We start from the raw sequence: 105,618 nt of genomic DNA, 5'->3' as shown, positions 1-105,618 counted from the left end.
ATTTCTTAAATAGGAAGAAATAGGCTCCAACACACATCCCTCTTGTTGTTAGTCTAATTAAATTGAAGAGGTTTGAAATTAATTATGCCTACTCGAATTTGCCTACTTTCAGCACCATCAGCTGTTCATTTCCGATTGATTGTGCCATGGCTGATTCTTCAAGTTTCAGCACCACAATGTAAGTTACTAGAATCTGGCTTATTGTGAGGTCAATAACTCTGATAAATAGGTCTACATCATGGGCAAGAAATTCAGTGCATTCGGAAAGTATTCAGGCCCCTTCCATTTTCAAACATTTTGTTACGTTACAGCCTTATTCTAAAATCCAATCTGCACACACCATAATGAAAAAGCAAAACCTGGTTTTTAGACATTGTTGCAAATGTTTTAGAAATAAGAGACCTTATTTACATAAGTATTCAGGCCCTTTGCTATGAGACTCGAAATGGAGCTCAGGTGCATCCTGTTTCCATTGATCATCATTGAGATGTTTCTGCAACGTGGAGTCCACCTGTGGTAAATTCAATTGATTGGACATGATTTGAAAAGGCACACACCTGTATATAAAGTCCCACAGTTGACAGTGCATGTAAGAGCAAAAACCAAACCAAGCCATGAGGTCGAAGGAATTGTCTGTAGAGCTTCGAGACAGGATTGTGTCGAGGCACAGATCTGAGGAAGGGTACCAAAACATATCTGCAGCATTTGAAGGTCCCCAAGAACACAGTGGCCTCCACGATTCTTAAATGGAAGAAGTTTGGAACCACCAAGACTCTTCCAAGAGCTGGGCGCCCTGCCAACTGAGCAGTCGGGGAGGTGACCAAGAACCTGATGGTCTCTCTGACAGAGCTCTAGTGTTCCTCTGTGGAGATGGGAGAACCTTCCAGAAAGACCACTATCTCTGCAGCACTCCAACAATCAGGCTTTTTTTTAATGCAGGCCTTTATCCAACCTGACAGAGCTTTAGAGGATCTGCAGAGAAGAATGGGAGAAACTCCCCAAATACATGTGTGCCATGTTTGTGCGTCATACCCAAGAAGACTCGAAGGCTGTAATCGCTGCCAAAGGTGCTTCAACAAAGTACTTAGTAAACTGTATGAATACTTATTTAAATGTGATATTTCCGGGTTTTTACATTTTTATATATTTGCCAACGTTTAAAAAACGAGTTTTGCTTTGTCATTATAGGGTATTGTGTGTAGATTGGTGAAAAACTAACTTAATCCCTTTTACAATAAGGCTGTAACATAACAAAATGTGGAAAAAGTCCAGGGGTCTGAATACTTTCTGAATGCATTGTATATTGTTTTTAATTAAATCAATTATAGTAGTAGCAAGCTATCAAGCTTGACCTGTCCTCATGTTAATGCTCTCCTTTTTAAACTGAACAGAACATAGGCTATAGGCTAGTCCACACGCAATAATTTTAGGACTAGGCATAATCCAAAATTATTTTCGGAAGAAGCCTTTGACTCTCCTGAACTGCCACCGTAGGCCTACACAGCACAGCCATTTGTTAGGCAAGCACACACAATTTTTTGATCAGCAAGAGGAGAGCAGGGCCGGGGCCCAGGGTTCTAATGTCCATTGCAGTGTGTAATGCAGCCTAGTTTTATTTACACCATCCCAGCAGCTATCTTAGAAATATAACTTTACTCTTTGTTTCTCCAAGCAGGCACTTTGTAGTCTATAGGCTATGGATCTTTTGATTGAAACCACACTAAATAGCCTATAGGCGCACTTGATATTGCACACCCAGCGGCGAATCAGAGATCAAATAAACTTTTATTGATTACATACACATGTTTAGCAGATGTTAATGTGAGTGTAGCGAAATGCTTGTCCTTCTAGTTCTGACTATAAAGGAATGAATAAGAATATGTACATATAAATGGATGGGCGTACGGCATAGGCAAGATGGTATAGAGTACAGTATATTCAAATGAGATGAGTAATGTGGGATTTGTAAACATTAAATAAAGTGCCATTGTTTAAAGTGACTACTGATACATTTATTACATCTAATTATTAAAGTGGCTAGAGATTTGAGTCAGTATCTTGGCAGCAGCCACTCAATGTTAGTGATGGTTTTTTAACAGTCTGATGGCCTTGAGATAGAAGCTGTTTTTCAGTCTCTCGGCCCCAGCTTTGATGCACCTGTACTGACCTCGCCTTCTGGATGATAGCGGGGTGAACAGGCAGTGGCTTGGGTAGTTGTCCTTGATGATCTTTTTGGCCTTCCTGTGACATCGGGTGGTGTAGGTTTCATAGAGGGAAGGTAGTTTTCCCCCGGTGATGCGTTGTGCAGACCTCACTACCCTCTGGAGAGCCTTACAATTGTGGGCGGAGCAGTTGCTGTACCAGGCGGTGAAACAGCCCGACAGGATGCTCTCGAATGTGCATCTGTAAAAGTTTGAGGGTTTTTGGTGACAAGCCAAATTTCTTCAGCCTCCTGAGCTTGAAGAGGCACTGTTGCGCCTTCTTCACCACACTGTCTGTGTGGGTGGACCATTTGTGAGTCCGTGAATGTGTACGCCGGGGAACTTAACTTTCCACCTTCTCCACTACTGTCCCGTCGATGTGGATAGGGGGTGCACCCTCTGCTGTTTCCTGAAGTCCACGATCATCTCCTTTGTTTTGTTGGCGTTGAGTGCGAGTTTATTTTCCTGACCCCACACTCAGAGGGCCCTCACCTCGTCATTGTTGGTAATCAAGCCTACCACTGTAGTGTCGTCTGCAAACTTTGAGCTGGAGGCATGCATGGCCACGCAGTCATGGGTGAACAGGGAGTACAGGAGAGGACTGAAAACGCACCCTTGTGAGACCCCAGTGTTGAGGATCAGCGGGGTGGAGATGTTTCCTACCCTCACCACCTGGGTGCCGCCGTCAGATAGTCCAGGACCCTGTTGCACAGGGCGGGGTCAAGACCCAGGGTCTCAAGCTTAATGACGACTTTGGAGGGTACTATGGTGTTAAATACTGATCTGTAATCGATGAACAGCATTCTTACATGGCTATTCCTCTTTTCCAGATGGGTTAGGGTAGTGTGCATTGTGATTGCGTCATCTGTGGACCTATTGGGGCGTTAAGCAAATTGGAGTGGGTCTAGGGTGTCGGGTAGGGTGGAGGTGATATGATCCTTGACTAGTCCCTCAAAGCACTTCATGATGACTGAATTGAGTGCTACGGGCGATAGTCGTTTAGCTCAGTTACCTTAGCTTTCTTGGGAACAGGAACAATGGTGGCCCTCTTGAAGCATGTGGGAACAGCAGACTGGGATAGGGATTGATTATGTCCGTAATCACACCAGCCAGCTGGTCTGAGCATGCGGCTAGGGATGCTGTCTGGGCCGACAGCCTTCGAGGGTTAACACGTTTAAATGTTTTACTCACGTTGGCTGCAGTGAAGAAGAGCCCTCACAGCAGATTGTGGTATCGGGCCGTGTCAGTGGCACTGTATTGTCCTCAAAGCGAGCAGAGAAGTTGTTTAGTTTGTTTGGGAGCAAGACGTCGGTATCCGCGACTTGGCTGGTTTTCGTTTTGTAATTCATGATTGACTAGACCCTGCCACATACGTCTCGTGTCTGAGCTGTTGAATTGCGACTCTACTTTGTCTCTATTCTGACGCTTAACTTGATTGGGGCATCGGGTTAATCTCCCTCTTAATTAGCAAGTAATTCTAAAATACTAAGAAATGTTGATATTTAATCAATTACAAATTACATGACCCTCCCCTGGACTAGATTTAGAAAATACTAAACCCTCCCCTTGACTGAAATTGAAAAAGCACCACCCTCCCCCATTTTCCTCCAAGTACCCATTATGTACATTTTGATCCATCCCTAATTTGTTCACTTCTAACCAAAACACATTGTCTTTTTGTTTTAATCGTTGGGGGCCATTTCACAAGTTTGGTTGGCTTGAATTTCACCAATCACCAGGTAGAGTAGCTTTCTAGCCGGGTTGAGGAGTCAGGAGTGTTGCGTGCGTCGCCGCTGACCAGCTGTCCTGTCCCAGTCTCTCCACGGTCATATTGGGCAGTATCAGCTGGTCACCAGCTGTTATCGCATTTTGGCCAAGACACCATCACCAGCACTTTGGGAGTCATCATTGATAACCACTCATTCAATATTTTGTTGACTTATTGTTTAGCAAATCTATTGTTGACAAATAATGTCAGCTGTTCAGATGGTCCGCCACAACATTAGTTATAGCCTACAACTACTGCCATATTGACAATTCGTTTTAAGCAATTACAAGTGGGTTTTTAACTATTGATTAGACCTACAGTTGATGTCGGAAGTTTACATACACCTTAGCCAAATACATTTAAACTCAGTTTTTCACAGTTCCTGACATTTAATCAGAGTAAAAATTCCCTGCCTTAGGTCAGTTAGGATCACCACTTTATTTTAAGAATGTGAAATGTCAGAATAATAGTAGAGAATGATTTATTTCAGTTTGTATTTCTTTCATCATTTCATCAAGTTTACATACTAATAGAGTGTATTTGGTAGCATTGCCTTTAAATTGTGTAATTTGGGTCAAATGTTTTGGGTAGCCTTCCACAAGCAGTTGGGTGAATTTTGGCCCATTCCTCCTGACAGAGCTGGTATAACTGAGTCAGGTTTGTAGGCCTCCTTGCTCGCACACGCTTTTTCAGTTCTGCCCACACATTTTCTATAGGATTGTGGTCAGGGCTTTGTGTTGGCCACTCCAATACCTTGCCTTTGTTGTCCTTAAGCCATTTTGCCACAACTTTGGAAGTATGCTTGGGGTCATTGTCCATTAGCGACTAAGCTTTAACTTCCTACTGATGTCTTGAGATCTTGCTTCAATATATCCACTTCATTTTCCCTCATGACGCCATCTATTTTGTAAAGTGCACCAGTCCCTCCTGCAGCAAAGCACCCCCACAACCGTGCTTCACGGTTGGGATGGTATTCTTCGGCTTGCAAGCCTCCCCCTTTTTCCTCCCAACATAACGATAGTCATTATGGCCAAAAGGTAATATTTTTGTTTCATTAGACCAGAGGACATTTTTCCAAAAGGTACGATCTTTGTCCCCATGTGCAGTTGCAGACCGTAGTCTGGCTTTTTTATGGCGGTTTTGAAGCAGTGGCTTCTTCCTCATTGAGGGGCCTTTCAGGTTGTCGATATAGGACTTGTTTTACTGTGGATATAGATACTTTTGTACCTATGTCCTCCAGCATCTTCACATGGTCCTTTGCTGTTGTTGTCAGCTCTAGGAGACAGAACGCGTCTCCTTCCTGAGCGTTATGATGGCTGCATGGTCCCAATGTGTTTATACTTGCGTACTATTGTTTGTACAGATGAACATGGTACCTTCAGGTGTTTGGAAATTGCTCCCAAGGATAAACCAGACTTGTGGATGTCTACAATCTTTTTCTGAGGTCTTGGCTGATTTCTTTAGATTTTCCCATGATATCAAGCAAAGAGGCACTGAGTTTGAAGGTAGGCCTTGAAATACATCCACAGGTACACCTCCAATTGACTCTTTATTATGTCAATTAGCCTATCAGAAGCTTCTAAAGCCATGACATAATTTTCTGGTATTTTCCAAGCTGTTTAAAGGCACAGTCAACTTAGTGTATGTACACTTTTGACCTACTGGAATTGTGATACAGTGAAATCATCTGTATGTAAACAAGTGTTGGAAAAATTACTTGTGTCATGCACAAATTAGATGTCCTAACCGACTTGCCAAAACTATAGTTTGTTAAGAAATGTGTGGAGTGGTTGAAAAATGAGTTTTAAAGACTCCAACCTAAGTGTATGTAAACTTCCGAATTCAACTGTATTTCTATGGGGTTACTTTAATTCTCTTTGTGGTTTAGAAATGGACAAGAATTTTGTAACGTTTCAGCTCTCAACGAAGTGCATTTGAGATTTGAACACTTGATTGGAATTGGAATTTAGATTTTGTGCAACTTAAATCAAGTGTAAAATGCAGGCTATAGGTAGCCTGCAAAACATAAATGTTGACCAAATCTGAAATTAATTTGACAGCTAATTGTCGAATTCACCTAGATTTTTATTTTACATGTAGGCTATATTTTAAGAGTTATGTTTGTCAACACACCATTCCCGACCGTTCCCACTTAATTTGACTTACAATAAAATGACATTGTCATTTTCACAATTTCACAGTATTATTCCAACATAGTGTGTGTATATATATATAAAATAGAGAAGTTATGTTTTTGACTGCATTGGGCCTTTATTAAAGATCATTTAGTTGTATGTTTAGAGATGAAAGAGGAGAGTGTGCTGAAGCAGAAGGTTGCTGGTTCGAATGTCCGAGCGACAAGGTGAAAAATCTTCTGTGCCCTTGGGCAAGGCACTAAACGCTAATTTGCTCCAGGGCCTCCTACTACTATGGCTGACCATGTAAAACAACACATTTCACAGCACCTATCTGGGGTTGTTTTGTGCACCAGAGGCAGTGGCTAGACTGCTAGACCACCCTAGGCCACGTTTTGCTTTCATTTCTAATGATTCCTTAATTTAATTTAAACCTTATAGAGGCCAGTGTGCAATGCTGTGCCCATTGATTGGCTAACATGACTCCCTGCCAAAATAAAAGTTGAACAGGCCTAATAAAATAAAAACTCAGTCTAGGCTGACTGTACTAAATCTTCTTTCGACCACATATTTTGAGTGAAGGGTATTTTTGTAGAACGTATTTATACATTTAAAAAACGTAAATACATCCCCATGTTTTGGCTTTAACTGGGATAGGATACTTTGAAACAACCACATGACATTGCGCGAACAATTTCAAATTAGACTACGTCTTTCGTCTTCAAAAAGTTTCACTGTTGCCCCGTATTGGTCGTCCAATTTGAGCGGAACGAAAAGTGAATGTCATATTGAATTAAATGCTAAAGATAAATCTGGAATGTAGGTCCCCACATCTCCATTATTTGCAATTATCATGGACATATATAGGCTATAACCACGTGTTTATTTTGGTTTTGTTTGAATAGAGCCCAGTTATTCTCTAAAAACAGTATCGCTTAAGCGTTACAGATTGCGTGATCGAAATGTAAAGCTAATTTCCGATGGGGGCCGACATGCAGCGTTTATCGTGGATGCAGTATACGCAAATGTGGGAAGTTTGCCTTTGCCAGCTCTAAACGCATAATTTAAGCAAAACAAATGTAATCCAGACCCAAATTTGTGCTAACACAAAATAGCATTTTGGCCTCAATCCAATAATTCCACGTTGATTAAAGAGCCTATTCGTCAGCCTAAAAAAAATATGAAGGCCCGCTCTGAAACACACCATGTTCAATTAGCCTACACATTGGCCTACAAACATGTTTATTTGTCATTTTTCCCCTAAAGCCAAACTGTTCACTACATTTCACAAATATAGACCCAAATAAAAGTTTCGACTTTCAAAGTCATGTAATTTTGTTCATGTGCAGTCCCATTTGTTTGTCAGCGAGGAGCTTGCGTGGCTGCTGACAGCTATGTCCGTTCATCGATGTGTAGGTCGAGGGAGGACCCCAGATAGAGAGGAGAGCGGCTCCCCGCCTCCCTGAAGACCATTGAGGAGGATTCGTGGAAACAGCGGACGCTGGATAGGTGGTGGTGCCGAGGGTCCTCTGTACAGATATAAGCCCGCTGTGGTATCTAGGTTCGAAACCAGACTTTGTGTGTAAAAATATGGCGAGGGAAACATTCTTTGAAGAGTCGAGTAGTTGCCAGCTTCGGCCAACAATTCCAGTCCAACCGCGGTCTGGCGCTTCCATTTCGTTCTAAAACGAAAAAGGAAAATTAGGGTTTAGAGAACAAAATCAAGCTATATGTATAATTTATTGGCCATCGTTATCTGCTATTATAACAAGCAGGAGGAAATAGAATTGGATGTTACCCAGAATATTTAATAGGCCTACTTTACTCACCCAATAGACCTGTTTATTAAATAAACAATGTAGCTACATTAGGGGGAAAATATGTCAAATCTCCTCACAGTTGACAGCCATTTTATGGGTAAATAATAATTGAGCAATTGTGTAATAACAGCACGTCACTTAAATTATTGATACAGAATGCAGTACTTGATTATGCGTGTATTCATGTGTTGTCCGTAATTGTGTTACGTGTAATTTCTTCACAACGATATGGGAGGACTTAGCCAAAACTATATGTTTGTAATAAAAAAAATTTGAGTGGCTGAATCCAACAACTAGTCCTACTTACATTAATTACAAATTACGGTTTCGATCTGTCTTGCAACTCACCGTCTGTTCTGGTACCACGTTTTGACCTGAGTGTCGCTGAGGTTGAGCGAAGCTGCCAACTCCATTCTGTCCTGCACACTCAGATATTTCTGCCTTTCGAAGCTGCGCTCGAGCTGGGCCAGCTGGTGATCACTGAAAGCGGTTCGAGCTTTCCGGGGCTTCTTCAGCCGAGACGACGGACTGTCTCTGCTGCTGTCCATGTCACGGTCTCGCGCTAAAATTAATGAACATGCATTTACAATTAGATACATGACCAAAATATAACCAGAATCATAAAGGATAGAATTTTGACCTGCACATTTTCCGGTTGGCCTAAAATCATGGTTATGATTGGACAGGGATTTCTAAGGCTATAGGCCTATAACTGCCACATAAAATATATCGGTTGTTTCCATGGTTATTGCACAGTGGATATGTGAAGCGCGAAAACTGTTTTTTATATGGGCCGATCTGATTCTCAGGGAGTACAATAATCCAGTTAATTGATCCACAAGGGATGGAAACCAGTCAACTGACTGGCGCTACTTCACAGGACCGTGGATAAACCCGAAATATAGAGTTGACAAGATCCTCGGGTTACAAATCTGATTATCATGTAGACAAATTGCAGCCAATCCCCGAACAATTGGATGTATCGGTGGAAGATAAACCAACTAGAGAGAGAGACAATCTGATATACGAAACACCACTCATCCATGAAATGAAAACCAGTCATCATAGGCATTATTAGGCCCCCTACATTTATATTGGTCAGTGTAAGGATGGTTTGACGCACACACTTTCAGGTTGATCACAAATAAGGAACGGTCTATAATATTAAAGTGGCCTATAATAGTCCTAGTCAAATGACATTATTATTATTATCATATTTATGTTAGCTGCAACCATCGTCAATTAACCACGCTGGATACATTGTTTACGCTTAAAGGCCTTATTGAACAAATCATCATATAGGATTTTTTCTGTTTGCATTTTCAAAGTAAGTGGCTTTAAAGGCAGTTAAATGGGCGCGCAATTTTATTTTCTCTCAATATAAATACTAATGTATAGAAAGTAGGCCTACAAACCAAGGGTATTGGGCTATATGCCTAATGTCTTCATATAATTGATTAACTAATACGATAGCCTAGTTATTTTAATCAACGTTTTTTTTCCTTTAATTTATAAGACATTCGGCTATTTATAGGCCTACCATAGTTAGAAAATTCTTAAAATAGCCGTCTATATGAGCGATTAACTCACTGTCAACTTGTTTTACGGACTGTCAAGTAATAAAGCTTACCTTTGTATTCATTTTCCGAGGACGAGTTGCTGTGGATTTTATCCATAAAGTCGTCCGCTATTTTGGACTCAAAATGCTCGGAGTCTGGCATGGGATGTTCATGACTCTTGTATGGGGCACATGCTGCAAGTGGTTTGTTACAGTCTGCAAGAATATCCCGAATAAGAAAAGATGATGCGACTGTCCGTGGCTGGGGCAGTTGCCCATGCTGTAGCGAGGATTCCAGTGCAAAATCATGTCTGTGCATTGCATCTTCGACAGACTCCGGTCGCGGGGAGAAGGGAGATGAGCAGCTGCTTTCCAGGACGGACCTCGGGCTTAACTCCAGTGGAGACCGGCATTTTTCGATCGAACTGTCTCCTTTCAAAAAGTGTGGGCTTGCTGGTCTGTGAGACAGCAGAGAGTCAACACCAAAACTCGACCCGTTTGTGGAGACCTCCATGATAAATATGAACAGGGCAACTGGGTAATTTCGTACTTTTAAACTACAATTTGAGACCAAGTCAACTGTCCAGTTGGAAAATCCCAAAACAACTTTGACCAGGCAATTTGTTTTTTATCCACTTCCCGTCATTAGGCCTACGCGTTTTACTGCAGCGTGTCTGTAGAAATATATGTATATGTTCTGAAAACGACACTGTTTGCTATTCTCCCACCCCAAAAATATCCTAGGTTAATAATAGCCTAATTCCACATGTTTTGTAGAGTAAACTTCCCCTGTAAGGGAAGGACCTCAACCAGTTAGCGAGTTCATTTCAGCACCAGTCTTAAAGTCCATGCAGTCTGCAGTCACGTCCTGCCTTTGAGGAAACCGGGAGACACTGACGACACGAACAAACATGATGGGCTTACTGGTACTGTATATGGTTGATGTTGTGGCCCCAAGCAAACATAAAATAATAGACAAAGTCCCCTAGTGACCCTGTTCACAACTAAAGCACAATTGTCAGCTTTTAAAGGTGTCTCTAACAATGCCCTGAGCCCATTGGCTCAGAGAGGTTTTGGTGATAACTGAGGGGAGGAGGAGTGGGGGAAGGGTGGATTCAACCACTACCACCACCCTGTTTCATCTCACCCCTCATTACTGTAAATATGATACAGATATTTGGCCTGGGCATCATAAATTATATCTCCGTACAGATATTTTCACACTGATTCATAACACCTTTACCAACGCTGGCAATAGTCCTCTGGTAACCTAGATGTAGCTTTTCCTTGGTAATCCATGTCTAACCGGGTTGTTTATTTTTTCACTTCTTGCCACTGCAGAAATATGTATTTCAATGTGTACATATTCATATTTGTTGAATTGGCATGTTACGTGTAGGTATAATGGTGGGGGGGTCAGTTCTTCCTAGTCTGATATTTAAGGAGATGTAGCAGATGAGGATCTATGAAACTCACTCCTTATTCTGCAGTTGCACAACAGGTTGGAATGCTTCAAGAGGCCTGTCATGTGTATTTGTGAGGCAGAGGTCCTGAGTTTCTCATCTTGGTATGAGCTGGCTCGGGCGAAAGCGGTATGGCTTAGCAAGCAGCCCTTTATAATATTGCTTTGACCTGGATCTGCAGTTGTGCTCAGCTCATCTACTGGGGTTGCTGTGGAGTGAGTTTGGGAGTGTCAGCTATATGTACTGAACAAAAATAAATACGCAACATGTAAAGTGTTTGGTCCCATGTTTCATGAGATGAAGTAACACAATGCTACAGATGTCTCAAGTTTTGAAGGAGTGTGCAATTGGCATGCTGACTGCAGGAATGTCCACCAGAGCTGTTGCCAGAGAATGTAATGTTAAGTTTTCTACCATAAGCCGTTTTATGTTGTTTTAGAGAATATGGCTGTACTTCCAACCAGCCTCAAAACCGCAGACCACATGTAACCACGCCAGTCCAGGACCTCCACATCCTGCTTCTTCACCTGCGGGATCATCTGAGACCAGCCAGCCGGACAGCTGATGAAACTGAGGCGTATGTCTGTCTGTAATAAAGTTATTTTGTGTGGAAAAACTAATTCTGATAAACTCATTTTGATTCCCAGGTGAGTGGGCCTATGCCCTCCCAGGCCCACTCATGGCTGTGCCACTGCCCAGTCATTAAATCTATAGATTAGGGCCTATTTAATTTTTTTCAAATTACTGATTGCCTTACATGTACAGTAAATCAGTAAAATTGATGATATTGTTGCATGTTGCTTTTTTGTTCAGTATACATATAGTATTGTACCATATGTATAGGTTGTGGTTTTCCTTATATTATGCGAATTAACATAGAAAACATATTCTTTTCTATGTAGGCAAACAAACAGAAAGTAGAATATATGAATTTATTGAAATAAATGACCCTAAATCAGTCTGACTTTTCCATTAAATGTTTTATACTTGGAACACAACCCGAGAAAAATATTTATAGCCAAGCTATGACCTAATAACGAACAGTGAAAAGTGAAGCAATATTAGCATATTTGAATAACTTAATATTTTTCCTTTATTTTTCCTGGAACACATTCATAGCATTTGAGTGTTTTGTACTTTACCTTCTCGCTGAGTTAAAGAGTAGTGTAGTCTACAAACATATTACAAATCCTTGTGGTGGTAACAGTGTAAGTCCGGCCGGAAGTACAATATCTGTTTTTTTGCCAACAAACTCAAAGTACAATCTGTAATTGAGGAGTTGTAGAAATCAGTAAAATCCCATGATAATAATATTGTCAGTATGAGTAATATATATATATATATATATATATATATATAGGTTGATTGCATCTGAGAGCAATTTGATTAAGGCTGGTTGGAAAATAAGACTTTGCACCCCTACTCCCTACCCCAACAGTTACTACATAGACTCTTCTCTATGTATGTTTTAGCCCACAGTGTAGGTTCCCTGGCCCAGCTGTCCTGTCCGTGCCACTGAGTCTGAGAAGTGTGCATTGAAGGCCTTCTTTCTAGCATATGGATCCCGGAATGTGTCCAGAGCTGGGCCAACCTGCAGGTAAGAGATGAACAGTGATGGTGAGTTTGGCTTGTAAATATATATGACATGGTTAGTTTGAGCAGGTTTATATAGAGATATGTTATGGTGAGTTTGACTTAGCCCAGTCTTATATGGCAATGTTTTATATAGAGATATGTAGGAAAGTCTTGTGTATATACAGATATGACTATGGGCTCTTCGATCAATCCATCCTGCCAGATAGGGCTCAACACTGGAAACAAAATGAAAGGGACCTGCCATGTGGATTAACTCCAATGTGTGAGTACCACTGAAAGATGTGATGGAGAGTTTGAGGAGCACATCTAATGCATCTCCACTGGCTCATCTCACTCTTTCCTCCAGGCATTTAGATTTCTGTGTATGGATTGTGGAAGAGTACTGTATAAAATACATTTAGAATTTGGAATAAAAGTTGTTCTCAGATATGGACTGCCAGTTAATCCTGCAAGTACACACTTTTTTCTTACATTTGACATGTTGCAAATCGCTTGTAAGATGCTTCAAATACGGAGAAAACAGCTCCTATCAGTTCCCTTATCAAATCTACAAGCAAGAAAAAAGTACAGTGTAACTTTTTGCCTGTGTCATTTGTTAATTTAAATATTTACTTATTTATTATGTTGTCTTTGTTTGGTAAGAAATCATGTATCCTGTGGAACCATAGTATCTTATTGAAACGGGGAAGAAAAAAACAAGCGATTCAACAAAGATAGAATTGAGAGAAGCAAAAGAAAAAAAATGACAACACAAACAAACAAATGATGAGCAGATGAAACGCGGAGCACGCCGGAAAAGTCAGGGATGCAAATGTCGAACTCAGAGCAATCAGAAATGCTACTTGACAGAAAATACTGAGGATTGTTAAGTATTTTATAAGGTTAACATTCGCCTTTCACCGTCAGCTGTCAGACAAGAAAGACTTTAGTGGTACGTGTGCCGCCAAAATAAACCTTAAATCGCCTCATTAAAGCTGACAGGCATAGAAAGCAGACCTCGCCACCAGGCAGCACGCCACCCCATTTTGTGTGTGTAATTTGCACCAAAAACATATGCAGGAATGGGAAAAGATTGGGAAAGTAAAGTTAGGTGGGGAAGACTGTGTGTGTGAGTGCGCGTGGATCGTTAGCGTGGCAGGAGGCTGATTCCCCCATAATTGGAAGCAGTGGCCATTGTCAATGGAGTATTTTTATTGCCTCACTGACAGGTAGAGCCGTCACAATGATAGCCCACTTGTCAGTGTAAAACACCACTAAAAACACATCACTTTTGATTTAATTTGAGGCCTCTGCTAGCCATGAAGTAGGTGAGTGAGGGGGATCACTGAGGGTGTGTGGGTCTACGTGTGCCTGTATGTTGTAAATGAAGGCGAGGAAATCTTAAATTTGACTATAAACATCCCCTAAGGCAGTCTATTCTTTATTCTGCTCCCCTTCCCTATTTTGCCTTCCATTCCTCACTGATTCCCTATGGACTGTGTGTAGAAATGCCTTCAGGAGACCAGGATACACCTCTCTCACTCACTCACACAGGCACGCACGGTAATAGAACAACTACAATAATACTGGTTAGGTTGTCTAGGCTGGAGTGTTGGTGACCCTGTAGCTGTGCTGTGGTGTTACTGTACTGGGCTTTTACCTGCTGGAAGCGGGGAAGCTTCCACAGCGGGGTGGACTCAGGCATCGGCCGACTCTTCCTCAACAGAGTTGTCCGTGTCTCCTGAATGCGGCCCAGCTTAGGCTGCAAGGATAGCCATGGCAGAAGAGAAATGGACATACATAGAACATATAAATACTTATTCTACCACCACTACAAGTACGACTTACTACTATTGCTGGTAATACCTTCTCCAAAACAGGTTGTAAAAAAATATATATATATAACCCCTTCCTTGCGTGCCAGTCTTCAGGATTCAGAGTGCATATGAGTTGGGCTCAATTCAGTTTTCAATAAAGTAAATGAAGGAAGTAAATAGACATTCAATTCATGAATGGAAAAATGCTCATAAGGAAGCAATATGCAATTTCAGAATCCACCCCATGAATTGAAAACGGAATTGACCCAAACCCTGGAGAACACTGCTCCTGGCTACCTTTAAACCAGCCTCCTCTCCTTTCCTCTCCACTCGTCCCCAAATCTCACCAAGTTGAGCTGCCTCTCCTCCAGGGCTCTCTCCTTGGCCTGCTGCTCCTCTAACCAGCGCTGAGCGTACTTGTGCTCCAGAAGCTCACAGATGGGAGTGGATGGCCTGAGACGACAAAACACAGGATTGACATTGACCTGACTGTCCTAGGGGACCACTAGAAGAGGGACCTCTTTCTCCGAGGCAGCTGAAAAATGTGAATGTGGCTGCATCTGAAATTGCTTCCTACCAACTTGCCACAAACTGGTTGAATAAACATTGGTTCAACGTCATTTGTCAGCGTATTGTGACATGGAATTTACATGGAAAACACATTGGGTTTCAAAAAAGTAATCAGTGAAAACTGTTGTTTTGAGGGTAAAATTTCAACCACAGTATTAAGGCGATCTTTTTTGGAATATATGTACATAAATATATATATTTTTTACCCCCTTTTTCTCCCCAATTTCGATCTTGTCTCATCGCTGCAACTCACCAAAGGGCTCGGAAGGCGAAGGTCGAGTCATGCGTCCTCCGAAACATTACTCGCCAAACTGCGCTTCTTAATAACACCCGCCTGCTTAAACCGGAAGCCAGCCGCTCCAATGTGCCGGAGGAAACACTGTTCACCTGACTATCGAGGTCAGCCTACAAGCGCCCGGCCCACCACAAGGAGTCGCTAGAGCACAATGAGTCAAGTAAAGCCCCCCTGGCCAAACCCTCCCCTAACCCAGACGACGCTGGGCCAATTGTGCATCACCCTATGGGACTCCCGATCACGGCCGGTAGTGATACCTTCTGGGATCGAACCCGGGTCATAAGTGACGCCTCTGGTACTGCGATGTAGTGACGCCTCTAGCCTTAGGTGGCCGCGCCACTTGGGAGGCCCAAGTTAAGGCTATCTTACAAACGAATGTAATATTCAACCTTAAAATGAGTAACACATCCACAGCCACATTTTGAGGCTACTGTAACTATACACAGATGCATCTTGCCCATAGGGGGCACAAGAGCACGTGCCCCCTCTGATTTTTCCTGTACATTTTTTTTTTTTACTAAACTTAATTTTAAATCCCAGGTTTTTCATAATTATTTATAAAAACATCTGTCAGCTGTATTTTGTGGAAGGGGCACACTGATTGTACAAGGCAGAGAGTACTCCCCCCCCTAGTAAGTTTTTCCTTCTAAGGTGCACCACAGAACAAAAGAGTGTGTAGAGTGACACACAGCATTTAAATTGATTTTAGCTGCTGGTGATGGGCAGAACTCACAGGAGGTATTTTTGCTAAATTAATTTGATCTAGCTTTGTATTCTATTGATTCCTTCTCGATTAATAAATTAAATGGAAATGTAATGCCCAAAATCATGGGCATTAATGTGGTCCCCCCTTTGCTGCTATAACAGCCTCTTCTGGGAAGGCTTTCCACTAGATGTTGGAACATTTCTGCGGAGACTTGTTTCCATTCAGCCACAAGAGCATTAGTGAGGTTGGACACTGATGTTGGGTGATTAGGTCTGGCTCGCAGTCTGCATTCCAATTCATCCCAAAGGTGTTTGAAGGTGTTGAGGTCAGTGCTCTGTGAAGGCCAGTCAAGTTCTTCCACACAGATCTCGACGAACCATTTCTGTATGGACCCAACTTTGTGCAGGGGACATTGTCATGCTGAACAGGAAAGCACCTTCCCCAAACTGTTGACACAAAGTTGGAAACAGACTGTTTTTACGCGCTACGTGCTTCAGCACTCGGTGGTCCCGTTCTGTAAGCTTGTGTGGCCTACCACTACGCAGCTGTGCCATTGTTGCTCCTAGACGTTTCCACATCACAATAACAGCACTTACAGTTGACCCGGGCAGCTCTAGCAGGGCAGAAATTTGACCAACTGACTTGTTGGAAAGGTGGCATCCTATGACGGTGCCACATTGAAAGTAGCTGAGCTCTTCAGTAAGGCCATTCTACTGCCAATCTACTGATTTTTATACACCTGTCAGCAACGGGTGTGCCTGAAATAGCCAAATTCACTAATTTGAAGGGGTGTCTACACACTATATAACCTCAGCAAAAAAAAAGGCCCTTTTTCAGGATCCTGTCTTTCAAAGATAATTCTTAAAAGTCCAAATAACTTCACAGATCTTCATTGTAAAGGGTTTAAACACTGTTTCCCATGCTTGTTCAATGAACCATAAACAATTAATGAACATGCACCTGTGGAACTGTCTGTAAGACACCAACAGCTTAAAGACGGTAGGCAATTAAGGTCACAGTTATGAAAACTTAGGCCACTAAAGAGGCCTTTCTACTGACTCTGAAAAACACAAACATTAAGATGCCCATGGTCCCTGCTCATCTGCGTGAACGTGCCTTAGGCATGCTGCAAGGAGGCATGAGGACTGCAAATGTGGCCAGGGCAATAAATTGCAATGTCCGTACTGTGAGACGCCTAAAACAGCGCTACAGGGAGACAGGACTGACAGCTGATCGTCCTCGCAGTGGCAGACCACGTGTAACAACACCTGCACAGGATCGGTACATCCGAACATCACACCTGCGGGACAGGTACAGGATAGCAACAACAACTGCCCGAGTTACACCAGGAATGCACAACCCCCCCATCAGTGCTCAGACTGTCCGCAATAGGCTTAGAGAGGCTGGACTGAGGGCTTGTAGGCCTGTTGTAAGGCAGGTCCTCACCAGACATCACCGGCAACAACGTTGCCTATGGGCACAAACCCACCGTTGCTGGACCAGACAGGACTGGCAAAAGTGCTCTTCCCTGACGAGTCGCGGTTTTGTCTCACCAGGGGTGATGGTCGGATTCACGTTTATCGTCAAAGGAATGAGCGTTACAAAGGCCTGTACTCTGGAGCGGGATCGATTTGGAGTTGGAGGGTTCGTCATGGTCTGGGGCGATGTGTCACAGCATCATCGGACTGAGCTTGTTGTCATTCCAGGCAATCTCATAGATGTGCGTTACAGGGAAGACATCCTCCTTCCTCATGTGGTACCCTTCCTGCAGGCTCATCCTAACATGACCCTCCAGCATGACAATTCCACCAGCCATACTGCTCGTTTTGTGTGTGATTTCCTGCAAGACAGGAATGTCAGTGTTCTGCCATGGCCAGCAGAGAGCCTGGATCTCAATCCCATTGAGCACGTCTGAGACCTGTTGGATCGGAGGGTAAGGGCTAGGGCCATTCCCCCCAGAAATGTCCGGGAACTTGCAGGTGCCTTGGTGGAAGAGTGGGGTAACATCTCACAGCAAGAACTGGCAACTATGGTGCAGTCCATGAGGAGGAGATGCACTGCAGTACTTAATGCAGCTGTTGGCCACACCAGATACTGACTGTTACGTTTGATTGTTGACCCCCCCATTTGTTCAGGGACACATTATTCCATTTCTGTTAGTCACATGTCTGTGGAACTTGTTCAGTTTATGCCTCAGTTGTTGAATCTCGTTATGTTCATACAAATATTTACAGCTGTTAAGTTTGCTGAAAATAAACGCATTTGACAGTAATAGGACCTTTCTTTTTTTGTTGAGTTTATACAAAGGTATCTCCCGACCACAATTAGCTACCAAGCCATTTCAAGCTATCAAAGTTAGAGTAGCTTGTCTAACAATCTTTGCTGGCATACCTGCTGGCAAGGTTGCTAGATTTTAGAAAAGCAAGCAATTATTAAATATACTGAACAAGACTCTCATTCCTTTCAAATAATGGTGATTTTAGCAGAGAAGCATATTTAGTTTCTTTAAAAAAATATCCACCAGTCAGGAGGATACAGACAGCTCAAGAGGTATGCTTGGATAGGCAGAAAAATACTTGGTTTAAATGTAATCTGGCACCTTATGATAATGATATTTGTGTATTGCACTGAGCAAACATATAAACGCAACACATTCAAATATTTTACAGAGTTACAGTTCCTATAAGGAAATCAGTCAATTTAAATAAATTCATTAGGGCCTGATCTATGGATTTCACAGGACTGGGAATACAGATATGCATCTGTTGGTCACAGATATCTTTTTTTTTAAGGTAGGGGCGTGGATCAGAAAACCAGTCAGTAGTGTCACATATCCATGCAGCGCGACACATCTCCATTGCATGTTGATTGTTGCCTGTAGAATGTTGTCCTACTCCTCTTCAATGGCTGTGCGAAGTTGCTGGATATTCTCTGGAACTGGAACAAGCTGTCGTACGCGTCAATCCAGAGCATCCCAAACATGCTCAATGTGTGACATGTCTGGTGAGTATGCAGGCCATGAAACTGGGACATTTTAAGCTTCCAGGAATTGTGTACAGAACCTTGTGACATTGGGCCGTGTATTATCATGCTGAAACACGAGGTGATGGCACGACAATGGACCTCAGGATGTCGTGAAGGTATCTCTGTGCATTCAAATTGCCATTGATAAAATGCAATTGTGTTCATTCTTCGTAGCTTATGCCTGCCCATACATAACCCCACCTCCACCATGGGGCACTCTGTGTACAACGTTGACATCAGCAAACCACTCGCCCACCCTACGCCATGCATGTGGTCTGCAGTTGTGAGGCCAGTTGCACATACAGCCAAATTCTCTAAAACAACATTGGAGGCGGCTTATGGTAGAGAAATGAACATTCAATTATCTGGCAACAGCTCTGGTGAGCATTCCTGCAGTCAGCATTCCAACTGCGCGCTCCCTTAAAATTTAAGACATCTGTGGCATTGTGTTGTGTGACAAAACTGCACATTTTAGAGTGGCCTTTTATTGTTCCAAACACAAAGTGCACCTGTGTAATGATCATGCTGTTTAATCAGCTTCTTGATATGCCACAACTGTCAGGTGGATGGTTTATCTTGGCAAGGAGACATGCTCTCTAACAGGGATGTAAACTAATTTGTGCACAAAACTTTTAGGGTATATGGAACATTTCTGGGATCTTGTATTTCAGCTCATGAAACATGGGACCAACACTTTACATGTTACATTTTTATTTTTGTTCAGTATAGTTAATATACAGAGTTGGGGATTAACAGATTACAAAAAAATGCAACTGTAATCCATTACTTTATCAGCAAAATATTGTAATCAGATTACAGATTCTTTAAAAAAAACTTGATTACTTATAGGATTACTTTTAAAGCGGTAATCTGCAGTCGAAAAAATAACAAAGTGGCTTTTCCATCTGTGGTTCGGTAAACATCTGAGGGATGGGGCTGGTGAATTTGAGATAAATAAGCTTTTTGTGCTTATGGAACATTTCTGGGATCTTTTATTTCAGCTCATGAAACGTGACTAAACACTTTACAAGTTGCCTTTATATATTTTTTTTCAGTGTAAATATAATGCCATAATATGCACCTGCATTGACGTGTTATGATTCCATGTACTGTGTTGTAATTTGGATGTAATATCCTAGGCATGTTAGTGCAGTATATTGAGTTGTGTGATTTATAACAGTCAAAATGACACCCTCATTAAAATGACAATTGAACAGGTAAATAAGTATGCTTAGATAACCTATGCAGAAAATAAACAATTAGACATAATGATTATGGTTCTAGATTGTTTGAAGAATTCCCTCCACCCTCACGTACATCATGCCCCCCTCTAAGACCATACATTTATTCTGATGTAATAATATAAAGCATGCATGTTCAAGACACAGCAGCATTCATAGGTTGTCGCAGGCATAGCTGCAGGAAGTAGGGGTGCTGAGGGTGCTGCAGCATTCCCTGACCCCCCCCCCCCCCCCCCCCCCCCCATAAAATGTGTAAACTTGCCCATTATTACTCCTATATTTGCGGAGAAAACTCAGCAAAAACTCTTCAGCAAGCCCCCCCCCCCCACATTTGTTTTTCCATTGGAATTTTGTTGTGCTTTTAGATGGTTGAATGCATACTGGTAACAGATTGGAAATTCAACTTTTGGCTCAACCAAATATTATCCAATAATTGATGTTGAAATAATCTGATGTGCACAGTGGGTATTCTCTAAATAGTGCACTACTTTTGACCAAGGCCCAAATGGGTGCCATATGGGACGCATAACCTGTTACCATGGAGGAGGATCCGAGGAACTCTCCCACCATTATCTCGCTCTCGTTCTGTGATGTGTGCAATACGGAGGTAATATGAGTGATTGGGACATCTCAATTAACGCCTGCCTTGGTAACCTGCAGGCCCCTCCCCTCCAGCTCCATCCCCCGTGGGGACTTTTATTGCTTCATTAGTGTGCGCCACATGCCCCTGCACTCATCCCCTCTCCACGAGCCCTAATAAAGTTGGACACGGGTGCTACAGGATTCCCGCAACAAGCAGCCTGGTCTGGGGAAGAGGAGAGAGTATTGGTCCCTGCCCGTCCTGTCTGCCTGGATCTGAGCATTCCTCTTTTCTATCATGGCGGAAATAAGACCACCTAGAACGGAGTGTAAGCATTCCTTCTCCAATTTCATAAGTGTGAGTAAAGAGAGTGTTTCACAAGTGTAGAGAGTGACTGTTATAGGATGTTATGTCCTCCTTCATAATACGTAGCTCTAGGACTGTGTGTGTTATCATCAGCATCAGTGTGTTGTCATATGCATGGGGGAAGGGGGGCTTCAGTAGTAGGATCCTAACTCATGCACACTAGAGTTCACCTTGGCATTTGGTGGATAGGGTGTGGGGCCAAACAAGTCCCCAGGAAACCATGATTTTATCTGTCATGGTTCCCCCCTCCCTCCTCATGACCCTGCCTCAGCCCCCTCACACAGGCCCAAGCATCAAGATAGAAGAAGATAAACCTTCCCCTGACACCAAGAGGGGAAAAAGAGATAGGGATGGGGAAATACTCGGAGAAGGAGAGAAACTGCACACAAGGGCGTTAGCCAAATAATCCTGCTCCATTTTACGGATCCAGTGCCCCCACAAGGAGGGAGAAGATAAAGACAACATTCATGGAACCTATGCCCATTTGCCTCATCGTAACAATCCCTGCATTGGAGGGTTTTCACGATACCAGTATTGCAACACTCAGAAGTATTATGGCTAGGAAACAAAACATGAAGCTGACATCGGCCAGGATTCATTCAAAGGCCCGTTGCAGCGCTGCGCACTGCACTATCAGCGATGTACCTATTAAAGATAGGATGTGATGTGAGATCCCCTGTCAGATGATGGAGGCAAATGAATAGATTTTCTTTCTCACATAGTCCCGCTACCACTCCATGCCCTCCCACTCCTTTCCATTCCCAGCCTCCGCTCTCAGCCAGTAGCTATGTCTTGTGAGAGCCAGCAGGATCAGACAATAGGAATTAACACGTTCACTTCCATAATGTCTTTCTTAAACCAATTCCAAATATCAAAATGTACAGTCAAAGAATGTGTGTGGATGATGGGCTTTATATTTCTACAATTTGTCTCCAGACCCATGTCAGCATTGAGTGTGTTTATTTTTACAGGGACAGTGCACATTAATCAACGCTTCAGTAAAAGTGCCGGTTTTAGCCAGCCGGCTAATTTTCATCTGCAGTCCCTTCGGCAGGTTATTAAAAACAATTACAATATAGACAATCACTGAGCAGTGAGCACACACAGAGCAACATAGGACAAGCAAGACGTAGCAACGTAGAACAAAAAGCAACATTGCAATGCTGCTGAAGTGTGGAGGAGCGGCGCTCCCTCATTTTTTCAATTTGAGAATACATGGACCTGGTAAAAATATTTCTGAAATTAATTCTGATAGATTCTCAAATTATATTTAATTACCACTAAAATTCCATGAAAATGATAGAATGACCAAATAAATAAATATGTAGGCTACAGCAGCCTATGGGAAGGTAAATGGTGGTTTCTTCCCTGTCTTCTCTTTCTGGCGGATAAATAATCGTAACAAAGACTAATAGAAACAAATGTGTTGATTTGACACACGAGCATCAATACATTACCCATCCCCCAACACTGTCAACCAAGAGTCAAAACTAAACCAATTCACCTTGGTGGTGTGCAGACTGGTTTTATATTATTTCCACGTCACCAAGTTCAATAACCAAACACGCACAGAGACCACAACTAGAATGAAAATGGGGGAATTTATTAGGGATATTTGCACACGAGGGGATCCAGCAACCAGTTCACAACTGGCAATCGTGCAGATAATTCTCCCGCTTCTCACACTCTCCATAACACGTGTTTCCCTCTGTCCAGCCCGCTTCCTCTTTTATCCCCGAGCGCTTAAAGATCCACCGGCTTGCCTCGTAGGGGCAGGAAGACCATATAAGGCTCGGGAATGGAGCCAGCGGGCTGCACCCCCGAGCATTTTATCCCCCCCAGCTCCCTAGAGCATCCCTCCTGGAGAGGATATTAGCATTTCCATGGGCTGCACCTGATCTGTGAACGACAGAGAAAGCAAAGGGCTGTAAGGATAGGAACCAGCGAGTGATCCGAGCGTTACTGTCCTTATTCCGTGACATCCAAACCAGTGGTGCATGGTCTGTCACGAGGGTGAAGTGCCGTCCCAATAAGTAATATTTTAGAGTCTCCAGCACCCACTTGATCACAAGACATTATTTCTCCATAGTGGAATATCTTTGTTCCTCTGCAACAGCTTCCGACTAATGTATACAACTGGGTGTTCCTCACCTTCTTGTAGCTGTTATAGGACGGGCACCCACCCCTGTTTCGGACGCATCGGTCTTTACCACCAGTGGTTTGGAGTAGTCCGGCGTCACCAGCACGGGTCCAGAACACGTCCAGAACACAGGGCTCCCTTTAGGCCCTGGAAGGCTTTCCCAGTCTCCTCTGTCCACGTCACCTGGGCAGGCAGACAGCTCCTGGTCAGATCTGTCAGGGGGCTGGCTAGGGAGGGGGATAAATCTCTGGTAGTAACTAGTCAACCCCATAAACGTGCGTACCTGCTTCTTGGTGAGGGTGCGTGGCCAGTCCCGAATCGCCTCCACTTTCTTCACTTGGGTTTTTACACATCCCCTCCCGAGTACCCCAGGTACTCAGCCTCCCGCCCCCTGTAAGGCCTGCAATACCACGCTCACCTGGATTAGATGGGTCTCCCACTCGCTCCCATGGATTACAATAGAGGTAGGCCGCCGCTTACTCGCGATGGGGATGGAGAACCCAGTCCATCAACCTCTGGAAAGTGGGCGGGGCCCATGCAACCCAAAGGGAAGCTTCCTGTTGTGGGACAGCCCATCAGGGGTGGCAAAAGCAGTTTTCTCCCTAACCTCGGGAGCTAAGGGCGCCTGCCAATAACTCTTCGTCAGGTCGAGCGTGCTGATAAATCAGGCGGTCCCGAGCCGTTCTATTAGTTAATTAAGTTGGGGCATGGTGTAGGTGAACTTTGAGAGTTCATTTTAACTTTCTAAAATCATTACAAAAGTGAATGGTGCCGTCTGGTTTCGGCACCATCACTATGGGGCTGCACCACTCACTCTTCAATGATTCCAGCTTACAACATCGTTGGAGAAAGCTGAGGGTTCAGCCTTCCGTGGTTGTCCTCTGTGCAGGACCTCCAAAGCCACCTGTTGACCTTCCACCAGTTCCACTAGCTGATCCTCTTTCTGCTGGTTAGCTTGGCTTGCATCCTCTTTAGTTTAGAACGGGAGAGAGAGTAGAAATTGATCTATGACCACTTTCTCGATGGGCGTGATCGTCAGTGGTTCAGCAGTTAGCCAGCTCTTGGCCAGCCTAATCACATCATGCATTTGCGGTCAGAGGGGGGGGGGGGGCGCTGTGACATCATACACCCAATCATGAAATCTTTGCGCCCTGCTAATCAGGGTGAACCATACCGGCGCAGGATTTACTTTTCCAGCCCCTCGTAATGCGTCGCCTGGTCAGCAGTCAGATCCTGATAGATCTTTTGTGCCGTGCTTGACAGGAAGGGTGATAGCAGGCTGGCCCATTGCTCATGGGGCCATTTCTCCCTAGCCTCCGTCCTCTCGAAGGCTTGGAGCTAAGGCTCGATGTTGTCAGCCCCTGTCAGTTTCAGTATAAACATACTGGGTTTTGGGACGAGGCGTTGCTGCACCTGCATGGGCAGCTGTCAGCTGGCTGAGTTCAGCCAAGAGCGGTCTGCTGACGCTGTTCCTCCAGAAGCACCCAATGCATAGCTTGTTGCGTTATGTTCGCCTCCACCAGATGTTTCACCAATGCTTCCATTATGCTCCGTGTCTGTTTAGTTATTGAGCTTGGTTTGCTATGCCCGTATTCTCCACCACATGTAGTAGGGTCAAGGGTGTGGGGTTTCCACAAGTTCAATAACCAAACACGGGTAATAGTACAGATAATTCACACGCTCCATTACACGCATTTCCCTCTCGGTCCTCTCCCTCTTTGTGCAGTCCGCTTCCTCTTTTATCCCAAAGCACTCAATGGCTTAATTATCCACCAGCTTGCCTCGTTGGGGCAGGAAGTCCATATAAGGCTTGGGGGTGGAGCCAGCAGGCTGCAAGATATCTTCCTTCAATCACCACTCCCCTCACCTCTCCTTGCTATCTGCAAAAATATATTCACAGTATTATGAATGAATTGTGGTTTATTTAGTAGCATTCCGTAGTGTGACTGATTTTACTAATTGCATTAGTACTGTACAAAGTTAGAGGTGCGCTATTTGATAGATTTTCCCGCTCCCCGTACCTCAGGCTTCCAGTGGGGGGACCTGAGATCAACCTACCTCCGCCCCCCTCATCTCATACTTCTGAGTGGGAGACGTTCCCAGGCAGTAGCCTGCCTAGCTCACAAACTAGAATCAGGGCGCCCACTCCGACAAGATTAATTGACCCACAGTCCCACACGGTGACATGATATTATCGACGTGACGTGCAAATGAGCGATAGAAAACCGATCATGCAAATGTCAGCATTCTGACTTTTTTTTTGTGCGGGCGCCCTTGGCAGATTCCCATGTCGCCTATACCTAAATCCGCCACTGCATCGGAGGCTTGACCACTTTGAGTGGGCCAAATCAGGAGAACTCCCCCTCTTGTGTATCAGAACCCAGAATGATATGTGATCACATGGTGAAGGGCGCTCAAATTGCTTAAAATAGCTCTCATCATCAAGATCTGTTGCCTACGCCTAATAGTCCTACTCATCACTTATTATTACAAATAGAAGATTCTCTCTTCTCAAATATGGTGCCGTTTAGCAAACTTAGATAAAAGCTGAATCGATCTCTCGCAAGGTCATATAATTGTTCATTTGTATTTTACATAACAGAACCGAAAATAATAGCATATACTGTCAATGTAACACCAAAAACACCACATTTCTTATCTGAAGAGTACAATTTTTTTTCTCAAACTCAACAGCGTGCGCACCAGGAGGCAGGAAAGGCTTATAGTTTGTTAACACCATCTGCTTTAATTCTCTCACGAAACAGTAATTCAAGAAGATCTAAATGCATATTCCCATGAAACTGATTGAGATTAAATGACTGGCATTCAGTTTGGACATTTGACCGGTAAAACATGAAGTATCATTTACTATTTTGAAATTAGGTAGGCCTATGCCTAACTTGGTGTTTCAGTGTATTAATAATATTTTTTTTTCTTCAGATAATACGTGTGGGCATAAGCAGACGTTGCAATTGGAGGATGGATGTTATGCATAGCCCTATTCTACATATGTCGGTACAAAACTTTGAATTAGAAATTATGACATCCTAAAAAATAAATTGTGCTACACCACTGCTTCATAGTACTGACTGTGAATGCTTCATAGTACTGACTGTGAATGCTTCATAGTACTGACTGTGAATGCTTCATAGTACTGACTGTGAATGCTTCACAGGTCTGACTGAGTTTCGTAGTAGTGACTGTGAATGCTTCATAGGTCTGACTGAGTGTTTCGTAGTACTGACTGTGAATCCTTCATATTGACTGAATGCTTCATAGTACTGACTGTGAATGCTTCATAGTACTTATTGTGAATGCTTTATAGGTCTGATTGAGTGTTTCGTAGCACTGACTGAATGCTTCATAGTACTGACTGTGAATCATTCATATTGACTGAATGCTTCATAGTACTGACTGTGAATGCTTCATAGTACTGACTGTGAATCCTTCATATTGACTGAATGCTTCATAGTACTGACTGAATGCTTCATAGTACTTATTGTGAATGTAAGATGTGGAAACGTATGTTTTTGTGAGAATTAAGCCATAAGTTTCTAGACTGGTAAAACTGAACGTTTTTTTTACATTCTGAAAACAGAAATGACAAGTTTGCCTGTTCTGGGAGGGTTTATTTTTAGGTTGCTGGGAGGTTCTGAGAATTTTTACTCTGGTCGCTTAATTTTTTTTAATGCTCCGCAGAATGTCAATTATAGGTTATTTGCAGTGGTGGACAAAGGACTAAATTCTCAAACTTGAGTAAAAGTAAAGACACCTTAATAGAAAATTACTTACAGTTGAAATTGGAAGTTTACAAACACTTAGGTTGGAGTCATTAAAACTTGTTTTTCAACCACTCCACAAATTTCTTATTAACAAACTAAAGTTTTGGCAAGTCGGTTAGGACATCTACATAGTGCATGGCACAAGTAATGTATCCAACAATTGTTTAGACAGATTATTTCACTTATAATTCACTGTATCACAAGTCCAGAGGTTCAGAAGTTTACATACACTAAGTTGAATGTACCTTTAAAAGGCTTGGAAAATTGCAGAAAATTATGTCATGGCTTTAGAAGCTTTGATAGGCTAATTGACATCATTTAAGTCAATTGGAGGTGTACCTGTGGATGTATTTCAAGGCCTACCTTCAAACTCAGTGCCTCTTTGCTTGACATCATGGGAAAATCAAAAGATATCGGCCAAGACCTCCGATAAAAATGGTGGACCTCCACAAATCTGGTTCATCCTTGGGAGCAATTTCCAAAGGCCTGAAGGTACCACGTTCATCTGTATAAACAATAGTACGCACGTATAAACATCATGGGACCACGCAGCCATCATACCCCTCAGGAAGGAGACGCATTCTGCCACTGCTCCAAAACCGCCATAAAAAAAGCCAGACTGCACATGGGGACGAAGATTGTACTTTTTGGAGAAATGTCCTCTAGTCTGATGAAACAAAAGTAGAACTGTTTGGCCATAATGACAATTGTTATGTTTGAAGGAAAAAGGGGGAGGCTTGCAAGCCGAAGAACACCATCCCAACCGTGAAGCACGGGGGTGGCAGCATCATGTTGTGGTGCACTTCACAAAATAGATGGCATCATGAGGAAGGGAAATGATAAGCATATATTGAAGCAACATCAAGACATCAGTCAGGAAGTTAAAGCTTGGTCGCAAATGGGTCTTCCAAATGGACAATGACCCCAAGCATACTTCCAAGGTTGTGGCAAAATGGCATAAGGACAACAAAGTCAAGGTATTGGAGTGGCCATCACAAAACCCTGACCTCAATCCTATAGAAAATGTGTGGGCAGAACTGAAAACCGTGTGCGATAAGGAGGCCTACAAACCTGACTCAGTTACACCAGCTCTGTCAGGAGGAATGGGCCAAAATTCACCCAACTTATTGTGGGGAGCTTGTGGAAGGCTACCCGAAATGTTTGACCCAAGTTAAACAATATAAAGGCAATGCTACCAAATACTAATTGAGTGTATGTAAACTTCTAACCCACTGGGAATGTGATGAAAGAAATACAAGCTGAGATAAATCATTCTCTCTACTATTATTCTGACATTTCACATTCTTAAAATAAAGTGGTGATCCTAACTGACCTAAGACAGGGAATTTCTGCTCTGATTAAATGTCAGGAATTGTGAAAAACTGAGTTTAAATGGTTTTGGCTAAGGTGTATGTAAACCTCCGACTTCAACTGTATGTAGGACTTGTATCCTTGGCACAATACAGTTATTATATTCTACTCTATCCATAGGCTTCATTAATACCATTCAGACTTGAAGTTGATACAACAACTATGAGGTTGAGGTTCATAGATTGATATGAATATTAGTTTCAGAATCTAGTGTTTTACGGTCCATACACAGATCGGCTACATACTGTAGCTAGCTACACATCCATAGGCATACAGTTATTTTTATCCTCCACTACACAATAAGCAAGTAAATAGTTAGCTAGCTATGTTACTTCAGCTGCATTGCACGGCAAGGCAAGCTTACATAATTCTACATTCAATTTGCAGTAAATGCTTTAGCTAGCTTGTACATTTTTTGCTTGACTCGTTATGACGTTATAAGACTTACATTTGCTTCCGCCATCCTGTTTTGTCAGCCATCTTTGCTGAAGAAAGTCACCAAGGACGGGTGGCTCGCATCAAATTTGTCAATGGAACCACTCAATATGATTGGTGCTCTAATTCCCCCTTGTGGTGGTCTGAAGCAATGAAGCTGTAAGCTCGCAACTTTTAAAGGTGGACCCACTGCATGTATTCACCCCCTTTGCTATGAAGCCCCTAAATAAGATCTGGTTTAACCAATTACCTTCAGAAGTCACATAATTAGTTAAATAAAGTCCACCAGTGTGCAATCTAAGTGTCACATGATCTGTCACATGATCTGGGGTGGGGGGGGGGGGGGGCATGACGTGGCTCTTTCTGGGTATAGATCATGGCTTCTCACTCTCTCCTACACCCAGGTTCTGTTATCTCAGGTCATAAATTCCTGGCAGAGACTCTCTCACCCTTTTCATGCAGTATGGAGAGAGTTTCACAGTAGAACAAAGGAACTCCTGCCAAATTCTACTACATTCCAGAATTTGAGAATGGAACAATATCCATATTTTGGAGAATGTGTAAACAGTCGGTGAAGAAGCCAGCTACGACCCGGTCCGTTTTGTTTCATGTTTGTGACCTCATGAAATGCAATACAGCCACATTACCCTAACTCTGTTTATACAGGTGCCTCCGTTGTATAAAATGAATGAGTAAAAATGAAACTATTTGTGAAATTATGTAATCATTTAAAAGTTTAACTAAGTCATTGGCCCGCCCCCGTGAGCACAGACATGATCAGGCATCATAGAACTGCCTTTTCAACTGTTACGAATAAAATCCCCTCCTGAGGAAATCCTCTTTAGACCAAGTATACCTCGGTGTCAGCTGAGGTGGCACAGGTTTGAGTACCAAGACTGAGCAAACCCACAGCGTGAGTTGTGATTGCGAATAGTTTAGACCACGCGTACTTTGGTGGAAACTGAGGTGGCACAGGTTTGAGTACCAGGACTAAGCAAACCCACAGCGTGAGCTGCGATTGTGAATAGTTATTGAATTCCTAACCATACCACATAAATATTCTGCAGTTGGTGTTTTTTGTAATGATTTAAGTGACCATTGTGCTGTTGTTAGAAATACTAAGGTTCGTAAGACAAACCCATGTTTTATTCGTAAGAGAAATTTGAAGTGTTTTAATGAGCAGGCTTTCTTTCATGATTTGTTTTTATGATGGTTTTGTCCAAATAGTAAACAAACATGCCCCATTCTGCAGGTTCAGGGTTAAAGGGCGGGATAATCCATGGTTTTCTTCTGAGCTGTTTTGTATTATTCACAACCATAATCTAGCCTGGGCTAAAGTAAGGTGCTGATTGGCTTATTTTTAGGCAGTTACGAAGCAGTTACGAAACAAGTGTTATTTTCTTCTCAGGAAGGCCAAGTCTGAATATTTTATGTCTGTTACCACTGATGACCTGAATGACCCTAGAAAGTTTTGGAAGGCTATTAAGTCTATGTCTGGTAACAGTAATGTTAATGAATTACCGTCATGTGTTTTGATGCTGTATATGACAAAACTGAAATGCTGAATTGTTTCAATGAGCACTTTGTATCATCTGGTAGGCTGTTTGATTCAGTGTTCTCTGTCTCTGTACAACCCTGTGTGGATGAACCAGTGAGAGCTGGTCAAACTTTTAGCTTTTTGCCATTCTCAGTGCAGGTGGTACATAAAGCCCTGAAATCTTTAGATCAGAGAAAGTCTGCAGGTCCTGATCTTTTGGATCCCTGCTTTTTAAATCTGGCAGCTGATTTCATAGCTGAACCACTTACATATCTGTTCAATCTAACCCTGGAATGTAATGAAATACCAAAGATCTGGAAATCAGCATCTGTCCTACCACTTTTAAAAGGGGGAGATCCAACTCTTTTAAATAATTATAGGCAATCTCAAAGCTGTCACCCCTGGTGAAAATACTTGAAACTCTTGTGAGTGAACAGCTAAAATAGTTTATTTACTAACTCTATTTTATCAATGTACCAATCAGGCTTCAGGAAGAAAGCATAGCACAATTACAGCAGCCATGAATGTTTTAAATGATATCATTGAAGCCCTTGATAAAAAACAGCACTGTGTCTCACTTTTTATTGATCTCGCTAAGGCTTTTGATACAGTTGATCATGCTATACTAAGGCAGAGATTGTCGAGTGTAGGTCTTTCAGAGCATGCAGTTGCATGGTTTGCTAACTATCTGCCTGATAGAACTCAGTGCACTCAATTTGATGGGCTTATGTCTGTTAAATTGTCAGTCTTTAATGGTGTGACCCTCTGTACTTGGTCCTCTCTTATTCACTATTTAAATAAATGATTTAGACAGAAAATGTGCAACTTCATTTTTATGCTGATGATAGTTATTTACTGTTGTGCCTTGTCTCTTACAAAAGCTTTCCAGAACTTGCAAACTGCTTTTTATACTGTTCAACATACCTTGTGTCAATTGAAGCTTATCCTCAATACTGACAAAACTAAACTAATGGTGTTTTCTAAAGCAAGAAATAGACCTCTGAACCTTTCACCTATTACTACCTGTCAGGGCAAGGAGATTGAGGTTGTAACCTCATATAAATATCTTGGAATTTTAATTGATGATGGCCTCTTTTAAATTGCATATTCAACAACTTACAAAAAAATTGAAGCTGAAATTGGGATTTTATTTTAGGAATAAGGCCTGTTTTTCTTTTGAAGCCAGAAGGAGGCTAGTATCAGCTACATGTATGCCTTTATTAGACTATGGGGATATTTTATATATGAATGCTTCTGCTCCGTGTTTGAGATCAATTGACACCCTTTACTATGGCACTTTGAGATTTATTTAAAACTGCAAAACCCTTACGCACCACTGCACTTTGTATACCAGGGTTGGCTGGCCTTCTCTAGTCACTCGTAGGCTCAGTCACTATTATACTTTTATTTACAAAGCCATTTTGGGTTTACTACCTTTTTATTTGGGCATTTTTATTGTTCAGAAATGTGGTGGGTACTCTCTCCGTTCGCTGGACCTTTTCCTGCTAACTGTTCCAAATGTCCAAACTGGATTTGGTAAAAGGGCTTTTATGTACTCTGCGCCATCGTCTTGGAACGCCTTACAAAATACTTTAAAAATGGAAGAACTTTGATTTGAAGAACCCGATTTGGTATTTTTAAATCACTGATGAATGATCTTGAGACTGATTCCCTGACCTGTCAATGTTCTTAATTTTGGCCTATCTTGGCCAGGACGCTCTTGAAAAATAGATTTTAAATCTCAATGAGCCTTTCCTGGTTAAATAAAGGTTAAATAAATAAAATGGAGCATTGGCTACATGGCTGGAAATGGTTCAACTCTGAGACTATCGATCCCTACAGGATAAGAGCAAATCTTAGATACTAACTAGTCTGCAGCTAGAAATTATGTAAACCTGGGATGCGGATACCAACAACCGCCGAAACACCTATTCTATGAGAACATTTCTGAATGGAACTCTGAAGTAGATATTCCAACCACAAAATACTTTGATCTTCAGAGAAATAGAGAGAGCGAAAGAGATGCGGATGAACTGACTCTCCAGCAGACAGACTGACGAATCCAACAGAGATCATGACGACTCCTGGGCGTAAATATACACTGCTCCAAAAAATAAATGGAACACTTAAACAACACAATGTAACTCCAAGTCAATCACACTTCTGTGAAATCAAACTGTCCACTTAGGAAGAAACACTGATTGACAATAAATTTCACATGCTGTTGTGCAAATGGAATAGACAACAGGTGGAAATTATAGGCAATTCGCAAGACACCCCCAATAAAGGAGTGGTTCTGCAGGTGATAACCACAGACAACTTTTCAGTTCCTATGCTTCCTGGCTGATGTTTTGGTCACTTTTGAATGCTGGCGGTGCTTTCACTCTAGTGGTAGCATGAGACGGAGTCTACAACCCACACAAGTGGCTCAGGTAGTGCAGCTCATCCAGGATGGACATCAATGCGAGCTGTGGCAAGAAGGTTTGCTGTGTCTGTCAGCGTAGTGTCCAGAGCATGGAGGCGCTACCAGGAGACAGGCCAGTACATCAGGAGACGTGGAGGAGGCCGTAGGAGGGCAACAACCCAACAGCAGGACCGTTACCTCCGCCTTTGTGCAAGGAGGAGCAGGAGGAGCAATGCCAGAGCCCTGCAAAATGACCTCCAGCAGGCCACAAATGTGCATGTGTCTGCTCAAACAGTCAGAAACAGACTCCATGAGGGTGGTGTGAGAGCCCGACGTCCATAGGTGGGGGTTGTGCTTACAGCTCATCACCGTGCAGGACGTTTGGCATTTTCCAGAGAACACCAAGATTGTCAAATTCGCCACTGGCGCCCTGTGCTCTTCACAGATGAAAGCAGGTTCACACTGAGCACATGTGACAGACGTGACAGAGTCTGGAGACGCCGTGGAGAACGTTCTGCTGCCTGCAACATCCTCCAGCATGACCGGTTTGGCGGTGGGTCAGTCATGGTGTGGGGTGGCATTTCTTTGGGGGGCCGCACAGCCCTCCATGTGCTCGCCAGAGGTAGCCTGACTGCCATTAGGTACCGAGATGAGATCCTCAGACCCCTTGTGAGACCATATGCTGGTGCGGTTGGCCCTGGGTTCCACCTAATGCAAGACAATGCTAGACCTCATGTGGCTGGAGTGTGCCAGCAGTTCCTGCAAGAGGAAGGCATTGATGCTATGGACTGGCCCGCCCGTTCCCCAGACCTGAATCCAATTGAGCACATCTGGGACATCATGTCTCTTTCCATCCACCAACGCCACGTTGCACCACAGACTGTCCAGGAGTTGGCGGATGCTTTAGTCCAGGTCTGGGAGGAGATCCCTCAGGAGACCATCCGCCACCTCATCAGGAGCATGCCCATGCGTTGTAGGGAGGTCATACAGGCACATGGAGGCCACACACACTACTGAGCCTCATTTTGACTTGTTTTAAGGACATTACATCAAAGTTGGATCAGCCTGTAGTGTGGTTTTCCACTTTAATTTTGAGTGTGACTCCAAATCCAGACCTCCATGGGTTGATAAATTTGATTTCCATTGATAATTTTTGTGTGATTTTGTTGTCAGCACATTCAACTATGTAAAGAAAAAACTATTTAATAAGAATATTTCATTCATTCAGATCTAGGATGTGTTATTTTAGTGTTCCCGTTATTTTTTTGAGCAGTGTATATTGATTGCAATTATTCCAGAATGAGTGAGCGTTCATGTGCAAAGGATTAGCATTTCAATTAATATAGTTGTCAACTGTGTGTAGTGATCCCTTTTGTCCTTCCCGCTCTCGCTCAGTCCACACCCACTTCCCTTTGTCCACCAAGCCGTCATATGGGCTTAGCCCACTAGGGAATCTTCCTTATCGTTTGTTTGTAACAGATCTGCTGTTTGTTTGTTTGTTTATTTCTGTGATTATTTAGTTAGTTAGTAAATAAATGATTAAGACAATTGGTGTATGGATGATTCATAGCAAAGGCTGGGTTCGTGCAGATAACCAACAATTTACTAACGTTTGGAATGAGACTGACGTGAGGTAAAGGATAATTCATTAATAAGAAGACAAATTGACCAGATATTAAAATATCTGAAGAGTTATATTAAGAAAATTATAACTTTGTAATCTGAAGATTTTCCTTGGTGCCCTGACTTCCTAGTTAATTACAGTTACATGATTAGTTTAATCACGTAATAATAATTACAGAGAATTGATTTGATAAAATAACAGTCTTCACTTTTAATGATGCAAAAAGAAACAACATTGCAGCTGAAAACAACTGGATTAGCCATTTACCAATTACTCGTATCTATGTGTGTTCGGATTTTTCCTTATGAACACACAGAGCAGATCCTCATCTAGGGAATTAAGCTAAATAAATGCTGGCACCTATTCATGTTGCTCTGGTTGTGATTTCATTATTTCAATGGGATATCTTGCTTGAGATCTATTAATAACATATCCACTGCTGCTGTGAATTCAAACATTTGTTCCCTTGAGAGGAGACAGACACGTATAAAGCTTTGGTGGAGAGATATCTGTACGCTACAGAGCACAGCGTGCACATTCTATACAAGTTGTGCCGTTGTGCATAATAGCTACAAATTGATTTGTTAGCTAAGTGGTGGCGTCGGCTGGCTATCCAGCTCACTTTAAGAAGTGCAATGGCAAATTCACCTTTTGTCAAAATGAAAACAGTGTAGAGAAAATTTACTGCTATATCTCAATGAAAATGGATAGAACATGTTAGCAAATTGGCCATCCACAGTATTGTAGCCCTAGTTTCCTTCCATTCATGTTGTGATGCCCTGTTCCAGTATGAGAGAAGTTGAGTCTGAAATTACATTATTGCTATTACCTATCTAGTGCACTGGTGTCATTTTTAACACAACCCCACATCAGATCAAATAAAGTGGGACACTCACTGTGTCGAGATGCCAAAGGTAGTGTCAGGGGGGATGCGAGGGGGCACAGGGACACGGGAGCCCCTTCTGGCAAGGGAGGCTTGTCTCCTGTCGTGGGTGGCGCGGTACTGATAATGCTCCTTGGCAGTCACCAGGCCAGACTTCACCCCCTCGCGGTTCAGAGCCACAAAGTCCTTCCCAGGCCTCCTGGAGTGGCCTCTACTGCCACTGGTGGGTAGGGAGTGTGTGTGCCAGTTGGACAAGGCTGGGAGAGTAGGGCACAACACAACGGCAGAGAGTGAGTTCAGGGCCTGTATTCACAGTGTCTCGTCTAACACGCAATTACTATTTATTTTTATCTAATATATTGTTATTATTTGTATTTATTTATTTACTTCTGTTTTTCTTTCTGTATATAATCAAGTAGACAAAACCAAATTAGAAAGATTCACCCCCAATATTTTCCCCATATATACTTCAACAGTTACTTCCCCCCCAAAGGCAAATGTCAAATTTGTTATTAAAAGGTCTAATGCAGCCATTTTTTTATCTCAATATCAAATAGTTTCTGGGTAACAATTAAGTATCTTACGGTGATTCTTAATTAAAATGGTAAAAAATACACAAAAATTGATTTCTCCAGCAAGAATTTTGCTAGGACTGTCTGGGAGTGGTCTGAGTAGTGAGGGTAAAAAGGAAAATTATTGGCAGAGACGTTTAGAGTTCTGGTCTATTAACCAATTTTTACCACAAAGTCCATCCCACCAAAACAGGCTGAAATGTCAGGCAGGCTTTTCGAACAGCACTTACACTAAAAGGGCATTATGATAATACCTCGTAGTTTGGAAATACACAGTACAGTGCATTCAGAAAGTATTCAGACCCCTTTGACTTTTTCCACATTTTGTTACGTTGGCCTTATTCTAAAAAAAATATATAATAATTTCATCTCATTAATCTACACACAATACCCCATAATGACAAAACAAAAACAGGTTTTTAGAAATGTTAGCAAATTTATTAAAAATAAAAAACTGATATGACATTTAGAATACGGCCGTAACGTAACACACACACCCTTATCAACTCATCCAAGACAAATTCCCTACAGATGTCTTTGAAATGGAAATCAAATTGAACTATTTTACAGGTACAAAGCTGGCACATAACATTCTGAGAACCATATATTTCTCGGAGCTTGGTGAGAGTGTAGTTGTCCTATGGTTATTTTGCATAAAACCTTCCCACAACTTTCTGGGAATAGTGCAGGATACAGTGCCTTGCGAAAGTATTCTGCCCCCTTGAACTTTGCGACCTTTTGCCACATTTCAGGCTTCAAACATAAAGACATAAAACTATTTTTTTGTGAAGAATCAACAACAAGTGGGACACAATCATGAAGTGGAACGACATTTATTGGATATTTAGAACTTTTTTAACAAATCAAAAACTGAAAAATTGGGCGTGCAAAATTATTCAGCCCCCTTAAGTTAATACTTTGTAGCGCCACCTTTTGCTGCGATTACAGCTGTAATTCGCTTGGGGTATGTCTCTATCAGTTTTGCACATCGAGAGACTGAAATGTTTTCCCATTCCTCCTTGCAAAACAGCTCGAACTCAGTGAGGTTGGATGGAGAGCATTTGTGAACAGCAGTTTTCAGTTCTTTCCACAGATTCTCGATTGGATTCAGGTCTGGACTTTGACTTGGCCATTCTAACACCTGGATATGTTTATTTTTGAACCATTCCATTGTAGATTTTGCTTTATGTTTTGGATCATTGTCTTGTTGGAAGACAAATCTTGTTGTTGATTCTTCACAAAAAAATACAGTTTTATATCTTCATGTTTGAAGCCTGAAATGTGGCAAAAGGTCGCAAAGTTCAAGGGGGCCGAATACTTTCGCAAGGCACTGTAGTTGCTCGGCTTTGGAACATTCTCAGCACATTCAAGGAACTTCACAACAACAACAAAAAATTTTCTTCTTATTCCATAACTTTAACAAAGTTTCCTAAAAGTTCAAACATGGTTACATTTACATTTTGGTAATGTTATCCAACTGTTTTGACATTGGGAATGTTCTCAAATAGTTTAGAGAGCATTGAGAAACAACATTCTTCTTTGGGAATTTCAGTACTTCAGCATAACGTTTCTTACAGGTTTCGTCATGGTTATATTTAAAGTCATGTTCTCAAATTGTTTTGCGAACGTTAAGACAAAACTCTCTATCCTCTATCTTGTTAAGTGTGTACAGGGATGTTGGCCATACATACAATTGGCCACACCTGATCTTAATGAGTGCTTGTTTCTTTTGAAATGGGCTGTTTGAATATACTAAAATGAACAGCTTTGTGTGCGTAAATAAACATGACATGCTAGCTGGAGCTGGTATGTATGGATACTGGTGTCACAGGGGACTAATTCCATGGATAGGGAACAGATAATCATAGGTTTGTATCTCACTGATGCTGTGCCACAAAAAAGAAATGTGTTTGCATGATTAATGCCTGAGGAAATCAATTTTTATGTGTCCTATCTGTGCATGGAGTTCCAAAAAGTTGACCCAAAATAAGCAAGCAGTGAAATTAAAATACTTATTTAAAACCTCACAGGGAAACTTTAAAGGAACCAGAGTAAAACTTTCTCAGAACCTCCCTGCAACTTAAAAATAAACGCTACCAGAACAGGCGATATTTTCACTTCTTTTCTCAGAACGTTGGCTTCGATCCCACAACCAATGGAAATCCAAAAACACATGTTTACACAACTTTAAAGGAACCAAATGTGCCAGCTGGGCGGCGTCTACACGGCCACAACTATGCAAAGATAGATCAATCGCTCACGTACAGTAGATAATGTCTTTCCTGAAATATTTATAGCTGTGTAAAGAGTTGGAACAAGGCTGTTCTTTGTGAAGCAGCTCATTGCAACACCAATTTCCATCAGAGGGGTTTTGATTAGTTGTGAGACGGTGACATCTCCATATGGCGCTTAACTCCCTCTCTCAGTCATCTCTGTCTCGGTGACAATATGGAGGTGTGTTCCCCAGGTGTCGTTACCACCGTCGCTGACAGTGAGCCTTTGTTATCCTTGTCACAATTATTGAAATTCACACTTTTTTTACGTCATTTTTAAAAGAGCGCTCTCTGTCTAGTGGGTAGTGACAGATCTAAGGGGGGGGGGGGGTTTATTTGAGAGAGTTGAGTGTTTAAACACTTAGAGCGGCTCACGAAACGTCTCGACTGTCAATCCACTGGGTGTGAGTGGCGAGGGCCTGGAGGGGGGTTCAAGGGTTGGTTTGGTGGGGGTTCAGGAGAGAGTTTGACATTCCCCGGCGTCTGTCCGCTGACGGAAGAGCATCATTATCATTCTCCAGCTGGAGAAGGAGGAGGACGAGGAGGAGGACATGCACAGTTTAGCTGGTGAAAAGAGGAAGAGTGACAGGGAGGGCCGGCTGCCTGAGGGGACGCTTTCTCAGCCAAACACACTGTGACATCAGGGCTGACGGTAATGGGGACACATGGGCTGTATCCCAAATGGCACCCTATTTCCTAAGTAATGAAATAGTTGGCCATATGACACTGCTATGGCCGTCACAATCCAGCCCTCTCCAGTGCAGCCAGCGTGTGTGTGCCTGACAGACACGCCTCTGAATAATATCCAAGATTGTTTTTAACATGTGCTGTGGAGTTTTTTTTATTTTTTATTGTGGGCTGTGGAGGGGTTCCACACACCTATCATTGCTAAGTCTGGGGTTAAAGAAAATAATGGACCACAGGGGATGCAAAAGAGGATTCATAGTAATAGTAATGATTTTATGTCACCCCCAATGTGTAGACTAACACCCAATTGAGTGATGCAGGATGGCCACTTTGCACACCCCCTACCTTCTGAGACTCCTCCGTCCTGGATGGTCGCAACAGTTCCGTACACAAAGTCAGGTCCAAGACATGTCAACCCTTTAGACTTGGTCTTCCCAAGCGCTGGCTGTAGGTAACAGACAGAAAAACAAGACAGTATTCACCTTAAAGCTAGAATCCTTGGTTGCTACATTCATTTTTGGACTGATAAATTAATGGTATATATCAATGAATTATTGAAGAATATAACTTATAAATGTCTCATGAGTTTGTACATCTGCTGTACCCCATCAGAAACCAAAGTATAAGCTGGTTTTACTCCAGTTTGTAAACAATGTAAAAGAAAACCAACACGGTATAGCCTCAAAACATAGAATTAGGATTTAGAATAGGATCTCTATGGTTAAAACTCAATTTCGATACCTTGGATGGTTAGTCCATCCATAGCTCTGTCTATTAATGTGAGAGTGGTGACATTTCCACACATTTTGCTATAAGGCTGAGAGAAAATGTTGCTCTTTTAAAGCTAATTCCCTACAATCCAACACATAATTCCATGGGTCCGAGAGAAAAATGTGCAGTTTGATAGCTAATCATTATATCACAGGCATAGAAGGTACATTGTTCCTCAAAGTAGCTACAGTATCAATAGAGTCAGAGCTAGGGGGGGCTGGTTCCAGCTAGGGGGAGCTGGTTCCACCATTGGGGTGCCAGGATAGAGAAGAGCTTGCACTGGGCTGAGCAGGAGTTGCCCTCCCGTAGGGGTGGGAAGGCCAAGAGACCAGAGGTAGCAGAATGGAGTGCTCCGGTTGGGGCTTAGGGTTTGAGCATAGACTGAAGGTAGGGAGGGGCAGTTCCTCTTGCTGCTCCGTAGACATGGTGTTGGAACAGTAGTGGAGAGGGTAGCAAGTTTTAAGTTCCTCGGCATACACATCACAGACAAACTGAATTGGTCCACCCACACAGACAGCATCGTGAAGAAGGCGCAGCAGCGCCTCTTCAACCTCAGGAGGCTGAAGAAATTCGGCCTGTCACCAAAAGCACTCACAAACTTCTACAGATGCACAATCGAGAGCATCCTGGCGGGCTGTATCACCGCCTGGTACGGCAACTGCTCCGCCCACAACCGTAAGGCTCTCCAGAGGGTAGTGAGGTCTGCACAACGCATCACCGGGGGCAAACTACCTGCCCTCCAGGACACCTACACCACCCGATGTTACAGGAAGGCCATAAAGATCATCAAGGACAACAACCACCCGAGCCACTGCCTGTTCACCCCGCTATCATCCAGAAGGCAAGGTCAGTACAGGTGCATCAAAGCTGGGACTGAGAGACTGAAAAACAGCTTCTATCTCAAGGCCATCAGACTGTTAAACAGTCACCACTAACATTGAGTGGCTGCTGCCAACACACTGACTCAACTCCAGCCACTTTAATAATGGGAATTGATGGGAAATGATGTAAAATATATCACTAGCCACTTTAAACAATGCTACCTAATATAATGTTTACATACCCTACATTATTCATCTCATATGTATACGTATATACTGTACTCTATATCATCTACTGCATCTTTATGTAATACATGTATCACTAGCCACTTTAACTATGCCACTTTGTTTACATACTCATCTCATATGTATATACTGTACTCGATACCATCTACTGTATCTTGCCTATGCCGCTCTGTACCATCACTCATTCATATATCTTTATGTACATATTCTTTATCCCCTTACACTTGTGTGTATAAGACAGTAGTTTTGGAATTGTTAGTTAGATTACTTGTTGGTTATTACTGCATTGTAGGAAATAGAAGCACAAGCATTTCGCTACACTCGCATTAACATCTGCTAACCATGTGTATGTGACAAATACAATTTGATTTGATTTGATTTGGTTGTGGACGTAAGCTTCAACTGGAAGCCAGTGGAGTGTGCGGAGGAGCGAGGTGACATGAGAGAACTTGGGAAGCTGGAAAACCAGGCGGGCTGCAGCGTTCTGGATAAGTTTCAGGTGTTTGATGGCACAAGCGGGAAGCCCAGCCAACAGCGAGTTGCAGTAGTCCAGATGGGAAAGGACAAGTGCCTGGATTAGGACCTGCGCCGCTTCCTGTGTGAGGAATGTTGTAGAGCATGGAGGGGGGGACCAGGCTACAACAGTATCAGCCTGCTTCGGAATCCACAATTTCTTCCTCACCAGTCCTATTTTTGAAGAGCTCCTAGATGCAGAAGATTCCCTAAGCTGTCAGAAACAAACATGGAAAGCTTGAGGACCTTGATGTTTCTAACCTCACTGTTGAAACCATAAAAAAAAAATCTATGCCAAAGTCGCAAGAAGAACAGCACTTGGGAGCACATTTGAAAATTGTAACTCACGGACAAGAACGTCAAATATGTCAGACTTGTGTGGAAGTGATCAATTGTCAGCTACTTTATCAGTAAGTCTTTAGAGACGTTAATAGGTGGAAAGACACTACCTGTATAAATTACTGTTAATTATCCCAGGTACTTAAAAGGCACTAATTTCCATAAAATATTCCAAACAAGATCAAAATTATTTTTGGAAAGACATTGATTGTCATATGGTACAAACATTTAACCAACCCTTTTAAATGGAGAGTTTTGTTTCAAAAGAGCAAGCGTTTTAGTAGCGGCAGTAAGACACAATGGTGGTCGAGTGATTCTTTGTCTCTTACTGGCTTCTGTAGCCTACACAGAAAGGTGAAATGTTCAGAACGGTGCAGATGGAAATGAAGTGCATAGAGCACCTGACTCGATCCCCGTATTCTATTACATGGTAGACAAATCGGGTTTGTTCTACATAATGCATTTCTATAGCGTGCTCTGTAGCGTTGGACCCCCCCTGTTAACTGGCGTTGGACCCCCCCCCTGTCCCAAATGGCACCCTATTCCCTCTATAAAGTAGTGCACCAAATAGGGAATAGGGGGCCAGTTGGGACATAGCCCAGGATTGAAGGGTGACTAAGAGAAACGCGGCTGAATGAAGCAGCTCCTCTTCTCCAGTACTGAGGTGCGGCTTTATACCACCTGTCTGCCATCTCTACACTGTAGCTCTGAGAGAATCTCCAAGGGGGTGGAAGTCAGGGGTGCGGGGAACGAGCAATAGGTGATGTCGTACTGCGCTTTGGTCGTCTTGTTTCAAAGTTCCCCATTCAAGTTCTTGCTTTTAAGTTAAGTTCGCATCATCTCTCCACAAAGACGGGAAGAGAAAATCCAAACCCCAGCTAGGGTGATGAGAGAAGGGTGCGAGGGATTGCTACTCCACAGTACCTGAACACATTGAAGTGTATGACATGTACCTATGATCTGCAGGCTCTTCACTGAGTGACAGAAACAGAGGTTCTGAGCACGCGTCAGTCACACAGATGAACACATACGAAAGCTTCCCCCCTCGTGCTGTCTTGTGTGATTTGTAGGCAGATAAAAACATCCTTTGGTTATAGCGAATACCTTGTGCCAGCAACGGAAACACACAGAAACAATATGGAATCGCTACCTTGAAGCCTGGCTTTCAGCTATGATATGACTCAAAACACAAGTCTCATTTAAAATACAATGGAAACACTTTTACCAGATAGTTCATCACAGCATAACCATTGTGAAAATTACCTCACGTTTAAAGCCTGCCTGAGCATCTATGTATGAAATGTGGATTACACCACCATGGTTCGTCCCAAATGGCACCCTATTTATTTATTTTAAATATTTTTTTTATTGAACCTTTATTTAATACACTACTTTTGACTAGGGTCCATAGGGCTTTGGTCAAAAGTAGTGCACGATATAGGGAATAGGGTGCCATTAGGGAAGCACATCATATCTCCAAGGAAATAACCATATGTGACAAGTGTTTGCAAGCTTTATGAGTGAATGACAACCTGAAAACTTCTTCACAACAGTATCTCGGACCTGCCTGGGGTGTTTCTTGTTCTTCATGATGCTCTCTGCGCTTTTAACGGACCTCTGAGACTATCACAGTGCAGATGCATTTATACGGAGACTTGATTACACACAGGTGGATTGTATTTATCATCATTAGTCATTTAGGTCAACATTGGATCATTCAGAGATCCTCACTGAACTTCTGGAGAGAGTTTGCTGCACTGAAAGTAAAGGGGCTGAATAATTTTGCACGCCCAATTTTTCAGTTTTTGATTTGTTAAAAAAGTTTGAAATATCCAATAAATGTCGTTCCACTTCATGATTGTGTCCCACTTGTTGTTGATTCTTCACAAAAAAATACAGTTTTATATCTTTATGTTTGAAGCCTGAAATGTGGCAAAAGGTCGCAAAGTTCAAGGGGGCCGAATACTTTTGCAAGGCACTGTATATAAGGTCCCACAGTTGACGGTGTATGTCAGAGCAAAAACCAAGCCATGAGGTCGAAGGAATTGTCCGTATAGCTCTGAGACAGGATTGTGTTGAGGCACAGATCTGGGGAAGAGTACCAAAACATGTCTGCAGCATTGAAGGTCCCCAAAAACACAGTGGCCTCCATCATTCTTAAATGGAAGAAGTTTGGAACCAACAAGACTCTTCCTAGAGCTGGCTGCACGGCCAAACTGAGCAATCAGGGGAGAAGGGCCTTGGTCAAGGAGGTGACCAAGGATCCAATGGTCATTCTGACAGAGCTCAAAAGTTCCTCTGTGGAGATGGGAGAACCTTCCAGAAGGACAACCATCTCTGCCACACTCCACCAATCAGACCTTAATGTTAGTGGCCAGATGGAAGCCACTCCTCGGTTAGGCACATGACAGCCCACTTGGAGTTTGCCAAAAGGCACCTAAAGGACTCTCAGACCATGAGAAACAAGATTCTCTGGTCTGATGAAGCCTGAATGCCAAGCATCACGTCTGGAGAAAACATGGCATGCTGTGGGGATGTTTTTCAGTAGCAGGGACTGGGAGACTAGTCAGGATCGAGGGAAAGATGAACGGAGCAAAGTACAGAGAGATCCTTGATGAAAACCTGCTCCAGAGTGCTCAGGACCTCAGACTGGGGTGAAGGTTCACCTTCCAACAGGACAACGACAGCCAAGACAACACTCACTCCCGAGTCTAAAACTGCCTCTGGAAGCAGTGTCAGCACAAGTATTGTTCGTCGGGAGCTTCATGAAATGAGTTTCCATGGTTGAGCAGCCGCACGCAAGCCTAAGTTCACCATACGGAGAGGTGTAAAGCTTGCCGCCATTGGACTCTGGAGCAGTGGAAAAGCATTTTCTGAATTGATGAATCATGCTTCACCATCTGGCAGTCCAACGGACGAACCTGCCCTAATGCAAAGTGCGAACTGTAAAGTTTGGTGGAGGAGGAATAATGGTCTGGGGCTGTTTTTATGGTTCAGGCTAGAGCCCCTTAGTTCCAGTGAAGGGAAATCTTAATGTTACAGCATACAATGACATTCTAGACGATTCTGTGCTTCCAACTTTGTGGCAATCGTTTGCGGAAGGCCCTTTCCTTGTTTCAGCATGACAATGCCCCGTGCACAAAGCGAGGTCCATACAGAGATCGGTTTGGAAAAACTTGACTGGCCTGCACAGACCTCAACCCGATCGAAAACCTTTGGGATGGATTAGAACGCAGACTGCAAGCAAGGCCTATAATTGCCCAACATCAGTGCCCGACCTCACTAATGCTCTTCTGGCTGAATGGAAGCAAGTCCCCGCAGCAATATTCCATCATCTAGTGGAATCCTTCCCAGAAGAGTGGAGGCTGTTATAGCAGCAAAGGGGGGAACCAACTCCATATTAATGTCCATAATTTTGGAATAAGATGTTCGGTGAGCAGGTATCCACATACTTTTGGTCATGTAGTGTATATTACCTAGCTGGCTATGGCTATCCAACACTGAAATTCAAGGTAAGCTTTTGGTTTTATTAATATTGCCACCGGGGCCCATTGGTGTAAATTTAAACTGCTAGGTAACTAACTGTACATTGCACTGCATGATTGTCGCAGGTTTACTAATGTATTAGTTCTAGTAGCTATGTTAACTTGACTTTAGCTAATATGGTGACACCGATGTAGGCTGTGTGTCGCGATTAGCTTTTATAATATGAAGGTTCTGCTTGGAATTTTTTTTTTGCCTGGTCACAGACAGCTGATGTGTCCACAACGAAGGGAAAAGGTAAGAGGAGGAGAGCGCGTAGATGTGAGAAAGAATTATACAACAATCTGGCTGCTGTGAACTGTGTTTGTGTGTGATCAGGGGTGTATTCATTCTGCCGAATCTGTTTAAAAACTTTTCTTAAATGGAAGCAAACAGAACGAAACTGGGAAAAACATGCCAGAATTCTTCAATAGCTGCTGTAGGCTCTCATTTGCAACTGTTGGACTAATGATTACACCCTAGATCAGCTAGATGCAGGCAAGATTGTGCAAGGCGGTATTGAATGTGTCAATGTCTGTCACTCACCCTGATTACTCAATTTCATAGAGCCCCCCCCCCCCCCCCCCCCCCCCCCGCCTAGGAATCCAAAATCAAATATGTTGCCATATTTGTGGGCGACTGTAAAACGTTTTTTTTTTTAAGTAAACTTTGCTAGAGCTCCCTAAACAGACCACCCTACATTCCATAATGTCTCCTCCACCCCACCCCACCCTGGGCCCATCCCCCTCCCCCTTCTCTTCCCATGTCTGTGATCCATTCTCCATGCACAACCTGTCTGTTTATTGATATGCAAACTCTCCTTATGAGCGCCTAATCCCCAAGCATAGGGGATAATTTATAAAGCATTTACATAAAGAAGGCCAACTAATTGGGAGCATATGTCTGGGTAAGCCCCCCGCAGACTCTCAAGGACCTGTGCTACAGATGAGCTGCTGTAGGCTCCTCTCCTCTCCCCTACAGAAATCGAAACATCAGATGGATAGAATTCTTCCCATTTCAGATGCACAGCTTTCCTGCAGTCAACTGATCAAATCGCCCTCTAGTGGCTCCATGGGTGGAATGTTATTAATATTTTTCATAATTAATCAACAATATATAATATATATCATATATATCTATCCGGTGTTTCTATGTCAATTGTGTTTTGTTATAGCTCTGTGATGTATATAAAGGGTAATATTGGGATGCAAACTCTAAATTTAACACATTTCAACTATATCTGACACAGTACAGGTCTCTTTTTTTTAAGCCCACAACCATTTGTGTGAGGTGTATAATTTGGTTTCAAAGTAGATTTGTTTAAGACTACCAAGAAACACTCTGTGTGACCCTGATTTAGCCCACTGCAGTAAGTTAAACATCAAGAATTGCTTTCCTGCATTCTTTGGTCAGTTGAAAAGCTGAACATCAAACTAACATCAAATCATCATCAAGTTGATAAACTTGAAAAATAGCCCTTGAATGTTTTGGTAAACCTACTGGAGAGCTCTTCTTTGTCTACACCCATTCAGCATCGTTCACACCCTCTTAAGCCTTACCCATCGCTTTAAGGATTCACATGTGAGTACAGTAGTGTACTAAACAACCAAAGACTAAAGGCTGGTTTAAACTATGTCTATCAACATGGCTGTGTACAGTTGTCACAGTGACATAATGAACATTCTATTGTTGTCTGATGTCAAACTTGTTGTTGTTTTTATGAAAAAGTATAAACACAAAAACGACAGGCTGCATGACATCAGCAGCCTGGTGGTCCAAAATAACAAACAAGCTAGCAAACCAGGCAACTAAAAGCAACTTATTAAACAATGTTTTCGTTAGTTTCTAGCTTGTTAGTTTGCTAGCTAACATTAAATTAGCTGGCTAGTCAGTTCAAATGACCATATCATAACTGACAACCTCCTAACTTTATCTAATTTGTATTCATTATTACAGGAAAATAAACTCACAACAAGATCATTATTAACAAGTTAATGGCGAGCTAATTACAGAAAGTAGCTTACAGTTGTGAGTGTGATGAAATAAAAGCAGGGCATTCTCCCGGAGAATTTTAGAACTTGTTATATCCTAATTTGACTTTGGTGCAAGTCATGTTGTTCTTCACATTACCATCTCTGGTAAACACACATTATATCAAATAAAATCTATGTTTATTTGTCACATGCACAGGATACAGGAGGTGTAAAAGGTACAGCAAAATGGTTACTTGCATAGTGGACTCTTTTGTTTAGGCATGTAGCTAGCTAGCTAAACAATTAACCATAATCCCAACAAGATTTCTCTGCCTTTAACCTTGTTCTGAACACCTCCTAAACAAAGGTTGTGTGGTTCGGTAAGAAGAATGCCCCTCTCCCCACCGGTGTGATTACTACCTCTGAGGGTTTAGTCACCTCATACAATTACTTGGGAGTATGGCTAGACGGTACACTGTCCTTCTCTCAACACATATCCAAGCTGCAGGCTAAGGTTAAATCTAGACTTGGTTTCCTCTATGTAATCGCTGCTACACCATTCAAGCAGTGGGGACAGAGACGCTTGTTAGTGGGCCCTGAGATGTGTTGCGTCCCGAATGGCACAGGGCTCTGATCAAAAGAAGTGCACTATGTAGGGTGGACCCCAAGGTTTGTAGTTTTGTAATTTTCTATTAGTTTTTAGATTATTATTTTAAATTCAGTTTAGTTTCAATTACTTTTCAGACTTGATTTACTAGTTTTTATTCAGTTTTAGTTTGATAAAAATATTTATTATATTATATTAGTTTTTATAAAATTTCGTTTCAGTGTTAGGGACATAAAGTAGACTTACAGTATGCATGGGAGGCTAGAATATTTTTGTGGTGTAGGCATATAGCAGATGTACTCAAGTACTATTCAAGATGGTCAGGTCACACACAGTTCTGGATGAATATTGTTATTTATCAGCATATTCAGGGTTGCCATGTCTGTGTTTTATTTTTTGCCAAATTGGTGAAAATGTATTGGGTTACAGGATTTTGGGCTACTTCTAAATTGCACCGCGGCCGCCATGGCAATTTCTTTAAAATATATATTTCACTGTGACCTGCTGCCGCTTGTTTCTGAGTGAGTGTGTGACAGAGTGAGTGGTGGGGAGGGGGAGGTCCGGAGGGGTGTGTGTATGTGTTGAGACTGAGCGCTGCAGCAGGCAGCTGAGTCATGTGAGTGAGGAGACAGAGCAGCACGCGCGCACGTCATGACAACTTTTTACCACTTTAGAATGTCATTATGGAGACACCTATTTCAACCCTTTGAAATAAAACATGCTAACGCGCTAGAACTGATGCGCATCAAGAAGTAACGGTGACAAAGCACAGGAAAACGACTTTAGGCGCTCTAGAGAGCATTACATGCTGACTAGACAGGGCGTGTGCGTCAGTGTGTGCCATCGCACGCATGTTGATTTTGTCCATCCACACCAGACGTGATCAGGAAATGCAGGTTGCAATATCAAAACAAACTTTAAACCAACTATATTAATTTGGGGACAGGTCGAAAAGTATTAAACATTCATGGCAATTTAGCTAGATAGCTTGCTCTTGCTAGCTAATTTGTCCTGGGAAATGAACATTGGGCTGTTATTTTACCTGAAATGTACAATTTCCTCTACTTAGACAATTAATCCACATATAAAGGGGTAAACCGAGTTAGTTTCTAGTAATCTCTCCTCCATCAGGCTTCTTCTTCTTTCGATTTTACATGGTGGTTGGCAACCAACTTTAAGGTGCATACACCCACACGTGGGTATGTGCTCATAGAAATCAATGAGGAGATGGGATGCTTGGGGAGGGCGCCAAGGATCACAAATTGAACCAAGTTCTATTTTCAGCGCCTGTCTGCGCAGACGCTCGTTGACGCGCAAGAGCAGTTTGGATGCAATGATTGAATAACATGTATGTGTACATTTATTTTGCAACCCTCGCACACGTAATGCGAGTGGTGTGGTCAGCATGTTAGATAAATCTGCATTGAAATCTGCATTCTAATGTGGACTTTGCTTATGAAAAACCATATCAAGCAAAGGGTTTTTACATATGCTCAGTTCTTGGTCAAGCTGCAGAGTGGAAATTTGAAATGGAAGTTATGTAACTCCCTTGCATGCTTCTGTTATGGGGAAATGTCCACAATGAAACTGACATTAAATGTGGACAATGATACAGTTGCATCTGTTGGCCATCAATTAGCTTATTAATTTCTACCATTTTATATACTAAATATGTTGAAATGATGATATCACTGGAGTCATTGCAAATCAATTTGTGTCACTTGTGTTGCTTACTTGGAGCTGGCAAACTGATTTAAAAAAAAAAGCCTTTAACTTCAGTTTATTGTTGTCATAGCCTTGTGTTATTATGCAATTATTAATGGGCATGTTTATTTAATGAAATTGGAAGTTATCAATTGTGATCATGGTCACAGTTCTATGCAATTGCAGATCAGCTGTTGTTAGAATGCATTAGATTGAAGGTCAGTCAGTCAGATTAGGCTACAGGTAAAAAAATTTAAAAAAATTGACGATCCCATCCTCAGTAGCCTATTCCAGCAGGCTATTGGGCAACACAAGCACTTCTTACCACGAAATAGCCTCTCTATTCATGTTAAATACATTCATCTGACAATTTGACCTAAACAAGCTGCAAAATCATTAATATGAGATATTAACTAGGCTACTGTGTAGGCTATCTGAAATTACATGTAGGCCTATCAGGGGCTATAGGCTACCTGCATCTAGCTAACCAAACCATGGCAAAGTTGATTTACAATCATAAACCCAGATTTTAGTCAGTAGGCCTAGCCTATGCCTATTGAAAATGACAAGTCAATCTCCCAAATAGGCCATTTATAACCGTTTGTATTCATAACATCTGCCGCATAATGGCACAATTGCCAGAAAGAGCCTAAAATTCCTTTTTTTTTTTCAAGTTTAATAAGGGCAAATGATCTTTTCTCTTGAGGCATATTCAAATTCCTTTATTAGTCACATTAGCTCACAATAATTATTATTTTGATGGAAATCCGAATTTTACTTCTTAGGTTAAGAAGTTAAATGTGGCAACTCCTCTCGCTGCGAAAAAACATTTAAGGCTAGTTTTCAGGCCTTGATTAGGCCTGTGGCAGGCCTTGATTAGTCATTGGGCTACAAATTAATCTTACCTGGCAACCCTGGGCGTAGTAGCAAACCCCCACCTTGCAACCCATGCGACCCCAAACTGTTCACACCCTTCTTGTTGGCAGAAGAAAATGTGCAGTTTAAAGAAACATTTCCGCAACTCTAAACTTTTTGCCATTGAGCAAAGAGAAAATGTAGCAGTTTTAGAGCTAATTTCCTGCAATTCTACACATTTTCAATGTCTTATGTGTGTTCATATGATACCAGGAGTCGAATCCTGACCGAATTCCGAAAATTAATTTGCTGTTCAAATTAACTTTGAGGTTGGTTGGATTTTTCCCTTTTATCTCTGTTCCACACATGCTGCCATCTTCTGATACCTCAATACATTTGCTTTTGTCCTTTCCAGCAATGTACTCAAAATAGCCCCATATGGGCATTTGCCTTTTGCGACCAACCACTACTGGTGTTGAGTTTGCTGCTGCCATTGTTCATGCCTATGGGTCACGCTCATGCTCCACACTCACCCTCTCATATCCTCTTGTAACAAGGGGGCAGTATTTTCATTACGTTCCCAAAGTAAACAAGATATTTTGTCAGGACAAGATGCTAGAATATGCATATAATTGACAGCTTAGGATAGAAAACACTCTAAAGTTTCCAAAACTATAAAAATATTGTCTGTGAGTATAACAGAACTGATATTGCAGGCGAAAGCCTGAGAAAAATCCAATCCGGAAGTGACTCATGTTTTGAAAGCTCTGCGGTCCGATGTGTCCCTATTGAGCAGTGAATGGGCTATCAACCAGATTACTTTTTCTACGTATTCCCCAAGGTGACTACAGCATTGTGACGTAGTTTTACGCCTTTATGTTGAAGAATACCCGTAAGCGGCTACATTGTGTAAGTGGTCACCTGATGGCTCTCAGAGTGATTCTCGCGTAAAATACAGAGGCAGCCATTTTTCCTTTCATTCCTACTGAAAAAACAATTGTCCCTGTGGATATATTATCAAATAAATATTTGAAAAACATCGTTTGCCATGTTTCTGTTGATATTATGGAGCTAATTTGGAATATTTTTCGCCGTTGTCATGACCGCAATTTCCGGTCGATTTCTCAGCCAAATGTGAAGAACAAACGAAGCTATTTCGCCTACAAAAATAATATTTTTGGAAAAAAGGAACATTTGCTATCTAACTGGGAGTCATGAGTGAAAACATCCGAAGCTCATCAAAGGTAAACGATTTAACTTGATTGCTTTTCTGATTTTCGTGACCAAGTTACCTGCTGCCAGCTGGACATAATGCTATGCTAGGCTATCGATAAACTTACACAAATGCTTGTCTTGCTTTGGCTGTAAAGCATATTTTGAAAATCTGAGATGACAGGTTGATTAACAAAAGGGTAAGCTGTGTTTCAATATATTTCACTTGTGATTTCATGAATAGGAATATATTCTAGTAATATTTATGTACGTTGCGTTATGCTAATTAGGGTCAGTTGATGATTACGCTCCCGGACCCGGGATGGGGTGTTACAACAGGATATCTTCCCGGTTAGCTACGTCCAATTGAAACATTGCCATCTTCTGGCAGCATTTACCCGCCAGATTCAGAAGCTCCAAAACCAGATTTTTGGCCCCAAAAAAACTAAAAATAATTTTATGTGGTTTTTTAAAACATTTTAGTTAGTTTTGCAGTCAAAGATAATAGTCTCAAGTATAGTTTTCAAATGTTATTTAAAAATATGATGATTTCAGTTTACGAAATAGGTTTTTCAGTTTTTTATTCAGTTTTTTTTTCAGTTTTCGTTTACTATAATAACCTTGGTGGGTCCCGGTCAAAAGCAGAACACTATGTAGGGAATAGGGTCCCATTATGGACGTAACCATGGTGTGGTCAGCTCTGTCAACATAGTAGTAAATACATATTTCATATTACAGATGTCAGATCTTAATTTCACCCGTTTTGTCACAGGAGGAAAATAATCCTGCAGCAGGAGGATTAGACTGTTTGAAGAAATATTTAGAACTTTGCACAGGACCAAGTTTGGGAAACCCTGTCTTAGATTACAGGTCCAGTTAAAGTAGCATATTTAGGCAACGTGCAGGCTAAAGCTTGCTTGTCTGGATTATAATAAATGATAATAAACTGTCATATGTGTAGGGGGAAGATTTATGTTTTGTTATGGAAAATATATATATTTTTTTATAAATTGTTTTATTATATGTTCAAGGCAAGCAATAGGCTAAATAAATTACTGGTGGTCTCAGCGCCTGTGTGGTCTAGCGGCACATATATGCCAGAGTCGGCAAGGGTTCGAATCCGGCTCACTGCCCTTTGAATCCCCCTGCCCCTTCTTTCCAACACTGTTTATCTCCATGATAAAAGCTAAAAACATATGAAAATACCTTTAAGAAAGAATAAATCATTGGGCAAATAACAATTAGATTGTGAGAGCACATCTAACATAAAACATTATTATAAATAATACAAGGTAGGCTAAATTGATTCATAGAACATGCATAGACCAAGCAAGCAATAACAGCCAAGGAAACACAAACAGTAGCCTATTATTGATTTTCACACCTTTCATTATGTAACGATGGATAGGCTAATGAGTAGCCTACAGAATGTATTGGAATATAATAAAATTACAACCGTCGATGGCACTATATTATCACCAGCTGATGTCTCGTTAAACCATCGATTCACCCGCACAGCTGATCTCAATTGCAACTATTATTGGTCACCTCATTACCAATCCCTAAAAGATGATGTCGGTGTTACCTTAGTCCTGCATGCAACCAAAGTCTTTCAAGATACAGTATGTTTGCCCTCTGATTGGTATTATGACTGGAACAACGTGGTACTTTCTAAACAGACTAAGGGCAATGTATCTATTTGACAAGCATTCTGTACAATTTAAATAAAGTTTCTTCGTTTGACACAGCAAATCTACTGTGGCAATTTACCAGACACTTTGATTGAATGGAAACTAACTTTGGTATAGTCTACTGTTATTATTTGATTAATTTCCTATTGATGTTACCCATTAAATACAACTGTTCTTAAAATAAAGTGTCTGGTATGGTAATTTCTTATCAAGAATCGGGTGTAAAATATCCCTGCACTGTCCATATTTGAAATGTGTAACTAAATCAAGTAAATCTGGGGGAATCGAACCCCTACTGACACAGTAGGTCTGGTGAAGGCAGCTGCCCAAACCACAAAGCCCAAACCACAAAGCGAGTTGATTTGTAACCTTAGGTTTTCTAGAAATGTTAAGATTTCTACTTTTTCAATAATATACAGTGCTTTCGGGAAGGTATTCAGACCACTTTACTTTTTTTTTTACAGCCTTATTCTAAAATTGCTTAAATAATTTTTTTCCCCTCATCAATCTACACACAATACCCCATAATGACAAAGCAAACAGTGTCAGGACGTTCCCTGGGGGGTATCATAGGCCAGCCAGAATACAGCACAAGCTGAGTATGGCAAAATGGTATGAACTCTGAACTATCGATCACTACATACAATAAATGATTAAATCCTAGTCGTCGGGGTTATCAGTCTGCAGCTGAGAACGTACGTGGCCTAGGCACGTGGCCTTGGACACAATCTCAATTGATTGGAACATACGTGGCCTAGGACATAGACACTCCTCTAAGAACTATAGGGTACTCCAACGTATCTGCTCTAATCAACACCACGACCACAAAGACTCTACAAAGGACAATGGCGATCTCTACTGGGCAAACCAGTCTTACATCATCGACCCATCTATCGAAGCCCAGCTCAATCGTAAATATTTACAGTGGGGCAAAAAAGTATTTAGTCAGCCACCAATTGTGCAAGTTCTCCCACTTAAAAAGATGAGAGAGGCCTGTAATTTTCATCATAGGTACACTTCAACTATGACAGACAAAATGAGAAAAAAAATCCAGAAGTTTATCTCAATACTTTGTTATATACCCTTTGTTGGCAATGACAGAGGTCAAACGTTTTCACAAAAGTCTTCACAAGGTTTTCACACACTGTTGCTGGTATTTTGGCCAATTCCTCCATGCAGATCTCCTCTAGAGCAGTGATGTTTTGGGGCCAGGACCTTGAAATGCTTCTTACGAAGCCACTCCTTCGTTGCCCGGGCGGTGTGTTTGGGATCATTGTCATGCTGAAAGACCCAGCCACATTTCATCTTCAATGCCCTTGCTGATGGAAGGAGGTTTTCACTCAAAATCTCACGATACATGGCCCCATTCATTCTTTCCTTTAAACGGATCAGTTGTCCTGGTCCCTTTGCAGAAAAACAGCCCCAAAGCATGATGTTTCCGCCCCCATGCTTCACAGTATGGTGTTCTTTGGATGCAACTCAGCATTCTTTGTCCTCCAAACATGACGAGTTGAGTTTTTACCAAAAAGTTATATTTTGGTTTCATCTGACCATATGACATTCTCCCAATCTTCTTCTGGATCATCCAAATGCTCTCTAGCAAACTTCAGACGGGCCTGGACATGTACTGGCTTAAGCAGGGGGACACGTCTGGCACTGCAGGATTTGAATCCTTTTCAGCGTAGTGTGTTACTGATGGTAGGCTTTGTTACTTTGGTCCCAGCTCTCTGCAGGTCATTCACTAGGTCCCCCCATGTGGTTCTGGGATTTTTGCTCACCGTTCTTGTGATAATTTTGACGAATGGGCGGTTATTAAAGCGCATAAGATTTTGTATTTACGTGAGCATAGCTTCTCAAGGCCCAATAGAGTCCCATTCCTTTGTCTCTCCTCCTCCCGCTCTTTCTTACCCCACCCTTTGTGTAACCAGCTGTCATATCGAGTTAGTTCACTAGGGACTTTTAATGGCATGATTAATAATCAATGTATAATCTATCCTGTTGTATGTATGTAATTCTGTGTGATTATTTAGTTAGTCAGTAAATTAATAATTAAGCCAAATTGTATATTGCTGATTCATAATGAAAACTAGGGTTCGTGCAGATAACCAAAAATTTGACGACGTTCAGATGAGACTGATAGAAGGTAAATAATAGTTAATGACTGAAATGTAAGAGATCTTTAGATCTCTAAGAGTTTATTTGTAAGACGGAACTCCTTAAATAAACTTCTCCGTGGTGCCCCAGATTATTAAGGAGTTAATTGTTGCATGATTTAATTCAATCACATAATCAATTAAACGTTAGGTAATCGATTTCATAAAATGGCATGTCATCACATTAAGGATATTAAAGACACGACAATAGATTTTTAGAATATTAAAAACAAAAATAAGTATTCAGACCCTTTGCTATGAGACTCAAAATGGAGCTCAGGTGCATCCTGTTTCCATTGATCATCATTGAGATGTTTCTGCAACTTGGAGTCTACCTGTGGTAAATTCAATTGATTGGACATGATTTGAAAAGGCACAAACCTGTTTATATAAAGTCCCACAGTTGACAGTGCATGTCAGAGCAAAAACCAAGCCTCAAGGTCAAAGGAATTGTCCGTAGAGCTCTGAGACAGGATTGTGTCGAGGCACAGATCTGGGGGAGGGTAGCAAAACATTTCTGCAGCATTGAAGGTCCCCAAGAACACAGTAGCCTCCATCATTCTTAAATGGAAGAAGTTTGGAATCACCAAGACTCTTCCTAGAGCTGGCCCGCTGGCCAAACTGAGCAATCGGGGGAGAAGGGCCTTGGTCAGGGAGGTGACCAAGAACCCGATGGTCACTATGACAGCTCTATAGTTCCTCTGTGGAGACGGGAGAACCTTCCAAAGGACAACCATCTCTGCAGCACTCCACCAATCAGGCCTTTATGGTAGAGTGGTAGGGTCAGGCGGAAACCACTCCTCAGAAAAAAGCACATGACAGCCCGCTTGGAGTTTGCCAAAAGGTATCTAAAGACTCTCAGACCATGAGAAACAAGATTCTCTGGTCTGATGAAACCAAGATTGAACTCTTTGGCCTGAATGCCAAGCGTCACGTCTGGAGGAAACCTGGCACCATCCCTACGGTGAAGCATGGTGGTGGCAGAATCATGCTGTGGGGATGTTTTTCAGCGGGACGGGACTAGGAGACTAGTCAGGATCGAGGGAAAGATGAATGGAGCAAAGTACAGAGAGATCCTTGAAGAAAACCTGCTCCAGAGAGCTCAGGACCTGAGTGGGGTGAAGGTTCACCTTCCAACAGGACAACAAACCTAAGCACAAAGCCAAGACGATGCAGGAGTGGCTTCGGGACAAGTCTCTGAATGTCCTTGAGGGCCCAGCCAGAGCCCAGACTTGAAAATAGCTGTGCAGCGACGCTACTCATCCAACCTGACAGAGCTTGAGAGGATCTGCAGAGAAGAATGGGAGAAACTCCCCCAATACAGGTGTGCCAAGGTTGTAGCGTCCCACCCAAGAAGACTTTAGGCTGTAATCACTGCCAAAGCTGCTTCAACAAAGTACTGAGTAAAGGGTCTGAATACTTACGTAAATATGATATTTCAGTTTTTTTTTTATACATTTGCAACATTTTCTAAAAGCCTGTTTTTGCTTTATCATTATGGAGTATTGTGTGTAGATTGATGAGAAAAACAACAACATTTGAAATCACTTTTAGAATAATACTAACGTAACAAAATGTGTAAAAAAGTCAAGGGGTCTGAATACATTCCGAATGCACTGGTTACCAGGGATGGGCAACCCTCGTCTTCAGGGGCCAAGGTAGTGTCGTACATTTTCCCCATTCCTAACAAACACAGCTGATTAAACTAACTAACTGCATTATAAATATCTATCTTGTGTTATTACGTTTACATTTAGTCATATCAAACAACTGTTGTTGATGTGTATGGCTGTATTTCAAATACATTTTTGTACATTTGAATGTTGCAATAATAGGACCTAGGCCTAGTGTTTGAGCAAGTGAGAGAGGATGATTTTGATAGCAAGCCCTGATCCCAATGATTCGATGGCCCCCGGATGGAGTGAAAGAGAACGGCTCATTTTCAGGGAATTTAAGTTCAGATCTGACATCTGTAGATTTAGTTAAGATTTTTGCTATGAAAAACATAAAGCCGGAATGCAACCGACAGGCTACTTTTTTTCAATTGGGGGTGCTATTTTCATTTCTAATGATGAATGGAAAACAACAGTTGTACAGTAGTACAGTTCTGAATGACCTGATCTCACTTTGTATGCGAGTCTACATATCTGTGGCTTTCAAAAGTAGAAGATACTTGCATATGCCTGTGTGCTTATCAAATCAAATCAAATTTTATTTGTCACATACACATGGTTAGCAGATGTTAATGCGAGTGTAGCGAAATGCTTGTGCTTCTAGTTCCGACAATGCAGTAATAACCAACAAGTAATCTAACTAACGATTCCAAAACTACTGTCTTGTACACAGTGTAAGGGGATAAAGAATATGTACATAAGGATATATGAATGAGTGATGGTACAGAGCAGCATAGGCAAGATGCAGTAGATGGTATCGAGTACAGTATGTACAAATGAGATGAGTATGTAAACAAAGTGGCATAGTTTAAAGTGGCTAGTGATACATGTATTACATAAGGATACAGTCGATGATATAGAGTACAGTATATACGTATGCATATGAGATGAATAATGTAGGGTAAGTAACATTATATAAGGTAGCATTGTTTAAAGTGGCTAGTGATATATTTACATCATTTCCCATCAATTCCCATTATTAAAGTGGCTGGAGTTGAGTCAGTGTCAGTGTGTTGGCAGCAGCCACTCAATGTTAGTGGTGGCTGTTTAACAGTCTGATGGCCTTGAGATAGAAGCTGTTTTTCAGTCTCTCGGTCCCAGCTTTGATGCACCTGTACTGACCTCGCCTTCTGGATGATAGCGGGGTGAACAGGCAGTGGCTCGGGTGGTTGATGTCCTTGATGATCTTTATGGCCTTCCTGTGACATCGGGTGGTGTAGGTGTCCTGGAGGGCAGGTAGTTTGACCCCGGTGATGCGTTGTGCAGACCTCACCACCCTCTGGAGAGCCTTACGGTTGAGGGCGGAGCAGTTGCCGTACCAGGCGGTGATACAGCCCGCCAGGATGCTCTCGATTGTGCATCTGTAGAAGTTTGTGAGTGCTTTTGGTGACAAGCCAAATTTCTTCAGCCTCCTGAGGTTGAAGAGGCGCTGCTGCGCCTTCTTCACAATGCTGTCTGTGTGAGTGGACCAATTCAGTTTGTCTGTGATGTGTATGCCGAGGAACTTAAAACTTGCTACCCTCTCCACTACTGTTCCATCGATGTGGATAGGGGGGTGTTCCCTCTGCTGTTTCCTGAAGTCCACAATCATCTCCTTAGTTTTGTTGACGTTGAGTGTGAGGTTATTTTCCTGACACCACACTCCGAGGGCCCTCACCTCCTCCCTGTAGGCCGTCTCGTCGTTGTTGGTAATCAAGCCTACCACTGTTGTGTCGTCCGCAAACTTGATGATTGAGTTGGAGGCGTGCGTGGCCACGCAGTCGTGGGTGAACAGGGAGTACAGGAGAGGGCTCAGAACGCACCCTTGTGGGGCCCCAGTGTTGAGGATCAGCGGGGAGGAGATGTTGTTGCCTACCCTCACCACCTGGGGGCGGTGACGAGCTTGGAGGGTACTATGGTGTTGAATGCCGAGCTGTAGTCAATGAACAGCATTCTCACATAGGTATTCCTCTTGTCCAGATGGGTTAGGGCAGTGTGCAGTGTGGTTGAGATTGCATCGTCTGTGGACCTATTTGGGCGGTAAGCAAATTGGAGTGGGTCTAGGGTGTCAGGTAGGGTGGAGGTGATATGGTCCTTGACTAGTCTCTCAAAGCACTTCATGATGACGGAAGTGAGTGCTACGGGGCGGTAGTCGTTTAGCTCAGTTACCTTAGCTTTCTTGGGAACAGGAACAATGGTGGCCCTCTTGAAGCATGTGGGAACAGCAGACTGGTATAGGGATTGATTGAATATGTCCGTAAACACACCGGCCAGCTGGTCTGCGCATGCTCTGAGGGCGCGGCTGGGGATGCCGTCTGGGCCTGCAGCCTTGCGAGGGTTAACACGTTTAAATGTCTTACTCACCTCGGCTGCAGTGAAGGAGAGACCGCATGTTTTCGTTGCCGGCCGTGTCAGTGGCACTGTATTGTCCTCAAAGCGGGCAAAAAAGTTGTTTAGTCTGCCTGGGAGCAGGACATCCTGGTCCGTGACTGGGCTGGATTTCTTCCTGTAGTCCGTGATTGACTGTAGACCCTGCCACATGCCTCTTGTGTCTGAGCCGTTGAATTGAGATTCTACTTTGTCTCTGTACTGATGCTTAGCTTGTTTGATAGCCTTGCGGAGGGAATAGCTGCACTGTTTGTATTCGGTCATGTTACCAGACACCTTCCCCTGATTAAAAGCAGTGGTTCGCGCTTTCAGTTTCACGCGAATGCTGCCATCAATCCACGGTTTCTGGTTAGGGAATGTTTTAATCGTTGCTATGGGAACGACATCTTCAACGCACGTTCTAATGAACTCACACACCGAATCAGCGTATTCGTCAATGTTGTTGTCTGACGCAATACGAAACATGTCCCAGTCCACGTGGTGGAAGCAGTCTTGGAGTGTGGAGTCAGCTTGGTCGGACCAGCGTTGGACAGACCTCAGCGTGGGAGCCTCTTGTTTTAGTTTCTGTCTGTAGGCAGGGATCAACAAAATGGAGTCGTGGTCAGCTTTTCCGAAAGGGGGGCGGGGCAGGGCCTTATATGCGTCGCGGAAGTTAGAGTAACAATGATCCAAGGTCTTTCCACCCCTGGTTGCGCAATCGATATGCTGATAAAATTTAGGGAGTCTTGTTTTCAGATTAGCCTTGTTAAAATCCCCAGCTACAATGAATGCAGCCTCCGGATGAATGTTTTCCAGTTTGCAAAGAGTTAAATAAAGTTCGTTCAGAGCCATCGATGTGTCTGCTTGGGGGGGGATGTATACGGCTGTGATTATAATCGAAGAGAATTCTCTTGGTAGATAATGCGGTCTACATTTGATTGTGAGGAATTCTAAATCAGGTGAACAGAAGGATTTGAGTTCCTGTATGTTTCTTTCATCACACCATGTCACGTTAGTCATAAGGCATACGCCGCCGCCCCTCTTCTTACCAGAAAGTTGTTTGTTTCTGTCTGCGCGATGTGTGGAGAAACCCGTTGGCTGCACCGCTTCGGATAGAGTCTCTCCAGTGAGCCACGTTTCCGTGAAGCAAAGAACGTTACAGTCTCTGATGTCCCTCTGGAATGCTACCCTTGCTCGGATTTCATCAACCTTGTTGTCAAGAGACTGGACATTGGCAAGAAGAATGCTAGGGAGTGGTGCACGATGTGCCCGTCTCCGGAGTCTGACCAGAAGACCGCCTCGTTTCCCTCTTTTTCGGAGTTGTTTTTTTTTTGGGTCGCTGCATGGAATCCACTCAGTTGTCCTGTTTGTAAGGCAGAACACAGGATCCGCGTCGCGAAAAACATATTCTTGGTAGTACTGATGGTGAGTTGATGCTGATCTTATATTCAGTAGTTCTTCTCGACTGTATGTAATGAAACCTAAGATGAGCTGGGGTACTAATGTAAGAAATAACACGTAAAAAAACAAAAAACTGCATAGTTTCCTAGGAACGCGAAGCGAGGCGGCCATCTCTGTCGGCGTGTGTGTGTGTGTGTGTGTGTGTGTGTGTGTGAGTGTGTCAGCGTGTCTTAAGTCTCGGTCTTCCTGCCTGGCAGACATTGGTCATGTAGCGTACCGGCCTAGATTGTGATGGTGAGGTAATGGGACTAGGACTGGGTGAGGTAATGGGACTAGGACTGGGGACGCACATGCTGATGGGGCTATAGCAGGCCCCATTGTCTAGAAATGCACACAGCCACAGAAGACCACAAATATTCTGCCCTCCCGATCTCTCTTCTTTAGGAGCCAGGAGGGAATTAAGGCCTGAAAATTGGATTTATGTGGCGTGGCTCATCAAATGTGAATTAACAGAGTTAAGGAAAGGAGGAGAAGAGGGCTGGTCAAAAGTAATGCACTACATAGGGAATAGGGTGCCATTTGAGATGAAGACCTTCACATCACTGAGTGTCACTTCATTGTAGATATAATATGGCAGCTAGAAGCTACTAGGGCTTATAAAGCTCATTGAATCCCCATCACATACTCAAAATCTTCCTCAGGTCCTTCCTCTTGTCGAGCTTTATCTACTAGCTGTAAATGATCTCCTCCAACTCCTCCCCACTCTGTGGCCATTAGCACAACTGTGCATCACTATGATTTATAATCCCTCTCTCTGGTTGAATCCCAAATGGCACCCTATTCCCAAATAGTGCACTACATTTTGGGTTGTCAAAAGTGGTGCCATTTAGAACACACACCCTGGCTGTAGACTGGAAGCTATTGGACAGTAGCAGTCACAGCACAGGATGAAAGACAAAACCCACTGGTGAAGGATTATGACGTCACATGTGTCAACAGGATTAAGGTGAAGTTGCCCCTGGACGCTGATCTTGAGTCAGTTTTGCATTTTCCCCACTAATAGTTAGGATTAGGATTAGGGGAAGGGAAGCTGATCCTTGATCTGTACTCAGGGAAACCTTGGAGCCAGTCACCATCACACCTCTCTCCAACCCTGTGTCCTCCAGACAGCAGATGACTACACCATCACTCAGGGTGGGTCAGATCCTAATTTACAGAAATGATCAGAAAAAAAATAACTAGGCTAAAACTCACCTATGACAGCCTTTTTTTATAACGAATATGAGCATGCGTAGCAAAACGGATTAGAAAAATATATACAGTGGGGCAAAAAAGTATTTAGTCAGCCACCAATTGTGCAAGTTCTCCCACTTAAAAAGATGAGAGAGGCCTGTAATTTTCATCATAGGTACACTTCAACTATGACGGACAAAATTATTTTAAAAAATCCAGAAAAACACATTGTAGGATTTTTTATGAATTTAGTTGCAAATTATAGTGGAAAATAAGTATTTGGTCAATGACAAAAGTTTATCTCAATACTTTGTTATATACCCTTTGTTGGCAATGACAGAGGTCAAACGTTTTCTGTAAGTCTTCACAAGGTTTTCACACACTGTTTCTGGTATTTTGGCCCATTCCTCCATGCAGATCTCCTCTAGAGCAGTGATGTTTTGGGGCTGTTGCTGGGCAACACGGACTTTCAACTCCCTCCAAAGATTTTCTATGGGGTTGAGATCTGGAGACTGGCTAGGCCACTCCAGGACCTTGAAATGCTTCTTACGAAGCCACTCCTTCGTTGCCCGGGCGGTGTGTGTGGGGATTATTGTCATGCTGAAAGACCCAGCCACGTTTCATCTTCAATGCCCTTGCTGATGGAAGGAGGTTTTCACTCAAAATCTCACGATACATGGCCCCATTCATTCTTTCCTTTACACGGATCAGTCGTCCTGGTCCCTTTGCAGAAAAACAGCCCCAAAGCATGATGTTTCCACCCCCATGCTTCACAGTAGGTATGGTGTTCTTTGGATGCAACTCAGCATTCTTTGTCCTCCAAACACGACGAGTTGAGTTTTTCCCAAAAAGTTATATTTTGGTTTCATCTGACCATATGACATTCTCCCAATCTTCTTCTGGATCATCCAAATGCTCTCTAGCAAACTTCAGACGGACCTGGACATGTACTGGCTTAAGCAGGGGGACACATCTGGCACTGCAGGATTTGAGTCTCTGGCGGCGTAGTGTGTTACTGATGGTAGGCTTTGTTACTTTGGTCCCAGCTCTCTGCAGGTCATTCACTAGGTCCCCCAGTGTGATTCTGGGATTTTTGCTCACCGTTCTTGTGATCATTTTTACCCCACGGGGTGAGATCTTGCGTGGAGCCCCAGATCGAGGGAGATTATTAGTGGTCTTGTATGACTTCCATTTCCTAATAATTGCTCCCACAGTTGATTTCTTCAAACCAAGCTGCTTACCTATTGCAGATTCCGTCTTCCCAGCCTGGTGCAGGTCTACAATTTTGTTTCTGGTGTCCTTTGACAGCTCTTTGGTCTTGGCCATAGTGGAGTTTGGAGTGTGACTGTTTGAGGTTGTGGACAGGTGTCTTTTATACTGATAACAAGTTCAAACAGGTGTCATTAATACAGGTAACGAGTGGAGGACAGAGGAGCCTCTTAAAGAAGAAGTTACAGGTCTGTGAGAGCCAGAAATCTTGCTTGTTTGTAGGTGACCAAATACTTATTTTCCACCATAATTTGCAAATAAATTCATTAAAAATCCTACAATGTGATTTTCTGGAGAAAAAAATCTAATTTTGTCTGTCATAGTTGAAGTGTATCTATGATGAAAATTACAAGCCTCTCTCATCTTTTTAATGGAAGAACTTGCACAATTGGTGGCTGACTAAATACTTTTTTGCCCCACTGTACATGTGGGTAGAGTTATTATTGTGACTAACAGAGAGTAGCAGCAGCGTAAAAGAGAGGGGGGGGGGGGCAATGCAAGTAGTCTGGGTAGCCATTTGATTAGATGTTCAGTAGTCTTATGGCTTGGGGGTAGAAGCTGTTTAGAAGCCTCTTGGACCTAGACTTGGCGCTCCCGTACCGCTTGCTGTGCGGTAGCAGAGAGAACAGTCTATGACTAGGGTGGCTGGAGTCTTTTATCATTTTTAGGGCCTTCCTCTGACACCGCCTGGTATAGAGGTCCTGAATGTCAGGAAGTTTGGCCCCAGTGGTCTACTGGGCTGTACGCATTACCCTCTTCAAGGAACTTGAAGCTCTCAACCTGCTCCACTACAGCCCTGTCGATGAGAATGGAGGCATGCTCGGTCCTCCTTTTCCTGTAGTCCACAATCATCTCCTTAGTCTTGATCACGTTGAGGGAGAGGTTGTTGTCCTGGCACCACACGGCCAGGTGTCGGACCTCCTCCCTATATGCCGTCGTTGTTGGTGATCAGGCCTACCACTGTTGTGTCATCGGCAAACTTAATGATGGTGTTGGAGTCGTGCCTGGTTGTGCAGTCATGAGTGAACAGGGAGTACAGGAGGGGACTGAGCCAGTCTCCAGATCTCAACCCCATAGAAAATCTTTGGAGGGAGTTGAAAGTCTGTGTTACCCAGCAACAGCCCCAAAACATCACTGCTCTAGAGGAGATCTGCATGGAGGAATGGGCCAAAATTCACACCTAGCTCGGCTATTAGACAATTCTTTAGTCAAGGTTGAATAGTGTATTGTTCAGCTAATAGCCCAACCTAGAAACGTTGTTTGCAGAATTCACAGCCTGCTACCCTTCTGATAAACTAATAATATTATTTTTTCCCGTTTCCACTTGTTAAAATTGATAAAGTGTTTTTAGCCACAATCGGCCCCAACCCCAATTAATACATTTGGGCACAGTCGATAGCGTGCTGGACTTTGGGCTAGAATGTTAAGGGTTCGAAACCTGCTCCCTGCTTGTTTCATTGCATTATTATGCCGGTCACAGAACAAATAGCCTGTATCGTTACGAGATGAGGAACGAGATGGGAGTGAGTAAGCTATTCTGGATAGAGCAGGTACTTTTGTGTAATTCTAGTCCATAGAAGTGAGGACAGAGAACATCATATTTAGTGCTGTCTAATTTGAATATAATGAAGTCTATTTCTGAGGTTTTCTGTCCTCAGATACAGAGAGCTGTGAAAGCCTGTCTGCAGATTAAGAGGTCCCAATGAAGAGCAGCGGTTCTCAGTCCTGGTCCTGGGGACTCAAAAGGGTGCACATTTTTGTTTTTGCCTTAGCACTACACAGCTGATTCAAATGATCAAGTTATCATCAAGCTTCAAGTGGTATTTATGTATTCATTTGTGACGCTATCCTTGATATGATCCTGCTATTGTCACATGCTACACATGCACATATATTTATCTATAAAATGTTGTCATGATTTGTTATAAGGGATATTATACTTTAGTAATTCACAATGATTTGCTAATGTAAAAGTCTAATAATGACATTATCTTCTATTGTTTGTCCTCATGTGTATGTTTTTCAGCATAAAGTACTTTGTAGCCACTTAGTGTGGACACCAGGTGAGACCACACACACACAGATTCCTGTTGAACACAGTCTATTTTAACTACCTTATTTTCTCAATAACAGTCTCTTGCCTTCACTTCATCCCGCTCCCCCTTCTCCCTAAATTCTCTAGGTTATATCAGCCGTGACAGTGAACCCCTCCTGCATCTGAACTGGCTGACACAGAGGGCACAGCATGATCATACTGAGAGGTCACTTGGTCGGGTCAACAGGAAATATTATTAAAGATGCTTTACATTGAAATATAGATAAAGATGTAGTAGACCCAGAGTTTATGATCCAAGGTCCTAATGATTATGATGACTGACCACGTTAGAATTTTAAAAAACAAAGCTTAATCATGCTCTCTCTCTATTCATCTGTCTCTCGTCAGCAGGTATGTTTTGAGAGAGGAAGCCAGTCCCGTCATCGCCACCTCACCTGCTCTTAAGATAGCCTTGGGCCCCCAGTTGGCCCGAAGGTTGATTAGACACTATGTAATTGTGATGAACTGAGAGAATATTAGGGTAGCACTGTAATGCATTAATGATATGCTGTCTGCCTCAGTTCTTACCTCTTTCCCTATCTTCTACACCTCTCTCCCCACCTCGTCTTTCTTCCTATTTTATTTTTTACAACGCACACCATATGTGCATTGAAGTATAGCTTGAACTTGTATTTATAATAAAATATTACAATTATCAAAATTATAATGCATGTATTATGTATTTATAACACCTAGATAATGAATTTCTTTCAATAAAGCGTTTCACATTCTCCACTGGTTGAAATTAAGCATCTCATTGAAATACTATCCTGTGTCCTCAGATTAATGCAGATGATATATGCATAGGAAGTGTGGTGTCCTGTTTTTTTTCTGTATATATAAATTACAAATCAGCCTTTACTTAAATCATGTTTCTAGTCTATTGCATAGTTACAATGTGTAATCATTGATGTCCCAGGAGCAGGAGTGGTAAACACTGTTGAAGTGTGTAATTGTAATACCTACATGCAGACACAGCATAATTCAAAGAATGGAGTTTGATACACCTGGTATTGGATATGACTGAAAAATAATGTCTCACAGCTATTTGGCGGCAGCATAGCCTAGTGGTTAGCGTGTTGGACTAGTAACTGAAAGGTTGCAAGTTCAAATCCCCAAGCTGACAAGGTACAAATCTGTTGTTCTGTCCCTGAACAAGGCAGTTAACCCACTGTTCCTAGGCCGTCATTGAAAATAAGAATTTGTCTATTTAATTAAAAGTTTTTAAAAAATAATTCATACCTGAACGACACCTTTATTTGCCAAGGAAAAGTACATGATCAGTGAATATATTCAATGTACAGGCTACAATGTGGGGATCTCATGCGTGATAATAACTACAGTACATGTATATGGCACAATAAAGTTATTATATTCTACTCTATCCATAGGCTTCATTAATGCCATTCAGACTTGAAGTCAATACAACAACTATGATAGCTGAGGTTCATAGATTGGTATGAATAATAGTTCAGAACCTAACGTTTTAGGGTCCATACACAGAGCTCTTAGGAGTTTGCACCATATTTCATGTTCCAGTTTTAAATCATTGAAGGTGAAGAAGGAGAAATAATTTGGACAGATATAAGAAATATATTATTCAACTGGCAATGCTGCCCTCTAGTGTTGTTTTCTGAAATTGAATGACATTGAAATATCTCAAAGAAGAAACTAAGGCGCTTAGACAGGCAGCCCAATTCTGATATTTTTTTTGACCAATCAGATCAGATCTGAAAAAGATATGATGTGAAAAGATCTGATTGGTCAAAGGGCCCATTTGTGGAAAAAATGTTTGAATTCGGCTGCCTGTGCAAACACAGCCTAATAAGCAAGGGAGGGCAGCCAATGCAGTATGGGTATGATTGCTTGGCGCTTTGCCTGCTCCAACTCCTCTCTTCAAACCATGCTCCTTACCCTAATTAAAAGAGGATTAGCCAGCATGGAGTCCCTGACCACTCCGACGCGAGAAGCCTGCATTTCCAGTTTCAGGACGGTTACACCTTGGGGAAATAGAGGAGTTATTCCAGATGGTACAACCAACAAGCAAGTCAATCAATTAGGCCTACCTAAAATAGTACAATTGCTGCTTGACCTTGATACCCATGGAGAAGTCTAGCCTACATCATAGGTGGGTTTCCTGGACATAGATTAAGACTATTTCTGGACTAATGAAGAAGCACAATGGAGAACCTACGTTGAAAATGTGTTTTAGTCCAGGATTAGGCATAATCTGTGTCCAGGAAACCGGCGCATAATGTTCTCTGTAATTCTACCCTCACGAAGCAGCTAAACGCTTGGCATCTTAACACAGATACACATTCTTAGGATTTTGATTTAAACATTTGATTTGAGATACACATCCTTCAGAAATTTCTGCTCAGATTTAGATGTTGTTATTGAACTGACAGCACATGCTCTGGTTTTATCTAGGGTCTAAATATTAGTAATGTGGCAATTGGCTCCGGGGTGAAGTTTCCCATACAGATCAAGGATCAGCTTCCCCTCCCCGTATCCGAACCTTAAAGGCCCAGTGCAGTCAAAAACGTGATTTACTGTGGGTTTTTTTTATTAACATTTTTTATTTCACCTTTATTTAACCAGGTAAGCTAGTTGAGAATAAGTTCATATTTATAAATGCGACCTGGTCATTATAAGGCAAAGCAGTGTGACACAGACAACAACACAGAGTTACACATGGAGTAAACAATAAACAAGCCAATAACACAATAAACAAGTCAATGGCACAGTAGAAAAAAGAAAGTCTATATACAGTGTGTGCAAAAGGCATGAGGTAGGCAATAAATAGGCCATAGGAGCGAATAATTACAATTTAGCAGATTAACACTGGAGTGATAAATGCACAGATGATGATGTGCAAGTAGAGATACTGGTGTCCAAAAGAGCAGAAATAAAGTAAATAAAATAAAACAGCATGGGGATGAGGTACATTGGGTGGGCTATTTACAGATGGACTATGTACAGCTGGAGCGATTGGTTAGCTGCTCAGATAGCAGATTTTTAAAGTTGTTGAGGGAAATAAACATGCCCTCCGATTTGACACACTGAACTCTGTCTGCAAAGTAGTTGGTGAACCAGGCGAGGCAGTCATTAGAAAAACCGGCTATTGAGTCTGCCGATAAGAATACGGTGATTGAGAGAGTCGAAAGCCTTGACTGGATGGATATATAGGTCTGTAACAGTTTGGGTCTAGGGTGTCACCCCCTTTGAATAGGGGGATGTCCGCGGCAGCTTTTCTATCTTTGGGGATCTCGGACGATACGAAAGAGAGGTTGAACAGGCTGGTAATAGGGCTTGCAACAATGGCGGCGGATAGTTTTAGAAAGAGAGGGTCCAGATTGTCTAGCCCAGCTGATTTGTACGGGTCCAAGTTTTAGCAGCTCTTTCAGAACATCTGCTATCTGGATTTTTTGTGTGAAGGAGAAGCTGGGGAGGCTTGGGCGAGTAGCTGCGGGGGGGGGTGTTGGCTAGGGTTGGAGTAGCCAGGAGGAAGGCACGGCCAGCCAATGAGAAATGCTTGTTGAAATGCTCGATTATCATGGATTTATCGGTGATGACCGTGTTACTTAGCCTCACTGCAGTGGGCAGCTGGGAGGAGGTGCTCTTGTTCTCCATGGACTTTACAGTGTCCCAAAACTCATTGGAGTTAGAGCTACAGGATGCATATTTCTGCTTGAAAAAGCTAGCCTTTGCTTTCCTGACTGACTGCGTGTATTAGTTCCTGACTTCCCTGAACAGTTGCATATCGCGGGGACTATTCGATGTTATTGCAGTCCACCACAGAATGTTTCAACTCAGTACAAGTAAAAACTTTGGACACACATACTCATTCAAGGGTTTTTCTTTATTTGTACTATTTTCTACATTGTAGAATAATAGTGAAGACATCAAAACTATGAAATAATGCATATGGGATCATGTAGTAACCAAAAACGTGTTAAGCAGATTCTTCAAAGTAGCCACCCTTTACCTTGATGACAACTTTGCATTTTCTAAACCAATTTCACCTGGAAATGCTTTTCCAACAGTCTTGAAGGAGTTCCCACATATGCTGAGCACTTGTTGGCTGCGTTTCCTTCACTCAGCGGGCCAACTCATCCAAAACCATCTCAATTGGGTTGAGGTAGGGTGATTGTGGAGGCCAGGTCATCTGATGCAGCACTCCATCTCTCTCCTTCTTGGTCAAGTAGCCCTTACACACCCTGGAGGTGGGTTGGGTTATTGTCCTGTAAAATAAATAGTCCCACTAAGCGCAAACCAGATGGGATGGCGTATCGCTGCAGAATGCTGTGATAGCCATGCTGGTTAAGTGTGCCTTGAATTCTAAATAAATCACAGTGTCACCAGCAAAGCACACCCACACCATCACACTTCCTCCTGCATTCTTCATGGTGGGAACCACACATGTGGAGATCATCCGTTGACCTATTCTGCATCTCACTAAGATACGGCGGTTGGTACCAAAAATCTCAAAGTTGGACTCGTCAGACCAAAGGACAGATTTCCACAGGCCTTATAGTCCATTGCTAGTGCTTCTTGGCCCAAGCAAGCTGTAGTCAAAGAATAGCATTCTCACATAGGTGTTCCTTTTGTCCTTTTGTCCAGTGTGGAGTACAATAGAAATTGCATCATTTGTGAATCTGTTGGTGTGGTATGCAAATTGGAGTGGGTCTAAGGTTTCTGGGATAATGGTGTTGATGTGAGCCATGATCAGCCGTTCAAAGCATTTAATGGCTACAGATGTGAGTGCTACGGGTCGTTAGTCATTTAGGCAGTTTACGTTAGTGTTCTTGGGCACAGGGACTATGGTGGTCTGCTTGAAACATGTTGGTATTACAGACAGGGAGAGGTTGAAAATGTCAGTGAAGACATTTGCCAGTTGGTCAGCGCATGCTCGGAGTACATGTCCTGGTAATCCATCTGGTCCAGTGGCCTTGTAAATGCTGACCTGTTTAAAGGTCTTACTCCCATCGGCTGCGGAGAGCGTGATCACACAATCGTCCGGAACAGCTGATGCTCTCATGCATGTTTCAGTGTTACTTGCCTCGAAGAGAGCATAGAAGTTATTCAGCTTGTCTGGTAGGCTCGTGTCACTGGTCAGCTCTAGGCTGTGCTTCCATTTGTAGTCTGTAATAGTTTGCAAGCCCTGCCACATCCGACGAGCGTCGGAGCCGGTGTAGTACGATTCGATCTTATTCCTGTATTGACGCTTTGCCTGGTTGATGGTTCGTTGGAGGGCACAGCGAGATTTCTTATAACTTCTTAGGGCTAGGCCCCGTTTTTCTCAATTTCCTCCTGAATTACATGCCCAAAGTAAACGGCCTGTTGCTCCGGCCCTGAAGCCAGGATATGCATATAATTGGTACTATTGGAAAGAAAACATTTTGTAGAAATGTTAAAATAATGTAGGAAGGGGCCTCCATCACATGTAGGAAGGGGCCTCCATCACAGGGCTAGCTGTGCCACCAGAGACTCTGGGTTCGAGCCCAGGCTCTGTCGCAGCCGTCCGCGACCGGGAGGTCCATGGGGCGACGCACAATTGGCCTAGCGTCGTCCGGGTTAGGGAGGGTTTGGCCGGTAGGGATGTCCTTGTCTCATCGCGCACTAGCAACTCCTGTGGCGGGCCGGGTGCAGTGCACGCTAACCAGGTCGGCAGGTGCACGGTGTTTCCTCCGACACATTGGTGCGGCTGGCTTCCGGGTTGGATGCGCGCTGTGTTAAGAAGCAGTGCGGCTTGGTTGGGTTGTGTTTCGGAGGACGCATGGCTTTCAACCTGTGTCTCTCCCGAGCCCGTACGGGAGTTGTAGCGATAGTAACTACTAACAATTGGATACCACGAAATTGGGGAGAAAAGGGGGTCATATTTAAAAAAATATTTATAATAATAATAATAATGTAGGAGATTATCACACAATATGGTAGGAGAATGCAAATGCACTTTTTGGTAGTGCTCAAAGCCTGCCAGTGCTTGAAATGAACTCTTTTAGCCATTGGATAAGTAGGATAGATTTACTTGTCCCAAAAAAATGTTATCATTGTATGATATAGTAACCACTTTACAAAATAAAACGTATTACTGTATTTTTTGACCGTAGAGAATCAGACAAAAATGTCGGGCACACTGTGCCTATTGGCTTCTTTGCATAGTCAAGCCTGTCTCAAAATACAACACTGGCCCTTTAAGGCTATCCTGGAAGATGGTTGCCCACCCTTAATAGCCCATAAAAGATTGCAATATTACAATTACAACCAAACACTTTTTATGTATTTTATCAAATAATTCCCTCCTTCCCTGGGATGATTTAAATATGTCTTTGCCACAGTTAAAAACAGAATCTGGGACAGTTCTCGGACAACAGATCCAAAATTCAAACAACCACTACACATTAAAAAATTTAAAAAAGCAATGAAGCTGGTGCAACAGATCAGACCATTTAGCTTTAAATGTTGCTAAAGTTTTATTTCTTCAACAATGCGTACATGGCTGTAGACTACGTGTGAATGTTCAAAAATGCAATTAGTGGGAAAACACTGTTCTCAAAAGCCCACCGCGCGAACAGTTTAATGTGACAGAGAGGAAAGTATTGGTTAAAAATTAAGAAATAGGGGAGATCTAAATATGTATCAACTAGCATGGGTTACTAATATAACTAGGATTATGCCTTTTGCTGCTGGACAAAAAAACAAATGTTGATTTGAAAACCAATAGAACTAGAGAAAAATGTAGGCGTTTAAATAATTCCCAAAATATTTCTGTGATCATAGTTTGGCTAGGCTACTTTGAAACAAGGTAAGATATGCTTCATAAAATGACATAAAACATCTAGGTTTTAAACATTGACATTTAAGGTTAAATAATTTCAAAGCGCCTCCGCTCAGATTCAAGGTGGGTGATGCGCTGCTACAGGCACTGTCCTTCACTCTCAGCTCTCGTCGCCATTTGATCTGAACGAACCGTTCCTCAAGTATGTCGACAGAATCATGCCTTTATATTTGTCAAACATGACTGGCAGTTAGCGTATTTTTATGTAATTAAGTCTCATTAAAATTTGGCATTTTCTGGCGTCTTCCTCATGTCAGCATCGGTTTGGACATGAGACTGTATCAATTATGCATATCACCTACACTTTGATGTGTAGGCTTTTTTATGCATGTACATTAAAAATTGATTTTAATATTATTCCAATGTTGGCCTCTCTGATCCAATTCTGATAGGAGTAATTGTTTGATATTGTGATTTTCGCAATAAAAAAAAAAGTACTTTTCCATTCGGACAACTTAAATCTATATCCTCTTGTCCCAATTTTTTTACTTGTCCTGAACAAGAGAACAAGCGTTAATGTTGAGCCCTGCATGCCATTCCATGCATGAGAGCAGCATTTATTTTTCAACTTGAAGCAATGAGGCCAATCAGTCCTCCAAGATAACAAAATCATAAACAACAGAGTAGTCTAACAAGTCCTTAATTTTAGGGTTATGTTCAGGTAAAACAATTTGGCTAATCAAAAGTCCTATTCTTGAAAATGAAAGGGTATTAAATTAATTGGATTGACTGGAAATATGACAGATTTTTGTTTTTAATGTAATGTAAATAGATATAGCCTAGTCATATTTTCATCTGTATTGAAGTTTACAGCAATGGGTTAGAAGAAGCCTACATAAACCATAAAGGAAAACGCAACATCCATTTCCTGGCCAGCAATGTAAATTCTAGCATTGATTTATCCTGCAATAGATGTCGTTCAATTGGTAATATACATTTTTGTCTTCTTCTAATGCCTCTTAATGGAAAAGTATTCTAAAAGTAACCGAAAGTAAATCAGATTACGGAGTTTGGGTAATACAAAAAAGTTACATTTACTGATTACAATTTTGGACAGGTAACTAGTAACTTTAACAGATTACATTTAGAAATGAACATACCCAACCCTGTTAACAGACTAATAAGAAAGAGCGTTCCAAACCCCTCGGACAGTAACAGATAGTTTTCAGTTTTCCCCTCCCCACTCCCAGAAAGTCCAAGCAAAATACTTGCTTCCGAAATTGCTCTTTTCTAAGAAGCAATTTGTTACTTTTTGACCATTTTAATTGAAAACAATCACAGTAAGATGCTTAATTGTTACCCAGAAATGCACCTTTAACCATTAGTGTGGGAAATGCAAAACTGACCCAAGATAAGCGTAGGGGAAACTTCACCTTACTCTAATTGATTGAGGGAGAACAGCTGGAGTTGGAGTGACTATGAGATTACAGACCCACTGCAGACCACAGTGCACTCTTATGTAGGGAGATTAGGTTTACATTAAGCTACTCTCAATTATGAAGTGGCCCACTTACAAACCCCAATGAGAATAAGGGCACACTTCCATCAAAGGCCTGACTGAGTCTGAAAAAAGTGGTTTTCAGCTTTTTTTGGTTACTGTAATAACATTTTGCGCTGCTTGAAGTAGCCTACCGCTCACGTGGAACAAATCATGAGACCTGTTCTTATTAATCTTTATAAAGTACCCCCCGTGGATAAACCCCCAGGAGTAGTACATAGATCTAGCTATCCCAGGTTGAGAACCACTGTGATGATTGATTGCCATGTACCTGATTCAGACCGTGCCCTTGATCATGACTCTCAGTTCTATTATATTACACATAAGAGTTATTGGACAAACGGGGGAGTTTTGTTAAGAGCACTGACGCTCAATCTGAACATTAACACGCTTCGCTTGTGCAATGGGTTGAAAACAATGTCCCTAAAAACAGACACCCCTTTATTATTATTTTTTGTAACTAATTTGTTTATGTATTTGTCTTAATTCATCTAAATTGTATATTCTACACGCGTTAGTGGTCGATCAGGCCAATAGATGATGCTGTTGCACTGTGGTAGTAGGAGAAACAGCAAGTTCTGGGCAAGCGAGTGCACCATTCTTCAGAAAAAAAGAAAGCGCCAGAACTTTGCAGACGCAAACTTGCGTCCGTTCATTTTACTATCACGGGTATGTAACAGAACTTCCAAACGTTCTAATATCGAAATAATATGTAATGACATGCTATTTAACAACTTTGTCAAGGTATTATCAAGTTAGGAAAGGTTTTGTGTTGAACTGACAGAGAAGAACGTGATTTACAATGAGTGAGAGTATATGTTAGCTTGATGCTAGCTGAGGAAAAAACGTTTCACAAGTCACAGAGACTGTTTACTGAGTAGCTTTCTTGTACTGGATTTTGTCTGAGATTTTATAAAGAATCCAGTTGTTAGGGATTTCTGAGTTCGTTTTATATGTTATAGGTTTTGTGTAAAATTGTGCTCACTAGCTGGAAAACTGGCCTCGCACGCTCATCCGGTTGTATGAGAGAGAGACGATTTTACAGAGGTGCCACTATCTTAAAGTTTAATGTATTGTTGTCAGTTTGGCATATTTGGTAGCAGTATGTAGAAAAACATTCAGTTATTTTTGTCTTCATCAAGTGTTTTTATTGTATGAATGTGAAATACATTTTCATTTAAAATCATACTGTAAGATAGGGTTATTTGTGGGCCAGTTTTGAATTTTCCTTTAGGTAAAGTGCATTTATGTTGTGCAATTTAAAGTGTGTACTTGTTTGATGTGACTGTTTTAAAAGTACGAACAAAAAAATAGACAAATGAACAAGAGAAAAAAAGACATTCTTCAGATTAAAGAAAGCGCCAGATTGTGTCCGTTCTTTTTACTATTACAGGCCACCTCAGCTACAGACTGAGGCCGGTAACACTTGCAGTACATACAAAAACATATAATAACTTATTTAAGGTGTGCATAATTGGTACGTACAGTGCATTTGGAAAGTATTTAGGCCCCTTAACTTTTTCCACATTTTGTTATTTTAAATGTATTAAATTGTTTTGTTTTCCTCATCAATCTACACACAATACCCCATAATGACAAAGCAAAAACAGTTTAAAAATAAATTGCAAATGTATAAAAATAAAAAAAACTGAAATATCACATTTACATAAGTATTCAGACCCTTTCCTCAGTACTTTGTTGAAGCAACTTCAGCAGCAATTACAGCCTCGAGTCATCTAGGATATGACGCTACAAGCTAAACTGTATATTTTATATATATATATATATATCACACATATACATACACACAGTCGTGGCCAAAAGTTTAGAGAATGACACAAATATACATTTTCACAAAGTTCGCTGCTTCATTGTCTTTAGATATTTTTGTCAGATGTTACTATGGAATACTGTACTACTATAATTACAAGCATTTCATAAGTGTCAAAGGCTTTTATTGACAATTACATGAAGTTGATGCAGAGTCAATATTTGCAGTGTTGACCCTTCTTTTTCAAGACCTCTGCAATCCACCCTGGCATGCTGTCAATTAACTTCTGGGTCACATCCTGACTGAAGGCACACCCATTCTTGCATAATCAATGCTTGGAGTTTGTCAGAATTTGCGGGGGGTTTTCTTGTCCACCCGCCTCTTGAGGATTGACCACAAGTTCTCAATGGGATTAAGGTCTGGGGGGTTTCCTGACCATGGACCCAAAATAACGATGTTTTGTTACCCGAGCCACTTAGTTATCACTTTTGCCTTAGGGCAAAGTGCTCCATCATGCTGGAAAAGGCATTGTTCGTCACCAAACTGTTCCTGGATGGTTGGGAGAAGTTGCTCTCGGAGGATGTGTTGGTACCATTCTTTATGCATTGCTGTGTTCTAAGGCAAAATTGTGAGTGAGCCCACTCTCTTGGCTGAGAAGCAACCCAACACATGAATGGTCTCAGGATGCTTTACTGTTGGCATGACACAGGACTGATGGTAGCGCTCACCTTGTCTTCTCTAGACAAGCTTTTTTCCAGATGCCCCAAACAATCAGAAAGGGGATTCATCAGAGAAAATGACTTTACCCCAGTCCTCAGCAGTCCAATCCCTGTACTCTCTGCAGAATATCAGTCTGTCCCTGATGTTTTTCATGGAGAGAAGTGGCTTCTTTGCTGCCCTTCTTGACACCAGGCCATCCTCCAAAAGTCCTCGCCTCACTGTGCAAGGAAACACGTGCCGTCATCGTTGCTTTGCACAAAAAGGGCTTCACAGGCAAGGATATTGCTGCCAGTAAGATTGCACCTAAATCAACCAGTTATCGGATCATCAAGAACTTCAAGGAGAGCGGTTCAATTGTTGTGACGAAGGCTTCAGGGCGCCCAAGAAAGTGCAGCAAGCGCTGCGACCGTCTCCTAAAGTTGATTTTGCTGCGGGATCGGGGCACCACCAGTACAGAGCTTGCTCAGGAATGGCAGCAGGCAGGTGTGAGTGCATCTCTCACAGCAAAATCGCGATCCCGCAGCAAAATCAACTATAGGAGACGGTCGCGGCGCTTGCTGCACTTTCTTGGGCGCCCTTTCTTTTGGTGTTTTACAGAGTCAGTAGAAAGGCCTCTTTAGTGTCCAAAGTTTTTATAACTGTGACCTTAATTACCTCCCGTCTGTAAGCTTGTTAGTGTCTTAACGACCATTCCACAGGTGCATGTTCATTAATTATTTATCGTTCATTGTACAAGCATGGGAAACAGTGTTTAACCCCTTTACAATGAAGATCTGTGAAGTTATTTGGAATTTTACGAATTATCTTTGAAAGACAGGGTCCTGAAAAAGGGACGTTTCTTTTTTGCGGAGTTTAGATTGCAAAATAGTTGGGAAGAGATGTCCGATGTTCCGATTCCATGGCACATGGTTTATGAACTGATACGCAAAGCAACGCCGGATAAAAACTTTGACATTTTCCATTTTCAATGACTATATACAGTTCTTGCAACCAATATAATGTTTAAAGGTTTGCTGTGTCTGTCAGCGTAGTGTCCAGAGCATGGAGGCGCTACCAGGAGACAGGCCAGTACATCAGGAGACGTGGAGGAGGCCGTAGGAGGGCAACAACCCAGCAGCAGGACCGCTACCTCCGCCTTTGTGCAAGGAGGAGCAGGAAGAGCACTGCCAGAGCCCTGCAAAATGACCTCCAGCAGGCCACAAATGTGCATGTGTCTGCTCAAACGGTCAGAAACAGACTCCATGAGGGTGGTATGAGGGCCCAACGTCCACAGGTGGGGGTTGTGCTTTACAGCCCAACACCGTGCAGGACGTTTGGCATTTGCCAGAGAACACCAAGATTGGCAAATTCGCCACTGGCGCCCTGTGCTCTTCACAGAGGAAAGCAGGTTCACACTGAGCACATGTGACAGACGTGACAGAGTCTGGAGACGCCGTGGAGAACGTTCTGCTGCCTGCAACATCCTCCAGCATGACCGGTTTGGCGGTGGGTCAGTCATAGTGTGGGGTGGCATTTCTTTGGGGGCCGCACAGCCCTCCATGTGCTCGCCAGAGGTAGCCTGACATTAGCATTAGGTACCGAGATGAGATCCTCAGACCCCTTGTGAGACCATATGCTGGTGCTGTCCTAATGCAAGACAATGCTAGACCTCATGTGGCTGGAGTGTGTCAGCAGTTCTTGCAAGAGGAAGGCATTGATGCTATGGACTGGCCCGCCCGTTCCCCAGACCTGAATCCAATTGAGCACATCTGGGACATCATGTCTCGCTCCATCCACCAATGCCACGTTGCACCACAGACTGTCCAGGAGTTGGCGGATGCTTTAGTCCAGGTCTGGGAGGAGATCCCTCAGGAGACCATCCGCCACCTCATCAGGAGCATGCCCAGGCGTTGTAGGGAGGTCATACAGGCACGTGGAGGCCACACACACTACTGAGCCTCATTTTGACCTGTTTTACATATACATACACACAGTCGGATCTTGTTTTAACAGCTAATATTTCGATGGCAATAATAAATAGATATGCCGATAGTGGACAACCTTGTTTTACTCCTCTTGACAGTTTAAAACTTTCTGAGAAGTAGCCATTATTTACTACTTTACACCCAGGGTTACTATACATAACTTTAACACATTTTATAAGAGATTCTGCAAAATTGAAATATGCCAGGCATTTATATATAAATTCCAGTCGTACTTTATCAAAAGCCTTTTCAAAGTCAGCTATAAATACAAGGCCTGGTTTCCCAGATTTGTTAGTGTTCTATTGTTTCCAGTACTTGTCTTACATTATTTCCAATGTATTTTCCACGTAAAAAACCTGTCTGATTAGGATGAATAATATCCGACAATACCGTTTTAATTCTATGCTCTATGCATTTTGCTATAATTTTTGCTAGTAGGGGCCTCCAATTTTTAAAATGGACTGGATCTTTATATTTACTACTTGGATCCCCTTTCAGTAATAATGACTGCATTCTGCCCCCTATCAATACATTTTAAACTGTTGGGGCCGGAGAGAATGACATAAGAAAGTAGTCAAGACGACAAGCTTGATTGAGCCTCCGCCACATGCATATTTCACTAGGTCAGGAAATTTAAGCCTCCATATATCCACTAGTTCCAATATATCTATATTTGTGATATATAAGTGCATGAGGGTGATAGTTTGTAGTGTGATTTCCTTCACGGGCCATAGAGGTATTTAAAACTGTATTATAATCTCCCACCATAATAATATAGACTTGTATTCCTTGTAGGGTTAATATATTATTATACATATTTTCAAAGAAGCGTGGATCATCATTATTTGGACTGTATAGGTTAATGAGTCATATCTGTTTATGGCCTAATAACATATTAAAAATCATCCATTTACCTTCAGGATCTGTTTGGACAATTTGCACATTCGGATCAAAATTATGGTTACTTAATATCATCACCCCTTTTGAATGACTTTGTCCATGGGAGAAATATATTTCGCCTCCCCATTCCTTTTCCAACACAACTTCATCTTAATTTCCAATAATTAACTAATAATATGCGTAATAATGCAGGCAGTTCATGCAAAGGACTGTTACCTATAACCAAGATTACCATTACAAAAATAACATTTTTGGCAAGCAATTATTATTTTAGCAAACAATTATTGCGATTCATCCTATATTGTCCCTAAAATCATTACCCTCTAGCAACAGATGTGGGACACACACACACACACACTCAACCCCTTTCCCCCACAAACAACCATAAGCTCAGATGCTCAAAAGTTGTTCCATCCCTGAGACCAAGGACTTGATTTACGATGGCATATACAGTTTCAGCTGTTTGAGAAGGCATGCAAAATTGAGCAAAAATTGGGATATTTGATTAACCATTGTCAAGTCCTAGGTGATGGAGATCAGAGCACCCCTTTCCCCTGAAACACACACACACACACTAGTCCCCTGTTGTGACCATTTTCCCAAGCATCTCTGTGCTGTCAGACTTTTGATTATTTGGTGCCACCAGGGACACAATTATACGAAGGCGTCTTATGTACGGGGGAGTTTTGTTAAGAGCCCTGACGCTCAATCTGAATATTAACATGCGTTTCTTGCAGTGCGGTTTTGGAACCATAAGGACCTTTTCAACAAAAAAATATTTTCAAAAAACAAAAGGTTAAATTGATGCACACCTTGATGGGATTAGGGTTAGTGTTCCCACACGGCCATATTGCCATGTTACAGCGCTTGTTTACGGAAGACAAGAGACAACCACCTGTGCTAATTAGCTATCTAGCATGCTCTGAACACCTGTGTGAAAGCATAACTCAGGAAGTATCTTGTTTATTTGAAGGATTCTTTCTTTCTAATGAAAGATGCTTATTTATAAAACCCTCTTAGGCCTCACTCCCCCCTATCTGAGATATATACTGCAGCCATCATCCTCCACATAAAACACCCGTTCTGCCAGTCACATTCTGTTAAAGGTCCCCAAAGCACACACATCCCTGGGTCTTCAGTTCGTCTTTTCAGTTCGCTGCAGCCAGCGACTGGAACGAGCTGCAACAAACACTCAAAGATGGACAATTTCATCTAAATCTCTTCATTCAAAGACTCAATCATGGACACTCTTACTGACAGTTGTGGCAGCTTTGCGTGATATATTGTTGTCTCTACCTTCTTTCCCTTTGTGCTGTTGTCTGTGCCCAATAATGTTTGTACCGTGTTTTGTGCTGCTACCATGTTGTGTTGTTACCATGCCGTGTTGTCATGTGTTGCTGCCTTGCTATGTTGTTGTCTTAGGTCTCTCTTTATGTAGTGTTGTGTTGTCTCTCTTGTCGTGATGTGTTTTTTGTCCCATATTTAAATATTTTTATTTTTAATCCCAGCTCCAGGCCCCGCAGGAGGCCTTTTGGTAGGCCGTCATTGTAAATAAGAATATGTTCTTAACTAACTTGCCTAGTTAAACAAAGGTTAAATTAAATAAATAAAAAGATAAGGGCCATATGTTTCGAAAGCCGTATTGCAAGTGATGATTATTGACGTTTCTAAACATTAAAACAGACCGTCGGCATTGTAGTTCACATGAGGTAGTCGTGGGCGAAGCTAATGGCTGAAAACTGCAGGGAGAAGGCAGAATGCTGCCTAGAGTTTGAGAGCTAGATCAAATCAAAGTTTATTTGTCACGGGCGCCGAATACAACAGGTGAAATGCTTACTTACAGGCTCTAATCAATAGTTCAAAAATGTATTAAACCCTGCTTCGACAATTTCCCCCCATTATCACTACTGTATCATACAAGGCCAAGAATTCACACAAGTTTTTATACTAGCTATTTCATACTGACATCTCAAATGTATCAATCCTGACTGGACATGGATTTATTTAAACAGTTTGTTAGCAAGCAATTAGCCTAATATTGGATTAAAGAAGCCTAATGTTACTCCTTAGTCCAAGGACCTTACATGTTCTGTTTAAATGGCGAATTTGCTTTAGAAGCCAAAACAGCCAAATACTATATCTAAACGTGAATTGATGCTCAATTGCTGTACGGTTCTAGAAACATAAATCCCTCTACTTTCAAAATAACTTAAATGAAAAATACACACGTACTGGACACTGTTTAAACCGGTTGTAACATAGTTACAGCCAACAACAGTATTTTTCAGTGACAAGACGTTTGTGGCATGTCTTCTGTTTACACACAGGTGTTTGGAGACACAGATAGCCAATTAGCACAGGTAGTTTTATTCTGTCTTCTTTCGGTTTTCCATAAACAAGCATGGTAACATGGAAATATGGCTTTGTGAGATCCTAACCCTAAAACGGTGTGTATCAATCAATCAATCAATCAATCTTGTTTCTAGAAAAAAAATGTCTTGCCGATATGAAAGATAAGATCCCTATGCTTCCAAAACCATACCGCAAGCGATGCGTGTTAATGTTCAGACTGAGCGTCGCGGCTCTGAACAAAAATCCTCCCTTACAATTGTAATGTAATGGAACTGAGAGTTATGATTATAATTAGACCCGCACGGAATCCGCGCACGCAGAATTCCCTATGAAAATCTGCCGAATTTCAAATAGAATGCATATCTAAAGCTGAAATTAAGCTGCTGATATAAAAGTTAAATAAAATTGACTTGTTGTTGAACTTAAGTTTTTCCTCTGTTTTCATTGATGTATTTCAATAATCGAAAAGTGTAGCCCTTCCCCTGTGTGAGTGAGACGTGCAGACAGCTAAGGGTATGAATGACAGCTGTCTGATGAGAGAACTAACAAAAAATGCCCAGATTTACAGCAGAAGAGCTGAGGAGTAAACACTTGGCGACCAGAATAACAGCCAGGGCGTTTCCAGCTGAACTGTATGAGGATGGAGGAGTACTTTTCTGCAAAGTCTGTCAGCATCAAACTGTGGTGGAGCACCTGAGGTCACTCTGAAACAAAAATAGGAGGGCTAGTTCCGTGGACCAGGTAAATATTCTGATGCTTTAGCTAGCTACAGATATTATCTAATTGGTTTGTTCTAGTTAGCTAATATCGGTTCTTGACAGTTACATTTTTGTCTATCTTCATAGTGGCAAGTTAGCTAGCTAACGTTAGCCTGGCAAGCTTCCCCATGTTGTCACTCCAACTCCACCGTTTCATTTAGGCTAGCTAGCTAACTTAGCTGAAGTAATGTTAGCAAGCTAACAAGTTAGCTCCATCACGTCACTTTGGCTATCAAGTTAGGAATCTCAAAAACAGTGTTAACTATCATTGTTTGAACATTTGTGTGAGAGACACACTGTCAGGTTTATGGGCTGTGTCTGTGTGAGGTTTATGGGCTGTGTTTGTGTCATTTCAGGAGAGTGTGTGCCTAGATTCAAAGCTTGAGATCCACTATAGGCCTGCTATTGTTCTTTATTTTCTAAAAATGTTTCTGTCCAAACAAGAACACAGACCCTGGCCTAGTGTCTGGCAAAGACACCCTCCACAGCTGAGAGGAGTTCATCGTGGACTTCACAAGAACATTAATCAAAGCAGATATATAGCTCTTGAAAAGGGGCCCAAGTTCTCCACATTTCTGAAGAAACACTGCAAGCAGGGAGGGTATATCCCAGCGCCATCCCATCTGCGTACAGAGTACTTGCCAGAGCTCTATCCACAATTTTAGCAGGATATCAAAGACGCTGTAGAGGGAAATTATTTTTACTGTATGTCATCCTTGATGAGATGACCGATACCTTTGGAAGATGTGTGCACTTGCCATTCTACTTAAGCCAGTGGGTGAATGACCTGTTGAAGCAGAACTGGCTTTCTTGGATAAAGTCTAATTTACCACGGTGTACCAAGCTTTCCTGTATCAATAACATTGACTTTAACAATGTGTGGGCTTTTGTAAGCGACTCAGCTAGCTACATGAAGAAGGCTTTCACTAGCATCTTGAAGGGCCTCTTCTCCAACTCTGGACACGTCACCTGCTTTTCCCATCTCCTGAGCCTGGTGCTGGAGGTTTTTCCAGATGTGTTTCAGGATGTGAACAAGCTGTGTGCTTTGGTGAAAAGGTGTTAGGCACCCCAGCGTCATCTGGAGCAGAGATCATTCATGCTGGAAAATGACCATTCTCCTGCGAGTACATGGATGTGCTCACAGAATTCACTACGACCTTACCAAAAACAGCGAAGTATGTCCAGGACCTTTGTGAACTGCTGAGGGAACACAAGGCCTAGCTGAAGGCCCAGGCAGTGTTCATTGTGGAGCATAGTGTGGAGATAAAGCTGGAGGAGACCTCAGTGCCAACAGCCCACAACATCGCCAGCAAGCTGGAGGACCTGCAAATGCAGTTTGAGTATGGCAGAACAGCTGGGGCTGACAACTGGCACCCTCATACAACTGAGCTGCTGTGGCAGCTTTCAGAGGAAGACAGGCTCTCCTGCACCGAGTTGTTCCAATCTGCAATGGCAGCAGGCTCAATCAAGCTGCAGACCGTGCCGGAGAAGCACCCCTGCATTCACCTGTTCAAGTTACTGAGCATCAGTTCCTGTTCTAGATCCAGCCCAGGGGGTAGGCGCAAGAAAGGACATTAAGGACTGTCCATGCCATCCCTGCTCTGAGCCAGGTGTCTGCAGAGGAGTTGCACAGATACATGGGCATTGACAAGGCAGATGCTATGGAAGTCAGTGCAGTGGACTGGTGGGCAGCTAGGGAGGACAAGACAGCCTTAGCTCACATTGCGGCGATGCATCTGTGCCTCCTCACTACCTCAGTGGATGTAGAAAGACTTTTTTCACATTATAAGATGCTACTTAGTCAGCATAGAAGGAGCCTCATAGAGAAAAATAACAATTTTGTTGATTGCAAAGTATAGTAGCATTGAGCACTAAAAAGCATGTCAGTCACACCCACCAACTCTACCACTCTTTCTGTGTTTTGGATTGAAGCAATTTGATAATTAATCAATAGTTATATGGTGAATGGAACAAAGAGACAGAATGGTTCACCTAAACTATTTGCCGTTAATGTATTTATAGATGGATTCGTCAATGTATCATTTGTATTTATATGCCTTTGCACTTTATTTATCTATCATATTTACGATAAAAGGATCATTTACCGTAAAGGTTGAGTTTGTGTAGAGGTTATTTTAGACTGAGCTTTAGTTGAAGGAAAACCGTATGTTTATTGTCATCTAAGCATTTATTCACATAAGCCATGTTCCCATGTTACAAAATAATGTTTCTACCCTAGAGGTAAAAAAAGCTTTCCGCAGAATTTCAGCAGAAAATATAAGAAATCCCCGCAGATTCCGTGTGGGTTTGGTTATGATCAAAAGCTAGCAAGAAATCAGCAGCAGCTAAGGCCAGGGTCAACAACGTTACTATACAACTGATGAAAACCATTACAAATTACATAGTTTCAAAATAATATAACGTTATTCATATCAGAGGCAAGAACTGCGATTTAGTTTTTTGTAGCTAGATTACAAATGAAGAAATCGACGACATACATACATACCTCTGTACTTCCTGTTGGTATCTTCTGTTGTTATGGAAACGAGACGCCAAACATTGACGAAAAGTGTACACCAAACCAGAGAGAATACAAATAGGAATGAATGGAGGAACATATAAGTCTATCTAGCAGACTGTAGACCAATCGCGTTCACGTTGTCATGTTTTGTCACGTAGTTGCTAAACTAATTGTCTTGCAATCCCTTCTCAAAGTCAGGGAATGACTCGAGAAACCTGCCTATTTTTCTCGAAAGTACATAAGGTCACAATTCCAAAGCAATACGGTATTACAGAGAACGAGTTAATTATCTCACATCTCGGAAAATATTTGTAATGTTGTAGTTCTTGTTGACGAAATTAATGCTAATATTGGGTTTTTGATCTGGCGCCCAGTTTGACTCCCATTCACTATTTGAAGGACAGCACTCCTTGTCCTATCATGAGCAAGGTACATTAATATGATTCCAAAGGAGTTTCCCAACTCCTCAAAAGTACCGACTCTGAGTATCTCTGACCAAACTCTGTGGGTTGCACCTCCGTCACTATTGTCGCGAGATTGCCATTGTTGTCAACGTTCTAAAGACGCCTCTGCCATATTCATGCTCAAAAGTAGAACGGGGCTAATGACTTTCAACTACGGAATGCCGGTTGGGTCTTTTTGTGTTAAAAAATATACACGTCAAATAGCACTTTTTAAAAATATTTTTTTCCCCCTTATTTTTAAAATTATTTTGTGGGCTATACTCGGGCTTGTCTCAGGATGGTAAGTTGGTGATTGAAGATATCCCTCTGTGCTTTGGCAAAATGGGTGGGGTTATATCCTGTCTGTTTGGCCCTGTCCGGGGGTATCATCGGACGGGGCCACAGTGTCTCCCGACCCCTCCTGTCTCAGCCTCCAGTATTCATGCTGCAGTAGTTTGTGTCAGGGGGCTAAGGTCAGTCTGTTATATCTGGAGTATTTCTCCTGTCTTATCCGGTGTCCTGTGTGAATTTAAGTATGATCTCTCTAATTCTTTCTTTCTTTCTCTCTCTCTTGGAGGACCTGAGCCCTATGACCATGCCTCAGGACTACCTGGCCTGATGACTCCTTGCTGTCCCCAGTCCACCTGGTCGTGCTGCTGCTCCAGTTTCAACTGTACTGCCTGCGGCTATGGAACCCTGACCTGTTCAAGGGACATGCTACCTTGTCCCAGACCTGCTGTTTTCAACTCTCTAGATACAGCAGGAGTGGTAGAGATACTCTGAATGATCGGCTATGAAAAGCCAACTGACATTTACTCCTGAGGTGCTGACCTGTTGCACCCTCGACAACCACTATGATTATTATTATTTGACCCTGCTGGTCAACATTTGAACATCTTGGCCATGTTATGTTATAATCTCCACCTGGCACAGCCAGAAGAGGACTGGCCACCCCTCATAGCCTGGTTCCTCTCTAGGTTTCTTCCAAGGTTTTGGCCTTTCTAGGCAGTTTTTCCTAGCCACCGTGCTTCTACACCTGCATTGCTTGCTGTTTGGGGGTTTAGGCTGGGTTTCTGTACAGCACTTTGAGATATCAGCTGATGTACGAAGGGCTTTATAAATACATTTGATTTGATGTATATATAAGTAATATTCAAAGGACAATTGGGCTAGGAGGTACAATATCACATTACACAAGGACCTTAAGGGACATACACTTATTATTCTAACAGCTTTTTTGTTAGTAGAGTATTTAATTGTGTTAAAATACAGTTCAATTTATTTTTGTAAGGTAAGAAAATGTGGTGTTTTGTTTGTAAATTTACATTTGTGAATATGAAATTTGCCAAAAAGCATAATTAAATGAATTACGTAAAAATGTTTCAGCTTATTTCTATCGTAGGTAAATAATCCAAGCAGTACATCTCTCCACAACAGTGTAAGATCTTCATAAATGTATTAAATTATAAATCTACTGGTGTCTTGCCACAGTTTTCTTACATGAATACAATGCCAAAAAAGATGCAACACTGTTTCTGGGTGGTCATTACAAAAGTTGCAATTTGGGTTGATGTTTTCCTTAAACTTCTTCATATAGTGGTTGGCAGGATCATATTTTTGAATACTTTTAAAGGAAACTTCCTTAATTTTGTTAACAAGTAGGTATGTGTGTGGCAACATCCAAACTTTTTTCCAACAGATATTATCAATAAATCCATTCCAATAACATCCTGCTGAAACAAGGTTCGTATCGCTCTATCGTTGTTGAATGGACCAAAAGAGAAACAAATCTTTCCTACTGATGAGGCTTTGAGGGTCAGGTCTTGACACGTTCCTGAATAATAAAGCAACAGCTGAGGGAATGGCATCTAAAACAATTGCAAAATCTTTAGGTGTTACAGGGACATAATTCCTTATAACTGAGTAAAATACCCTCTGCATTTACCAGTTGGCTCACCAATAGGATATTATTTCAGAACCAATATTCTAAAAACAAAAAAGTATTTTTATACAATATATCCTGATTATTCCATATATAATATCTGCGGAGAAAAATTATGCTTATAAATTAAGCACCATGACAAGAAAACCTGCCGATGAAAAGCAGAAAGTTTCACTGGAACTTTGTCAATATTATAATTGCAAACCAAAAATAAAGTTAAGGCCACCAAAAGTAGAGAAGACATGATGAGGAATAAAATTCCACATAGAAGTGGGTCTTCTTAGGAATTGTTTTATCCAATTGATCTTAAAAGTATTATTTAAGGTAGTAAAGTCCTGGAAATTTAGCCCACCATTCTCAAAAGTGTTCATTACAACAGTTTTCCTAATGTAATGGGTACAGTTTCTCCACAGAAAGTTGAAAAGCATCTGGTCTATCTCCTTGCTTATTTTACTGTCAACATATAAAGATAGAGCGCCATATGTTAGTCTAGAGATACCTTTAGCCATGGTTATTAGGACTCCTTCCTTTTAAAGATAGGTCCCTCTGTAGCCATTGATTTAGCTTCTTCTGTTTTTTTTAAGAGGGTTGAAATTTAGTAATTTAGTAAATTTAATAATTTCTTTACCAGCTATGGAAATACATTGTACAGGACTATTATTTAAAGAATTTGTAAGAAGTTGGGTGATTAATAAAAACAGGTACGGGGAGATAGGACAACCTTGCCTAATTCCTATCTTTAACTCAAATCTAGGTGAGGTGCCATTTTTCAGTTTGATAGAGCTGTTACCATTTGTATAGAGAGTCTTTATAGCCTTACAGAAATAAATCCCCAAAGCCAAGTCTCTCAAGGGAGTGGAAGAGAAACTGATGCTCTACTGTGTCAAATGCTTTATAAAAATGTAAAAATAATATGAAGCTATCCTCGGTTATTAGGTCTGAGTAGTCAAGTATGTCTAATACTAGTCTAATACTAGTCTGATTGTTAGAAATATGTCTGTTCCTCATAGATCCAGACTGTGTTTCATTAAAGATTGCATCCATGACTTCTTTAATTCTTTTTACAAGTAGTAAGGCTAATATCTTATAGTCATTATTAAGAAGACAAATTGGACGCCAGTTATCGATGATCAGCACTTCTTTTTTAGGTTTAGGTATCTGTGTTATTAACCCCTGACTCATTGTTTTTAATACTCTCTAAAAAGACTTAAAATAGGAAGGGAGCTACTCGTTCAGAAAATAATTTGTAAAATTCGGATGTAATTCCATCCACACCTGGTGATTTATTGTTCTTTAGATGTTTGATAGACTCTATAATCTCTTCAACTTTGATGGGTTAATCACACTTAGATTCTGTATCACTGATAGAGTGAACATTATTCAGTGAATCAAAAAACATATCTGTGGATTCCTGACTGTACGTAGAGTTATACAATTTTCTGTAAAAATTGGTGCAGTATTTAGCGATACATTTTTGGTCATCTGTAATAACACCATCAATGTTTAATTTATGGATAGTGTTATTGTCACGCCCTGACCTTAGAGAGCTTTTTATGTCTCTATTTTGGTTTGGTCAGGGTGTGATTTGGGGTGGGCATTCTATGTTCTTGTTTCTATGTTTTGCATTTATTTGTTTTGGCCGGGTATGGTTCTCAATCAGGGACAACTGACTATCGTTGTCTCTGATTGGGAACCATACTTAGGTAGCTTTTTCCCACCTATGTTTTGTGGGTAGTTGTTTTCTGTTTAGTGTTCTGCACCTGACAGGACTGTTTGGATGCCATGGGGCAATTTAGAAGTAGCCCAAAATCCTGCAACCTGCAACCCGCGACCAATACATTTTCACCTGCGACATCATTTTCAAAAAAGGCTTTCCAATAGATGTTAGAACATTGCTGCGGGGACTTGCTTTCATTCAGCCACAAGCGCATTAGTGAGGTTGGGCGATTAAGCCTGGCTCGAAGTCGGTGTTCCAATTCATCCCAAAGGTGTTCGATGGGGTTCAGGTCAGGGTTCTGTGCAGGCCAGTGATGTTCTTCGACACCAATCGACAAACCATTTCAGAATGGATCTCGCTTTGTGCATGGGGGCATTGTCATGCTGAAACAGGAAAGAGCCTACCCCAAACTGTAGCCACAAAGTAGGAAGCACATAATCGTCTAAAATGTCATTGTATGCTGTAGCATTAAGATTTTCCTTCACTTGAACTAAGGGGCCTAGCTCGAACCATGAAAAAAAAGCCCCAGACCATCATCCCTCCTCCACCAAACTTTACAGTTGGCACTATGCATTCGGGCATGTAGCGTTCTCCTGGCATACGCCAACCCAGATTCGTCCACCAGATGGTGAAGCGTGATTCATCACTCCAGAGAACATGTTTCCACTGCTCCACAGTCCAATGGCAGCAAGCTTTACACTACTCTAGCCGATGCTTGGCAATGCGAATGGTGATCGTAGGCTTGTGTGCGGCTGCTCGGCCATGGAAACCCATTTCAGGAAGCTCCCAACAAACAGTTCTTGTGCTGACGTTGCTTCCAGCGGAAGTTTGGAACTCGGTAGGGAGGACAGACGATTTTTACACACTATGTGCTTCAGCACTTGGCGGTCCCGTTCTGTGAGCTCGTGTGGCCTACCACTTCGTGGCGGAGCCATTGTTGCCGTTGTTGCTTCTAGATGTTTCCACTTCACAATAACAGTGCTTACAGTTGACCGGGGCAGCTCTAGCAGGGCAGAAATTTGAACTGACTTGTTGGAAAGGTGGCCTCCTATGACAGTGCTACGTTGAAAGTCATTGAGCTCTTCAGTAAGCTCTTCTTCTGCCAATGTTTGTCTATGGAGACTGCATGGTTGTGTGCTCAATTTTATACACCTGTTAGCAACGGATGTGGCAGAAATATCAAAATCCACTATTTTGAAGGGGTGTGGCAACAGTTTGGAGAAGGCCATTTCCTGTTTTAGTATGACAATGCCCCCTGTGCAAAAAGCGATGTCCATACAGAAATGGTTTGTCGAGATCTGTGTGAAAGAACTTGACTGGCCTGCACAGAACCCTGACCTCAACCCCATAAAACACCTTTGGAATTAATTGGAATGCTGACTGTGAGCCAGGCCTAATCGCCCAACATCAGTGCCCGACCTCACTAATGCCCTTGTGGCTGAATGGAAGCAAGTCCTCACAGGCTCAAGTCTTTTTAGAGAATTTGGCAGTATTTTCTGTGAAGGAAAATACATTAATGAGTGAGAAAGTTAGACGCACAAATATCATACCTTCAAGTTATGCTAACCACTCACCATTAAAATAACAGTGGAGGTTAGCATTTTGGGGGTATGATATTTGTGCGTCTGTAACTTTATCACTCATCATTATTCACAATTAATTCATGACTGTCCGTAATCATGGTAGCATCCACATTCTTTTTTTACAATAAAATTTACTCCAAGATGACACAATACATAATTGACCATTCAATTCTATTTGGCACAAAATAATCTGAAACACAACCAAAACCAAAACCAAATGCATCCAACAAGTTTGTAGAGTCACAAGCTTGATGTTATCATTGCGTGCTAAGAATATGGGACCAAACACTAAACTTTTGACTGCTTTAATACACATAAGTGAAATCCCAATAATTTGGGCCCCTAAAATGGGGGGACTATGTACAATACGATGAAAATACCTTCAAATTAAAGGGGACAGTCTGCACTTTAACCTAACAGTCATTGTAACGAACTGCAAAAATCTCTGAAGCTGGGGACTCTTACCTCCTTCACTAGCTTTAAGCACCAGCTGTCAGAGCAGCTCACAGATCACTGCACCTGTACATAGCTCATCTGTAAATAGCCCATCCAATCTACCTCATCCCCATACTGTATTTGTTTATTTAACTTGCTCCTTTGCACCCCAGTATCTCTACTTGCACATTCATCTTCTGCACACCCTACCATTCCAGTGTTTAATTGCTATATTGTAATTACTTCACCACCATGGCCTATTTATTGCCTTACCCCTCTTATCCTACTTCATTTGCACATGCTGTATATAGATTTTTCTACTGTATTATTGATTGTATGTTTGTTTATTCCATGTGTAACTCTGTGTTGTATGTGTCGAAATGCTTTGCTTTATCTTGGCCAGGTCGCAGTTGCAAATGAGAACTTGTTCTCAACTAGCCCACTTGGTTAAATAAAGGTTAAATAAAATAAAAATTAAAAAATTTCAAAACCAAAGTGCTGGAGTAGAGTGCCAAAACAACAAAACATTTGTAATTTGTCCAAATATTTTTTGAGGTCACTGTATTTACAAACAAACACGCGACTGGCTCAACTGTTCTGGGGAACTACGGTAAGCTTCATAATGTAAAATAATGTGAGGGGTGAAATGAAGAACGCGGTCAGTTTTATCTCCTAAAGTATTGCACAAGTTCACTGCAGGTATTTACCTGAAAGTAGCTACAAATATACACATTATTATTGAAAAACTACAAAGAAATAGTTTCAATGGTATTGAAAAACCATCCTGTGGCTGTTTCCAAATACCCCGGTAAACGGTTTACCGGACAAGCTTACATACAAGTATGTTTAAGCTTACATAACTGTTGGGAGTGCAGTGGCCTGCACTTAGTCTTAATTCTCCAGACAGCGGTAGCGCTGGAAGGTGTCCCAGGCACTGTTTATGGCCACGTCACATCCCTCAGATCCAATGAGGATCTCCAGTTTCTTACAGTGCGGCACCAGCATAATCTATAGAGGGCAATTCAGGAGATGGAATTCGATTTAGTGTGGAGTCAAAGTCCCAATCTAAAATCCTTGTACAATCCATAAACATTGGTTAAAAAGGTAAACAAAAATAGGGCACTGGTGTTTGAGGAAGGTGGAGTGATACTGTAAATATGTGCTGTGTCATCATAAGATGAGTTGGTGACACACAGGTCCAAACTCGGCGTCCTCTGCCTCGTTGGTGTAGTGGTCCAGGGCGATGAAGTAGAAGCCAGGCTTTGCCTGGTTAAACATGTTCTTTCTACATACACTGACTGACCTGTCTCCTGAGAAAAACTGGAGTGAGAGAGAGGAAAATAAGATGTTGGGAAATGTCAGAGTTCAGTTGGAATTCAAATGTTTTAACATCTTTTTAGCATCCATGTTGCATTCAAGGTAACCATCCATTTTAAGACTGCTATGGCTGTATCAAAAGAGGCAACAATGGATAATAATTTAGCCAAATAAGTGTTACCACACGATGTGGGACTGGACTGAGTCGAGCTGTAGGGCAATTATATGGTAACTGTGATGCTGACACTCAGATTTTTCACTTTAAAATGTATGTCAAACCAAAATCAATGATTGCAAAGTCAAACAAACCATACAATTCAATGCACAATGACTATTTTTAAAGGTGCAATAGGCAAAAGATGCCATTTCCTGCTTGCTAAAATTCAAATAGTTTCAGTTTGTGCCAAAACAAGCAATTGTAGATAATGATTGTACAATCTAAACCAGATAAACTATGAAATATCTTTTCAATAACCAAAAATATGGTATCTTTAGCTGTTTGAAGCTGGTGTACAAAACTGAAAATAGGACGCAAAAATGAAAATTAAAGAACGGGAGGCATAGAAATTGCGCAATAGAACAGATCTACTTCTTAGACTTGCTTCAATGTGAATGACATATAAACTCACATTTCTGTGAATTTGGCCAGGTCACCCAAAAAGTTAAATATCGCTGCTTTAACAATTTCCACTGACAATTTTACAAAAACACATTTACTTGAACAGCACAGATGCCAATTTTGGTAACAGAATGATGGCACAAACATGAACCGTCACTTTGTATTTTTTTTAAAAATTTATGTGGAAATGGTCATCCTTGTGCAAACACAGTTGAAGTCGGAAGTTTACATACACCTTAGCCAAGTACATTTAAACTCAGTTTTTCACAATTCCTGACATTTAATCCTAGTAGAAATCACAGTCTTAGGTCAGTTAGGATCACCACTTTATTTTAAGAATGTGAAATGTCAGAATACAACAGTGAGAGACTTATTTCTGGAGAGAGTCATTTTTAAAATTAGTAGTTTGAACTGTTTGGGTATGGACCTGGAAAGTATGACATTACTTTGCAGGCTAACTCCTCCCCCTTTGGCAGTTCTATCTTGACGGAAAATGTTATAGTTAGGTATGGAAATCTCAGAATTTTTGGTGGCCTTCCTAAGCCAGGATTCAGACACGGCAAGGACATCAGGGTTGGCAGAGTGTGCTAAAGCAGTGAGTAAAACAAACTTAGGGAGGAGGCTTCTGATGTTGACATGCATGAAACCAATGCTTTTTCGATCACAGAAGTCAATAAATGAGGGTGCCTGGGGACATGCAGGGCCTGGGTTTACCTCCACATCACCCGCGAAACAAAGGAGGAGTAGTACGAGGGTGCGGCTAAAGGCTATCAAAACTGGTCGCCTAGAGAGTTGGGGACAAAGAATAGAAACACCACACCTTCCAAACCCCAGGAAAGTTACTCTGTCCTCTTCCACCCTAACTTTGAAAAACTAAAACAATATTGCATTAACCCTCCACCATAGAAAATAACATGTAAAGAAAAGAATCAAAGAAAGTTAGTTAGGATAGAGCCCTCCACACCAAACACTCAAACTCCAAAAAACTCCCTGCATGCATTGCAAGAGAGAGAGAGAGAGAGAGAGAGAGAGAGGGGGGGGGGGGGGGGAGAGGTGGGGGAGAGGGAGAGAGAGAGCGAAGATCGAAACAGCAGGTCCGTGACAAGGCATCTCGTCCGGAGAACACACATTTCTCTTCATGTGATACATGATGTTTGGCTGTGCTGTGCGAAGTGTTATCTTATGGGTTTGGTGATTGTTCTGTGTGAAGCCGTATTCTGCATTGCATCATGGAATGTGATGTGAAATCCCTGGGCCTATGGCTGTTGAAGATACTCCACTGCACTGCTGCTGTGAGCAGGAGTGGGAGAGAAGCCATCTCAAAGGCTGCCAAATATTTTGAAGAGTGGTTAAAGAGGTGGCTGTGTGTACACACACTCAGACTCCAACTCTATGTGTAGGTTTGACTTATTCCAGAATACACCCATAATTGTGATCCACACAGTATGGTTCTATGTTTTCCACTCTGTGATTAAAAGTAGTTCTCAGAGTAGAGCTATTTTGAATTTACCAAAGCCCTTCTCCCCCAATTGCTCAGTTTGGCCTGGCGGCCAGCTCTAGGAAGAGTCTTGGTGGTTCCAAACTTCTTCCGTTTAAGAATGATGGAGGCCACTGTATCCTTGGGGACCTTAAATATTGCAGAAATGTTTTGGTACCCTTCACCAGATCTGTGTCTTGACACAATCATGTCTCTGAGCTCTACGGACAATTCCTTTGACCTCATGGCTTGGTTTTTGCTCTGACATACACTGTCAACTGTTGGACCTTATATTTTCAACATATAGAAAACATCTCAGAGGGTTGATCTAGCTACAGATATTTAATTATCCTCTATGTGTTTTCCCCTTGATGCTAATAAGCTCTTACCAATCTAACTAAATTAATAGAGAACATCTGGTTATCTGACTGTCTATGCAGCAACTATTGTATTAGAGTCAAGCTCTGGTTATTTTATTTATTTTACTAGACAAGGCAGTTAATAACAAATTCTTATTTACAACGACAGCTTAGGAACAGTGGGTTAACTACCTTGTTCAGGAGCAGAACGTCATATTTTTACATGGTTAGCTCAGGGATCTGACCTAGCAACCTTTCGGTTACTGGCCCAACGCTCTAACCACAAGGCTACCTGACGCCCTATGTCCTGCCAACTCAAAAACTGAACAATAAATGTGTAACCAAGGGGGAACTAGTGCATTTCTCTGAGAAAATCTGCTTCAGTATTATCAATCTTCCAAAACACTTGAAATTCTTGTAAAATCAATAGCATTTATTTGATCAAATATATTTTGAAAGGGTAGACATGCAGAAATTCCTCTTGTCAAAAGTCTTGCTGTTACAAAAGTAGTTCTTCATGCAGCGTAACAGGTTACAGGTTCTTCTTGGTGAAGCGCCTGAATGGCTTCATCATTGCTGAAAAGACCCTGACAATCAAGGATCGTTTTTTGACAGGCTGAGATATGGAGGGAGAAACCCCTCCAACTGGAGCTAGAGACACAAGAGAAATTGATGGGGTGAGAGAGAGAGAGAGAGAGAGAGAGAGAGAGAGAGAGAGAGAGAGAGAGAGAGAGAGAGAGAGAGAGAGAGAGAGAGAGAGAGAGAGAGAGAGAGAGAGAGAGAGAGAGATGCAGTATAGTAACGTTGAAAAATAACAGTGCTATGAGTTTGGTAGGCATTCCTATGTTTCTAACACACACCTAAACAAAACTACAAGCTATAGCAGAGCTCTAAAACATCCTTACCTATGCAATGTCCATCAGTAGAGGGAATCTCAGTCTGGTCTTGGACTGAATGGCAGTCCTTTTTGTTTCCTCTCTTGGAACGCTAACAGAAGAAAGGTAAAGAAAATGGTACAGAGAATAAATAAATAAATGGAACACTTCTGAATCCAAGGCAACAATTTAGTGGTGAATAAAACAAATTAATTTCATGTATTTGTCTTATCATTGCCACATCAATAACATCAGCACCTAACTGGAACCAAAAACAAATGCTAACTCCCTGCTATACCTTGAAGTTGATCCTGAGTTTGGTCATTGAAAAGCAAAGGAAGCTCCTTCTTGCTTTCTGCTCAGCCCCCCTCTCCGTCTCAGCCTGGTCTGATGGGTTTGTTGCAGCAGAAGCTGGTCTTGACGCCTCCTTGCATCCCTGTACCAGCTGCTGGGTCAAGGACTTTACCAGGACTCTGTCAAATGCAGGGTCCTGGGAGGAAATGGCTGCTTGCAGGGTGTTATAAGAGCCAAACTCCTCCATGAGGTTTTTATGTACACCTCTGAACACCCTTTGGATGTTCAGGTCCTGGGAATATGCCTGTGTCCTGGAGAATCTGGATGCAGCACAGAACTCAGACAGGACTTGTCTGATGAGTTGCTGAGATGTTTCTGTCAGATCTGCTGCCTGTTGGGAGGGTCCATCTAGGGCTGAGGGTCTGATCTCCGATAGCAACCTTATCACCAGTATGGTGACAAAACAGATTCCATCATCTTTGCTGGAGTCCATCAAGTACTGCAGTGGGAATGCAGGGGCACTGCTGATGTCCGGGGTGATTAAGAGCTCCCTCAGATGGCCAGAGCTGCTGGGGATACACACCTCCTTCTCTTCAATGTCAATCCCATCTCCCTTTGGTACCAAAGAGGTTCCCTTGCTGGTGAAAGACGGAGTGGAGGATCGAAATGAGGCTTTAGCACTCGGTGGTCGGCTGCTGTCAGGCATTGGACTGTTACGATGCAGGGGTTCATCTGTGTGTGCCATCATCTTTGTCTTTGGGTCACATGTAAAAATCTCTGGCATTTTAGAGTCCCTGGTGTCGATGCAGGAGCTCCTGACGATGGGGCAGGTCAGATGAAAAGGCACTTCGTCAGGGATGGGAGTGCCAGGGAGGTTGATCTCTAACTCACACTCTGACCTAGGACCCTTTGAAGAGCTGGACAAGGAACTACGACCATTTAAAGAAGTGGATAAAGATGACCAGGTTCTAGGGATGTCTTGGCAGACTTGTTCACTGTCATCCTCACTTTTCTCAATCTCCTTCAGCATAGTTCCTACCATATCATTGATCTGAAGGAGCTCCCTGGAATCCTTCATTCGCCCGAAGTTTGAGATTTCACTCTGGATAGCAACCAGGATTTCCCCAAGGGTCTCTGTGGAAGAAGCCTTTTCTGTTCTTTCGGATCCGGATGGCTTCAGCCCTGTGAAGAAATCCTTAAGTGTGTTCTTCATACTGACGCAGATGTTCTTAGCTGTTGACCAAAGCTTCTCCTCTGATATTTTAACACTCAATTCAGTATCATCCAGTTGGGAGCCCCCGTGGGAGCACTGTGAAACTCTCCCACTTCTTTCCAGTAGCACAGTGTCAGTGGACTCATTTTTCTGGAAAATAGTCGCCATTCCTTTGACAAAGGTTTCCACTAATCCAGAGGCTGTATTCTCAGAGGACATGGAGGACATGGATTCTGAAAGGACATGGATCTCTGATGGTGAGCTAGATGATAAGCCAGCCTGCAGACTTTTCTGAAGACCAGTATGGCTGATCTGTGTGATAAAGGAATGACTGGATCTCATCAGCACTTTACTCACTGCCTCTTCTGCCTGAGTCTGAAAGTCATTGCCAGAGAGCTGCTTAATGCTCTGAATCAGACTAGTTGAGGACTCTGTGATTCTGACACTCTCTTCTGAGCTCAGTTGAGAATATTGAGTACTCACGCTCAAGTCTTCATTGGGTGAGGGTGACTGGGAAATAGTATAGTCATCAAGCTTTGATAGGACACCATCAACAAACCAACAAGCCTCTAGGGACTCATCAGATGAACTGACAACGGCTAAGGATTTACTCTCCACTTTTGATAACTCTGACTTGTAGATGGAAAAAACACTGCTAAGAACTTCTTGAGTACTGGTATCCAGATTGGAGAGACAGAGTGCTGGTATTGGTTGGCTCTCACTGGGAACTCTACTAAGTTCGGTGCAGGGTAACTGGACCTCAACAGTTGAAACAGTTGCCTTTTCCAGGGTGTCTGAATACTCCAGAAGAGAAGCATCCTTAGCCACACCTTCTTCTCGAGCGGCTGGAGTTAAAAGGTCCCTCAGCTTTGCTCGTATACGGCCGTAGAGTGTGCCGGCTAGAGAGAAGGTTATCTTCTTTGAAGACCCTGTTTTGTGGTCATTTACAGGAACTGGCCAATCAACTGCTTCACATGTGCCTTCAAATGATGCTATCGTCTCCATGCATCCCACAAATGCCTTAACAATCACTGTGGCAGTGGAGGTTACAGATGTCAGGGCTGTGCAGCTGGTATTCAGCGGGGCTTTAGTAAGGCTAGGAGCAGCACTAGAAGGCCTAGAGGAAGGAGCCATGCCAGAAGAGCTGCTGACTTTCCTTGTAAGGATGGTGCTCACCGCCTTCAGGGCTTTAGACTGAAAGTCGGGGCTAGAGAGGGTCTGAATCTTTCTGGCCACCACACTGGTAGAGGATCCAGTCTCTTTGAGAAAGTGAGTGGTCTCTTCCTTCCCAGATGGACACTCAACATCAAGGTCACATTGAAGATTGGTCAGAAATTTAGACCCCAAGATTGTCATCTTCTTGGCCAGATCCAATAGGATGTTGAAGTCCTGTGCCATTTTGTCCATTGTGCCGACAATGGCCTCCAGCACATCATCTGTCACAGGGTCCATGAAGGGCTCGATAAACCCTACCCACTCTGGCTCAGATGTTTGGCTCTGTAGCTCGGCCAGGATCTGCACCGAGGCTACCCGAATGACCTCCTTGCCTGCTGCTATGTCCTGACTGTCCATAGGGGGGCAACTCCCCGGGCTGGCCTGAATGGCCACTAAGAGGCCAGAGTTAAGCTGGTGTACCACCTCCCCCACGATAGCACAGCTCAACTCGGAGGAGCTGGAGGAGGTGGGGTTGGAGTGACCCTCAACCAGGGATATCAGAAGGCTCTCTTCCGTTACCCCAAAAAGAGCCTTCAGAGGCTCCTCCATGAGGGGAGCCTCTCTAGTTGCAGGCAAGCTCTGCAATGAGGTCTGGGACCTTGAAGATAAACACACAATCACCACTTAAGCCATGCAAATGTAACCAACTGTATCTAATCTGGGTCATTAGTGAGCCTGAAAACCAAATTAGAGCAATGATGGATTACTTCTCATACCACCGTAGTTCTAGAAGCCTAAAGCCAACTGACACAATTTTTTCGCCTGATTATTATGTTTTTACGACATCAGAATATGATTCATTCTGAAAGGCATGTACCTGATCTATTTATTCATAGATGACTTTATGGCTTACCCAGTTAAAAATTACTTTCACCTGGACCCACCCCCTAAGTGGCAACATTTCTGACCAGAACTTAAAACTACAAGGTGTGAATTCCAAGTTAATAATTTATGATAAGTATGGGTCAGGTCTTGCAATTATTAAGTTGAAATATTGCTGTGAACATACCTCTTAGGCGAACAGCATGGTGATGAGGTCCTGCGGGTGGATTTTTGGCGGCATCCTGCACTGCCATTCCTCCTCCTCTCCTTAGTCCAGTAGTTCATCTCACTGATCAGCAGCCTTTTTTCTCTCTCATCCAGACTGCCTAAGGAATCCTCAGACCCTGTCAGAGAGCACTGGGATTCTGGGGAGGTTGCCCCACTCCTCAGGTTCACCCCCATGATACGAGCTAGCGCTGGTAGGAGAATGCGGAGGGCTGTCTGGGTCACGACTTTAACAATCTTCAGACACAGCATGGAGAGCTGCTCGAATGTGAGCTATGGCCAACAAACAGAGTAATGTTTTTGTCATTCAAGCAATTCCATGACACCATTCCCTATATAGCGCACAACTTTTGACCAGAACCTTATGTGGAGAGACTTACGTTATTTTTCATGCCCTGCTGAATCACTCTCCATTGGCTAGAGAAAAGAAAAGAAAGGAAACATATTTTACCTGCACACTGGTGTTGAGTTAGTGGAGTCACTAGATAGCCATGTCAGGGAAAATAAAAGTGTATTTATTTAAGCTATTAGCAAGTCCATGAGACATTTTGTTCTTGATTTACAGGAAGAGTTAGGGGTGTGTTTACAGTGATGTTGGGGTTAGGTGTAGTGTTTGAAATCCCATTTGTGGTTAGAAGGTGCACTATGACTATAAATTCAGAGCTGTTGTATGTGAGGTTGGAAAAAGACATGGGACTTGCTCATCAGTTAGACTCCTCAGGAAGGAGAGGAGGATTGGGGCACAGCATGTCCCAATCTTGAGAGAAGGCATTAGAGTCCTCTGAGCCTCCTTCTCCAGCTGCTCAATGATAGATCCCCTTTCCCGGAAACCACACCCGGGTGTCTGAGAAGACTCTGGGAAACCGCAAAGAGAAATCTAAAGTTGAATCTGAACTTGATCCCTAATTTCCTTCACCTTTAGGGATTTGATTGCACTGGACAGGTAAAAGCACATCTCTCCGCGGGCCTCCACTATATTGCTTTCACCTATATAGATACTATCTTCTCAGATTAGTGCTGATGAATTTGAACACAACCTGCACCCAACATGAAGTAATCTCGGACCTGCACCAATGCTGCTGTCCTCCTCCACAGAAGTCTTCTTGGCACCGCCACTGGACTTATGTTTAGCCTACGTGACAACAGATTATAGGTCTCATAGCAGATCTAAGGTCAGTGTAGCGTCTCCTCCTAATGCTTTAAGGCTAGGATTTAGTGATTAGTAAACTCTTCCTAGATCTGTGCCTAAGTAGGCAGAGCATGTGTAAAGGACAGCATATTTCTTACCTTGCCTCCTGTCCTGTTCTTGTTGGTCTCATGTGTCTCTGTTTCATCCTTCATGTTCTCCACGACTTTATTTTGGTCATCCGGGGGATCCTCCCATTTCACGCTCTGGTGGATAAATGAGAGGTCAATATCAGTCCTAGGTTGTGACTTTATGAAACAATTTATTCGCTCCTATTTTAAACAAAACGGCAATAGTGGTCAGATTTCAGTCCATGGATCAAACCAGTGAGACCTATTGCTGTGTTAGTGACCTACTATATTGTTAGTAATTTCTCCTCTGAACTCAAAATAGGCTAAATGAACCATACCTTGCTGTCATCTGACATGATGAGTAGCTTATTGTTGTAGGCTGTTTAGAGGAAATACTAATACCTCCTTTGAAAAAACGTCAGTGAACCATCGGCAGACAACTGAAGTGAATATGAAGGTCCTTGAATTATGCCAAAGCATTGTTGAATACTCGATTCCGATTGGCTGAAGCCAGAGCATTCTTCAAAGATGTCATACACACATGATGTCATAATTAGGCCTAAATCTAATGTCTATATGAATTGTCAATGTCATTAGAAAACAAATCAAAGCTTGTCAAAGTTCTGTCAAACGAAAATATGTCTAAGTGCACGTTTTTGCGTTTAATTTATGGTTTATCATGCATCGTCATTCATCACCATGCACAAAAACGTAACTCGCTGCCATCCATTAGCTATAATTCTGAGGTTGCAAAGCTGCAAAACTAGGGCGTGCAATAAATTATAACCACTTGCAGAATAATTTCAAATCAAAGACATAGAGCTAACACGGTTCTTGGCGTCAGGGGACAGTGCCATGGTGCTGAAATATTTCGAGTCTGGGCAGCACCTGAGACCGCGGCATGGTGCTGAAATGGAGCAGGGCTCAGTTCTATGGATATCTCATGCGGATTATCCTGCTAGCCTATGTATAACGATACTATAATTACATTATTTTCATCCATCCGTCAACACAAATGGCATGTCAACGTTCCCCAAATAATAATGCAATGAAGCCAAGCCGAGATGTATGGTTCTTCATCCAGAGGACGAAGCACCACTGTATCATCTAAAACCTTCAGAGAGATCCCTTAAAAATGTAGTATAAATTCTCCACGGCTGTTATGGTAGCTAGGTTAACTTAGCGAGACATGGACAAATCCAACGCATAGCGTTTCTACTGAGTCCTGCTTAGAGGTGGCTGACCGTCATGTTGCTAGTTGTAAATGACGCTTTTAAAACAAGAATAGTTATTTGTAATTGATCTGGGAGCTAATTATTGCAGAGCCCAGCTACACATCCTGCTCGCTGGGCTCATTATGGACAGCCAATGAGCAGTTCAGGTGAAAAAGTCAGACAGATCTGATCCCTATAACATACATGATACTAGGATCCTGTAGCAACCTGCCGGCCTGCACAATCCTCCATGGCACGAATGCTACACGCGCAATATGGTATGCTAACATCCCACAACAATTCCCCAATTGGAATTACTTGCCTAAACTTCCAATCATAATTATTTTCTAATTATCAACCATAGTTTCTGCACTTAAGGCAGACTTGCCATTAGAACAAGATGGAATTAGGACAACTGTAAAGCTCATTAAACGTAGGCTAAAATGAACCTTACCTGGCTGTCGTCAGCCATTATGTGTAGCCCGTTAATTAAGGCTCTGCGCCTCTGATACGGCAGCTGTTCTGTAACTGTTAAACTAGTCTAATCGTATCCGTTGAAAACCCGTCAGTGAACCGTCCTCAAACACAATGAACTGATGTCAATATGGACATTAACCTTCACATAAAGATATCAAATACATGACGTCAGATATGCCTAGAGGTATTGTTGACTTATCATAGTGTCACAGTACGTGCTGTTGACAGCCTACCCCGAAATCAAACAGGAACATGGATTTTGTGAAATCTGTTGTGAATGTATAGGAATGTTTTTACAATTGTATAACTGCCTTCATTTTACTGGACCCCATGAAGAGTAGCTGCTGCAGCTAAAGGGGATCCACAATAAATACAAATACAAACCCAATGCACCATGATAACACATGTATCAACTTGTTTTGACAAATCACATGGGATATGACAGTTCCTGATACTGAGATACTGTAAATCAACAGGCCTTGAGAGGAGATCAAACATCATCTGTTGATCTATTTCACAGGTTTCTGGTGGTTTCTAAGCATTCTACATGTGTTGGGGAAGGAGGGTGGCATCTCTCCAGAGCATCTAATTACATCAATCATGTCTTGCCATGCATGTGATATGACATAATGTTATCACCACGTAAATATACATTGCCTAAGGTTGCAGTGCTATACTCCATGGAGACAGTGCTCAATGTTCATTTTACATGATGGATATATGCTACTCCATTTCATACAATCAATCATCAATCAATCAGTACAATTTATTTATAAAGCCCTTTTTACATCAGCAGATGTCACAAAATGCTTATTTCGACACCCAGCTTAAAACCTCAAATAGCATGCAATGCAGATTTAGAAGCATGGTGGCTAGGAAAAACTCTCTAGAAAAACAGGAACCTAGGAAGAAACCTAGAGAGGAACCAGGCTCTGAGGGGTGGCTAGTCCTCTTCTGGCTGTGCCGGTGGAGATTATAAGCGTACACGGCCAGATCGTAAGGCCAGATCGTTCTTCAAGTACGGTAGTTCAAACATTCTTCATAGATGACCAGCAGAGTCAACAAAATAATTTGGTTACAGAGGGTGCAACAGGTCAGCACCTCCGGAGTAATTGTCAGTTGGCTTTTCATAGCCGAACATTCAGAGGTCGAGACAACAGGTGTGGTAGAGAGAGAGAGGGAGAGAGAGAGGTGGGGGAGAGGGAGAGAGAGAGCGAAGATCAAAACAGCAGGTCCATGACAAGGTATCACGTCTGGAGAACACACATGCCTCTTCATGTGATACATGATGTTTGGCTGTGCTAAGTGTTATCTTATGGGTTTGGTGATTGTTCTGTGTGAAGCCGTATTCTGCATTACATCATGGAATGTGATGTGAAATCCCTGGGCCTATGGCTGTTGAAGCTACTCCACTGCACTGCCCTTCTCCCCCGATTGCTCAGTTTGGCCTGGCGGCCAGCTCTAGGAAGAGTCTTGGTGGTTCCAAACTTCTTCCGTTTAAGAATGATGGAGGCCACTGTATCCTTGGGGACCTTCAATATTGCAGAAATGTTTTGGTACCCTTCACCAGATCTGTGTCTTGACACAATCATGTCTCTGAGCTCTACGGACAATTCCTTTGACCTCATGGCTTGGTTTTTGCTCTGACATACACTGTCAACTGTTGGATCTTATATTTTCAACATATAGAAAACATCTCAGAGGGTTGATCTAGCTACAGATATTTAATTATCCTCTATGTGTTTTCCCCTTGATGCTAATAAGCTCTTACCAATCTAACTAAATTAATAGAGAACATCTGGTTATCTGACTGTCTATGCAGCAACTATTGTATTAGAGTCAAGCTCTGGTTATTTTATTTATTTTACTAGACAAGGCAGTTAATAACAAATTCTTATTTACAACGACAGCTTAGGAACAGTGGGTTAACTACCTTGTTCAGGAGCAGAACGTCATATTTTTACATGGTTAGCTCAGGGATCTGACCTAGCAACCTTTCGGTTACTGGCCCAACGCTCTAACCACAAGGCTACCTGACGCCCTATGTCCTGCCAACTCAAAAACTGAACAATAAATGTGTAACCCAGGGGGAACTAGTGCATTTCTCTGAGAAAATCTGCTTCAGTATTATCAATCTTCCAAAACACTTGAAATTCTTGTAAAATCAATAGCATTTATTTGATCAAATATATTTTGAAAGGGTAGACATGCAGCAATTCCTCTTGTCAAAAGTCTTGCTGTTACAAAAGTAGTTCTTCATGCAGCGTAACAGGTTACAGGTTCTTCTTGGTGAAGCGCCTGAATGGCTTCATCATTGCTGAAAAGACCCTGACAATCAAGGATCGTTTTTTGACAGGCTGAGATATGGAGGGAGAAACCCCTCCAACTGGAGCTAGAGACACAAGAGAAATTGATGGGGTGAGAGAGAGAGAGAGAGAGAGAGAGAGAGAGAGAGAGAGAGAGAGAGAGATGCAGTATAGTAACGTTGAAAAATAACAGTTCTATGAGTTTGGTAGGCATTCCTATGTTTCTAACACTCACCTAAACAAAACTACAAGCTATAGCAGAGCTCTAAAACATCCTTACCTATGCAATGTCCATCAGTAGAGGGAATCTCAGTCTGGTCTTGGACTGAATGGCAGTCCTTTTTGTTTCCTCTCTTGGAACGCTAACAGAAGAAAGGTAAAGAAAATGGTACAGAGAATAAATAAATAAATGGAACACTTCTGAATCCAAGGCAACAATTTAGTGGTGAATAAAACAAATTCATTTCATGTATTTGTCTTATCATTGCCACATCAATAACATCAGCACCTAACTGGAACCAAAAACAAATGCTAACTCCCTGCTATACCTTGAAGTTGATCCTGAGTTTGGTCATTGAAAAGCAAAGGAAGCTCCTTCTTGCTTTCTGCTCAGCCCCCCTCTCCGTCTCAGCCTGGTCTGATGGGTTTGTTGCAGCAGAAGCTGGTCTTGACGCCTCCTTGCATCCCTGTACCAGCTGCTGGGTCAAGGACTTTACCAGGACTCTGTCAAATGCAGGGTCCTGGGAGGAAATGGCTGCTTGCAGGGTGTTATAAGAGCCAAACTCCTCCATGAGGTTTTTATGTACACCTCTGAACACCCTTTGGATGTTCAGGTCCTGGGAATATGCCTGTGTCCTGGAGAATCTGGATGCAGCACAGAACTCAGACAGGACTTGTCTGATGAGTTGCTGAGATGTTTCTGTCAGATCTGCTGCCTGTTGGGAGGGTCCATCTAGGGCTGAGGGTCTGATCTCCGATAGCAACCTTATCACCAGTATGGTGACAAAACAGATTCCATCATCTTTGCTGGAGTCCATCAAATACTGCAGTGGGAATGCAGTGGCACTGCTGATGTCCGGGGTGATTAAGAGCTCCCTCAGATGGCCAGAGCTGCTGGGGATACACACCTCCTTCTCTTCAATGTCAATCCCATCTCCCTTTGGTACCAAAGAGGTTCCCTTGCTGGTGAAAGACAGAGTGGAGGATCGAAATGAGGCTTTAGCACTCGGTGGTCGGCTGCTGTCAGGCATTG

General features: G+C 42.2%; 2 protein-coding genes across 2 annotated transcripts; both read right to left on the bottom strand.

Moving 5' to 3' along the window:
- Nucleotides 1–6,023: 6,023 nt before the first annotated feature.
- barhl1a (BarH-like homeobox 1a) lies at nt 6,024–10,496 on the bottom strand. Its single transcript, XM_021606691.2, has 3 exons — nt 9,555–10,496; nt 8,273–8,486; nt 6,024–7,786 (listed from the first exon to the last, which is right to left on the bottom strand). Exons 1-3 carry the CDS (start codon nt 9,994–9,996, stop codon nt 7,507–7,509), a joined length of 936 nt encoding a protein of 311 aa, XP_021462366.2. The 5' UTR covers nt 9,997–10,496; the 3' UTR covers nt 6,024–7,506.
- Nucleotides 10,497–12,006: 1,510 nt separating this feature from the next.
- On the bottom strand, nt 12,007–85,143 carry cfap77 (cilia and flagella associated protein 77). Its single transcript, XM_021606690.2, has 7 exons — nt 84,562–85,143; nt 67,166–67,251; nt 39,173–39,272; nt 35,309–35,552; nt 14,685–14,790; nt 14,181–14,282; nt 12,007–12,536 (listed from the first exon to the last, which is right to left on the bottom strand). Exons 1-7 carry the CDS (start codon nt 84,671–84,673, stop codon nt 12,414–12,416), a joined length of 873 nt encoding a protein of 290 aa, XP_021462365.1. The 5' UTR covers nt 84,674–85,143; the 3' UTR covers nt 12,007–12,413.
- Between the last annotated feature and the right edge of the window lie 20,475 nt (nt 85,144–105,618).

Source organism: Oncorhynchus mykiss, chromosome 6 (assembly GCF_013265735.2).
Source record: "Oncorhynchus mykiss isolate Arlee chromosome 6, USDA_OmykA_1.1, whole genome shotgun sequence".
In the NCBI taxonomy this organism is placed as follows: Eukaryota; Metazoa; Chordata; class Actinopteri; order Salmoniformes; family Salmonidae; genus Oncorhynchus; species Oncorhynchus mykiss.
This window is presented reverse-complemented; position numbering and strand designations above follow the sequence as displayed.

What these genes read in the sequence shown, in the direction of transcription:
- barhl1a (XM_021606691.2), bottom strand. Translation starts at nt 9,996, where the DNA reads ATGGAGGTCTCCACAAACGGGTCGAGTTTTGGTGTTGACTCTCTGCTG. An exon ending in CTCGGAAAATGAATACAAAG is followed by an intron (nt 8,487 to 9,554) that starts GTAAGCTTTATT and finishes CATTAATTTTAG; the next exon opens with CGCGAGACCGTGACATGGAC. An exon ending in ACGTGGTACCAGAACAGACG is followed by an intron (nt 7,787 to 8,272) that starts GTGAGTTGCAAG and finishes TTTTCGTTTTAG; the next exon opens with AACGAAATGGAAGCGCCAGA.
- cfap77 (XM_021606690.2), bottom strand. Translation starts at nt 84,673, where the DNA reads ATGTTCCTCCATTCATTCCTATTTGTATTCTCTCTGGTTTGGTGTACA. An exon ending in TACCAACAGGAAGTACAGAG is followed by an intron (nt 67,252 to 84,561) that starts GTATGTATGTAT and finishes TATTTCCCCAAG; the next exon opens with GTGTAACCGTCCTGAAACTG. An exon ending in ACCTTTGGCATCTCGACACA is followed by an intron (nt 14,791 to 35,308) that starts GTGAGTGTCCCA and finishes TTGTCGTCTCAG; the next exon opens with GCCATCCACTCCCATCTGTG.